Source organism: Lepisosteus platostomus, chromosome 9 (assembly GCF_059453375.1).
Source record: "Lepisosteus platostomus isolate fLepPlt1 chromosome 9, fLepPlt1.hap1, whole genome shotgun sequence".
Lineage (NCBI taxonomy): Eukaryota > Metazoa > Chordata > Actinopteri > Semionotiformes > Lepisosteidae > Lepisosteus > Lepisosteus platostomus.
Window position 1 is genome coordinate 50,788,551 of NC_142619.1, and position 144,179 is coordinate 50,932,729.

General features: G+C 37.0%; 7 protein-coding genes across 17 annotated transcripts; 4 read left to right on the plus strand and 3 right to left on the minus strand.

Moving 5' to 3' along the window:
• The first annotated feature begins 2,289 nt into the window (after positions 1-2,289).
• Positions 2,290-6,332, plus strand: lsm8 (LSM8 homolog, U6 small nuclear RNA associated). Its single transcript, XM_088645474.1, has 4 exons — positions 2,290-2,430; positions 3,442-3,482; positions 3,886-4,013; positions 5,370-6,332. Exons 1-4 carry the CDS (start codon positions 2,400-2,402, stop codon positions 5,458-5,460), a joined length of 291 nt encoding a protein of 96 aa, XP_088501600.1. The 5' UTR covers positions 2,290-2,399; the 3' UTR covers positions 5,461-6,332.
• Positions 6,333-8,001: 1,669 nt separating this feature from the next.
• LOC148655185 (alanine and arginine rich domain containing protein) lies at positions 8,002-54,872 on the minus strand. 10 transcript variants are annotated; one of them, XR_015941207.1, is made up of 44 exons: positions 54,735-54,870; positions 54,168-54,532; positions 49,686-49,800; positions 48,445-48,618; positions 48,142-48,248; positions 47,616-47,753; positions 47,115-47,275; positions 45,394-45,441; positions 45,051-45,087; positions 44,885-44,960; positions 44,462-44,522; positions 42,289-43,931; positions 41,370-41,529; positions 40,857-40,918; positions 40,662-40,761; positions 40,111-40,215; positions 39,736-39,764; positions 39,595-39,655; positions 37,778-37,822; positions 36,080-36,382; positions 34,473-34,574; positions 34,113-34,198; positions 31,343-32,329; positions 30,063-30,280; positions 29,565-29,750; positions 29,209-29,239; positions 28,763-28,904; positions 27,599-27,812; positions 26,769-26,952; positions 26,369-26,515; positions 24,090-25,058; positions 23,069-23,221; positions 20,869-21,044; positions 20,584-20,677; positions 18,400-18,477; positions 17,678-17,812; positions 17,031-17,143; positions 16,587-16,731; positions 16,014-16,304; positions 13,398-13,633; positions 12,798-13,059; positions 12,156-12,213; positions 9,718-9,763; positions 8,511-8,602 (listed from the first exon to the last, which is right to left on the minus strand). XR_015941207.1 is itself a non-coding variant. In XM_088645463.1 (43 exons), exons 2-43 carry the CDS (start codon positions 54,368-54,370, stop codon positions 8,454-8,456), a joined length of 8,772 nt encoding a protein of 2,923 aa, XP_088501589.1. In that variant the 5' UTR covers positions 54,371-54,470; positions 54,735-54,872; the 3' UTR covers positions 8,002-8,453. The 10 variants fall into 10 exon arrangements, 9 of the variants coding, with proteins under 9 accessions (XP_088501589.1, XP_088501590.1, XP_088501593.1 ...); XM_088645463.1 differs by lacking the exon at positions 12,156-12,213 and having other exon boundaries at positions 8,002-8,602; positions 54,168-54,470; positions 54,735-54,872; XM_088645464.1 differs by lacking the exon at positions 12,156-12,213 and having other exon boundaries at positions 8,002-8,602; positions 45,406-45,441.
• A 244-nt stretch (positions 54,873-55,116) lies between these two features.
• On the plus strand, positions 55,117-59,157 carry atp6v1f (ATPase H+ transporting V1 subunit F). Of its 2 annotated transcripts, none has more exons than XM_088645472.1 (3): positions 55,117-55,258; positions 57,018-57,176; positions 57,933-59,157. In XM_088645472.1, the coding sequence occupies exons 2-3, from the start codon at positions 57,019-57,021 to the stop codon at positions 58,132-58,134; spliced, it is 360 nt and encodes a 119-aa protein (XP_088501598.1). In that variant the 5' UTR covers positions 55,117-55,258; position 57,018; the 3' UTR covers positions 58,135-59,157. The 2 variants fall into 2 exon arrangements, with proteins under 2 accessions (XP_088501598.1, XP_088501599.1); XM_088645473.1 differs by lacking the exon at positions 55,117-55,258 and adding an exon at positions 55,755-55,843.
• A 2,830-nt stretch (positions 59,158-61,987) lies between these two features.
• On the plus strand, positions 61,988-68,795 carry LOC148655187 (uncharacterized). Its single transcript, XM_088645477.1, has 6 exons — positions 61,988-62,176; positions 62,840-62,890; positions 63,596-63,646; positions 64,793-64,843; positions 65,677-65,712; positions 67,805-68,795. The coding sequence occupies exons 1-6, from the start codon at positions 62,085-62,087 to the stop codon at positions 67,914-67,916; spliced, it is 393 nt and encodes a 130-aa protein (XP_088501603.1). The 5' UTR covers positions 61,988-62,084; the 3' UTR covers positions 67,917-68,795.
• A 548-nt stretch (positions 68,796-69,343) lies between these two features.
• Positions 69,344-72,029, plus strand: LOC148655188 (protein SPMIP1-like). The gene is made up of 2 exons (XM_088645476.1): positions 69,344-71,386; positions 71,844-72,029. Exons 1-2 carry the CDS (start codon positions 70,948-70,950, stop codon positions 71,951-71,953), a joined length of 549 nt encoding a protein of 182 aa, XP_088501602.1. The 5' UTR covers positions 69,344-70,947; the 3' UTR covers positions 71,954-72,029.
• Positions 72,030-75,059: 3,030 nt separating this feature from the next.
• On the minus strand, positions 75,060-79,546 carry LOC148655189 (uncharacterized). The gene is made up of 5 exons (XM_088645475.1): positions 79,331-79,546; positions 78,227-78,432; positions 76,725-76,922; positions 76,011-76,154; positions 75,060-75,383 (listed from the first exon to the last, which is right to left on the minus strand). The coding sequence occupies exons 1-5, from the start codon at positions 79,431-79,433 to the stop codon at positions 75,189-75,191; spliced, it is 846 nt and encodes a 281-aa protein (XP_088501601.1). The 5' UTR covers positions 79,434-79,546; the 3' UTR covers positions 75,060-75,188.
• Positions 79,547-81,547: 2,001 nt separating this feature from the next.
• LOC148655190 (uncharacterized) lies at positions 81,548-94,406 on the minus strand. The gene is made up of 12 exons (XM_088646618.1): positions 94,258-94,406; positions 93,933-94,025; positions 91,339-91,542; positions 90,834-90,928; positions 89,238-89,425; positions 88,574-88,712; positions 87,477-87,617; positions 85,507-85,626; positions 83,840-83,951; positions 83,135-83,273; positions 82,428-82,615; positions 81,548-81,565 (listed from the first exon to the last, which is right to left on the minus strand). Exons 1-12 carry the CDS (start codon positions 94,399-94,401, stop codon positions 81,548-81,550), a joined length of 1,581 nt encoding a protein of 526 aa, XP_088502744.1. The 5' UTR covers positions 94,402-94,406.
• Positions 94,407-144,179: the final 49,773 nt, after the last annotated feature.

Here is a 144,179-nt window from a genome sequence, read left to right on the forward strand (position 1 = left end):
GGTCTCCTAACTGTACCCCAAGCCCATCTACATTGTATGGGTAACAGGGCCTTCTCCTGTTATGCCCCCAAGCTCAGAGAGTCACCTTCTCTAAACTCCTTCAAATCCAGACTCAAAACCTTCTTCTTTAGAAGAACCTTTAATTAACTGGTTCCATTCTTCACCCCTCTGCTTTTCCTAGTACCACCATCCACGGTCTCCTCTTGTGTATTCTTTTTATTTATTGTTGTTCTCATTCTGTAAAGCGCTTTGAGAAGCCACCTTTATTACCGTCTTCAAAACACTCAGTTTACAGTATTTCAGTCTCTCCCTGAGACTCCACATAATCAAGTTCCTGTCTCACCCTGACACTCTTCAAAACAAAACCTCCAAAATTTCAAAAACATTCAGTTTCTTTCGCTTACAGTTCCAAAATTCTGGACTGGGCCTTTCAAGGACATTTACTGTCTTCTTGACAGACAGCTTCAGTGTGGCTTTGGCCTTGTGTTTCAGGTCCTTGCTCTGCTCCTGATGAAATGTAAATTTTGCATCCATCTTCAAATTCCTGGGTGGCTCAAGTAGGGTTTCCTCTAGGATTCACTGCGTCTTTGTGCCTTCCATCTTTCTTCACAATCCTTCAAGTCCTTGCTGACAAGACACTTTCCCATAACATGATGTTGACACTACCGTGCTTGGCAGTTGTGATGGTGCTGAATGGGTGATATGCTATACTTGGCATGTACCAGATAAAATGCTTTGCATTTAGGCCAAAAACGTGAATTTTCTGCCACTTCTTGCCATGCATCTGGCCTTTTGTCACAAGTCTGCAGTATGGGTATTGTGAGATTTAAGGTTTGTATTTTTCTGCCAATACTAACTGTGACTGTATCATGTTTAATTTTACATTTTGACAATTGAGGACTGTAATTTGAACATTATTTGTGTTATCTCAGTAAAACAAAAAGTAACATATTAAGAAAATAAGATTTGTGAAGAGGTAAATCAATTTTTTATAGGTATCATAGAAATAAACCCAAAGAAAACATTCTAATCTTTGTTAATGGGAATTATATCCATCCATTTTTTAACTGCTTTTTCCAGTACTGGGTTGCGAGGGAGCTGGAGTCTATCGGCAAGCAAATGGGCACAAAGCAGGATACACCCTGGAAGGGACTTTAGTCCATTGCAGGACATACACAGACAGAAACACACTCACGCCATGCCTACCTGTCCCAGAAGCTAATTAACCTGCCAGTATGTCTTTGAACTCTTAGAGGAAACGTGAGCACTCTGAGGAAACCCACGTGAACATGTGGAGAACACACAGCTCCATATAGATAGCTCCCCTGGAACTGGAGACAGGACCCCAGCCCTGTGAAGCATCCATGATAACCACTGCACCACCATGCCATCCCAATGGGAATTATATAAAATATATTTAAAAATACTGTATTTTTCTAAATATGGCATGGAAATGGTATTATATTAGTGAGATAATTAGTGAGAGATGATGTTAATTACTTCATAGAGAACTTTTAAATGTCCATTTCAGAGACTTTCATGCAGTTTTTGATGCGGTCTCTAGAGGAGTCATAGCTTTTCTTACAGGGGATAAAAGTGTTTACAATTACATAACAAATGAATTAACATCTTTTTTAGGTGGTGTTAATATATTGGAAAAAGATCTTTATCGTAATCTTTGTATTAGGAATATCTAAGCATGACATTATTACAATGTATTATCAAACAGGGTCTCTATCTTTTAACAATAATGATAATTTGCAGAAAGTGTACGTCTCTTCAATAAGGTTATAATGTGCATAGATGTTTTTGTATCAGACATCTAAATTCAAAACTGAATTTGATAAATTTCGTGTTTTGCAACTTGCAAAAAGAAACCTTTACGAGTTTTTCCCGTCGTAACGGGATTGTAGCTGAATTTCACACGCACAAACCTGGATGCAAAATAAATATTTCTGCTTAATTTATTAATTTGTGAAAAACTATATATTAATACATTGTTTCAATTCCAAACATGAAGATGTTTAAAACAGAAATTGAAGATTACACTAAAATACAAAAAAAGATGTTAAGAATAAGAAAGCTAATTGGATATTAACGAATTCTGTTATCTTATTCGGACATGTTAAACTAAAATCCCTGAAATTAATGTTCCATGTTATAGAAGAACAATTATATTGTTCTTGTGTGTAGATGTTTTTGATTCTCGGATGGTTTTTTCATAAAGTAGGAAAACAATCTTAGTGACGTGCAACAACATCGATGTATCAGTGAACATCTAGTTGGGCCTGTGTTTCCCATCATTCCTATTTCCGCTGTGTGTGATTTGTTAGCTACGAGGAGAGTATCTGTTTGAAATCAAGCTCAGTTGTTCGAAAGCTGGAGTTTTTGGGTAAATCATGTCTACTGCGTTGGAGAGTTATATCAACCGTATCCTTAACCCGTTTGTTTTTAGAGTTCTGAAGTAATGAGTGGACAGATGTGATAGATTTATGTGTGTGAATTGTCGCTTGTAAAGGCTTATGAATTGTCAGGGTGGGCCTAGCGAATGCATTTTCAACACCGTTGTGATTAGCGGACATAGGCACAAAATAAAAACGACAGAGAAGCCTCAATGTGGTCTAATGGTCAATACTTGGGAAAAAAAGATGTCCGTGTAATTATGTGAACACGAACGTAGTGCCGCATTCAAATTAGAATTTAATTAAAAAATTCAAGACTTTGTTAACCTAGTTGAAGATAGTGTTACCAGTAGCAAAATGTTAATAAGTCAATATAATAAACGAAAACGAAGCTTCGTAATGTTCTGAACATATAGTAGTCCAAAAGGTTTTACTTTATTTCATATTTAAGATTTAGGTAAACTAGGGTAGGGTAGGTATTGTAATTCAGTATAACAAAATCTGGAGCTTTTAAATGTCATACCCGTTGCAGACCTAGTTTACCCGATTTTAAGTTTTTATGTTAAAACTTTAATCGCCTCTTTGTGCATGATTGTAGAGCAGACCGTATAAGTAGTGCTTTTTAAATTAAGCTGTGCAGCAGCTAGAAAAGAGTATTTGAGGTTTCAAGACGTTTTTGAAAAAAAAAAAGGAAAAATATTCCAGTGAGTGAGTGTCCAAAGTCTGAGAAAGTATGGGGCTTCATAGTTTCTGCGCTTCATTTTTATTGCAATCAAAATTAAACCAGTATAAATAAAACATACTTTTAACATCCAGACACCTGGAGCGTTTTTTGATGACGTTCCGTGATATGGAAAGAAAATCTTTGAATGTCCAGGCTAGGAAAAGTCAGTTCCTGAGATATATCAAAGCAGGAGTAGACGTCATTAATTCTAAGATGGACTTGAACATGTAGAGATGAGATGGAGTAATGATCTAAAATAATATATATTTTGTGACTTTTCCACCAATGCATTATTCCTTAACTATTGGAACACAGGCACCGTGGCAATTATTACATCAGATGGAAGAATGATTGTGGTAGGTCTACTGTGGTTGGACTAGTAATATAGTAGTATCTACTGTATATAGCATCAAAGAAAGCACTACAGTATATTGTGAGGCAACAAGTAATAGGTTTATTCCATGCTGAAGAGACAAGAAAGAAAACAACTTTTCGGGTGTAAGTGTTTCTCCACAGCTGAAACTTTGTTTTTTTCTCTTTTTAGCATGGAATAAACCTATTACTTTTTCCTTTTCAGCCTACACATGCTGATGCTTCTACCCATCTGAGCTATGTTGTGAGGATGTTTTTAGACTATGTATCTTGGTATGAAAAATGTTAGGGAATGTTACCATTGGCAGACACTTGAAGTATCCTGGGTTACTTACATTATAATTGTATAAATTAACTTACTAAGTTCATTCTGTCTGTTTTTACTAGGGGACACTTAAAGGATTTGATCAGACCATTAATCTGATTCTTGATGAGAGCCATGAGAGAGTGTTCAGTTCAACGCAGGGAGTTGAACAAGTCGTGCTTGGATTATATATTGTTAGGGGAGACAATGTGTAAGTATTTAGACTTTTTAAAAAATATTTAACATTTTACTATTATGGTGTTTTCAAGGTTGTGTTTTAAGTTATAGCTTCTAAACTTTAGGCTGTTATTTGTTGTATGAGGTGCAGTATAATTGTGACTTTTGACCTTTTTGCAACATTTCAGAAAACATTGCACTGGAGTATAAACACTAATAACAAAAGTTTTTCTGGATTGTTGCAAAAATAAAGTCAATTTTAGCTTGATATGAGTCTGATGTAGGAGCACCATGGTGGCACAGTGTATAACTTGGCTGCTTCTCAGTGCTGGGGCCCTGGATTCAATTCCAGCTCTGGGGTGCTATATGCACAGAGTTTGTGTGTTCTCCCTACGTTTCCTCTGGGTGCTCCAGTTTCCTCCTGCAGTCCAAAAACCTGCTGGCAGGTAAACTGTCTTCTGGGAAAGTTGGCCCTAGATGTGTCTGTGTGCCTGCCCTGCAGCAGTCTGCTGTTCTGTCCAGGGTGTACCTCGCCTTGTGCCTGCTGCTTGCTGGGAAAGGGCCCGGCTCCCCTGCGACCCTGAACTGGAAGAGGCGGTTAGAAAATGGCTGGATGATTCTGATGTTCGGTTGTTTCATCTTTATTCAGCAAGTTTCAAATCTGCCTTATAAGGTGATAGCTGAAAACCAGCTCCACTCATGTACATTAACAAATTGATTATTGGGGATACAATTGGCTCCTGGGTGACCTGTGCAGTGCGTGTCTTTTCCAGCATGAAATCAGATTATTTCTGCCTGTGCAACTCTCCTGTCATTTTCTAAATTGCACCAAAACGTCTAATTGCCTGTATAATATGCCATATAGAATACATACATCTTCTTTGTCGTATCTTCTAACCCGCAGGAAAAACTGTCCTGAAGCTAGATCACTGTACTAGCTTGTGAACTAACTGGTTATTTTATTATTGTAACGAAACAATCTTATCCTGAACACGATTTGACCACAACAACTAGTCTGTCTGTCTCATTTTTCCCATGTGTCTGCTTTCTATCCTGCTGGTCTGCCACAAAATATACTTCAATTTTTACCGACATCGATCCTTTTTGATTTTGCTGCTCTCATAGAAACGGGGACCTCCTGATTTTGTTCCCACATCATGCACATGCGGTTACGTGCTTGGAATGCAGCCACATTCATTTTCCCGCAAAGATTGAATTGTGCAAAGTAGAATTTTGTATACTTTACAGATTGTTATACATTTTTTAAATATTATTTTGGATACATTTGTATGCTAACCTTATGTTAGTAGTAATTTCCTAAGTATCCTTTTAACATTTATAAGCTGTGTAATGTGTTGTGTATATTTCATTCATTTGATTTTTTTGACAGGGCTGTGATTGGGGAAATTGATGAAGAAACGGACTCTGCTCTGGATTTGGGCAACATCCGCGCTGAGCCATTGAACTCTGTTGTCCACTAATAGTGCTCCAGAGAAGGACTTTTCAGATGTCTCTAGCTTTAGCATCAAATGATAGAACTGGATAAACACAGGAAATGTGGAATTTCATTATTCAAGGACTTTTTAAAGATTTGTTCAGACAATGTCCTTAGGTAATTTTGGAACAGAGAAAAAAGGAAATGAAGCATATTGAACTAGTATGCTTAAAATATATCTGGTTTTATAAACCCTGGCAGCATATTGATATAAAACCTACAGCAGGAAGTGCTTATTATATTATCAAGAATTTTATTATATTATCAAGAATGAAGTTGTTTTCACTGCATTTCTATAAAATCTTTATCCAAGTAAGCTAAGTACTCTGTGTTGTTGTAAGTAAAACTTTAATGCATGTGAAAGCTATTTTTTACATAAATACAATGGTATTGGGTATATACATCTTCTGTGTTCTTATATGACAAGCACATATTTTAGTATCTTTTTGCAGTTTTACACCCCCAAAATCTGAGTACATCTCAGTGTATTTTGGTACTCTTCTCAAGATGTTGTGGCATTTGTAAACAAAATATAAAGGATTAGAACATGATACTGAGGAAAAAGCATGTAGCAAAAGGGAAAATATGTAAAAACTGAAGCAGTCTTTATCAAAATGGTAGTGTTTGCAGAAATTAGAGAAGGAAAAATCAATCTGAAAATAATTGACTTTAAAAAACTGTTCTGCTTTAAAGCCATGGCTCAGGTCAGATTGTTAGCAATCAATTCTCTCCTTTGCTAAAACGTTATGGACTATAGAATGTGTATATACTGATACTGGCTGTGTATTTTTGTGGCTTTACTAAGTGACTATTTAATCCTGTTTGAAATTAAAGTTTAAAACTTGTCTTTAATAATAATTTACACAATATTCTTCTTTCTTAAGTTAAAATGAGAGGGTTTGGGCTCGCATCTTGTAGTTTCAATGGTACTATATCCAACAAATTGTATTTTCAGTATGGGGTTTCCCTAGCAGCTCAACTGGGAAAGTAGCTCTCCTGAAAACTGGTTGAACTCTTATGACCACAAGGTCAAGTCAGAGTCATGTCACTGATAACCTGTGACCAGAATTCACCAAATGGTGGTGCAGAATTAACTGAGCACGCCCAAGGGAGGGTTGGATTAGTAGATCAGGGATTTCTTGGCGTCACAGCCACTCCAGGAGCCTCCTAGGATGAATGTTTGGTATGGGCCTGTGTTGCCCATGGTGTAGTAAAAGATGAATGGCTCAAAGGTGGTGAGTCAGAGGAGTCCGACAGAACCTGGATTTAAGCATTTTCCAGTCTGTGGCCACCGGGTTCAAAACTGCAAGCTGTGATGTGTAAAACATAATTGGTGATTTTAAATAAATAAAAAAAAACCTTTTTGGAATGAATAAAGTGATGTTACAATTACTGAATTAGTATTTTCTGGTCAGAATACATTAGTATGCTTATAAAATGCAACCATAGTGAACAGATTTCTGCAAGTAGCCTCTGCTTCCTGTGCAGTATAGACTGGACTCTCCACTAAAGTGCTTTACAGGTAATGGGGACTCCCCTTCACCACCACCAGTGTGCAGCACCACCTGGATGATGCGACGGCAGCCATAATGTGCACAGTACGCTCACCACACATCAGCTATCAGTGGGTACTAGAACAGAGTGATGAAGGCATTTCAAAGATGGGGATTATTAGGAGGCCATGATTGGTAAACGCAATCGGAAATCTAACTAGGATGGCAGGGTTACACCCCTACTCTTGTCGAGAAAAATCTTGGGATTTTTAACAACCACAGAGAATAAAGACCTTGGTTTTACGTCTCATTTGAAGGACGGCGCCTTTTTAAAGTATAGTGTCCCCATCACTGTACTGGGACATTAGGCGCTGCACAGACCGCAGGGTGAGTGCCCTATACAGGCCCCACTAACACCTCTTCCTGCAGCAACCTTACTTTTTCCCAGGAAGTCTGCCATCTAGGTACTGACCAGGCTGTGATAGTGCTTTCAAGTCTCTCGCATTGATAGGAGTGGAAAAACAGGCTGAGTAATTTGCTACAGTGATGGGAGATGAATACTAAATTTGATTACCTTGATAACATATTGCTAGATTGAACTTGAGTATTACACATTTTTAAATTTTTCTTTCCAAAACAGAATTCACTATAATGTAGCTCAATTTAACTCTATTGTTAAGCAGCTCTGTTTCTCATTACAGAAGTCTTAATCTGTAACATTCCTGAAGTGATTTGCAAGAGGCTTTATTAGGAAATTTGATAGCTGGTTTAAGCTTTAACCTAAGTCTTTTAAAGTTACTACCTTTCTTGATTGTCAAGTTCCTCTGTAATGTCACATTAAATCTCACACATGACCATGCTCTTGTACAGTGTCTTCCATGGACAGTATTTTCCTTGTCAAGATAATTTAAATTTGGTGACAGAAAAATTGCTAATATGCTTTTAGGTCACCAACAAACCATTGTGGCTGCACAACTATTTATTAAAGTGGAATTAGGAGAACTGGCCAGCACAAGAACACAGAACACACGACATTTTAGGAAATGAGAAAAGTACCATTTAATGATGAATAGCAAATATAAGATGAATATAAATTATATGGCAATAATGTTCCAAGATAAGTATAATACTTATTAGAAAATGGAGAATACATTTCAGACAGACCATTATATTCACATAATGTGCAACACTTGAGAACTTCAAGCAAAAGGTACCGATATTTTGCATACCAGGAAAACAATGTGAACCTGATACATGGGGGGAGAACAGATGAAGTACAAATTACAAAAAATACCTAGGCAGTTAATGAAATATGGCTCTTGACAATCTTGAGATTAAGAAGTTGTGTAGTGTTTCTCCTGAGCAATTAAGAGCACAGTGCAACTTTTAATTTTCTACTAAAAGCACAAATGATAAAGAGGTTTGCGTATGCCTTGTTTATAGTTCAAATGTAAACATGTATAACACGTAACACTTGTTCATAATATTAAATCATGTAGTTTTTCTTTAAGACCTCCAAGTATTGCTGAGTAGCTCTGGAAACAGGATCCTGATCAAGGTTTACACTCTTCAGAGAGCCGGCCGCTGAGCCCACAGGAGACAGTCTGGCAGACCCACCTTCCAGCTCTGCGGTTGCTGCCAATGAGCAGAAAAGTACAATCAGAAATACAAAATCGAAGTGTCTCTTGCTAAGCAAGATAAGAATGCTGAAGTGTTCAGTAGATGCTTCCATAGATGCTTTTGAACAACTTGAGCTTCTGTGGAGAATTACTGGATTATATTCAACATCAGGTGTCTTGTATACTTGAATGTTGCCTCCCTAGTGGCTCAACTGGTAAAGTGTCTTATAGCTGACAGTGACTGAGATTCCCTAACTGGAGGGCTGAGTGCCTCCATGGGTTTCAGTGGTGTCTGTAAGGAATATGCCTCTCCTCTAGCAGAGCTGCAGACAATATTGGGGCAAAAACATGGATAATGAGAAGTATATAACTGTAATTAAGGGATGGTATTGGGTTTTAGAATTTAGAACACTACTTCAAGGGGACCTGATTTAAGTATTGAAAATTTCAAAAGGTGACGGACTGAGTCTACCCAGACTTTAAAATCAACAGTGAAACAAACCAGAGGAAATGATGCAAAAAGTGTGTGGGACTCTGATATGATCTCTTTTAATTCACAAGTAGTGCTATTATAGTAATCTACAGTACACACTGCAGATACTGTCTTTGATCAAAGAATCAAATAATCACCCTCACACAATAACTGACCCCTGCTCTGTGAGGTCATCATCTTTAGAGTTTAGATTCAAAACTTTCAGAAAGAATGTATTCAAGGTTTTAAAAAAAACTGTCAAGGAGGCCATAGGGCCACTAATGTAAACCTATATAAACATATGCCTTTCTTCTTCTGGTGCAAAAGGTTAATTCAAATTCTGTTTGGGGTGGTTAATAATTCAATTTTAAGTTTATAATTTTAATTTATAATTATTTTTTTAATTTTAAATTTGAGCAAGTACACAATCCATTTGTAGATTCTACAACAATCGGTTATTAGTAACTACAAAATACAAAGTGTTTGGTTTGTAATATCAGTGATGACGCATCATGAGAACATTTATGTTAAATGACTGACAATACAAGGTAGAAATCTAAAAGGCTGCATATAAATGTAAAAAGTAAAAGATCTTTAAAAAACATTAAACTAAAATTAATCTTTGGTACTGTTAATTTAGGAGATACAGTCAAACCTACCGTGGTCTAATTCTTTTGAGATATTTTTCTCCAATTCATTCTGCATCTGTAAAAGACAACAAGTAAAAAAACAGCTTTTGAGTCAGAGAAGCATTTTTATTGAAGAGCTTGAAGAATGCCCTTTAAAATTAAATATTATCTGGCAATTATACTACAACTTTTGCACATGGAAACATTTTACCTTGTAAAGCAACTGACATTTTTAACTTATAATAATAATAATTGCTTACACTTATATAGCGCTTTTCTGGACACTCCACTCAAAGCGCTTTACAGGTAATGGGGTCTCCCCTCCACCACCACCAATGTGCAGCATCCACCTGGATGATGCGACGGCAGCCATAGTGCGCCAGAACGCTCACCACACATCAGCTATTAGTGGGGAGGAGAGCAGAGAGTAATGAAGCCAATTCATAGATGGGGATTATTAGGAGGCCATGACTGGTAAGGGCCAATGGGAAATTTGTCCAGGACGCCGGGGTTATACCCCTACTCTTTTCGAGAAACGCCCTGGGATTTTTAATGACCACAGAGAGTCAGGACCTCGGTTTTACGTCTCATCCGAAGGACGGCACCTGTTTACAGTATAGTGTCCCCATCACTATACTGGGGCATTAGGACCCACGTGGACCACAGGGTGAGCGCCCCCTGCTGGCCCCACTAACACTATTCATCAATACTTTGAAAAACCTGTGTTCTAAAGCCTGGAGTTCTTAGTGACACACCTCACTAAGGTCAGAGGAAATACATGTGAAGAAAATCTTTTTTTTGCTTTATTGTATCTTTTTGCTTTCAATTACCACTAAGGAATTACACAAAGCATTATTATTATGTTTAACTACACAGGGCATGGGGGAAGGTCACTTAGGTGGCTATATCCATTTCATATGGTTTTAAATTTAATTACAAACTGTGTTATGGATAAATCAATCTTTGAGATAGGCAAACAGCACAAGTTGGGGTGATCTTTCATTTCCAACTCCTCCATTAAATAATTCTAAACACAAGAAACAAAAATGGGTTTCTAACATAATTTTGTCACCTCCAAACAAAATAACTGTAATATGGATATAAACGAACCATTTGAGAACTGAACTGTTTTCCATAGACCTATAATGGCTGGTTAATGAATTCAATTAAAAAATCTCATTAAAGCTTAATAAACCGATTAAAAAACACTTCATTCTGGAAATGTGCAGGTGGCAATATAGGTGACAATGTACACAACATACTGATATGATCAAAATAATTATGCCATTTGCACATTAATGGTTGTAATTCAAACCCATTCATGCTTAAATGAATGAAACGGGGGCAAAGGAAGTAAGTTAATTACACATAAGTGGAAATCCATTAAGACAAATACACTCTTGAAATCAGTGAAGTACAAATAAGAAATAAAAACAGGAGAAACTATTCATTTAAAGTAAATTTTCAATATGGCACAATCACAATATACTGATATGCTGTAGCTGCACTTACAGCAAATTCAATACTTCATAAAAAGATAGTACTACACCCATAGGAAAAAAAATACTTCAGGAAGAATAAGATAATTCTTGATAGTTTTGCATTACAACCTTTGTTCCTATATGAGGGATTTTTATATAATCTATTTAAATGCTTTCATATGAATTAAACTAATATCTGCAAATAATATTTCAGATCAGTGCCTCCATGCTTAAGATATACAGTATATCATATTGCATATCAGATAACTAATATGAAAGTCAAGATGAAAAACTACAAGCTGGTAAATCTTGAAGAGACAAATGAAGACAAATGAAATGCCTTGTAATAATTCCAGAGATAACAAAAGGGCTTATAAACTCCAGTGCACTTGTAGTAAATAAGTAAAACAGCAACAGAGAGTGCATTTTACCATCTAGGAAAGTAAGGGCATAAACACCTTAAGGACAATTTAGCTAATGAAACTATCTTAGTTTAAATTCTCTTCCTCTGAACTATTTCAGATTCTGTAACGGCTATAGCTATACTTCACATTTATAAAAGCTACTGAAAAAATAGGAGTTATTAACAATAATTTTGATTAATGAAACTTGCTGCCAAACATTAAAAATTGTTAAAGTCTTAAATTTTGTTTTAACAATACACCTCAACAGTTGTGATACGACAGCCATTCATTGGTAATACATACCTATTAAATTATTAGTAGCAGCACTTGGATAGCTAGATCACAGCATTTAGATTTTTGCTTGATGCCTAGCTATAGTATTTTGCTTAGTAAATATCTTACTATTTTTATTCACCAGTAAAATTTCAATTTAATTATTAAATATTACTTGGTGTCAAATTTTCCTAATGAATTTGATTCTTGTGTCCCTTTACTTAATACTTTAATACCTTAATACTAAGAAGGTAAGGAATATTAGGCAAGGAATATATATAGAGGAAGTGAATTACACACAACTACACACCTTGTTAGGTATCTGGCTGAAGAGAAGAGAGGTGAGAAACAGACTTTTGAGCTAGGAGCTGAAGAAGTAAGAAACAGAAGTTAAGTGCAAAGTTCTACAAGGCTCATACTTCAGGGATTGCTGTGAAAGAAGGGCAAGTACAGAGGAGAAGATCCAGAAATAAGGAAATAAAAGATTAAAGAAACTCCTTAAGTAACTCCTAGGTTCAGTTTCAAGAAACTCAGGAAATTTGTACCCAATACAAATTCATCAGGTGAAGAGCTAAAATATATGTCAGTGGTGTATGTTAAATTAACATGCATAAACTGTATATACTTCAAAACATCAACATGTTTCACCTACAGTCATGCAACCCATGATGTTACACACAATAATTGTGTGAAACTGTACTGTAATTAAACTACAGGCAGTTACTGTTTCAGAACTATGACAACCTTTCTCTTATTTTGCCACAAAAGATGTTATAACACCATGAAAACGTTTTTTTTTTTTTACTGAAGAAACTACAGAACTACAGAATAAAATTCCATAGAAAAAACTGCAAGCCCAAACCAGTGAAATCTTAGTGAACTTTCTGAAATGTATGCATTATGGATAACACACCACAATACCATTTTTTAATTATCTGTTTTAAAAGCCAACCTTTGCTAGGTATGCCTCCACTCGACTGTTCTGCGACAGCCCATCTCCCACTGGGTTGAGAAAGCTTCCTCCCAGACTGAGGTTTCTATTCAGAGGCCCAAGGGTACCACCAAACGGACCCAGGCTTCCCTGGAGCTGATTCATGTCAAGCACTGGGCCTGCAGTCAGGCTTCCATTCACAATACTGCTGGCGATCAAGGATTTACTGCGCTGCCGTTCGCCGAGCAGCTTTGTGTTGGCTTCTGCCAGCCTCTCGTTTGATCTGAAATAAATCGGAAAAAAAGAAGAACAGTGACCAGATTGAGAACATTAGAAATGTTTTTATTTTTTATGTTCCTGCCACGTTTTCCTTGAATAGGTTAACAACCTTTAACCATTTCTAAATGTCACATGCTTCCTGCCAGTAGTCACCGAGTTGCTCCTTGGAAAGTCCTGAAGAATACGCTGCCCTCATCCTCTACACAGATATTATTACTATCTTCCCCTATATTCTGGTCATCATTGGAAGGCTCGAGAATATCTCCGTGGAGGAGATTGATGGAATGTTTTTCATTAAAAAAAAAATATATATAACACGTAATACATTAACTTCTGTTTTACCTTTCTAGTTTGGCTGCTAAGGACTTGCGTAACCTTAACTCGTCTGCGTACAGCTCTTTGTAGCGCTCCAGCTCAGTCTGCGTGGAGTCCCGCTGGGACATGTGGTCCTGCTGGCTACTGCGCACCCTGCTCAGCTCGCACTCCAGGTCTCTGATCCTCTGCTCAAGCTGGTTCCTCAGAGTTGCCTCATTAGTGGCTTTAATTTGTTCTAAGGCTTCTTGAGAGGCTGCTTGAGTCTGAAGGATGAGTTAAAAGAGTAAATAGTTCAATTCCATTCACATTTGTAACGGAGTTTTATTTAATGAGTCTGTAAATGTAATACTTGTTTACGGAAAGGGGTAGGAATGCTGACTAAATATAAAATAGGCTGCAAAGGCAGATTATTTAGTCTTAAAATTAAAAGTTTTTTTCAAATAACCCATCCATTCATTATTCCAAACTAGGGCTTTACAAATAAGAAACACTTAGGTATAATTAAATCTACCTTATCACTTTATGTAACTGCAATGAATGAATCAATCCCTACTTTTTTAAAACGTTTTATTTAGTGATGAAATGGTTTACAAACAGAACATTTCGGAAACAGCAGAATAAACATTTGCCTTCATCTTACATTTTTGTTACATTGTATATATAAAATGAACTATTTACACTCTGCCAGCAGGTATGGAGGGCCATACAAATAAATTACAAATGTTTGATAAGAAACACAACAAACAACAAAAAAGTCCACATGTAGATATCATTGCATATTTTCTCGTAAACTAGAATCAGGTCCCTGTAGGGAGATAAATTTAATCCATGTTTCCCGGTATTTGCTAAACCTCTCTGCCTGCAATCTGAGAGAAAAAGTTATTTTTTCCATTATATAGATCTCATTCACAATGTTAACCTGTTGTTCATGGGTTGGAGGTTCTTTTATAAGCCATTTTCATGTAATTACTTTTTCACTAGCTGCTAGAAGAATCGCTAGTATAGATCTATCCTTTACTTCAATATCATCAAAGTCGAAATTGCCCAAGTATATAACAGAAAACTCAAATGGTAAATTCACCTTTACTAAATTATTACGAGTTGTATGTATAGATTTCCAGTATTGGTGTATTTTTGGGCATGACCAAAATATGCGTGAATGAGTCACATTTTGCTCTCCACATAATCTCCAACATTGTGAACTACAGCCTTTTTGGCTTGAATTTTAGGACTGATACAAAAACGGGTCAAATTCGTCCAACAAATCTCTCTCCAAGTCTGTGAACTTGTAGAGCCTTGTTGAAATCTACACATATAATTCCATTGATCCATCCCCTGCATACTTTTAAAGATAAAAAGATAAAAATAGTGTTAAATAATAAAATAAAAAATTACTGGACAGAGTTGATTGGAGTGTTTCATGTGGTGCTCTACTGTATTTCATTCATGCATATATGAATGAAATCATGCAAAATCAAGTAAAACCTTAAATTTAACAGGCTCAGACCTAATGGATGAAATCTGTAGATCCAGACTGCCTAGCAAGCATTGTTAACTAGACCGCCCGTAAACAACGGACTCAAGTCTATTTCGGATGACCGTCAGAAGTTACCCTATGCAGGTGCAATGGTAGTATATCAATTAAAACTTCTACGGTAGTATATCAATTAAAGCTTCTAAGGTGTTGTGAGAAAAGCTCTTGCAATTCAATGTACATGTAACAACAAAAGGATGTACTGTTGAGGCTTGAGATCACATGCAAGTGGCAAGTAATACGCAGTTTTAAGAAGTGGTATATAAATGGTACGTACAGCAGTGAGTTGGTAGGATTAGTGTGCGCGATTTAGAAATCTGTGCTGCACCCAATAACCTTGCAAATCGCACAGACACCACTTTTACCACTAGCGATGGGCATTTTTGTAGACGCCATGCCATTTAATGGAAAAAAAATCTATGGCGAATTGGTTAGAACGTGAAAGCATTTAGAAAACTCCTTAAGAAAAAACAAGGATATGTCCTTAGATCGAATTTACTGTTTTGGTGTTCCCTACATGAAATTATACAAGCATATGAACATGTAGTGCTCTTGGCCACAAAATTAAATAGTTCATATCAGCATTGCTTGACTTCATATTTTAATGTTGTTTTCATTCATTATTGATTGATTTCTCCTGATGTAAGTAGATTTTCATGTGCACTTTAACCTATTATGTTCAAGGATGGTTACATACAGCATACTATATGTGTGTGCATATATATACGCACTTTGGACAATACTTTGGACAATACAAACTATATTGTCTATATAGTCTATATGTCAATATACAGACATATTGTCTGTTAAATTGAGGTTTTACTAAATCATAATTTATGGACCCAATCACAGAAGAATCACTGGGATTCAATTATTAGGGTCTAGTATTGTACATTCACGGAAACATTACTTGATCCTGTTGAACTGCTAAGGGCAAAGAGAACACTAAAATAGTCAAGTCAAGTTAATTTGGGTTCCTCAGTTCAATCCTACTGTTGAAGACTATTTAAAAATTATATTTAAGTTTTATTTCCATTCAAATTAATGTGAAATTATGGAGATATAACTTTGGATTTCTAAAATCTAAGTACCCTTTTCATTTTTTTTACCTGTAAAAACAAGTTGACCTCTTCGAGTTTCTGCCTGATTTCCTGCCGAGCTCGCTCCTCTGCCTCCCGCCTATACTGTTCTATCTGACTCTGGTCCAGCATGCTGGTTTCCACGTGTTTCCTAAGCTTTGCCACCTCCTCCTCCAGCTGTCTCTTGTTCCTCTCCAGTTTCTCATGGCCTTGGGTCAAGGCCTTTAAGGATGCCAACTGCTCCCGCAGGTCACTGTTCATGGTTTCTAGTCGTGCCGATTTTAACTCTTCCTTTTCCAGGTGTTGTGAGAGGTCATCAACCTGAAAAATAGCAGGACAAAACACATTACAGTAAAAACAAAAAATGCAAACATGAAGTAATTAACATGAAACAATACAAAAATGTATATTGTTTCACCATTATAATTTGACAAAACATCCCACCTGAAACCGAAGGAATATTTGGAACCTTAAAATATACTGTTTTATTCATCTGAAACTTTTTATCGTTTATAGCATTTCATGTTTTAATTTTTTAATTAGCATTTCAAAGAACAATATAAAATCATTATTTTTAAAACAAATGATAAAAAGTCCACATACTTTGTTTCTGAATCTGGCAACAGCGGTCTCTGTCTCCAAGGCCTTGTGATCCATTTCTCCTCGGAAGCTGCTATGATGAGAGGCAAACTCCCCGTTCTCTTGGTCCTTCAGCTTCTTTTTTGCTGTTTTAACAAGTGTCCTTAACCTTTCACAATCAGGAAAAAAAAAAACAAGCACCCATTCAATGCATAACATCACTGAAAAGAAATCTCTCATCCTAAAGTATGCATTTTCATATTTGAACATGTGAAATAGCAGCATAATCATAACAAAACCTCAAACAGCACCCTATCAGCATTCCTTACTCTTTATTTTAGAGATGGGTTTCACATCTTCTACTCATTTGGAAAGCATAAGTTAGAGGATAATGGCTAAGTCAGATAAGGAAAAGTTAAATGAATAATGAATCTTTTAAGGAAAGACCCTTGAGAAATAATGAGGCACCTGTTCATTTCTTTTTGCAGTTCACTGTTTCTTTTCATCTCCTGATCAAGCCTGGTCTCTGCAGAACGCTTCATCTCTGCTACTTTTCTAGCCTTTTTCTTTTCAGTTTCCACCTAAAATAAAAATTTGCAACAAAAAAAAGAAAAACAGTTGTGCAGCTGCTGTGGTTTGTTCTTACTGCTGTATTTCTTTAGTACTTATATTACACAAAGAAATCTCAAAATTGAATGTACTGTACCCAGGAGCATATGTATCGGTTGTGAATCAATTTTGTGTCTGAATGAATCACTTTGCTTTTGTGTTCACGTCCTGCAAAGTTAACTTATATGATACTAGTAATGGGTTTATTCCACGCTGAAAAAAAGAAGAAAGAAAACACGTTTCGACCGTGGAGCCTTTCTTCAGGTGTGAAGCCTTCTTCACCTGAAGAAGGCTCCACGGCCGAAACCTATAACTTGTTCCTTTGCAGCCTATGCATGCTGATGCAGCTACCCCCCTGAACTTATAAGATACTTTATATGGTGCAATTAAAATGTTTCTTTAATATAACCAGTGATGCGCTTCAATATTCTCTTCAATACAATTATTTATTTGGCAAAAAAAAAATGCTGCCTTATTTTCACAATCAAAGTAGGACAAAAAGTTACCTGGCTTGTCAGATCTCCCTTTTCTCTCTCCAGCTCAGCAAGCCTTAGTCCAAGTTTAGATCTTGATTTGAGCTCTTCTTCCCAGAGCAGATGTGAGTCTTGTGCATTATGGGAGAGCATACTCTGCTTTTGAACCTAAAAGGAAAGAGAACTCTGAGAATAGTACAGATTGCAGATACTGTTGTCAAAACGTTTATATAAGGATGCAATCAACAACTGATTTTATAGAATAATGAAAAAACTCACAGTATATCTCACTTTGAGCTAGTCCAGCTGTCCCTATGATCCTTAAATAGGGTTTGTAATTTTAATGGAGAATTAAAAAAAACTACAAATGATAATGTGTCCCATAGGCTTTGCAAACATTACCTAGTACATCTTTTTTCATCTAATTAATGGAGCAAATGTATGGAGCACCCATAAAAAAGAAAACATCAAATGGTAGTTTTACTACAAAATTGTAATAAAGAAATTGTGTAGAACATCAGAAAAAAAGGACATTTGTAGATGTTCAGATATTTTCATTTTCTTAATTTCTGTATTTTATTAAACTTGATTATTAAAGTCAATCCTCTTAAAAGAGCTGTTCTCCAATTATTCATTTTTCAGAAAAATATGTGATTTGTGATGCATTTTCTGTATCGTTTATAATGTAAACAATGTAATTAAATACAGGTTATATTTATTAAAATTCATTTTATTAAACTAACATTATTACAAACCTCTCGATTAAGCTGTTCCTCTAAATTTATCTTGCTGCCTTGCAGGTTTGTGACAAAATCTTCCAAGCGATTCCGTATCTGCAGAACCAAATATACTTAAATAGTGCCATATAAAAAAGAAGCAACTGGAGTTTAAAACAAATAAATGCTTCAAAGTCACGAAAATAATAAATTCTATTAACTCAAATTTTGCCTAGGAATAACAACAGAATGGGAAAGTAACATGCTTCATGCAGTTTCAAATATATTCATCCTGTTCTCAAGTCTGCCATTCAAACAGGCTTTAAAATCCTGTACCTACCATTTTAGTTTTAAGACACAGGATCTACGTTAATGAGAACAGTATGACATTCTATCCTAAAATTCCAATGGGGAAAAGGAGTTTTAAAAAAATAAACACAAAATACCACCGGGAAAAGAAAATTGGGCATGATGAATTCCAGGACACTGGCATATCCAATGAATAACCTCAATATTTTCTTTCATATAAGAAATAATAATGACTTGAGCAACAATATATACTTATGCTATGATCATGTTATGAACTCCACTCAATTGCAGCTTAAAGGCAAAGCACAAGATATGGGATTTTTTTTTCAGAATTCAAGAATTCATCATAAACCTGAAAAGATTCTTATGAAGTGCTTTCAGAAAGAGACAGTGCTGAGCAATTATCTCATACTTACATTTTTTCATGTTTTTTTAAATGTAAATAACTAAATTAGCAATTCACTTATTCATAATTATCAATGAAGATAATTAGCTTAATCAATTTATTAAGGAACAAGTCTATTGTTAGTTTTTTTAACTAAACTGAAAGTGGAAAATAAATTTACAAAATCTTCAAGCCTTTCCAAAGTATGTGGTTAGCACTTTCCAATGAAATAAATCCACACACAAAATGTGTTCATGCTCCATAATACTACATTGTGTATTATGAGCAATTCCACTACAACATTTAAACTTGATAAAGACAGATATCAATAAAAGACAATAACACATTAATTCAATGATTGATTACATTTATTAAATGCTAGGCTGACCACCACAGGACAAAATGTACAAAAAGTACTTGAGAAACTTTTAGCGTGTTGGTCAGAGCAGTTCAGAAGGCATCCCAAGATCTAAATTTTGACCTTTATTCAAAGTATGTATACTTTCATAATAGTATAGAACTATATATTCTTGGAACATTCTCCAAAGTGTAGAAGCTCAAAACTACTCATGTAATGTAATATGAGATGCGACTCTGTAGTTGACACACAACATAAAAAGAGCCGATGGCTCAGTGCTTCTCCGGCTGCCAGCACGTAGAAGCCACAAGTGAAGAGACATGGGGTTGCTGTCAGTGATTTGCATAGTAATTGAAGAAATCAAACAGGTATCAATGAGCCACACCTCAGTTTTTGTTTATTAGCAAATGAAGTTAACTGCTCAGCACTAGCAGTAGAGCAATAAAATAAATTTTAATTAGCATCAAAACTCCATTTAAATACTAACCCTTACCCCAGATGGAGGATCTGATGTCTGAAAAAGATCAAATTACTTATATATTTCTCTGATTAGTGTTCTGTAACTTTATCAGTTATACACAGCGTACATGAATGCAATGAGTATGCACATTCTAGACTGCAACACGTGAATAACTACTACAATAGAAGAAATCCGGTCTCTCACCCAGAGCATTACATGCTTCATATAACTGACACTTTTCTAGCACTTATCTTAAATTACCCCAAGTGGAATTCAAAGAAAATGCAAAAACCAAAGAGAATAGAGAAAGTCTGAATATATTTGCTTACTGCATGAACTGTGGAATGCTGACCTGTAATTGTAATTTACAATTTGCTGAACTGTAATTCTGCAAATAATTCATTGTTTGGGTACAGTATGTGAATGTGGTATATTGTGGTATAGACGCTGGAGATTAAAAAGGCCTATAAACACTGCTGGAGAACCTTCTCTTGAGACAAGTATCCCTGCTTTAAAACCTGTGTTCAATCATGAAATAAAAAAACATTTCACTGGAGAACAATTTTGTTCTTCACGGTGCAACTTACATATTAAATTATCATTGCTTACAGCCTAGTGGTTTTGAAATAAGCATAAAGCAGTAATTTGAACATTGCGTTGTAAATGCCACTTAATATCATATTTGTAAAAGAAAAACGGAAAAAAACTTACAACTGCAGCCTCTTGGTTTTCTTTCTGTAGTACCTCTATTCTGTTTGTCTGCTGTTTGGAAGCAGCTTCCAATTTGGCATTTTCAATCTCAAGCCTAAAAGCAACATTCCAATTAAACAGTTTCAGACAACGGAAAAGCAGTACTAAACCACATACTTCATAAATCATTTCATGCATTAATATACAAATGGGAGATAATCCACAATCCACAGCTTTGTGAATCTTGATTTTCAATTCCCATTTTTTTTAGCACTTTCAATATTTTTGACAAAACCCATTACATACTGCTGCATGTGTTCTTCGAGCTGCTTGATGGTTTTCTCCGCTCCTGAGGAGGTGGAGAGAACTTGCTGCAGCTTCTGTGAAGAGGAGATAACCTCACGCTCTTTGTCATCCAGAGCATTCTTCAGGTCATGGATCCGCCTCTCTGCCTGAATGTACTGATCTTCAGTGTCCTGCAGCTGAAATTAAAGGAGAGGGCAGCACTGTTACAGGGCTGTACATCTTAAACTGAAAACATTTATTTTAGGAATTGCGCAGAACTGATGAGGTGGTTCTCTTAAACACAGTTATTAAAAAAAGAGGCCCAGCTAGCCTTTTTAGATACTAGTATCTAATTGATCGGAGGATCTCATACATTCATTTCTGGGAAAAAAGCCTTCTTCTAGACTTCCACAACCCTTTGCATAAAAGTACTCCCATTCATGTTTTTAGTGCTCATCCATTGGGTTTCCACTAATGTCCTCTGGTGTGTGTTTTGATGCAGTTTCTGAAGATGTTTATAGGATTGACTTTGTCAATGCTTTAGAGTCTTTTGAATACTTGAATCATGTTCCTACATAGGTTTTTCTATTCAAGATTAAAAAGGGTTCAGTTCTTTTACCCTGTAAGTGTAAGACCTTTAAGCCTGACAATATATCTGCTTGTTCTTCTTAGGACAATATTTTTATAAGTAGTATCTTGAACCTCACTGTTTCCCATTTATATCTGTAGTTAATCTTTTAGAAACCTGCATATACTCTGCACTTGTGAGCTTTAAATTTTTAATTTGATTGGATGCTTCAAGTGTTGTTAATCTTAACCATAGATATAAATTAGGAAGAACAGTACTGCTAGTAGAGATCTGTTTTTGTTCCACTAATTATACTACCCCAGTTGGAGCATTCACCCTTTATCAGTACGGTGTTCAAACCATTATCCAGTTCTATCCAAACACGGGTATTTCCCAAAATGCCTACCACTTGTGATTTTAGAATTATTTATGAGGAACTTTGTCAAATGATTCCTGAATATCTATGTATACTATTATCATATGGTAGGTGTGTGTCCATTACTGTTTTTCCTTGTTCATAAGTCTAACATTGAAGTCCTATACCTGAAACACTTCTGCTTCATTTATACTAATAGTATTTAATGCAGAACTGTACCCTTCCACTTCTTCAGGAATGATGTTTATTTCTTACTTATTTCACCCGAAATAATATCTGTCAGCAGGGTGATGTACACAGCATGTACTGTACCTAGTTCCTCCATCAGTCCACCAATTATTTCATGTTCTTTAAACTATTTTATTCTTTGAGCTCATTAAAATCCCCTTATCACGTAGCAATGTACCTACTCCACCACATCTCTCCCATACCTAAAATAGTTTCATGGCTTACAGAGTAATTAACACTCTATGTCCATGAAATACTGACAAATATGCATATAATATTTCTGCAGAGCGTAGGACCATGCTAGGCTTCCTAATAACATTTTAAACACAGTTTCAAAGCTAATTCTAATTTAGAACTTAAGAATGATTATAAACAGGAGGAGGCCATTCAGCTCCTATAGCTAACTGATCAAACCTATCCAACCGTTTCTTGAAAGAAGCCCGAGTATCAGATCGAACAACATACTGTAACTAGGCAGTTTGTTCCTTACACATTTACCATACAGTACATTTAAATTTTTACTCCTACTTTAGGGTTTTACTTCTGAAAGAGCTTCATGCTGTACTATGGCTTTTATGTTATCCATACATAGTGCAGGCTGTACTATCAATGTCAGTATATAGGATGTTTACCGTTATTAGCCACAATTATTTAAAAAAATCAAAGTTGTAATTACTAAACGGTGCATAGAACTCTGCTCTGTTGAAAGGCATACTGCTGGATGGCTCATTCAACAACTCATTCAAAATACGTGCAGAACTAGATACACCTGTATTAGGTGATAAACTGCAGGACTGGAATTCTGAGTTTAATGAGCTATGGGACTAGTGATCATAGTCATCTGTAACTGCTTGAGGGATTGGTAAGTCCAATATTCAGTCCCTCATATGCTATGTGAAAAGCAACTCTCCTTATTTTGTAATTTGAAGATTTTTAGTGTTTTTAACTGTGAAAAATAATCCATCAATGGAACATTTAAAAGGGAGGTCTTGTGACAAACATAATCATAGAAACTTAGAACGCTATAGCTTTGTTTTTTATATCCATACCTTTGTTTTCATCCTGTCCATTTCTTTCTGCAAGCTCAATTTTTCTTCTTCCAGGCTGTTTCGGTAGTGGGTGTTGACCTCTAGTGATGCCTCACACATGGAAAGTTTTTTTAATGCATCAGCTAGCTCCTGCTGTGTTTGTCTCAGTACACCCTGGAATACGCAAAGTCCAAACATTTTAACTGTCAGTGTCCTAGGTTTACCTAATTCAAACCTAATCTTACAAAGATGCAAGGTAACAGAGAAAGCTTTTGTTACATTTTCATTAACTAACTGAAGGTCATCACTCTGCCCAGGATTAGCAGAGTCTAGTTAGGTTAGATTGCAGGTGAAGCCTAGATTAGGGTAAAAAATAGACAAGCAAAGTTACAGTTAAAACTATAGTGAGAATGTAAAATATAATTGTTGTCATTTTAATGTTAGAAAATTAAAGTAATAAATTATTTTTCAATTTTTTTATCGTTACAATTCGGAATTCAATCACCATTGACACCACCAACAGTTCACGATGACAACTCTTGCACCAGTATACTGTATCCCTTATAAGTACTGTACTATACTCTTCCAATGTACCCAATGTCAAACCAGTTGCCATCTATTGTATTCTATAGGATTCTGCATTGGCTAGAGAAGCAATCTGAAAATAAGAACACTGCAATCTCAGAGGTTTCCTTCTAGGTACCAGTGATTCTGTTGCATTGAAAGCCGATGATACCTCATCTTATATAAAACCATCCAACTCTAGTCGCGCTTAGTTAACTATGTTCTGCTCTGCGGTGAATCCTGATCACAGCCAGATAATGGCATGGTTCAAGCTCACATAAGTGATGTCTGGACCATAAATCTTAAACAGTGACCCTCTCTATCATTCTTTCTGGTTAGCCACTTGAGAGCAGCAGTGTTTTAAGTCCATTAGTAACACATTTACATGCGTATGCCAGGCACTATATTTTATATAACCTCACAGGTGTAAAGAGCATCTATTCCATTTTATACAACACATAATAAAGGAGATGCTTACCTCTCTCTCTGACTTTTCATTTTCATGCTTGTAGATCTGTTCTCTAAGTTCAATGTTTTTGGCCACAAGTTCCTTGCTCCTCTCTTCCACCATATGTACCCTCTCCTCGCTGTCAGCCCGCAGCTTGGTCAGGATGTCGCTAAAACGGTCCTGCACGTCAGTCACTACTTTCTCTTTGATGATGCCCTTGTTCTGAGCTTCCTCCAGCTGCTGTCGCAGCAGCATGTTCTCACTCTGAACCTGGACCAGTCTTTCTTGCATGGTCTCCTGTCGGAACAATGACTTACTCATCTGGTCTTTCTCAGCTTGCAGTGAAGCCTCCAGTTCCTTCAGCCGGGACTGGGCTTGCTCCTTCTCGCGCTGCATGGTTTCCAAGAGAAGCACTTTTTCCGTAAGAGACAGGGTGGCACGGTGGCATTCATTCTCCAGGCTGTTGGCCTTTGCTTCTGCTTTGCTGAGCTGCTGAGACAAGCTGTTAATGGACTCCCGCTGGCTAGTGGCCTCACTGTTGTGTTTCTCCTGTAGACGGAGCCACTCATCTCTCTCTCGCTGTAACGTGCGCTCTACATCAGCTTTGGCAGCCTGGCTGCGCTCTACCTCTTGTAGTGCTGAAGTCAGTCGGATCCTTACAGATTCCAGCTCTGTCTCAAGCTTGTCTTTGGCTTGTTTCTCATGCTCCAGCTTAGACGTAATCACAGAACACTCTGTTTTCAGAGCACTAAGTTGACTATTGTACTGAAACACCGTCTGTGCCAGAGCTTCCTCATTTAACTTTAGATCTCTTTTTAAATCTTCAACCTTTTCTTTAAGAGCCTCATTCTCTTCAGAGTACTTTGCCTCTTCCTGCTGATTATGAGCTTTAGCTCGATCCAGGTCCAGCTTCAGCATGGCAACTTCATCCTGAAGACTGCGGTTCTGCTGCAGGAGATCCTTCTTTCTGTCACTTGCTTCACCCAGCTGGGAAAGAATCTTTATAGAAGAAAAAAGATAACTTAGTTATGCCCTCCAGCCAAGGTACCATCAAATTTTCCAAACTTTTTTGGAAAACATTCATTAATATTTTAAAACCAACAAAATTACAAAAAAGTCTTAAATATTTATGTTGATGCATCATTTAAATGTTCAGGAAAATGTGGATTGACAATACAAATGGCAAACGATGTTAGAATATGTAGTAAAAAGCTATATACACCGAGGACTATAGTGTTAAAATTGTTCGGTTTTCAATTTTTGGTCACCAAGTAACAAAACATTGCTGCTTTGGAATCTGTCGACAAGAGCTACGTTCTGGGGCTCAAAGGAATGCCCTACATTGACATCTTAAAAGAGAACACTATGAGGTAACCTGATTCAAGTATTCAAAATCTTCAAAGGCATTCAACAAGTCAATTCTGTAGATTTCTTCTGAATGTGTATTGAAACGCACACCAGTTGGCCACGTGGAAACTAGGAGGAAGTGCATTTAAACACAAGAGGAGGCACTTCTTTACACAAAAGGTTATGGGAACAAGACACTTGGATATAGTGTTGGAGCCAGTGCGCTGACTGCTTTCACGGAACAGTTGGATCCTCAGATCAATTAGCTATTGGCAACCAAGCTGTACACATGAGCCAAACGGTTTCCTCCATTTGTGATCTTTGTTATGTTATGTTTGAATAAACCAAAACGTCAACTGAAACAAAACAAAACAAAAAAAACACCTGCAATGTGGCAAGTGAAAAGATACCCTAGGTACATATTTCTCCTACTGTATATTGTGATTGTTGCTTTATTAAAACTATGGGGTTATCATCCCTTTTCAATTATACAAGCAAAGCAACTTCCATCCACCCATCTTCTAAACAGCTAAATCCAGTTCATGATCGCGGGAGAAACCGAAGCCCAAACAGACAAGCAACGGGTGCAAGGCAGGGTACACCCTGGACGAAACACCAGGCCATCGGAAGGCACACAGAGACACACACTCAGACCAGGGACAATTCTACTGAAGCCAATTAACTGACCAGTTTATCTTTGGGCTGCGGGAGGAAACTGAAGCACCTGGAGGAATATCACATGAACACTGGGAGAACATAAAAACTCCATGCAGGTAGAACCCCAGGAATTGAACCCAGGGCCCCAGTCACTGAGAGAGAGTTTGTTTTGTTTCTTGTATAAAAGTGCCAACTCTTACTGTATAGGTACCAGCAATTCCAGTTTATTCAACTGAGATTTTAAGATGAGTATAAATAAACAAACCTGCTTACTATATTCAGGCTTAGAAAAGTCATTTCATTACCTCTGTACTTTTTGTAACAGTCCTTTTATTCTCCTCCTCAATTTCCTTTTGCTTACGAAGGTGATTGTTGAGGATGCCTTCCTGCAGGACCCGGGCATTTCGCTCCTGAGTCAGCAGACGCTGCGCCTCGTTCCGGTCCTCCTCAAGCTACGAAGAATGGATTCACAGAAACGTAGCACAGCAATTTAGCGCACAAAGGGGAAACAAATCGGCCGAGTCTAATTTTAGTCATTTAATTTGTGAAAATGTATTTACTGAACCTACAAATAAAAGTTGCGTGAGAAGAAAAAAAATATGTACTAAAGAAACTTGTAAAGAGAAGTTCAACTCTCCACAGTGAGGTTCTGGCATGGCCACGTTTATTTTCAAATAATCCCTGCTGGGTAGGGGACTACCAGACCTGTTTCATGTTGTTGATCAAGGCTCTCATTTCCATCTCCAGGTTCCTCATGGTGAGCTCCACCTGCTGCTTCCCCTCCAGCTCCTGACAGTACTGCTCTTCTTTCTTCCGCAGCTGGTCGCGGCTCTGCTCATACAGCATCACTGCATTCTTTTGCTTCTCTCGCTCTTGCTTCAGGACAAACCTGCAGGCATTTCAACAGGTCATCCATCAGCAGAGCTCCGCAGACAATCAGCTGCGCCCGCTGCTGCAACTGGTCAGCTGCGTAATTTGAACATGTTGACTTGAAGCGGCCTTATTACATTTATACAAGAAGGCTTGCGGGTACATCTCTTTAAATCCAAAAGAAATATTGCTCTCAACTTCAAAACGGTTTTGCTGGCAAAAACAACTTACTGGTTAACTCGGCATACAGATCACATTAGAACATTTGTGTGGTGAAAAGTCTGCTGCACAACCTGTACTCATTCACTCGCACATTGGAATGCATTAGACATTACAGTGGCTAGTGAGCAGGAAGGGACGCTTCATGTCACAATTTCCGCAAACTCTTCTCTTGCCCGTGGCGAGACCAGGGGTTTCCGACAACATGGCGACTTGCAGTATTTTATGATTTTGTGCTTAATGCGGAATTTGTCAAATTTTGCGATAACGTCAATTAATTTGTTTAGTTACTGACATTTAATAACTGGTCTGAGAAATTGGGACTCCAGTACCCCTTTAAAAGAAATCTTCAGATATTGTAACAATACTGTACAGATTAAAATCGAACATGAACTGCGCATCACAAACCAATTTAACAAAAGTGTGGAATAAAGTGGTCAGCTTACTTCAGATTGTTCAGATCTGTTTCCAGTTCCACTTGCCGGTGCTCCAGAGATGACTTGCCCTCCCGTGTATCTTCCAAGGACTTCCGAAGTTCTCTCCTTTCTTCTTCCAGTTGCCTGACCTTGTCATTCAGCAAATTGTAACGGCCTCTCTCCTTCTGTATTGTTCGTTCATACTCATGAAACATGTTCTGGATTTTTACCAAACTTATAGAATCTGCAATTTTAAAGAATCAATTGGCAAGGAGAAGTACAGTACTGGATTGTAATCTTTTAAGATATTTTATGAAATGTATGTCAGAACTAAACAGTTGATAAAACCCATCAAGCACTGTTTAAACCATCTCAATATCAGGTGTTCTATATTCATCACTGACTGTTACTTGGTCATACAGTTCAGAAATTCCAAATATGTATATACCGATATATTTACATCAGTTATAAAAAGAAATGTTAAAACTGTCCTGTGCTCTTAAAACTAATTCCAAGTAATTCCAGTAATTGAGTGGGGGCTGCATCAACATGCATTGGCTGCTAAAGAACAAGTAAAGGCCTAATTCCACACTGAAAAGGAAGAACGTTGTATTTTGTCTGTTAAGCCTCCTTGAAGCGTCACCTGAAGAAAAGCTCAACAGCTGAAACGTTGTGTGCCTCCTTCTACTTTTAAGTGTGGAATTAACCTTTACTTGTTCCAAACTCCAGTAATCCTGTGGTACACACACAATTCCATTAACTAAAATATGAATATGAACATACATATCAAAAACAAAGAAAAACGATTATGGAACAAGAAGACATTAAATCCACACTGAAAAGAAAAAATGAAATGACACAACATTGAGGATTTAGAGTCACCATCAGACATATAAAGGATGTCTTACACTGTTATGTGGAAATGTGTTTATAAGATGTGTTTGTAATTTCTCATTTAAATGTATTATGAAAACACAGCATAGAGGAATGTTATAGCTCAAAATGCCAAATATTTTGTGTTGAATAACATGGACACTTAATACCAATTAAAATTCTAGTACCTGTTTTCCACAATTAATTGTAATTTTTGCATGCCAGCATCATGTTTTGAATAAGAATGAGTAGATGGACAGGGAAATAAATTTGCATACTTTGTTAATACAAGTAACCCAGGGACCCAGAAGCCTTGCTTACCTATTGAACCACAGTCAAGCTGTTTAAGCAGAAGAGAAGCATTGCGATAACCTGAAATTGGGGATTCAACATCTTCTGTAGCTGTATCGGAGGACTGGGTGAAGTCATCAAAGTCATCTGCCAATTCAATTTCTTCATTGCTCTATAGAGTTTAAAACAAATGTAATTTGAAGAATATGCTACATACAAAATCCATGCAACATGAACAGATGAGCATCTCTAAATCAACATCTAGGACACAAAAAGGCCTAAAACAGAGACAAAACACATATTTCATGCAGTTATGGAGTTTTGGAAAATTGCAAGAGTAATGAATATTACCAGTGCATGTTGGATCTAAAATACTGTAATGGCTACATTAACTTCATTGTAAGTAATAGTAATTAATTTATGCATGTATCCTATAATCCAGGGTTTATGGATGATATACTATCAAAGACCATTACCTTGTTCTTTTGGGTTACAGCTAATGGAGCCCTAAAAAGAAAATACAAAATAATCAAAACATACAGTAGGAAATGCTGAATAATCCTGAATACTTCTTACTGCAGTCCATGAAGGTACATCATCTGCTTGAGTCAATAAATTATTATGGAGTGAGCTTTTAAAAAGAAAAACATTTTCTGATGGTATAATGCAGTATAATTTCAGAATTTGTTATCATTTTCCAAAAGCACATTTTGATTGGCTTCCATCTCAACAAGCTCAAATTGCTATTTTTATTGGCAAAAAAAAAATTACATTCACATTGAAACAGAGTTTCTCGATTGAGTCAAAAAAGAAAAGTGCATACTGCATATACCTTACTCCATCTTCTGACATCTCACTTAATGTACTATCATCAAATACAGAAAGTGGATCTCCATTAACAAAGAAGGCCTGCTGGGGCTTGCTGTGTCTGGCCCCTGTAATCACTTCCAGTTTGGACAGCTTTGGAATCCTTTCATTATCTACATCGTCCTCATCCTGATCGGAGGTCAGGTCAGGGCTAAAAGATCACAGATTTCACGTTAACCCTTGCTGTGCTGTGTTGTGAACACTGTGATTACGGTACACTTTCAATATATTACTATTTCTTGTAGCCAATTCTTAGGCGATCTTTATGTGATTGTGTGACAAATACATATGGCTTGATGTATTTCTGTTGCATAGTGACTAATGGCTTACATCTACATGTATCCAACAAAAGGCTAATCACATAGTTGTTCCTTTCATAAGAACTGTGTTTAAACTAATGGTTGGTCTATTTGTAAAGACAGAAATAGACAATATGTCCATATACAGGAAACCTGACTCTTACCCCCTTATTGATGAAATCTTCTGTCTAACACCTCTTGTGAGTTTAAATGGTTTTTGGTCCTCTTTTTTAAAACCGTTCCTTTTTTCAGAGTCATGCTGCGTTTTCGATTTTTGGCTGGATTCATATTTTTCTGTTTCAGTTTGTCGGTGGGGTCTCTCTAAATTTTCCAGTTCAGCTGAGATTTGACTTCCTCCAAATGCCTTCTTTTCTCTGGAAACCTGAAAACACAGGGAATGATTTTACAAATGACCCAGGAATTCAAACAAGCTCCTGTTTATTAACATACTGTAATGAACATCACCCTGGTATTTTCAAATAAACCAGTACAGCACAAAAAAAAAATATGTGAACATTAATTACAAAAAAGAAATCTCAATGGTAGTCAGTCTACAACACAACTTCTAAAATATTTTATTTTCTAAAAGTTCAAACTATAAAAAAAGAATCAGGTAGAAAAAAAAAGAACAGGTGAATCCTCAATGGCAGAAGACTCAAAGGAAAGATTTCAAAGTTAGGCACAAACAGGTATATGAGCAGTAAAAACATTCAAAGCAGTCAGTGCTTTGTAGAGATGATGGATGATGGTTTACATATAAAAAAGAGTAACTTGAATGAATAAATACACCGCCAAAGTAGTGATTGTTCGTAGAACATATCTCAACTGAAGTGTGAAGGAAAGGCCCAATTATTTTTTATAAAAGCATGTAATTGAATAGTGTTTACTACACTCATGAACATTTTTCAGAATGTAAGCCAAATCATCTCATTGGGATATACAATGCCTGGCAATGAACTAAGGACAGGAACAAAATAAAGGATAAAAGCCACAGAGGACAGACCTAAGCATGGTAAATATTGGAGGTAAGGATTCCAGAGGAAATGAAGGAAATGAGAAACCTTTTTGAAAAATGATGGGATTCACATACAGTAGAAAGTGTTGCCAAAAACTAAACAGAAATTCCCCCAAATCAAAACAAGGAAAGGAATGAAATCCATTCTCCTAATCAGAATGGTTTGTTCTGTTAAAAGGCAAAAAAAAGCTCATAAAAGAAATACAAATAAGCGCAAGAGCAGGATCAGTGGAGTGATAATCTAAAAAGCTGCCTAAAAATGACAAATAGAAGGTTTAGAAGAATAAGAAAAAAGCGGGCAAAAAGTTTTTCATTTTGTTTTTGCCCTATGTTCTCCAGTCAGTAAAATGGCCCCTTCATGCACAAGCAGCTGAAGTATGCCATGGCACGTGTGGACAGACTATGGGAATGGGTTTCAGAATCCTCTACCTCTTTCTGTAGCTGCGCTTTTTCTTTCTCCAAAGCCAGGAATACAACCTTCAGCATCCCTACCTCATTCTTAAACCTCTGCATATCTTCCTCAAGCTCTTCATCTGAAGGGCGTTTAGAAGCTGCACACTGAGAGGAAGTATGGATGGGCTCATGATTTTCCTCGGTTAGTTCGAGGTGCTTAATGTCAACACCAGTACATTTTTCACTTTTTTCACTGATGCTTGCTCTGGGTGTCATACTGTGGGAACGACCTGCTTTTTCATTTGAGTTCCTACTTTCATCAGGGTTTAAATCTGAATTTCCTCCTCCACTGTTTCCAGAATCTGAATCTAGGTCTGTGTCATAGCCTTCTATATAGTTCTCTGCCTTGTGTTCAGGAGAAGGCGTTTTATTTTCATGTTTGAAAATGTTGTCATAATCAACATTATGCTCAGTGTTTTCAGGACTTGGGCTGTCATTTCTGATTCTGTTTCCATTACTGTTTGATGGTTCATAAGGTTGCGTTCTGCCCTTTAGCTGTGCCTGCTGTTTTTCTTCTGGTTCAGTAACAGAGTCATCCAAACCAGACTCCCGCTGCTCTGGGATAGGTTGCAAAACTGCACTCTGAGCCTTAGGCACGAAGTGCACAATCTCTTCATCACTGGATTCTTCTTCAGAAATGTCTTTTGACTCTGCTTTGTCGTCTCCACTTTTTGATGCTGTATGAGTAGATTCTCCACTTTGTTTTAGAGCAATTTCTCCAAACTTTTCCTTTAACTCAGCAGCTACATTCTTGTAATGGGATTTTACTTCTCTTTTTTCTGTTTCTACCCATATTTGTTCATATCGTGCTTCCCATGGCACCTCAGAGCTGTCCTCAGCTGAACATAGTCTATCACCACTCTCCTGATCTTCTTCTTGAATTACTTGAATGTCAGACTCCACAGGACCAATGTGGCAAGGGTTACTTAATTCTAACTCTGTGGTTTCTGGCAGAACTTTGTCCTTTGGCAGCATGAGTAGACACAGAGAAGAATAGTTAAAAACAGCAAACAGCACCGGTCTAAAAAGCAGATCAATTTTTCTTACAACAAGTAAGCAAGACATAGATATCAGAGACCGAGAATAACAGCTTAAAATTCAAGTGAAAAAATGATATGTAAATGGTAATCTGAACATTCTTGACACTATTGATGAAAACAAATCAGAATCATTCCAATTAACCAAATATGCTGATTCGTGAAAGGTTTACAAGAGCTCTTGTACTTAGTGCTCATTAGTGGCCTTTTAAAATATGCAATTACAGGTTTGATAAAAGCTGATCAGTATAATATTAAATACTTCCTTGTCAGTATGAGAATATGATTTGTTTTAGTGGTTTTCCATCCCGTGAAATGTTTGTCCAGGCACAATATTGTACTTCACATTGCGATAAAAAATAAACTATACATTGTAAATGTCACATGAACTTCACTCAACGAGGGAAGCTCAGCAGTTTGAATTCAAACTCAATTCTTTTTATTCACTTCGTCTATCGCTCCCAAGGTATGAACTTAACTATATTTAAGTTAGAAATTAATCTTAAAAAAAATTAAAATAACTACAGTATATAGTACACAGTAAGTTAGGGATGCTACAATTATTGGATTTATGATACCTTTTATGTTTTTATTTTTGGCCAATGGAGAGTTAAATCAGTTTGAAAATTGTGTTTTATCTTTCATCAAAATTAACAGTGTTTCTGTGCTTTGCATCCTTGTGCTTTCTCAACGCCCTGTTATGTATCTGCTGCTTGTTTACTGTAGTTTGCCGAATCATGTATTAAAAACACTATTAAAACGTTTCCTTTCACAAGCTCATTTAAAAATCTGTAAAACGAAATCATGTATTAATACCGTTGTGAATATTAAAACACCCTATATGAAAGAATTAAAGGTGTCCTCGTCTGTGAGGGTGACATTTGCATTAAATGTAGATACACACCTGATGGTTAAAAAGTGAAACATTTGCTTTTCATAAAAAGAACCAACTGTGTAGTAGGATGTAATCTAATGAGTTGTAGCGCAGATGCAAATAATGTTATAATAATGTTCCATAGAAAAATATCCATGTTCAATAAACAAACTACAGTCTGTAGTTTAGTACAATCTGTATAAAAACAGGTATGGTATTTTCGCTTTTATTCTCTAATGTTTGAATATAAGCCCACAGTAAAGTCCCGTCATATGACCCATTGGGTCTACTCTGAAAGATCTCTGAAATTGTACATTTATAAAACCATTAAAATTGACACCGGACCATGGCATTTTAAATAATTTGGGGATCCTGACAAGTAAGGTACTTAAGATTTTTGTAATATGTTTCTTTACGTTGTTTAAGATATATAATAATACAACAAACTGCAGGCAAAATATTAAATACATAAGTAATTTTAGCACTTAATCATGCATTGAAAAAATAACACAGATGTGCTCCTTTATCAGTAAAATGTGATTAGATTAGGTATAAAACAGTTATTAAAATGTTATTTCTACACCAATAATAACATGTTCTTTGTCTTCACTGATCACCAAGAAGTGATTCTGTTGCATTTGTAAATGTGTCTACATTTGAGAGCCTCACTCTAAACAGTTAAATTTATACCTTTAGTCACTTAGACCGCAAACTTAAAGGCATTTTGGACACAACCCTCAAAATCACCTGTTCACTTCGAAACAGCCTCAGTAAACCTCAATTGTTTTAGAGCAGACAAAAGAAGCTAAAATGCAGAGCCTGCAGAACGACCCACCTCATTCAAACCTCCCTCAGGTTCAGAACTGCTTTCACTTTGTTCCTCCTCTGGGGACAGGAGTGTGTCTTTGGACCGTGCTGTGTCTGATTGGAATAAATTTACAAAACAATTTGGCATCATACGTGAAAATAAATATGCAGGATATAAATTATTTTGTACTTAAAAATTAATAGTTCAACAGTTTAACTACCAGTTTTTATTGATAACCCATGATTTTGATAGTAAGTCATGTTTTAAGTCATGCAAATTTTTTCAATTTCATTTACGGCTACTTTGATGACTAGATCTGTATAATATCTTATTGTACACATTCAAAAACGACAGTAAACTGCATCAAAGTGCACAGTTTTAATTTACTTTGCTCGGATGAGGCCTTCTCTTCTGCTGCAGTTGGCTGATGTTTTCCAGACTTCTCTGGACTAGAAACAGAAGCATCACTTTCTGAATCCCAGTCTGATTCTAAAAAAAGGATGCATTTCTTAGGTTCTGATCAAAAACAAGTTCATAACTGTGATTTCCTTAATGATTCAAATTGTTAATAACATAGGCATATGTTTATTACATGTTTTTTTCAACTACAACAATTTTATTGGACAGAATGACATTTAAATTATTTAAGTAAGTCTACTCATGTCAGATATACAATACACCAGATATCCACAGCATCCACAGCCCCACACAGTTTTTCACAGCTTGGTTTTGGTTTATATTGCATATTTAACAACTTTTTAAAACATTGCCCTCTTTTTATAAATCAGAAGCACAATATTTAATATTTTAAGCAATAAGCATATCAAAGCTTTAGATTAAATCATATTTCTAAATATATCTATAAAACTATAATAATAAGTAAATGTACATATCACTATGATGTACTTAATCATCCACTATACCTGCAAATGATGTTTGTTTTCAATTATTTAGTAGCTACTATGTAATGCAGTAAAACTATAGTGGTTTTCTGTAAAGATTATTAACCATACTGATTCTCTTAAACCTGACATGTTACGGGGGAGCTCTTTCTAATTTGTACAGTGTCTTGCAGAGGTACTAATGCCCTTACTTTCTTCATGAACTTCCTTTCAGATGTTCTATTTTGCTGAATTCAAGAAATTGTGTGTGTATACATTTTAATATTTTTATCAAAACTAGAATGCTTAAACTGAATGTTTTATGGGTAAAAAAAAAATAAAATGTCAGCAAACACTGCAAGGCAAAATCAAATGCAAAAATGTGCTGATTGCATAATAATTTACCCCACTAAGTCAATGCTTGCTGGAAAGCACCTTTGGAAGCAATTACAGTGGGTCTTTTTGGATAAGACTTTGTCAACTTTTTACATTAGGATGGTGCATGTTTTCCTCATTATTCTTCTTTACAAACCTGCTTAGGCTATCTCAAGATTGCTGGGAATAACTGGTGGACAGCTACAGTATTTTAATTTAATCATTTCAAAAGGATTAATACTTTTGCAAGATAAAGTACTGTGTATACGGTATGTAAACAAATTCTATATATAAATATGGAATCAAAGATGATTCTATCATTTTTTAGCATTATCACATATAAAGATGCAGCCAAGACATTTAATATAGCCTTACTTTATATCCAACTGTATTAATACTGTACACTATATACTGTATATACTGTAGGAAAGCAAGCAATGAAGCCAAGAGGACTACTTAAGGCTAGGCTGCTATATTTGACAAGAAGCAAGTTTAATAAGAAAAGTGATATGGCGATGTGAAATGAACTCACGGCTTCTTAAAACTGAGCCTGCAGGAACACAAATGGCTTCTGTGGGTTTTCACATCAAAGAAAAGGAGATTGGAAAAAAAAGACAATGTGTTTCCTTAACCTGCGCAGTGGCTGACGAGCTCATAATTCCACTGTAACTGATTAGTTTGATATACTCAGTTTGATATACCACATTCCTGCTGAAGAACATTCGGTGTTAAGTTTACCTTCTTCACCTCTGCCTTTCACCTGCAACATCTTCCTGGTCCGTGGCTGCGGCTGAGGTGTGGACCGTGAAGGCAGGCTCCTTGGACTTGGCAGAGGGGCAGAGAGAGAGGCAGGGGGCCTCTCTTCCTGAGCTGGCGTCTGCTGTGGGGTAGACCCCTCAGGCTCAAAAACCTTCCCCTGCAATGTCGAAAGGACAGGCGCGGGAAGACTGGCCCTTTTTTCTTCTCGCTTTGGGGAAGTCACCTTACCGCTGCCGGTTAAATTTCTACTTGCAGCACTGACAGAGTCCCAGTCTGAATCATCTGAACAAAGATAAAAACCATTAAGAACATGAATCGCCAATAATAAAGCCAAGGCCAAAAGTTTACAAAATTTCTATACCGCTAAGAAAAGTCAAACTGGTACCAAATTTGCACCGTGCATCAATGACTAGGTACATGGGTCATAATAAAAACCAACAAAACAGCTTGTAACATTGATATTTTTGTTCAAGAGCAAAGATATAACTTTTATGATCTGCTAAGGGTGTGCAAACACTTATTATAAAACAAATTATAAAACGTAAACATGTTAATGGTGTAATTAGTTTTGTTATCTTTTTTATTTTAATTGATTCATAATGTTTTCTAATGACTTATCAACAATTTATTTTAAATTAATCTACATGAAAGAGACGCTAACTGGTTCCTGAGTCCCACAAAAACATATTCCAATAATTTACACAATATTATATTAGAATAGTATAGTCATTAAAATAAGTACAATACATACAGTATTAGATGATAATTAATATCTATTTAGATACAGCTATCCTATTAGGAATCGTCAAATAGTTTACATTGTGCAATAAAGTATTTACTATAAGGTATAGTATAAATATCAAGATAAAACTGTTCTTTATGCTGAAAAAATATTATTAATTATTAATTATAAAAATGTATTTGAAAATAATTCTTCAATCTTTCAAAAATGTTAGTGTATGGATAACTGTGCATAACTTTACGTGATTTGTTGTAGCGAATATTCAAACAATTATTATTTGTAAACAAGAGATGAGTGTACCTCTAACACAGTCGTCATTGTGGAAAAGAAAATACTTTTTTTTTAAATAGTTGGTTTTCTTTTTGCATTCAACGTGGTCTCTGAAAACCAGTCCCTGAATATTAATTTAGCAGATCTTATGCAAAACCCTACTTTTAATACATTTTAAGATGCAGGCTTTTAATTTCAGGGCATATACTGTACAAGAAACACTTCGCCGTAATAAAACAACATAGTGAGATATTGTTGTGGTTCTGCTGACCTTTATGCATTTTCGATAGTTTCTACATAGTAAAACAAAACTGAATTATAAACTAATTTCCAACAGATTTCCAACTGCATTTTCAAGTATTTCTGTTTCTATAAACACTCTAAGTAAAATAATCAATGCACAGAGAAATAATTTAAAAAACATACTATATGCAATCCTCTGTTCTAAACATTATTTTTTCCATCTCTCCATGCTCATCCTTTAATCCTACAGACCAGTTTACACATCTACATATACTGTATATATTCTTAATTATGTTTTATCATATTATGCAATTTTCTTATTTAATCTCATTGATATTTTTTATAATGAATATTTGTAAATTGCAACAGGAAGACAGGGAGCAAAATGCTCAAGAAAATAGTATTACAAAGAAATCAGCTACCTTCAAGATCATCCACATCTCCCAAGCCAAGTTCTTTCATTAAATCTGTAAAACAGGTAAATCAAATCATGACACTTACATCTGGGAAAATACTTTAAGCCTGTTATCTTAAACTCTTGTTATTGTCATGGATACTGTCACCTTAGTAACACCTTGATCTCAAACAGATCCCCAAAATTCTCTTACCCCAACATTCTATGTCTTTAAGTGAGTTAAAAAACTGAACTGTCTGCTCTGAGCGATAATTATGACTCCTGGGATTCTCGTAAAATCAGAAATGACCCTTCAGTATGGGGCTGTGTTGGCTGAGATGTTACAAATAACAAGTGACTTGAAAGTGGACAGATTGGAGGAAACTCTCTACACTTGTTCATTCTACCAGGTGTGGTACTGGGGTTCACAGTTCCAAGAAAGACATGAAAAATCCAAATCCAGCGCATGTATCAAAAATTGGCCATTCTGATTTAAAACAGGATCTAGAGCAATAGCTTCAGGGCAGCAGAGCACCAAAGACAACACAAGCCTTAAAAGGTGGACTCAAACACTTAAGTCAGACAGTAACGTCTGGATTATGTAGAGATTATAGGAAGTATATTTAAATATTTTCTAGTATGTATAGGTTACTGTATTGCATTACCATGGTTTAGATTCCTTTAAAAAAATGCCACGGGATACTTCAAACTTTGTCACTCAGAAGTGTAACTACCTATACCCTCAAGTTTTTAATATTGTAAATGATCAAAATAAAAAGAGTCACCAAGCACATAAAATAAAACCACTGTGGCACTGACTGTGAAAACAGAAAATAAACAGACATTTGTAAACACGTTCATATCTTGGTACTTAATGATACTCATTTTACTTCTTATTTTTACTGTTTTACTGTTTTATACTTCTAGTTTTTATATTATACATTCAGATTCATATATACTGTATATCCGATATGCAGTATATACTATATATATGATTAAATCAACCTATTCTTTATTAGATGCAGGGGTTAAAGCCCAGGTGTAACAAAAAAGTGCACATATGTCTTGGTGTTGCACTAGGTGCACATTTTAAATCTGAAGTATTTTTGTTTTTACGGCACATATATCTTTAAATCTGGTGCATCCGTCTTGCCCAGGTAAATAGCCAGTAGCAAAAGAAATTTTATTTGAAATGTTATCACCTGCTTATTGTTCACCATGAAAATGATATAGTACCTAGCAAAAGTAACAAACTGCACAGAAAAAAATCCTAAAAAGAGAAACTTATTCATTTTCTAATGTCCTCTGAAGTATTCTTTAAGAATGCCTTTTCGTCTTCAGAGTTTGTGGAAGAATACTACATTTCCTTTTTTACTGAGTAAATAGGGCTTCTGGATGGCTCAAGTGGTGAAGGCTTTCGCCCAAATGCAGATGGGGCTTTATGATCCATGCATCATATCATATCATTAATCAACTGCTATCAACATGCTCCAAATATTTGTTAAAATCGGTTAAGCACAACTGCTGGAAGAGCTGGGATTAGTCAGCCAGGTTAGGTGACAAGTAGTGCCCTCCACAGTTCATTCATATTCATACTATCAGTGATAGATGTGCCTCTCCTTCAATCTGTTCTGCACTTCCTGTGACATGTGAAAAGATGACTGACTTGGAGGTGGGAGGGGCAGAAAAATCTGTCTACATTTCCTCATTCTCCCACATGTACGGTTGCTGAGATTGTAGCTAAGACTTGAAAATGCTTTTGGTGTTTCTAAATCGGGTGGGTATATAAAACGTACTATTTGGAATAGAAAATGTCAACAAAAAGAGTAAAAAAAAATACAATACCTGTTTTCTCTACATGCATTGCTGGGCTAGATGATGCAGATAGTGGCAGAGTTTTCAATGCCTAAGGAAAAATCAAAACAACATTTTTACACCTATCAGGCTTGGAAAGGTTTAAAATGTTGAAAAGACAATTGAAATTACCTTCTTTTCCAAATTGATTTCTTCTGCACCTGAAATACACAAGAAAATATCATACATTTAATGCAGTTACTGCAGAGGATCCCTGTACATTTACCAAAATCACATGCCAGCTCTTTCTCAAGAAGGCCTTACACCTCATGCAGAGTAACGTTGGTTAATGGGTTATGAATGACACATAAAGCAAAACCATTCAACCCAAATGACATCACTAGTTAACACACTAGACTATATTAGTAATGAAGGTGAGTATGCAATGAGCTTCTGTATGCCCCTCACTCCTGTATATGGTGGACTATGGCCAGTCTTCTTGAATGACAGTCATGCCATTTTCAAGTGCTGAAGTGCAGAGTTAATGGCTAAAATTAACATCCATACCCGGTCCCCTTGGGCCACCAGGCCTGCCTATACTCCTTGAATCCTCTAGTTTAGCCATCCTATAGTTTCTTGATCCTCTTAAGAAAGAAGGAACGTAAAACAGTTCTATGGAAGGAATTTAATATAAATTCAGTTTCAAAATGTAATTTACCTTAAAAACATTGCTGTTTTTTTCATTAGACAAACAAAATTAACTCATCGTAAATGAACAATGTTCCCTTTTTCCATTTAGTTTTAAATGTTGAGGTATTTAAACCAAACATAATTGATCATTCTGCATAATTTAACTTACAATCTTGTAATAACTTATTGGTTAAAATAATATATCATTGTTAAAGAATTTAGTAGTGAAGTAAATGCTATTGAGTATTTATTGAGTAATGTGAAAAATACAAATACTTACCATGGCCATATACCTATTTCATAAAGCATGAAATGGAATAACAGGTGATTTAAAGCATAAAACAAGAGCAATATTAAAACACTGTATAATCTATATTCTATATAATCTATATAATTCACATGGCATTTCAGATTTTTTATTAAATTACCTTCATTGGTTTCCTCTGAAATACTGTGCATTACTGTTTGTGCCTTAACAGCAGAATTTGTGGATCCATTCTGAAACTTTCTTGGACTGTCAGAAGCAGACTATTTGAAGAAAAAAATGTTATATGTTAAAAAATGTTATAATATAAACCTAGATTACACTTCATGCCTCATAACAACTGAGACTACCTACTTACCTCAGAGTCCCAGGGAGAGTCCTCTTCCTCAGCTGGCTCCAGACCCAACTCAGACAATAAATCTGGTATAAAATTAGTTATATTTAAATTTTTAACAAGATACTGAAATAAACAAGGTAGATTAATTTATTTTATCTCCTTACAAGTTCAGTTATACTACATGCTTTTAGATGTTTTACACCAGGGATCTCCTATTCTGATCCTGGATAGCCTAAATTCATATGGCTTTTTAGGTCACCAATAAATCACAAATTTCACAAGTTTTGATCACAAGTTTCATTATGATTAATGCTTAAACACCCTTTGGACCCCTATCTTATATTCTAATGATGGGAATAATTGTTGTATTTTTTTCCCCAAAACAGTGAATTAATAATTCAAAGAGGACAGGAAATGTAGGACAGGAATGCCATCTCTTTGAATGTAATAGTAATATGAATGTAATAGAACATATATATTTCGTTGATTTTGTCAGTCTTATTTATGTACTGTATCAATTAGGTTTTTGTTTACCTCTTTTTACATGTTTTGAAGTGGCTTTGCTTTCCGACAGCATCACATCACCTACACTGCCAGATCCTTTCTTTAAACTAGGCAGGTTTTCTAGAACCTCAGCATCAGCTTCCTCTTCACCCTCTTCTTCGTCCTCATCCTCATCCGTTGAATAGTCCTCCTATTACAACCAAAATATAGTTAAATGGGGTTTCCATTCTCAAGATGATCATAGAGATTAAACTAAGGAACATATTCTAACTTTAGATTTGCACAATAAAAAGCATTTCATTATACAAAGTGTGTGTTCTGAATGTATGGAACAAACCACCTAGATACCTCTAGATACTGAATCAGTGGGAATTTCGAATGAGATCATTCAATAATCCAAAACAGGTCTTCTGATGCAAAAGCCAGGTCTAAGGTTAATAATGATTTCTTGCATTTGTGTAGTGCTTTTCGTATTAGTCTCAATTCACTCACCACTGATGCACAACACTCAGGTAGTTCGTTAGGTATCAGCAGACCCTCTTGCATAGCACATCAGGTGGATAAATGGTAAATAACTTCAGCAATCAAATTAAGGGTGGAATTTAGGAAGGCCAAACTCTGTGCAATCCCAAAGTGGATTTAGTATCTGGGTTTAGATTCCTATCTGAAGGATGACACACACAATATTAAAGTGTCTCCGATCAACATACAGGGGTAGTGGGTTAGAAATTCTGGTCCAGAGAAAAGAGTACCACCAGCACTACTTATAGAAACAATATGGATTTCCTTTGGTCTCCTTTCAATTGTATCACTGTACCAATCAGGCCCAAACTTTTTTAGTTATTAAGGAGATAATGAGACCAGGCTACATAGGCTCAAATCTTCTACATGTATTAATACCCCAGGTTTGACCTCTGTTAAAATGTATATATAGATGTATTATTCTGACCTTCATATCTTTCTCCAACATCTGCTTTGGTTCTTTTTCAAGATAAGTTACCATGAGACAAGCTGATCCAGCATCCTGGTGGTGACTTGAGTGTTCTTCAACACAATCAACACTGCATTCAGACTGCCTATCCATATCTAGATCAGCAGAGTGGACCAAATTGGTACCCCCTGCTTTACAGCCCTGTTCTGAGTCACTATCATTCACATTTTTTACTCTTTGAAAAGCTGTGTCTTTTACACCTTTAAGATGTTCTACATCATCCCAGGCTATTGGTTCTGAATCCAGGTCTTCATCAGAATGCTTTCCTATCTGCTTGTCCATTTTCTGCCCACTTTCATCTCTGCTACTATGTGATACAGTGCTCTTGTTATTATTGTCCTTCTGCTGGGCTTGATCAGAGTCCCAAGAATCTTCTTCATTTTCAGATAAATCTTTATTTTCAAGAATTACACTCTTGTTCATGTTAACTCCTGTCTTTTGATGATCATCAGATTCAGCAGACCCTGAATTCGGAACTTTGCTTTTAGATCTTTGATTTTTGTCAAAATTTACTTCAGCTTTATTAACCTTAACAGGTATATTGAGAATTCTATGATTTACATTCTGGATTTCACCCTCTTCTTCCTCTTTGATATTCTTTTCATCATCAATGCATTCCAAATGGTCCTGTATTGTACTGTCTCTGTCTTTTAACTTATCATCATAATCATTTGTGACATCAAATGCAGTCTCATAGTGACTGACTATTAATGATACAGGAACATCATTTGGATGTTTTATTGCATTCAATTTATCTTTAGGCAGTACTTGCTCGTCCATCGAAGCTCCTTCCTCAGAGTCCCAGGAATCATCTAAAGACTTGCCATTTTCTTTGCTTGGTTGAAAAGGTTTCCTTGATTTACTTACTGCTGAAGAATCACTTTCTGCAATACCTCTATGAACAGAAAGCTTTTCAGAATCAAGGTTTTCTTCTTCTGAGCCATCTCTTGACAGAATGACTGAAACAGTCTTTGCTGCTTCAATGTCTATATGTGCTGAAACCATTCTATCCTCTATGGTTTCACTGTTATCCAAAATTGCATCTTTGTCTTCATTTTCTGCAGGATTATTACTTTTTTCCTCATCTGGTATATTGTTTTGACAAGCAACCTGTCCAACAATTTCTTCTGTTCTCTCTTTAAGAAACTCTTTGACTTCAACAGATGAATGTATTCTGTTAGCATCATTACCAACATCAGCTTCAGCACTTTTAACATAATCTCCTCTACTATTACACTGTTTATGCATTTCTTCATCTCCTGCTATGGCTGTGATGCACACACTTGCTACAGCATCTTCCAGATGCTCTTCCTCCCCTTCTTCATCCTCTTCTTCTTCTTCCTCCTCCTCCTCCTCCTCTTCTTCCTCCTCCTTCTCTTCTTCCTCCTCCTCCTCTTCCTCTTCTTCCTCCTCCTCCTCCTCCTCTTCTTCTTCTTCTTCTTCCTCCTCCTCCCCATCGTCGTCATCGTCTTCCCCTTCAACTTCCTCAGAAATGTCTTGAGCTGAGTTCTCACTGACATTATCTTCTTGGTGGTGACTGCTTTTCTGGCTCGTTGTTACATATCCTACACTTTCTTCAAGAATAGCCTCATTATGGTTCTCTTTAAAGCCCAAGAAGATGGTTTGTTGGTGGAAATAAATGAAAAAAGAGAAAAGGATGTTAGAAAAGCCACAAAGATGTAAAAGTTAGCAACAAACACTTTACCTTACTGGAGCCTTGGAGAGGGGTAGAGGTCATCTGAGGAGGTTTGGAAAAGGACTGAGGTGAAGGGTTTGCTAGGTGAAGGGTACTGGAAGTCAGGGGTAAAGTCGAGGGGGGGCAAGAATTTCTCTCAGTTCCATCCTTGTTCTCGTTCTCTGACTCTCCTTCACTCCTCCAATCAGGGGAATCTGTTTTTACTACAGGGTAGGATCTCATGTTACTAATAAAGTACTACACCAAAACATCAAAACTGAGCAACAAACAGTTCCTAGCCAACAAAATGCCTACCATGGTGACCAATATACAAATGTTTTAGTCAATAAGGGTGACAAAAATAAAAAAGTCAAATGTTCAAATGTATCCCAGAAAACACTCAGGTTTTCATGCGCTGAAATAACTATTAAATGAACAAGAAATATAGAAACTTACCATTCTTCCTGCCCTTCTGGGAAGCATTTAGAAGTTTCTTCAGGTTTGGCTTTTGTTGTTTCTATAAGTCAATTATACATGAACATTTTAATAAAAACTGATAGCTCAGTGTGCAGTTACTTATTTTATTAAAATTTCAAAAGCATAACCATACTATACATATACTCAGTACATATACTGTGTTATACTGGTATTTCATATGGGAGAAAATCAATTTAGAGTCACAAAATAGGAATTATATATGAAAATATCCCATATGTACATGCTTAATGTTTCCTTACAAGCTTTCAAGGATCCACATTAATGGTTATAAAAAGGTTTTCAAGTCTTCTACATTATTCAATTGTTTTAAATGTCCTCACTTAAACCTATTTAGATCTTCCTTTATCTGTTTTGAAAAATGTTTTCCATAAGATTTGCCACCTTTGGGCTGAAGTCCAGTTCCTCATCTTCATCCGTGGAGGGCCATGAGTCACCAGCTCCACCTTTATTTGATGCTCTGTAGAATAGAAAACAAAAAAAATAAGCACACTGCATCTGCAAAAAACTACAATAGTTTTTTTTTTAAATAACAGAACTATCTTCTTACCTACTGATGGATGCAGTTTGTGAAGTATCTTCCTCAACTGCAATGAACAATGTAACAAATGTAAATCACACACAAAGTACTGTTATTTAGAGGTATTCTATTTAAATCCAATTAAACTATTATAGCAATAAAACATATTTATGATGGCAAAAATCTGAGCATGGCACTTTAGAAATCAGCTGCAAATGGGCACTAAACTGTATGAGTGACAAGTAAACAGGACTAGATCTATCAGCAACACCAAAGGCTAATACTACGAAAGCCATAAAAACAAATACTAACAGCATAAATGTGAATAATTATGCCTTTTTTTCTAGAAGGAGCCTTTGACTGCTTAAGATACCTTTCCCTTCACCTGCTCCTGACAGCTGCTCTGTAGACTGCTGCAGCTCTAGATCCATTCAGAAGGAAAGGCATGAAGGGCAGATGAAACAACGGGATCAAAAAGTACATTTAAACAAATACAAGGAAAACAAAGTAACAAATGAGCATGGCACCAATTTTTGATAAAAAAGCAAATAATGTCCGATTCAAATGGGATCATTATTAATGGTACTCATGGTGTAAAATGTTTAAGCTTAGGTCATTAAAATATGTAATTGGTATTAAAAGATATCCAAATTTATCAGCATACTTCACATTAAAAAAATTTAAACCAAGGAGCAACAAAGAGTACCCTGAAAAATGCCCCATTTAACCACCCAAGACAAAAATATTACAGGCCATATTCATTAAACGTTTATGGTCATGCTAAATTAACATGTTTTTTCCTACTGGAAAAATCATCTTTCCTGATATGTATTTAAGAGTTAGTAAAAGAGATTTGAATGTTAATTTATCATATTAGGAATTTCCTATTTCAGGAAACTGTGGTCAAATTAAAGCAACATTAGCAAAATTGTATGAATATAGCCCTCTAAAATGAATGAAACATTAGGAAATATTACAGTAAACAAAACTTTTAATATAATACTGAATATGAAAGTAATTTCATTGTCATGCAAACCTGTCAGAAAACAACAGAAACAATCTTTATGCTCCTGCAAAAGCTGTGCACATGAAGCCCAATGTAATATCACACAGCAGTCCAATATTTCTATCGAACAAATACACCACCTTGTGACATTCTTGCATCATTTTGAGTGAAGTATTTTTAAGACTTCAGAAAAAAAAATGTCTTCATCCTTCTACAGTATGTCTGATCTAGACTTTAATTATTTTAAGTTTAATAGCCATTCAACAAAGTAGTCACATACAGTGGTGAAAATGAAATAACAAGGAGAAATATTTCCATTGTTGGGTACACTTCTAAACTCTTTGTCAAATATTAATACAGAATTTAAATCTCTTTTAAACATTATGAGGACATCTTTTCCATATTGATTTTAACTCTAATTTCATGTGAAGAAACTCAAAGAGGAATTTACTATAAACAGGAACTCAGTTAAGTATGACATCTTTTTAAATGCTGTATTCTAGAATACTATTTTTAGAAAAAAAATATTCAAAGTATTTATAGAAAAAAGGTAGAGAATTAAATGTTCTAGTGCCATACATCTGGTCCATTTACTCAAATACACAATTAAATAAACAAATAGAGGATTAGAAATGTAATATAACTGACGGGTAATGAAGTTTTTCAACACATGAAAATAACCAACCTTTGTATTCCTATTCATATTGTAAATGGTTTTCATTTTTTTTATTATTGAAATTATTTTATTTTTTTAATTTGTTTTTTTAGTATTGAAATATACTTAACTACATTCTGTATGGCTGGGTTGGATTAAGTGAGCTATTATAATATCTCACACAGTGAGATATTTTGTTTTGAAAACTGCAAGCATATTTTATTACTGCACTTTTTTCCAGCAGTTGCAGGAACACATGTAGTTTCTCAAAACAGGTAGAAGTTGGTAAAATACAGAACACACAAATCCCATATTTAAGCAAGGTAAAAATCGTGGATTTTCAGTTCTTTCCCCTTGCACTTAAAAGAGAGCAAGGTGGCCAATACAGCTTAAATTAATGGTGATTTCCAAAGGCATACTTCATAAAACCCACCATCTTTGTCTGTAGCTGGCCCCCCCACTGTAAAAGCAGTCTCGAGTCCTTGGGTTGGGCTGTTGAACAAGGGCACCTTCTTCTCTCTGCCCTGTACATAGTGGGAAGGGGACTGCTGGGGTCTTTTCTTCGTCCCATGCTCTATTATTAGATGTGAACAACTGAAAAGCAAAAGGAACAGGATGTTTCTTAGAGATGGAAAGTTAAACGCTTGTGTTTTTTTCAGCTAGCTAGTGCAGCATATAAAAGAAAGGGGCCTTCTGAACCTCTCAGAACTGTGGCATCAACCTTCAACCTTTTGTAGTACATTTAACAGTGCTTACAATGATACATTTTATTTTTTACATTAATTTCAAAAGAATACTTTTAAACAATTAAAAGGTGGATGCAAAATACATGTTTTTCCCTTCCCTTGGAATAATTTATCTTTTAATAACATTTTCCAATAAACAAACTGCTACCCATAATGTGTAGCACTTGTATTATTAATGTAATACTTACGCATGGTGTCCATTCATTACTGAGTGATCATCAGCTGTCCATCCTTTATCGTCCTTTAATGATATATCCGCATTGTACCGTAACAATAATCGAACCATACTAATTTGTCCATTACTTGCAGCAATCATCAAAGATGTCCTAAGGAAGAAAAAAGCTTGTTTACTATCTTATGAGACTTATGTTTAATGTGTTTCTATGTTTCTTTCTATGTCTTTTGTGCTCAATTTTACATTATTACTGTTGTGTCATTTATGATATGCTATGAGGCAAAATACAATTTTGGCAATACAATTGAAATGATCAAAGAATATAGACCTGTTTTAAAATAAAATTTGGTTTGATAAAACAGTCATTATTTACTGGTTTGCAATTAAATACAGAATCAAATTGAAAGTTATATGGAAAATGTGGGTCTGGGCTCCAATCATAGCACTGAAGGGGTAAACAGATTTCTGGTCTTCCTCACACCCAACCTCTCAGGTATTTAATGGAACCCAATATTTGCTTGGAAGCAAGTATTACATACCGTTTTGAATTATCATTAGCATCTACATCTGCCCCTTCCTTTAAGAGAAATTCTACCATCTCGGGATGGTTTTCTGTAACAGCCAGAATCAGGGGGGTACATCCTTCCTAAAAAGAAAACATCTTTTTATCATGCAACGAAAGTGAATAGGGAATGCTCATTGATATGTCTTTAATGTCTTTATATCAATCTATTTTCTGGCTGCTTTTCCTGGTGAACTCCTTGCTTCATGGTTTATTATTTTTTGTTAATTTGATTTAACATAACCCATTCTCATACACACCAATGGGACAAAAGCCAAACCTTGTTTTCAGCATTTATGTTTGCTTTATGCTCCAGTAACTGGGCAGCCATGGAAATGGAAGGGATGAGGGCAGAAAGGTGCAATGCAGTGTTTCCATTGATATCCACAAGGTTTGGGTCAGCATCGTTTTCCAAGAGGGTAACTGCACACTGCTCCTGTTGGCATTGCACAGCCTGCAAAATCAAACAGCAACAGACGAAACAATACACAAGGTCAACACATGTAAGGTAGAAATCTTCATAAACAATATGTTCAAATATATCCGAGCAACATATCCATCCATTTATTTTCTAGCCACTTCCAATTCAGGGTCATGGGGAAGCCTATCCCAGCAAGCACCAGGTGCAAGGTGGAGTACACCCTGGACAGGACGAAAGTCCATCACAGGGCACACACAGACATGTGCGCGCTCACACCACAGCCATTTTTTCCAAAAGCCAATTAACCAATTAACCAGACCACCCGGAGGAAACCTACAGCATGTGAACATGGGGAGAACATACTAACGCCTCACAGACAGCACCCCAGGTTTGGAAATAAACCCAGGACCTCAGCACTGCAAGGCAACAATGCTGCACCACTGTGCCGTTCCTGAGCAGAATATATGTAGTAAAATGTTACTTCCCTATAGTCAACTATGTCATGTAATACGTATATCATTTCAACAGCAAGGAAACCGACCTTTTTTACAGTACATACATGAAAAGTGATGTGAGTATATGTAAATTAAAATGGTATGACTCATTTTAATGTTAAAATTGGAATGTAGTGCACGAAAGGTAGAATTAGGTTCTTCGGACATTCTGCCTGCATATGAATGCCCTGTAACATTAGAATGGATAATAGCACTTTAATTTACTTAGTACCCAAATGTATAATTTTATTATTAGATACCATAACCCTGAACAATGATATTTATTATATTTTTATATATAGTAAGTTTAGTGTTCATTTTCTAACACTTTTCTTAGGCGATACAGGAAATCAAGCAAAGCCAAAAGTTTCTTTTTTTCATCCTTTACTAATACAGATTGGAAATGCTTCTGAAATCATGTTGATGATACAGTGTCATTAATGTGGCATGTCACCAAGGAACTCTTGAATTGGGACATTTTTCATGATGTTACTCTGTCAGCTTTTACTGTACTTTTGATCAAATGCAGCTAAGAAACAAATTGAGTGGATAATATGGTCACCATCCACCAAGTTTAATTTCCAGAACTAGTTTTATACAACGTACCTTCATGAGAGGGGATCGGTTCTGATTGTCACAGAGATTTAATTTTGCTTTGCCTTCTGCCAGGAAACGAACAATATCAGCATGTCCATATGCACAGGCAAGATGTAAGGGTGTTCTGAAAAAGAAGAGAGAAAACAAGGTTATGAAAATATAACTGCATGTTTATCCTATTTCTGTTTTAGAGTAAGATGTCAGTAACATTTAAAATTACTGTAAATTGTGGACATACTGTTTACTAAATGTGCAAAGCCTTTAAACCTCTATACGAAGCTATTATACAGAATATAGTTCTGTTGTTGTTTCTGTGTTGCGTGGATGTTTTATGTTTAGTTCAAGTGGTGAAGTACTTTCTTTTGGTGAGAAACTGCTCCTCATCTATTTGTGTGGTTGGGCCACCAGCAAATAATGGCTGCTGCATGCCACTCAGATGAGTCCTGTCTTATATGTAAAAAATATCCTTTTAGGAATTAAAAAAACTACACACATGAAGAACTGTCTCTGTTTTTTACAGATGTAAATAAGTGTCAGTGTATTAATATGTATTGTAACTGTTGTAGCATCAAACTAAGAACATAAGGCAAAGCTACAAAAATAATCCATCGTTGCAGATGACATAACCCACAAATTAGGTGCAGCAGAACAGTTCAACACTGATGAAACTAACTACAGTATACCAGACCAAATCCTGCAATTACTTTGGAAAGGTGAGTATGGTAAATAACCATTATAAACACAGCTCAGATCCCGGACTCCTGCAGGGTATGTACCCTGTGTGACCAGGAAGGAACAGCAGCGGGAGTTCTTTTAAATGACGACTTTAAAACAGAATCGCAGATTCGAAAAGGCCACTACTCTTTTTCCTTTGTGAACAAGCATCCAAATAATATCGTTTGATGCTGTTCATCAGTCTGATTTAGTGTTTTTAATTACCTACATACATTTTGCTGTTAAACCAAGAAAGCCAAGAATAACTTCAGAAATATAGAATCTCAAAATTCCCATTTAGCAGATTGTGTCTATTAACTCCAAAGTCTATTAAAGTGAAATCATTTAAACTGAGGATTGACTGTAATGTGGTCATTTGCAGCTGTTATACATATAAAAATGATTTATAAATCACCTCTGTAAACCCATGAAAGCTGTACATAGTGATAAAAAAGAAAAAAAGAAAAAAATATACAATAAAAAGCTAAAAATAAAATACAGTCACCAAAAGTCTGAGATTCAGTCCTAGGCTCAGTGAGCAAAGGACCAGTCTCAACTGAACAGAGCCAATGGGAGGCAGTGTAAACATGCAGGAGTTCAGAGAATGATGGAACAGATTACTTAGAGCCTTAAAAGTCAGTAACAAGATGTTTTATTTTATATATGACTTTATAGGCAACCAAAGTAGAGATCTGAATGTAGGAGAGATATGTTGCCAGGGTCTGGTGTGAGTCAGAAGTGTAGCTGTGGTGTTCTGGATACATTGTAACATACTAAGAAAAGTGTTAGGGAGCACACAGGGCAAAGAGTTGCAGAAATCAAACCCTGATGTCATAAATGCATTAATCAAGCACTTAGCATCCAACATTCATAAAAATTGCCTAATGCGCGCTATATTTTTCGGTGAAAAAAGAGATCTTCATACATTTTGTGAAGTGTGGCTCAAAAAATAGAAGGTGTGACTCCTAGATTCCTGACTATGACTGGTGTCGGAATGAGGAAGCCATCCACGTTTATTGTTAAGCTTTCCAGTTTTTTGCTACGCACTAGTAAAATGTATATTTTGTAACTATTTAGCATTAAGAATTTGAAGTCAACTAGAGCTTGATGTCACTCAGACAAGAGTTACATGACAAAGGCTGGAGATCAGAGGGGCAGATGTTTTAATGTAAATCTGAGTATCATCTGCGTAACAACGAAACAGAAGACCATGTTTGCATATAATCTGATCAAGAGAACTCATATAAATTAGAAAAAGCAATGGGCCCAAGACCGAACCCTGTGGCACACCATGATTGACTGGGGCCATAGAAGATTTATGAGGACCAAGAAAACAAAATGCTGCCTGCCAGTCAGATATGAGTGGAACCAGTTAAAAACAGTACCGTTGGATAGACATTATCAATAAAGAATAAATGCACACCTTGATATTAATGGCAGCAAAAACAGTTAAGAACCCAAGTTAGATATTTTAAAACAGACATGGGAATATGAGGTGCACTAAAATGGCAACAATTTTAATAAAAATTAAATAGTTATAATGCAGAAAATGTAAATTCACCGGGCCTTCAAAAAACTGCTGTTAGAAAAGACTATGGTTTTATACCTGAATTTATCAACATTAATCAACACACCTGACTGAGAAAATGATCATATGTGACAAACTGAAGCATTCTAATTATTAGAGCGTATGGCATAGTAATCAGCTGAATACATTCTCTCAGCTATTTAGGGTTTTTTTTCTTTCCCTCCCTTATTCCCACTGCATTCTTCAGAACTTCAGCAACAATGAAGACTGTGTGCTAAAATGTTAACAGTGAGGTTGCAATTAAAATCAGCCATGAACTGAAAAGGTAAGACATAAGATACAACATGGACTCTAGCCATTTTTTCTATTACAGTAAAGTCAATAACAGTTTAATGACAAAACAAAGGAAAGTCTTCAAAAGGAAATAATATTGATGCAATCCTGTCCTAACGCTTTGCTGTAGCAGGTAATAGCTGCTAGCATAGGATGCTTCCCAAGCTGGAGAAGTTAACACAAATCATGGAAAGCAGGGTACCAAAGCTGGCTAGCATAGCTCAGAAACACTGCATTGCCTAAGAGAACTACACTTCCCAGAACCCCACTCAGTGACTTCCTGGGGTGTGTCTACATTGCAAGTCACTAAGATGCCTGCAAGTTGTGACATTCTGTAGGTCCCACCAGGCACTGGTAGTTTCACTGGCGGTGGTCTGTGTAACTGGCGCACGCTGACAATCAACTCAAGTGGGATCCCTTACTTACAGGTTTATTTTTTTAAAAATGAGAAAATAAAATGGAAGGGTTTCCAGACGTTTTGTCAGGATGGCACAGGATACAAGTACTATAGTACAGCTGATAACAGGGAACTAACTACCAGTCCACACAAGGATGCTACTCCCATCTCCTGTCCAACAACTGTGACACCTAGTTACTGTACATACTGTAGGGTAATCCAACTCTGGACATTGTCCAGTGGGTTTTATAGGAATCTTTAAAACTCCAGCTTCTTTAGGAATAAGGTAAGTCTGCAACTTGGCTAATTAGGTAAATTCAATGAGGCGATTAAGGCCTAAAATAGAAAGCAAATGACCAAAAACCTTCTGGTTCTCTAGGACTGGATCTGTACACCAGCTACAGAGCAATTTCTAAAGATGTACAAAGTGGAACCTGTAGCATACTCAAAACTGCATGGGATCCGCGTAAGTTTTTACATTTATTAGAAAAATATTTAAGTACCAATTGGCCCATTAACGTTCATTTGAATTCACATGAATTTTCTAAAACCTTCTTCACATGTATCTTTGAAGAACATTAGTTTACCATTAGAATAAATTTATCTACAAATGTTCCAGAGGATGCTGATGCAAATTGCAAGTAAAATAAGTGGAGGATGACATTTGATGTTTAGTGGTTATCCTTTTAAAGATCCTATCGGATCACTTATTACGTTTAGAAATATTTGCTGTAGCTTAGTTGCTATGGCAAGTACACTATACTGTATATCAAATTAATGCTCAGCCTAAAACTAGAAATAGGACTAGTTCTGGCATATTTGCAATACAAATGTGACCCAAGTTAAAAATGTTATTAAATGTATATTTTAAATAACAAAATGTCTTTATGTAGCGTTACAATTGAAAAAATTAATCAATTCATTTTTTTAAATAATAAACAAAATGTGATATTACAAAGATTAAATGTGAAATATTTGCCACTCCAATTAAATGTAATTTTGAAATAGCAAGCAGGCCTTTGCCCTGTAATCCACACTGCAACAGAAATAATAAACTACCATTTTACAGTGCTATCAAAAACTCTGCAGCTTACCTCCACCAATAAAAACAGACCAAAAGACAGACAACAGTTAATAGCATTTACAAGTGTATAACAATTACACCAGAAAGAACATGAACTAAAAGCTGCACAGGAACAAGAGGGGTAGGACTTAAGACCTTGGGCTCATCTAGCTTGTTCGGATGATTGCAACCATTGTAAATCATGTGCAGGTTAGTGTACATCCCATTTTATAGACATTTCTGGAGACAGGAATGAATTTGACATATTTCCCTAAATGTGAAAGAAAACTGGATTTATAAATCAACAGAAATACAGGATAACAGGTCTTGATACGGGACAACACAATACCTAACACATATTGAATTTGTTAGCAATGTTTCATTACACGATACAAACAAACTGTTTCAGAGTGCTGTTTTCTCAGGAAAGCTGTCTAGAGAGAAAATGAAACTTACCTGTTTTCTTTATCCAGCTGATTGAAATCATGTTTCTTTACAAGTTGTTTGAGCTTAGTCAGATCCCCTGTAGAAGCAGCCTTGTGTAGCTTTCCTAGATCTTTTTCCTTTAGCTCATATCCAGCAGACAGCACACTCCCCGTGTCAGACGAATTGGGAGAAAACCCCTTTTTCTTCTTCGCAAAGCTAAATATCTTCTTCATCGTGAACTGTTTCGAGTCGGACAAGGGATGCACGACTTCATCGCCCTGCAGTGTCCAGGCGTTGTTCACTCAGGTGCAAAAGAAGATTCACCTTGGGCGTCTTTTCCATTCCAAAAATAAACCAGATAATCGGATAAGGATAATGATGTCAAACTCATGAGTCTAGCAGAATGAGAAATAACACGGCGATTTATTGATTCTATTTTATTTTAATAAAATACATACAGTAAATATGCCCTGAGCAATTAGGATGTCTGATTATAATAGCATGTTTGCGATCACTGTGTCCTGTATCCCTAAGACCACATACTGTACATAAATACAATTTCAGGGCATAACATGCAAGGAGAATAATTTTCCTTACCTTATCAAATCGGGGTTCCGGTGAAAAATGGTCGACAGTGTAAAAAAGACAGCAATCGCCTCATTTGGAGTTTAGTCGTTATCAGTAGTTAATTTACACCATACTCCCATAGCTGCACAATTCGTGTACCACCAACAGCAGCAGCGAGGGCAGGAGCTCAATTTACAGAGTCTGTAACCAAGGCAACCATGCCGTGCATCTAAAAACAGAACAGGATGGGGGGTTTAACAGCCTGGCATTACAAAAACAACGAAACGGGTTTTCTCGGTTCGTATAACCGACGGCCACAATATCATCCGAACATATCATTGATCAAACTAGACTGGGAATCGGCTACGACAGGTCTTGTCTCCCCTGGCAGTGTTGGTGCTCCGAGTCTGAATAATTCATCGTCATCTACAACCGCGACATTTGAATTTATATCCAAGGTGTCAGGTGAGATTCAGCGTATAAAGAAGTCACGACGTTATACGAGTGTAACCTGACTTGGTGAAAAAACAGCAAATTATACTCGTCTGTACGAGGTAAGATCACCATTCTTCCACTACTGTACGTAAATTTCTTATTTCGGATTCACAGACAACGAATTGCAAAAACGTGGCAGAAGTCTCAGTTTTGAGCGGAATATGCCAAGGTATGACACCAAATACAAACACCGAAAATCAGTACTTTCCAATCGGGTCATTCTATCATTGCAAAGATCTTGAAAGTTTCCCATTTTCAAAATTTCAATCATAGTCTTTGCAAAAATGAATACAAATATAGTTGTTGCGTAACTATTTAACCACACAGCAAACTTAAAAACAACATGGAGAATTAAAAATATGATCTTTTTTATTAGAAAAATCTAGCTTTATATACCTTGCCGTTAACTCTGATCATTCGTGGGAATATAAAAAAAAACATTCTCATAGCGTCAAAAATACATGCTCTTCATATGTCTTTTGAAAAAAAAGCAATATATAACAAACCTAATCAATACAAATCTTTCCCAAATCCATTACTTCACTTTTCTCATAGTGACCAACTGGCATTGCACGTTGCGTGGGGACATAGTAACATAACTGTGTGACCGGCGGTGATCGCATCCAATCCAGTGCGTGGGATCGGTGAGCGCTCGCCCGTTCTCCAATAGTTCACAGGCTAGAGTGCTGTGGCATAGAGAAGACCCGCCCACTACGTGCAAGTGTGGTTGAAACAGCATCCCTACTAAGGGTTCAGTCTTCTCTGAGCAACTGGTGGTTTGCAATGCTTGGGTTTGGGCGACGGAGCAGATCATATTACACTTTCATTAATAATAAAAATAAAAACAACAAGAAGAAGAAATCTAAAAAATAACTGCATTCTGTCACCCCCCACCAAAGTGTGACCCTTTTCACTTAAACGCCCAATCGGTCTTTTAGCTCGTAGAATACATATTTCAAAATCCTTTGTTTTTAGAGAATGTCAGTGAGCACTGCCAGATCTCCAAGTCCAGCTACGTTACCCTTTTAAGATGGGTACCGTAGATGTATCGTCTTAGTTGCTGGGGCACACTGTTGACCTTCGATCAAATTCAGTTTAGTTTTTTTATTACATTTTCAATATAATGACGCAGTAATATAATGCAAAATCTTGAAAATGTATAAAACAACTGTGTGTAGTAATGGTGAAACTGTCCTATACTCTCCCATCTGAGCTGTTTGAACTCAGACCCTTTTATTCCCACCACTGCACAGTGTGTGTGTATGGGGGGAGGGGTTATGAGTGACACAGAAAACCCAGTATTTCAATATTTTAACGAATATTGCATTTGGCAATTAATCCAAAGTTTTTTCCGTAATGTCTTAGTTCACACATACTGTAAATTCGCTTACGTCAGCGCTCTAACATTGGACAATGCTGACAAAACTCACCCACAGGATGATTTTAGTCATTTTAAAATGGTTCTAACACTTTGTAAAATAGGCCTAGGTCTATATTTAATACATGAATTAGAGGTCCTTCTTAATACTTTTTCCGTTAGCAAAGCTCCCTCCAACGCCAGGGAAAGGACAATGGAAACATCTCCATGACTGGATTTTTATCTAGTGTTCCAGGTATCGATGGTCGTTAGCGTCGCTGAGTGTGATGACGTAATTATCCCGTGACTTGTCAGGAAAAAGGAAGTACGGCGGGGTCAGCTGATCAGGCGTCGTTAACTTGAGATTTTTCAGGTGTTCCGTTTATCCTGAAGAGAGTATAACCGAAGAAAGTATTGTCAGACTCCTCTGTGAAATAGTCAGGCATACGTTTTTTGTCCAGCATGGCAGGACGAGGCAAGCTGATCGCGGTGATCGGAGATGAAGACACCTGCACCGGATTCCTGCTCGGAGGCGTTGGAGAGCTGAATAAGAACCGTAAACCCAATTTTCTGGTGGTCGAAAAGGACACAAGCATCACCGAGATCGAAGAGACCTTCAAGTGAGTTTGAGCTGTCCTGATTTAACAATGCCGACGAGACACATATATATATATTTAATATAATTCAAAATATTGTGTTGCAATAAGTGTGGTTAATAATTTAAAACACTGGCCATGACTGTAAGATCAGCATGGGGGAAATGATAATTTTCTTGGTTTTGATGATAGCCTTTTCTTACATATCGCTAAAGACATGCTCGAAAATCCATTTGCACAAGGTCAAATTTAAAATAGAAATGACATTTCTGTTAGTTAGTAGAAGACTTAAAAGTAAGTCTGCTTGAAAAGACTACATCTGCAGAGCAATAACGGTATCGTTAATGTTATGTTCCAAGTTAAATACCTGAGACCTGCAAGTGTCATGCATTACGGTCTAAATACATTTTAAGTTGAGCTTAAACTTTTGCAGAGCGTTATGTTTGCAGTATAAAAATGCAAGTGAATCGTTTTTATTCTAATACATCTGGAATAATGACACATCCTCAGTTCCTCCTTTTTTCCTTATTTTAAAAAACGCAGCGGGCACGCAAGCCTTCACGTGCTTCTGTGTCAGATCGCCACTGCTGTGTGTGAGGTAGTAGGCTGGAGGTTGATGGCATGTTGTTTCTGTGATAATTTGTATGCAATTTGCATGTGTTCCTCATGATTAATCATTGCAGTCATATATTCTGCATACAGAGTGAGGCACAGAATGTGCTCGTGTTTTTCAAGATTGTATCCCCCTGAGTAACCCCTCTTTTTTTCATCTTTTTCTAGGAGTTTCTTGGCTCGAGATGACATTGGGATCATTCTGATCAACCAGTTCATTGCAGAAATGATCCGGCACGCTATTGATGCTCACATGCAGTCTATCCCAGCTGTGCTTGAGATCCCATCTAAGGAACATCCCTATGATGCTTCCAAGGACTCCATTTTGCGCAGGGCCAAAGGCATGTTCAGCGCAGAGGACTTCCGGTAAACCTCCCCGAAGAGGCAGAGGATGTCCTGAAGCAGATTATAGCTTGGAAGAAGAAAGTTCACAAAACCTTCTCTGCCATTCTTATTTTATTTGTGTGTCATTTTCAGAATTCCATTCCATGCAGGAGAATAGTGGGAAAAGGGGAAGAGGGATGAGACATTTCCATACAGATCTGTTCTATCTTAATTTTAAGGATGAAAATATTTGGTCCTGTATAAAACAGTACTTGGTCATGCAAGTTTTATTTATTTTGGCTATTTCTTTATGTCATATGATGTGTGTAATTGTAGGAGATAGCTGGTACATTTCGTCTGGTAAAAGTCAAGTTTTGTTTTAGGCAATTGTATCTTTTTAAAATTGTGATTTTGAATTTAAGTGTCAACATCGGTGGGGGGGGAAGAAAACTGCTGTTTTTAGTGGTATGTGAGGTTACGGTTGTGTAGGTTTGTGACTGATACAGTACATGATTCATTCGGGTAAGAAGATCTGCTACACATTCATCCTCTCCCATTGTATCCTGAGTCATTCCTCCCAACCCCCTGTCCACAGTGTTCGTAGTTAGGTCTTCCTCCGTGTTCCCAGCTTGTCAGAGACATCAGCTAGGTGACTACAAACAAGTTTGCTTGTTTTAACCACAAACAGCATTCAGCAGTGTTACTGGTGTGTACCAGATGGTAAAGGACTCTGAACCTGTTCATTCCTGACAGAAGTGGATTGTGTGCTATAATAGACAAAGAGGCACTGCTTTGAATACTGCCACTGGGTGTGTGTGGCGGTGGAGGGGAACATGTTTATGGTGAAAGTTATGAATTTGGACTTTTCTGCTGTTGTTGAATCTGCTTCTATTGGGCATTACAAAAGGGTCTGCATATAACCAATATTATAGAAGAACTATAGTAATAATTTATTAATTTAAATGGATGTTAAGACTGCATTTTGTCCTTACTGGATATGTAATGTTTGTGAACTTGTTACCACAATGTATAGAAATGTAACATCTCATTATAAATGTTTAAAAAGCTGTTTGTGTGAATTTTATTCTGTGTAGAATTTTAAATTGTTAAAGTATATTACAAGTATGAAAGTGTATTTATACTGACAATATTATGCATTTGAGTTATATTACAAATGTAATTACAGTAGGATTATTTTGTTTTCTTAGCACTTCAGTGTTGTTAATGAACAACATGATATTTACAATTAATCCTTCTAAAGTTAAAACAATTTCAAGATCAATGCAGGCATAGTTTTCACATTGCTACATCAATATTTAGAATGACATTAAAAGATAACTATTTTACAAATTTCACAAAACCTTCAAAATATCTAGAGAGATTCCTATTAAACTGATACATACAGTACACTATAAAAAAAGAATGTCAGACCCCCATCAATAGAAGTGAATTAATGACAATTGCATCATTTTCAATATGGACATATTAGACATTTAAGATTATTTTAGTTCAAATACACTTTTTATGCACTTTTGAGTGTATGCTGTTGGGAATTGATACAAGGCAGAGTTTAATTGTATTTACATTCTTTCAAAATGATTTCTCTACATATGTTTTCTTGAAACCTAGTTAATGATGGATTTGGAAAGTTAATAATTTGTCTGTTTTCACTGGATTAGGCACACCTTACATTCACACATTGGTATAAACATTAGGGTTTTAAGGATGTTCATTTCTTTCCACCTCATTGGCTTTTGTGGGTTTGTGTGATTCCAAATATACCAATAAAAGAATACTTATTTACTAAATAGGATGGATTAAATTGAATTACTTAAATTCAGCTAATAGAGATCCAAGGTACTAGTCTCAGTCATTTATGAATGTTAAAGGGAATTTAGGGAAGATGCTATTGTAAAAAGGCTAATGGTGAAATGTCAGTTCTTCAGTTATATATATTGTATTGTTCATTTTGTATCAAAATATATGATCCCATAGCTGCAACATTTTCCATACTTATCAATCTTTTCACTACAATCAACACAGCCTTCTTGTTCACAGTTATCTTAACTGCCCACAGCATGACAGGTACCCTTTGTTGCCACACATACTGCTCGATTACCTGCACATATATATCCTTTATCATGAATATGCCATTTAAAAAAATGGACATTAATGCAGAAGTATCTAGCGATCATTTTTTTTTACTGTAGATACACATCAGCAGGACAGGAAAAAAACTTGTTAAACATTTCAGGGAACACATCACCGCTGTGATCCAGCTCTTTGTTTTGTATCTCACTGGCTTTTCTGGCTACATCCTTGTTTACTAGATATCAGAAGCCAAGATTATGCTTGATTTTCAGTCATCCTGCCCCCATTCTCTCGGTGATAAGACTAATTTTAGAAGTTGTCCATTTATTTACAAATTTATTTAGCTTTTTACACCTCTGCCCCAGACCTCCCTTCATCTGGACACTCTTTCATACCTGCTCAACCCTTTTTTCTCTTCCTCACACCTGAAGAAGGCCGAACACCCAAAACATTGTCTTACCTTTCTTTCTACTGTTCAGTGTGGAATTAACCTTTACTTGTCCTTACCTCATGCACTATGAAGTTTACAAATTACAGTTATGTCAATAGCTTGCACAGGATCAGGAAATTTATGCTGTGTAGGAAAGCACCAACAAAAGGTTTGTTTAAAAGTCCAGATTTTGTGATTAGATTATGGAAGTGAAAGGTGCCATAAGATAAAAGTATTTTTCTTGCATCTTTGGGTTGCTTTCCTTAGGGTAAAAATCCACAAAAATATTAAGTATGTAATTCCATTTTAAATATTCTGTTCTTTTCCGTTTACTCAAAATCTTTCTCTGGCTGCCCATCTGTCTGGTTTTATAAAAGAATGTTCCTTAAAATTCACTCTGTGGTGTCACATTCTGCATCACTTTCCAAATATTCAACAGCCATCTTGTCTCAAGGCCACAACAATGGGCCTGGGTTCTGAGCCAATGGCTTCCCCAAGGCACCACTCCTCTCTTCTCACCAATTTCACATGATTCACTTAGGGTGCCGTCAGAGATCAATTATATCACCCATACATCTTCTAGCTGCTTTATGATAAATAAAGCAGTACAGGGTCATGGTGCCTATCCCAGCAAGGCATGCACTCACAACAGGGCCGATTTCCCCAGAACTAGATTAACCTACAAGTATACGTTTGGACTGTGGGAGGAACATGGGGAGAACAAACTCCACAGAAATAGCACCCCAGGTCCAGAATTGAACCCAGGGCCCCAGCACTGCAAGGCAACAATACTAACCACTGTGCCACTGTCCCACCCTCAATTATAACAGTTTCATTTAAATTTGATTAATTTATCATATCAGGGTTTTTCTGGCGAAATGTGGGTAGTGTTCTTTGCTGAAGGACAATAGCAGCACTGTCCCCACAGGGGATTTCCAAAGTCCTAACCACTACTGCACTCTACTCATACTATTAAAACATACTGTATCGTATAAATACATTAGTACATGACAGAAGTGTCAAATGCTCTATACCTTTTTTTTTCTCAGTGAAGTGTCATTAAGAAACCAGTCACATTTATTCAACATCCAAATACAGCACACTTCAATGTCTGAAAAAAAACCTGTACTGTTGTTTAATTAAGAAATGTAGAAAACATGTAGAAAAACATATGCAAAAGTTTTCAAATTTTATTGAATATTGGGTTTGACTACGTGTCTACCTTGGGGGGGAAAATATAACATATTTTATAACTGAGTTCATTATTAATGTTCATTTGTTTATTTATTGATGTCCTCCCATTAAACAGTTAAGTACTGTTCTCTTGGTCCTGCCCCACAAACACTGACAACCTTGCTTGTTTAAACAAAGATTACAAAACTATAAAAAGCAGCACCAGTTAGGTCTACCATAAGTGGACACTGAAATCATTTGAGATTGTTTTTGTTCTGTGTCTTTCTCATCTGTCATGCAGAATGAACCCTACACTTTATTTTGTTTTATTTTTACTCAGCTGTTCCTTGGTTTTACCACGACCACTAAATACTACAAGGGACGGTAGTCAAAGGTAAGCCACAATATATTCACTGCAGAACACAATTAATTCTGGAATAGATTAGCCTGCTACTTCATGTTAGAAATCAAGACAAAACAAGTTTACAGGTGGCCTAGTGAGCTCACTTTGAAGAGCAGAAGAAAAATGAAAACAAATACACATTGTTGTTTTCATTGAACACATTGCATGTTTCTGTAACAGAAACATGATACATCATGTTGCTGTTTGTAGAATATTAGGATTTTATATATGATGAACAATGCAAAATTTTGTTATTCCTTTTCTAATATTTTCTTCCTATCACACCTATGTTGCTTTGTCTCTCTTGATCCCATGTCTTGTGTGTGTCGCACAAGAAATAAAAATTTATGTTAATTACCTCACGTTATGTTTTTTTATTACTGTGTCTGTGTTTAGGATGGCTTTATGCTGTATATTTGTGTGTATAGAACCAAATTCCATGCGACACGTTGTTATGGCTATAAAGTATTGAATTGAATTAAATTAAATCTTACAAAATAGAAAATGGATTACACTGTATTTTTACCTGTATTTTGTAGTTTTTAATTGAGTCTAGATAATTTAAAATCATGCGGAAATACTGTGGCATTGGTGAAAAACATACTTAACATGAATAAAATTAATTTCAAAAGACTGCAATATTCATTATTATAGGCTCAACGAGCACCACCAGTGGAATTTGACCCAAGACACGAATATCACAAAGTGAGTATGTTTTTCTTCTACCTAAATACAAATAAAAGCACAATGGTATGCATTAATTGTCTGACTGGTAATTTCTAAAAAATAGTTTTTGTTTTTCCATCAAAACAAAATATCTAGTTTCCTCTATAAATGGAATCCTTAAGTTATGAATCTGTATGTGCTTGCTGCATCCTGAACAAAATGTACTGTACATTAACCGAGGAGATATTTTGGCATGAACAAAAACAAAATATATTTTTTCAATTGGCATTAAAGACCTAATTACAGAGAAGTGGCGAGATAACATTTTGAATTAATGTAAGTAACGGAAAATGTGTGTAATGTATTAAGCAAAAAATATTTGCTGTTTGCACCAGTCAGATACACATCAGCTTCAAAATGTTCGTAAAAATATGAAATTTTGTAATATATTTTGATTAGTAAACAAAAGATTCTAATATTTTTCTATTTGAAAATTAAGCCATATATAGTCACTGTACATATACAGTAGGTACACTTGTTTATTATATATTTTAAAAATCATATGATTAACAAGTGCTAATAATTATACTATGACAAACTGGTGGTAAAAAGTATTGTGTATTAGGAGAACAGATGACATACAGTAAATTAAATAAGTAGACGGATAAGTAAATATGTGCCACCTTTTGCCTTATGGGAGACGACAAGCAAAGAAATTTTGTTTTAAAATATTTATCTTTCCAGGTCAAATGAGATGCACTTGCAGAATAAAACTCTGCACCAAAATACTACAGAGTAAGTACACTGTTCTTCTAATACAACTTGCATATCAAATTTGAATTGATTGTATTCAAATGTTTAAAAATTTAAAATTTTTATTGTTACTGCAGGAAGGATGTGGAACTAATCCCTTCAAAAGCCTGCAAATGTTTAACTAAGATCAGCATCAAATGTCATCATCTTGCAACGAAAGTATGCACAGTATAGAATTTACAGCTACTGTACCGTACTGCATAGCCAAGCTCAGCTTTGAAAACGTGGAGCAGGAGACTGGCTACAGTAGTTTATTCTCATAACCTTGGCTTTCCAAAAGAGCAAAGTAGTCAATACCTTACCACGAAGTTCCCAATCAGATCTGCTGTTCCGGCTCTGTCTACTGTCTTCTGACAGAACACAGCATAGCCTTCACTGCCACTCATTTAGAGCAGCTTGCCAAGAGCAACGGATTTAGAAGAAATGAAAAATGTAAATATTTTATTAAAAATAATCTCTCATTAAACTATTTACATGTAAATATGTTTCAAATATGGAGACTAGAGAAAAGTGTACATACTGTAAGTATTAGTTCAAGTGGGGAGCTGTGTCAGCATGCATAGGCTGCAAAGGAACAAGTAAACCTGAAGAAGACTTCACAGCTGAAACGTTGTGTCTCTTTTCGTTTTAGCATGGAATAAAGCTTTACTTGTTCCTTTAATAAGTATTATGTGTACATTAGATCACCTATTTCTTCTGGAGCAACAGATAAGAGTAACAAACTAAGAGTAAGCAGATATTGGTGTTACAGATATGCAAGCAAGTTTTGCTTTTTGTTGGGAGGGCAAAGTCCCAATCAAATATTAACATATAGGTTGTGTGTGTAGGGGGAATCTAGGGCTGGTAATGTAGGGGATTTAAAGCTTGGAAACTGCTCAATAGTTTATTTTGCTGTATTGTCCCCTTGTAAAACCTTAAACAAAAGTTATAAGATTTGAACCAAAACATTTACACATTTTCTTCACCCTGGTGTCCACTGGACCCAGAACAAGGTGCAGCTGAAAGCCTGTTACATGCCCTGACATTCCTTTGGCCCTGAAAGTAAGGCTACTCTTATCTGATGCCCCTGTTTGCTTTATGACGGCCAATTAGCATGGAAGTTGAGTTTTTAACTTTTCATTCTCACAGATTTGATGAGCTAAATGCGCAGAATGAAACACAGTACCAAATCACTATAGAGTAAGTATACTGTACTGTTCCCCTAATACAATGTACACATAGTAGTGAGCATCTGGAACTGTCTTTCCTGCCAAGAAGACATTTTAGATTCACTCATCTACTGAATGACTAAATGAGAAAAATGCTTTGATTCAATCACATACACATTTTTTATTACAAATTTTCTAATGATGTTCTGATTACCTTCAAATCTCAAATGATAATTATGCATGCCTGGTTTCAATTACCTGTACACAGTGTACAGCGCAGTTCAATTTTGAAAGACTTTTATTCAGACAGTGAATAAAGAAGGCAAAAGGCAAAAAGAAACTCAATATCTGCTCTGCCCTAAAAACTGTTGATCTTTTTTTATCATCTAAACATAACCCTGGTCAACCTGGATAGGAACAGAACATCCATTTAAACACAAAATTTAAAATGCAAGATGACATGCATTGTACAGAAATATTTAAAACACTAATCACAAAATGTAGATTATATGTCCAGCTGTCCAAGAATGTAATTTTTTGTGGTGAGCAACAGTAAACTTGTCACTGCCAGTCTAAATGGGTGTGCTGTTAGCTTTTATCTGCCTGCTTTTTTAACACTATAGAAAATACTCAATAGAACTCTGAACTGTGCAGGGTTCCCCTCTGTTTATAGTTCCTCTTTGAGTGTTACTAGAAGGTACCAAGGCCTCTGTCCATGAGAAGCTGTCTTTACTTCCAAAAGGAAGCTCCTCTTCCTCACAGAGCACAGCTCACATACAGTACTCAATCCGAGTCTCCGAGTCACACATGTTCACGTCAGAGTGTGTGCTGGCTACAAGAGTTTTTGTTCTTGGCTTGTTTCAGAAAACAGGTGATGGATAAAATCCGTTCCAAAGTTTTGTAAGTAATTCTTTCTTTTAATATTTGAGCTGTCAATTCATTACATGTACAGTATATGGCATCGGTATATGATGGCAGTATAATTATTCTCACACACTAAGCTGGTTTCCATAGTGTAAAAAGCGACAGAAAGGAAAGAAAAATAAATTTGTGTGAGCTGAGCTGCCTTATGCGCTTCTTTCATCCACAGCAAAAGTTGCTAGTTTCACTCAGACAACCTACCGTACTGTATATGGTGTCATATGATGAAAACCAGTTTTTATAAAAAGTGTTTTGGAAAAGTGGTTTTACAGCTAAAACTGCCGGATTTGAAGTATGTACATAAAATAGCTAATGTACAGTATTGTACTGTAGTTTGAAACTCAGGCGAGATGCTTGAGAATGGCAAAGTGCAATATTACACCATCTGTGTACCTGCAGAACCTCTTTTCCTTAATTGAAGCTTTGATCACACTCAGAGATTTAGCCATAGAAAAATCCATAACTGGATTGTAAGAAACAAGGAATAAATAGTCAGGGCCGTCAACAAGGGCTGAATAGTTGCTCAGCTCATGACTCCTGCATTTATTTCCATTGTTGGGAGCTTGTCTATGTGGTATTTGACTGCTCTGTCTGTCTCTCTGTGAGTTGGGCTTCCTAAGAGTGCACTGATTTTCACCAGCCTCCTTAAGACATTCGGATTGGGTTTGATTGGCCATTCCAAACTTTCCCTTTGTAGAGGTATATTGTTACTTGTATGACCAGTACTGGATATAAGATTACAAAAGAACCAAATGAGCATGATAGACCAAATGGCTTCCTTTCATTTACAATCATTCTGATAAATACATTTTTATAACAGAGTCTTTTTGCCAATTAATATACACTATATATACAGTATATACTGAATCTAAACATCAGCAATTTCATAGTCATCACACTGTTATCAAAATGGGAATATCCATTTTTATAGAATAGAAATGATTTGCACTCAGCCATCCAAATGTTTTGAAAGTACACATACTAGTATGAAAAAGTATGTCTTTATTAACAGAAGTATGGGAGTCTGGCCACTACCCACTCCCTGCTGTTCTGTTGTTGCATGAGTACAGTAATTAAATAAAACAAGAATGAAAAAATAAAATGGTGACATTTTCAAAGGATACTCTCCAGTTACATTTTGTGAATGTTAAGTATCAAAATATAAAAAGATGACCAAAACAAATATTTTACATTGTTTTGACTGCCTTGTTAACTTCAGTCCCAAAACCATGGTTATTAAAATGAAATACTGCATTGATTATTTGTCATAAATCAAAATAGAAAATTACATTTTAATATTAGAGGTTACAGAATGTTTATTTCCATTTTTAATAATAATAATGTTTCTTTATTAGCCCTATACAATTTCTTGCTTTAGGAATTCATCTTTTCACATACCCCAGCTTTTCTCCATGGAGACACATGGTCAGAGTGCAGGGTCTGCCATTGTACGGCACCCCTGGAGCAGTTAGAGTTAAGGGCCCTGCTCAGGGGCCCAACAGAGTCGGATTCCTCTGCCGGCCGCAGGATTTGAACCGGCAACCTTCCAATCACAGGCGCAGATCCTTAACCACAGAGCCACCGCTCTACGCAATTTTACCATATTCCCTAACAATACAGTATATTTAATCATGTTCAAATATTTGCAGAATAGTGGAATGTATTAAACAAGTTTAGAGTAAAGCATTACAGGGGAATGTCAAAATGGAATTTAAACTGTATGAAAGTCACATTTGTGTTTGATGTAAAATTGCAGGGGTCATGCCATTAATTAAATAGCATGTTCAGGCTCACACTTTCCTAGTTAAATCATTAATTATTTATTTCTAAAATATTGCACAGCCCATAGAAACATTTCAAATATAATTATCTTTCAATATGGTGGTACACACGTAAATACATTTAAAGAACTAATGAATCACAGCAGTTTTATTTTTTTGCCTCAGTTTTATGCTTATTCCCAGCATCTAAAGGTCACCTACTGGACACTCCTTGAAATGAATTTCAGTTTTCTTTTCTGAATACAGCTTTCTTTTCTGAAATGCTTGTGTTTGTATTTAAATCCCTTAAGCTGCATTCTATCCACCTGTGTCACACACAACCTTGGTGACGCACTGCAGACGGGAGATGAAACTGCTGGTTCCCTCGTACACGACCCGTTCGGAATTGGCAAAAGAAGATGAAAACGAAGGACCTCCTATCGGAAGATAAATGTACACGTACCTTAAAAATGTAGATGTTTTTTTTAAATGTCTTTGCATATTTTTCACTTTTCTAAAAACCTTTTTAAAAACAGCATACCATACATGGGCAAGAAGAAGACTTCTCTTTAATTCCTCATCTTAACACATGGAGAGAACACAGCCAGTCAAATTATTTATTCACTTGAGATGTACAGATCATATGGAACCGTAGTATAGTACAGGAGGCAGGTAGGACGTATAGATCTTGTGCAGGACGAGAGAGAGAGAAGGTCATAAAACGATAGAGACAACTAGAGAGCAACAATCCAAAACGCAAGACTTAAAAATCGTAAACGAGGGGCTAGATATCGTCAGATACCGAATATAAGCTAGTAATGAAATAACGCGCACTTGGGAGCGCGAGGAGAATCCACAACTATGAGCAGGAAGTGAGAAAAGAGAGGAGCTGAAATAGTGATGGGAGTGAACGGTGATACTGTAGGTGTATTACTTGTGGCGTGAGCGTTTGTAACACACAGTGCGCATGGGAATGCAAGACGGGTCAGAGATGCGTGTGGAATGCGTAACACATAGGTGCTCCTGGTCCTGTATCTGGCAATCAGGTACTGTACTGTAAATTTGAGCAGGTCAGTGAAGAGCAACCTCACAACTTCATACCTCAAGATTAATGCAATCTATTTGCTTCCCGAATTGTAAACTATTGAGGTGGTGGAGGAAACCAGAAAACTTACTGGTCCTGGATCTCTGTGCTCGTCACTGCCTTAGTGGAGGGTCCTTGTTGCCATAGCAATCAACGGATTATAACAAGCTACAGCCAACAGTGGTATCATGGTAAATAAATAAATGTGACAGTGTGAATCCCTTATTTTGTATTAGTTATTTTCACGTTTTTGTACAAGAATCACCTGATCTATTTACTTGTGTTTTCCCTCTCCTCTTCCTTGCACAGAGCTAAGGTGACTGATTAATTGATTGGCATAAACAAATAAGCCATAAAGCCCTCATGACCCCATCACCCACGCAAGGCAGGTAGCAGAGAAACAGAATCAGAGGTTTGAAGTAGAGTTGAAGCAAAGTGAAAAACCAGTGGAGTCAGACGTATTTTCGCACTGTTCGCTTGAGGTTACGTACCTTTAATTTTGAGATTTCTATTGAATAAAGGCAACAAGCTATGAGAAACATTATCACTTATTTGAACTGTGTACAATACACAGCGTTAGAATTCTATTTTAATTTTGGGAAAATTAAATAAATGTAACCATTAAATGCGTGTCGATTTGTTGTGTTGCACGCTTTTTCGCCCCAATTAGAGGAGCCCGACTCGGGCGTACTGTATGGCGTTACAGATACAAAACAATACAGTACACTGTACCACCGAGTGTACCGGGTAATAACCACAAGATGGCGCTATTATAAAACATATCTTCACAAATGGTCATAAGCATCAGTTCAACGCCACAAAAATCTGTAGTTGTGTTTTCAGTTCAAGGTCGATAAAACTGGTTTACTCATCTAGTGTGAGACAATAATACAGTACCTCCTGGTTCAATCTATAGCTTTGCACAATAATGAAGGCCAGTAATACCGATGCGTTATGTTTTAAATAAACAGTCGTTTCCTCTACAAATTCAGGAAGATTTGATGTTACCTTTCAGACCGTGGTCGGGAAACAGAGGAGCTTCTGGATATCTGATTCCGTATAAACTCCTAGGCCAGAGCGTAACGCCCGGGGGAGGGGGTAATACCTTTTTTATTGTTTTAAGTCTGCCCCTGCAAATGAGTAAAAACCAAATTGGAAATAGACTGAAGCATGTGGGGTTTATTATTGTTTAAAAAAGCCTTTCGGCAGTCCTCCGGTGAAATAACTCAAGAAAATCGATATGCACTATCTCGTTCACGTCCGCTCCCGTTCTCTTCTCACCCGTTCAAACAACGTTCAACGAACAAACCGACAAAATTTGAACTAACCTAGAGTACTTTTTCATACAACGCCCCATTCTCCTAATGACACAAACTGCCATCTTCAACAGATAATATTGCAATTAACGTATCACTAGTAAAATACTGTTTGTGTTTTACTGTTTTTGCATCGTTGCACTGTTTTGCAGGATTGTAGTGGTTTCTTAATAATTTAGAAATACAGCCTTATTGCCGATATTCAAGAATATGAAAGGTTAGGACATTGCAGAAGAGCCTTAATTTGGTGATTGAAGTCTTCTCAGAATCATGGCGTAGATTAGCATCCACAATATTCTCCATAAAAAATCAGTCGGTTCGCTCTCAGGGAATCTTTCTCTTTACAGAAACTCTTCAAAGCCGCAAATAATGGAGTGAAAAAAATGTAGACTTTATATAACTGACGTTTTAGCATGTAGAGAAGATTTTGATTATTTTAACCGTAATTCTGGACGTTTCCAGCAGCAGCTGAGAAACTTACAGTACAAGGTCTACAAAACTAGATAACTTCGGGACGCAGAAGAAAACGAAATAAGGTGCCAGGCTAAGAAACCCTGTGTATACATAATGTACCAACACTGCACGAAATCAAAGCAAAACTAAAAAAGGCTTGCCCACCAGAAAGTCTGAACCAGAAATTTCAGATATATACTGTATAGAAATAGAATCAGCAGATGTAATTATTTGAAAAGGCCATAGAGATGTCAGGACTCCTACAGTGAAGAGTAGGCCTGCCATTGTGATGTGAAATGTTGCCCTTATATAGCAACAGGTCTCCAGGGGGGTCATAAAAGCATCATCTGGGAGCACAATAAAGACCTGTGGACTTCACTGTTGGCATCAAAACTACAGTTGCCATCTCTGAACTACAGAACAGATAGGTTTTGGTGACAGTGTTTTGAGAAGTTAGCATATACAGTACAGGTACATAAGGCGGAAAGTCACACGATAAATTTAAAAATAGAATAAATCAAAAGTGAACGTTTTAAATAGATTAGATACCTACAGGAAAGATAACTTACAGCAAGGAAGGAAACAAAATAAACCCGAACAGATGGCTCGAGAAATAAACATGGATTCACAGCGCCAGGAATTCTGGAAAGAAGCAATACTCAAAGAAAACCTTATCAGGCTTAACTGGCACAAAGATTTCTGGACAAAAAACCCCCGAGTCAAGGCAAAGAGAACGCCAGCCAAGGAGAAAAGACTGAAACTGCCACGCATTGATGCTCCTGCACAAAAGGAAACAAATGTAAAAAAAGAAAGCAAAATAGAAAATCTGGTGGAAGCGGAGACCAAAAAAACTACAGAGGAGATGCCAGAGACTGGAGCGATGCGACCTGTCTCAAGAGCAACAAGGGAAGTATTGTATCAAGGTATTTCTAAAGAGGAGACAGGCCGTTACAAATACCTACACCTAAGAAAACAGCAGAAGCCGGAGGAGAAATATGTATACCCAGTAACTAGTAATTGGCAGTACGGATGGCAATTAGGTAGGTTTTTACAGTCTTTTAAGAGTTTTCTTTAAACCTCGTAAAAATAATTAGACTCCCTGCCTTTTCATAACTTTCAGCCACTTTCATGCCACAATGTAAGGTACATTGTTATTACACCCTACATTCAGAACAAAGCATAGAATTTAAAATGCATAATTTGTTGAAGACCACATCAATAAAACATTACCTTGAAATATAACACCGCAATGTTGAATAATTTAATTTAACAAACTAGTTGAGAGAATCAATGACAGCATTTTAGGCCAGTTTTTTATTTAGGTTTTACAAGGGGAAAAACGATCAAGTTAAGAATACAAATCTTACTAAAATGAAGACATACAGTATAGAACCACAAAATCAAATATCTGCACACAATATTTATTGCAATTTTATTATGCAATAATAAAATTATTTAAGCTAACCTTAATAATCTTTTATATTTCTTTGAATTCAGGTGATATGACAAAGTATGGTGCTCCAGTTTATGGACTTACAGCAATTATGAGAGACAGTTTCTTCAGAAAAAATGGAATCTTTCCAGAAGCATCCAACATAGTTGGATAACTCAAACCCTTGGAGAACACCAGCAACTGAAGACAAACACCACAGCTAACATTAAAACAATTATTCTTGCATCTTTTTTAGTGATTACAAACGTTGTCAGTATTTGAGAACAAAGTAGCATTTTCCCCTAAAAATGTTAAATCCTTCACCATGTTTTATATACTGCTTGGATTCCACGAAAAGCTCTTTTTGTGGAAAGGGGTTTTGAATTCAACAATGCGTATGTGTGATGGAAGTCTTTGTTTTTATTCAGGTGTTAATACAGGTGTGAGTGCTTTTATGAGAGTTTAGATTTAGCCATATCCTAGTATTAAATTAGGAGCATATTTAGTCCAGCCAGGAAGCCAAAGATAGATCATTTTGTATATGAGCTTTGTAACTGTCAAACACAAAGAAATGGGTTAGATATTATGTTTGTACATGCCTCTATTAAATAGTTGGGTGAATCAACGATCACTTAATTTGTTTGAGGCTGAAGAGTTTTGGAGGGTTAAAATACGGCTTGCATTCTGCTAAAGAATGCCACCTGGCCTTTAGTGACAGAGAGAAACAATTACTGGCGTTTATTTTATCTTGATGTTATCATAATGTTTTGAACAAATTCAATGTTATGCTACTCTGCTTTCAGGAATACAATTTTTCCAGTCCTCTAAACCCAAAACTTGTTGATTTATTTTCTCCTTTGAGTAAACATCATCTTCATGTTCTTCTTTCCTGTGAATAACTGGTTCCAACAGCTCCTTAAACCCAGCTGTGTTTCTGCAGAGATACATGTATACATACATATAAAAATTAAAATAGGTTAATTTTCAGGTTTTAAGTATTAAAGAGGTTTCATCTTCGATTTACTTTTAGCTTTGACTATTGCTAAAACTGTACTCTTTTCAGGTTCAGTTAAGATGTACAAATATGTTGAAGTAGTTCAAGTGCGTATGACAGTCATCAATGTATCGCCTGTAGAGGTCCGGGACAAAGCCAGCGTAGGAAGTGAAGAAGCATTCTTCTACCCAACCAACACAAATATTGGCATAGCTGTGTCCCATTTTGGTGCCAATGGTGACACCACTAACTTACTGGTAAAAAAAAGTTATTGAAAGAGAATGCATAATGTACAAGGGTGTGGGTGGGTGGATATCTTATATGTGCGTTTGTCAAGCGTGTGCTTGAGGGCTGTAAGACCATCATTGTGTAGAGAGCTGCGATGTCCAGGGTGAAAATGTAGCATTCTGGGCCCTGAAAATGGAAATCCTTAAAAAGTTGGAGGGCATGGTTGGTGTCCTTGATATATGAAGGAAGACCTTCAGGCAGTGGTCTCATAAGGCTGTCAAGAAAGGCCGAGATGTGAGTAGTTGGACAAATGCATGTTGAGACGATGGCACGTCCAGGGGTGTCGGGTTTGTGGATTTTGGGGAGGAGGTAAAATTGGATGTACAAATATGTATAGAATATTTAATAACATGCATTTTCAATATCCTAAAATCCTAACTGTCCATTCATTCATTTTGTAAGCGTTTCATCCAACTCAATGTAGCTGGGCAACCAGAGCCTTTCCATGCAAGCAACGGACACAAGTGCTGGATACACCCTGGACAGGTTGCCAGCCTATCGCAGGGCACACAAAGACACAGACACGCACACACTCACACCAGGGTGAGTTTTCCCAGAAGCCAGTTAACCTACCTGTATTTTTGTAGACTGCAGGAGGACACACAAACCCACACAAACATGGGAAATACATAGTGTACAAACTCCACACAGAGAGTCACCCAGGTCCAGCGGTGAACCCCAGTGTGCCACTGTGCTGCCCAAAATCCAAACTTATTTAGTTTTAATTGCTGACATACTGGCCATGACAAGTACTTCGCACTCCCACATTTTAATGTACAGTAATTGCTGTACATTTTGGCCAGGATTGTTCTTCGTCTTAAACCCAGTGTAAAGAATTATAGTGTTATGATAAGATGGTTCATTTCAATAAAGAAAGAACCAATATGGCACAAGCACAGGTAATCAGATAAGAGAATAAATAAGGACTTTAGTCTTCAGAGTCTTCCGAAATATCTACCGTTCTCTTTTTGACTGCAGAATGTGGGTCCGTTCTCGTCGCACTTGCTCCAGCTTCTCTTTAACCAGTGTTTTCTGATGGATTTTATCCACCTGAATCACAAAATTTGATTTTGTTAACAAAATGAATAATATACCAGAGGTTACATAGACTCTACATGCATACCCATTACTGTCACGATTGTAAGTCTCTCCTCTTAAGGGTGCTCCGGCTCTTTCCTGTTGATTTGAGTTGATTTTGTGCACCTGCTTCCCATCCAGCCTCTCACTATAAAAGCCAGACTCTCCTACCATTCTGGGCACAGCTCTGGAAGATGAAAACCCGGAAGCCCGCTAACCAGCGGGTCCAAGAGTGGCCCGACGGCATAGGCTTCATCAAGGCATCCATCTGGGTCTGGGGCTTGGAGCGCCTGGCCCCGTTACCCCTTTTTATCTCCCTGTCTCTGCACCGGATCCCACTCCAGTTTTTAACTTTTGTCATGTCTGTTGAGGAGGGATTACCCAGTTCTGGATATTTACTCCCACTCTGGATTTGCCTTTGGACTCCCTTTGGACTTGTTCGGCTGGACTATGCCCCCCCCGAGCACTGTCGACATGCCCCCCTGTTCGTCTACCAGCCCCTTTCCTAGTCTTCTCTCCCCCGTGTTTGTTTCACTCCCTTCCTGATTCTGCCATCTGCATAGGGTCCTGATTAACACTTTGTGACAATTACAGCATGATCAAATTACTTTTACAATGAAGACTTGTATGACTTCTAATATTATATGTGTAAATACAGCATCTATCAAAAACAGTTAAATGTACAGTATGTATAACAGATGATGTTCAAAATGTATTCATACCCAAGTGATAAGTATTTTGTGAGCCCTGCATTAGCTTCTCTAAACGTGAGCAGATACTTAATGTATTTTTCTCTATTTTTAAACTTCACTGGTTTTACTGCTCCTGGTCTTGTGATCTGCTTTCTTCAGAGCATAAAATACCAAAAACATTCTACTACACTACTACCAATCAAGAACATTGATTTTTTTATGCTAACTTAATATTTTGGTCATTGAGTTTGATGGGGGATTGATTTGAACTATATTATATTCCAGGGTCATTCATGTGCTATAGATCATTTTAAGGTAGCAATTGAAAAACATGGTTATTCATCTGACCTGCTTCAGAATCATTCAACAAAATGGGACAGCATTGGAAGTGGGTGAATACTTTTGCAAGGCACTGTACATTTCCAGCCAAGCAAAATAAACATAATTGCCTTTTTAAAATTTTCCATAAGATGCATGAGCCCTTTTCCTTGCTTGTTTCCCAGCAGGTCTTCATCAGATTTTCTATTCTGGATGATGGACAGACGCTCTTGAACCTGAAGGAAGAAAGGGTGTTGCTCATAATACAACAAATAACAGCATTCATCCTAGAAAAAGTGTTTTCATTTACTATGGTTTCAAAGACTAGGAGTGTGGTAGTGCAGGATATATGTATCAATTTAATAGCAAACAAGATCAATGAATAATGGTTTATCTTTGGATTCCAGATTTTTAGTGAGAGTTAAATGATAACTATTAGAGGTATTATCAGTATCTACATGTGCCTCTGGTGGTTCAGGGCTACATAAGCCATCATCTGGCAGTACTCAAGAACTCTGTCACAGAGCTCTCCCTGAGATCCTGAGCTCTTTCTGGATTCTGGAACCTGGTTCACCCTGACTTTGTTCTGTGGACCTTCCTCTGGTGGGTGTTCTGAGTGTCTTGGTTTTGAACTTTTCTTGTCCCTGTTTATGGGTCTGTTCTGTGTTTGCCTGGACCACTTTTGCCTGTGCTCGTCTGTGCAGCTTGTCTCTGCTTGTGTGTGTTTTCTGCCAGCTCTCGGGTTTATTTAACGAAAACCTGTCACCGCTTCATTTTTTACAGCAACGATGCAGTGCAGCATGATGTTTCGATTGGTCTCTACTCCAAGCAGAAATAACTACTCAGACAGCAGCAAAACTTACCCTTAGCATTTGTCTTTCCTTGTCCCTCTGATACTTGCTTTCAGCTTTTCTTTGCATGTCCACTAGGCTTCTCATTGTCTCTTCTCTCTCCATCTCAGAAATGTGTACTATAGTCACGGCATGCTGGAAACACTTGGCCTCTGTCTGGAATAAAACAGTCTTGAAGCTAAAGTAAGTCTGAGACATACAGTATGTAATGTTAACCTAGGTAAGAGTTTGAATGTTGTACAACATATTTACAGGTTGTGTGTGATTTACATGCAACAATGTGCTAATTCTAAGCTCTTAGAAACTGTTCAATCTAAATGGGACTAAATGACAGGGGTATATAGTAATATTGTCTATCAAATCCATTTTAATGCACTAAACTGATTAATTTGCTCTCTGCATAAAATTCATGGTAATAAATGTATATAATCTATTTTCACAAAAAACTCACCAGAAACATATAAATATGCTTAATATATAAAAAACTAAGATTCAAGCAATATATTAAAGATTCTTTTTTAAAAATAAATCTTTACAGCTGTCTTCATACTGTACCTATAAAAAGAAATAGAACTTTTTTGGCAAAAATAAGAAAAAATATTTGAAATCGAGGGAAATGTGCTTAAGATGATTCAACAGGTTTTTGATATACCGTAGTCTCTATTCATCACATTAAGTGCTTTGTTAGCTTTATCATATCTGATAACTCTATGGTTTGAATCTCACTTGGGCAGCAGAGGGAGCTTTTTCAATAGGTTGGTCCTGTACTTTTTCAGCTTGTAGTGTGTCTTTAACAAAGACTGAATCACTAGCGGCATCATGGGATATCTCTTCTGGCTGCTTCTCAGAAGGTATTGTGATTAACTCCCGTTCGAGCTCATTTGGAAAGTCTGCTTCAATGTTTTCAGATTCTTCAGGAAGTGGCTGTAACACAACAAGGTCTGCAGTGATTACCTAAGCTTTCAAGTACAATATAATAAGCTCTAAAATATAATAAATCTTTATGCGTGATCACAGTAATGGCTGATCCAGTGTTAGTGAATGAGCATGTGACACTTTTCTGTACAATTCAAAGCAATATTATAGTATTGCAACAATAGGTTTATGGTGGAGAACATATAATAATAATAATAACTTACACTTATATAGCACTTTTCTGGACACTCCACTCAAAGCGCTTTATAGGTAATGGGGACTCCCCTCCACCAATGTGCAGCATCCACCTGCAGCCATAGTGCGCCAGAACGCTCACCACACACCAGCTATCAGTGGGGAGTAATGAAGCCAATTCATAGAGGGGGATTATTAGGAGGCCATGATTGGTAAGGGCTAATTGGAAATTTGGCCAGGACACCAGGGTTACACCCCTACTCTTTTCGAGATAAAAAGCCCTGGGATTTTTAATGACCACAGAGAGTCAGGACCTCAGTTTTACATCTCATCCAAAGGACGGCACCTTTTTACAGTATAGTGTCCCCGTCACTATACTGGGGCATTAGGACCCACATGGACCGCAGGGTGAGCACCCCCTGCTGGCCCCACTAACACCTCTTCCAGCAACAACCTTAGTTTTTCCCAGGACGTCTCTCATCCAGGTACTGACCAGGCTCACACCTGCTTAGCTTCAGTGGGTTGCCAGTTGTGAGTTGCAGGGTGATATGGCTGCTGGCATGTTGAAATATCAACATGATATTTGTTTACACTATGGGAATTAGAAATGCTTAAGGAACCTTTTGTAAAAGCCTTTAAAACCAAAAAATTAACCCCAATGACATGACCAGGTCTAAATGAGGAAACAAATTGTCTGTCACATCACCCACAATTTAGGTGAAATTCAATTTATTAGGCTGATGTTTATTAGCTCTGAGGGTGTTTTGTGGAAGGACCCTTTAGAATCTTATATTTATGATGAAAAATGCATGCATGTTGTATGTTACATCTATATCCGTGATACCAGCCTCTTAGAAATGCCTATTGTTTGTTCTGTATAAAAGGAGAGCTGGTATACAGTAGGTCATTACATTCTTTTTGCTTTAGAATTAATTTTGCCTTATCACAGAAAAAAAACAGAACATTTAGATTTTTTAAAAAGCTTTCTTAAAAACTTTGTTGTCACCCACAGGCACCTGAATAGCTAAAAAGGAGATTGCTAAGAAAGAATGCTTAGCTCTGTTAATAACACACCATTTGATTAGCTTTACTGGAAAGACCTATTTCATGTAGTTTACCGTGTCATCTATAGATTCTTCTGTTTGTTTGCTCCAAGCAACAGCAATCAGAGAACCTTGTTTTTCAAAGTTTGCCTCAGCTTGAGACGTTATTTCTTCTCCTTCTACACCAATTCCTTCCAGTCCAAACTGGCCCTGGGTACTGTCTGCTGCACATACTACTTCTAAATAGGGAGCTTCTTCAGAGCTTAAAACATTACCACAAGCTGAGGAAAAACAGACATAATACAACAATTAGTTATTAATAATTAGATTAACATTATTTGTTGAAATAATTCTAGTTCTATTTCAAACAAGTTGAGCCACTTATGAGAAATTGTAGCTGTTCAACAGCCTGTAGTTCTGTTAAATAATTTCACATAAACTGTGTTGTAGTACCAGTTTCCTCAAATTTGTTTTGCAATTGGCATAAAGTGCTGGTTTAATATGACTCTTTCAAGGTTTGTGGTTTAACTGTAATGCTTATTATTTCTTTGTATAATTTGTTATATGCAAAACATTTTATATGCAAACCATTAATTAATACAATGAAAGAATAAGCACAACAATATCAGTTGTAATAGTAACAGCACTTCTACCACTCATGTCTTTTGCTATGTTACCCCCTTTCTACTACCTGTAGGACAAGGCTGGAATGGGCAGGTCTTCATCAAAACAACATAGGTTCCAGGCAGGAGGAGGCCATTCTTCCCTTCTGGCCCATTCAGCAGATAGTAGCCAAGGAATTACTACTAGCCAAGGAAAATGTCATCCAAACATTTCTTGAAGAACGTCATGGTGTCATCTTCAGAAACATGGCTGATTGCTTGTTCTAATCTCTCCCACAGCTCTTTGGATAAAGAAGTGCCTCCTAATCTCAAATTCATGTGTATTTCCACTCAGTTTCCACTTGTGATCTCTGGTTCGTCATTTTGTTGATACTGAAGAATGTTGTTGCCTTTGAGTATTTTGAATGTATGGTTGAGGTCCCATTGAAATTGACTAAAATTGTTCAGTTTTTTTCCAACCGTTTGCCTCCTTAATTTTGACTGCAACATGGGGGATACATTTTTCTTTTAATTTGAGAATAGATCAGTATGATCTCTTCCACTTCATAATATTTACCTGAGCAGACATCCTCTTCTTCCTGGTAATCAGACTGACTATCCTGGTTTTTTTCTGCTGTCCTTTCAAAGTCTTGATGGCCCTCTGAACTGATCTCATGCATCTCAAAGGGTTCTGGTGCAGGACCACTCCTTTCACAAATCTGTCATTAAGAAATATGTAATTAATTCATCAAGTGGTGGCAAGGTCAATATCGCTGAAGCTATTTGGCTAAAATGGATCTTTTATTTTTTCATATCTGTATGCATACTTTAAAAACCTATGTGCTTTGAGAGAAAACTCCATCTGAGGAGGCTGTGTACATTTATAACCATGGATTTCATGTTAATACATATAATACATTGATTTTCTGAATTTCCAATTCCGTTAAAAGAGTTTGACTATTTCAGAGAAGTCACTGAGATGTATTTGACAGCAATGATCTTTAAATAAACTCTTAATTCCCTCAGAAATGAAGACCCCTGTGTGCTCTTTTTCAAAGGGTGGTGTGTTGCGTTGACTTGACTGAGGAAGCACAAGCTGAAGAAGATTGTCCAGCTGCTGGTTTTCCAGCTCAGCTTCATATTTTTCTTGAATAGAGATAAGAAGCTCTTCATTCTGTGTATAAAACAGATGGGTAAAATCTGAATAACATGGGGACAATTGGAGATAAAACTTATGCTCTATATTTCTCTGCAAATATTCCTTATTTTTTAAGTTAAGACTTCTCCATAACTTCACTGATTTCAGGCAGCTTTGTGTGTATTTGCCTTTCATTGGTATAAAAATACTTGGCAAGAGTTCTAATCTTCACTTTCACCCCCACTAAAGAAAACTCTTGCTCCATTGCTGTAGGTATAAAATATTGTATATATTCAGATTTCAAAATTCTTGTTGGACATACAAATAGATATTATTCAAAAAGAATCTAACCAGCATTAGTAATAGAAACATGAACGAAATGGGTCCCACATTTTCTTGTATCATTTAAACAGCCCTCAAATTAATTTGAAAATGTTAAAACAAACTTGTTTTTAATTCCTTTGTTGGTGCTCTATTTGCTGAAATATTGGAATCAGTCCTAATTTTGGAGTGACTTCTGTTCTTTTATTAATCTTATTGAAGTCTTATTTAAAAAGTACCAAACCCTTGATTGAGTCAAAAGTTCATTCAAGTCTCATTTCAGAAATAATCTCCCTTACATGTGTTATTCTGAAGAAATGCAGCAACAGAACTCATTGCAACTTCATTTAAAATTGCATATTTCCAATTGCTTTCTAAAAAACCCTAAATGTTTATTATTATTATTTGATGTACAGACACTATCAAATTCTCAGGTTACAATAACATTTGTAAGAATATAATTATAAATATAATTATGTATAGTTGCGCTGATTAATTTCCACTTTGAAACAAACTCAGATCACAGAATTTTCTGAAACCCAGCCTCTGGGTCTAATATTCTTATTCATGAGCTACTGTGAAAGCTGTGAATGGAAAACAAAAGTGGAACTGCAAATACTGTTTTTATATTTTGGGGTTAGAAAGAATCAGCATTAATGAGTGCATTTCAAACCACAATTAAAGTAAAATGTACACAGTAATATGTAAAACTTCCAATTTAAATCACAAAATAGACAAAATTTCCAGGTATGCGCCAGGTATTCAGAATCAGCGAACCAATCTTTTGGGGATGTGAATTAGCCCTATTATATCTTCAACAAGCACTCTTGTGAATACATCTCTTTTAAATTGGTGGATAAATTTTTCCCGCTTCCCCTTAAAAGACAGCCAGGCATCCGTCTTCGAAGTTAAAAGAAGTTTTCTTTTCATGCACATGGGAGCGAAACACACAGAGATGTGCGGTGTATTTTTCTCAAAGTAATTAAACTAGAACAGTTCTTTTTCTGTTATCTGTCATACATCACTGTGCTATCAGATTGGCAGTGTTCCAGAATCACATACAGTACATCTTCATCTTCACCTATTTGCCAAAGATAACTTCTTTTAACACAATTGGTTACTTAGGTTTGTAGTACATGTTCCTATATAACACAGTATAGAATTACATAGTAGTTCTCAAATCCAGAATTCTTCTAATCTAGTTCACACCAGTTCAGTATGTCCACCTTATAAACTATCACAGCTTCAGTAGCAAAATTATGTACAAATTTCACAGAGACCCTCTCACCAAAACCAATATAAATATTGCAGTTCCTCTTTAAGTGTTCAATAAACTTAACTAAGAAAGCTAGACTAGAACGGAAAACAAAAGAACGGGGGCAGTCCAATACTTGGACTGGGAGTGTTCCCGTTGACCCATTTAACAGATGAGAAGAGGCCATTTGTTGTATTTCAACAACAGGGCCGAGAAGCTTGTTCAGCTCTCCCACAGCTCTTCGGATAAAGAAATGCTTCCTGTTCTCTGTTTGCAATGCACTTCCGTATATTTTCCACTTGTGTCTACTGGTTTCACTGTTAATTCTGAAGAATGTGTGTTGTCTTTATCAAAGCCCTTGAATACTTGTGTCAGGTCACCTTGTAATCTTCTCTGTTCAAGACTAAAAGTGTTCAGTTTCTCTGGGCTTTTAGTGTAGGATGTTCCCTTAAGTCCCAGAATGTATCTGGTTTTGATGGAATCTCTGTACAGATTCCAGAGAAGCAACATCTACAGTATAACATGATAACCTCAACTGCACATGGAACTATTCTAAAGGAGGCTTTACTACTGCATTATACAATTTTAACATAGCATCCTTTAGCTTAAATTCTACACATTTAACGATACTGTATATTCTAACATTTTGCTTGCCTGTTGAATTTCTTTCTCACATTGTCAGGAAGATGTGAATTGTGTGTCTTTTTTCATACATAGCCTCTTCTATCTCAGCATTTTGCATTTTGCATTTATAATTTAGGGTTTTGCTACTTACAGTACATGCAGAATCCACTGCTGTATGTAGCAACTTTAAACACCATCTGTCAGGAGTTTGCCCTGAAAGTTGTCTTGTATTTGATCTCTTTTTGAACTTAATTTGCTTTTTCTACAGTGCCTGCCAATCCTCCTAATCTATACCTACTGCATTACCAAGCACTTAACCTAAGTTTATTGACTTACCATATCTACCATTGCCCTTAGAATATGTCTGGTCTCCTTCTCTTGTTGCTCCATTAGGTTAGAAAGCAAGTTTACAGCACAGTCTGCCCACGATGTTCCTTGTATCTGACCTTCAGATACTGCCTTTAACTGCCTCAGTTTCATTGCACAGTGCTTTCTTAAGGTATAAGAAGGTTCTGTATGTTTTCCTAAAGAGACATAATGCACAAAACTACTGAACCTAACTAGTGAACAAAAAAAGGAAAACAGCACATACCTACACAAATGTACATGTACTTGTTCTAGTCACTGTAAAATCACATTACTGTTACACATAAATACAAGTGAGTGAATAGGAGACAATGAGAAAACTAGGACAGTTATTAAACAGGCCATTGCACTGTAAAGGATTTAGAAGAGGGGTCTTTCAATTCTTGAATGACTTAGTCTCTTTACATAGTTTCAGCCACATTTTCACATTTCCAGTTACATTGTTGATTAATTACTGTAATTATTGATTCAGCTGCACTTTTGTAACATATCCAACCCACATTTATAGGTAACTGTAACTTTAATGAAGTGACTGTCTTATATAATCAATGACAAAGACCTTACAAAAAATCCTATGTAAATAATCTTAATTATTTAATTGGCTACACAGGTTGGAACAAACCGGAATCCAAAAGGCTTTCCAGGAACTGAGTTAAAGACCCTTAACGCAGACAGACCTATCAAAAACTTTGAGGTGTGTTCGTTATTTGATGTCTTTTCAGTCTGCAGTTCCTCAGAAGTAAAACTGTGTAGTAGCTTTTTCAAATATTCCCTCTCCCATTCCTGTCTTGACAGAAGCAACTCCAGAACTTCTTGCTGATAAAAAATACAATAAAGGGAACACGTCAAATGCAGCATGAAATAACTGTAAAACTGACCCATTTATACAGAATATTTGAATTGGAATGTATTTTTGTAAATTTCTTGTTCTTGTTGCTATTGTTTTGTTTCTCTTTTGGGTGTGAAGTTCATGATAATCATTATTGATGTCGTCAAAATGAATTTGTTTCATTAATGGCAATATGCACACAACTTGATACATCTAGAACAGATAATCAAAGAAAGGAATTTTTATTTTTTGTTGTTTTTAATTTTTTTGTATTCTCTACTCTGTTTGTGCTACCGAGAGGTATAAAGGGAAAATAACATTGGTCTGATTATTTAATTTAAATAAAAGTCTAAGCTGCGTATATCAACATTGAACATTAGAATGGTTTGCCTCGATTATGTACAACAATGAACATTTGTTTTCATCAACAACAAATCGATGCAGGGGGTGACATTTTATCAAAGGCAGAAAGAGTCAAATGTGATTGAAAATATTTATCCTTTGGTGTTTTATTTTTGCTGGCATCATATCACATTATGTCTTATTTTATTACCTGCAGTGAGAATCCTGAGAATGTTCTAACCCTCCTGTCCAGGTCTGAGTGACCATGATGTGCCATCCGGAATATAGCCAAGTCTTTGCAATGAGGGAAGTTGATCTCAGGCCTTAAAAGACCAGGGATGATTGTTATAGCAGAAGTAGAGGAAGACAGGGTGGATCAGTAAGGAAGATTCATATTACAGTACATAGCAGGAGGAGATAGAGTATATAAAGTAAACTATGATGTTAGTGGAAAGTAAATATGGCTGCACTGCATATTTTAAATCCATATGAAATTTCTCACTAAGGTGCATGATTGTTTGTACTCTTCTTTTGGCTACTTTTACAACACTGGTCATGTTTTGGGAGCTGGTTTCCAAAGCTCTATAGAACAAACAGGGTCAGTGGATTAAGATATTTAACCAGGACATGCTGACCTAAATAGTACGTAATAAAATGAACCAATGTAAAGGAAAACAAGACATATAAATACTCCATTAAAAAGGAAAGTACATCTATTAGTGAGATTCATGTTATAAAACCATTATTAACTAGTTCCATGAGTGCTACTCAACTCCATGTAGAGCAGATGAAAAGAGCATAACAAAACCAAAGCCCATGATCACAACTGAACTGTTTTCTTTTCCCCAGCTGCAATGTTTCTTATTACCACCCACACAGATCATTACACAACCTAGTCTCATAGTGAAAAAACATTATTCCAGCAGTGTCTTTCCACATGTGCTGAGATGCTACTGAGATACCATTTTTTTACATTTATGCCATTATGCTGTACCCTTTGCCGCTTGACCTGCGGTCATGGCAACAAGGAAATGCATCTGTAAGACGGCTTCCAGTTTGAAATCTCTGACAGATAAATTATTGTTTTAGCTTCATTTCTATGTATCTGTTGGTTTGAAAATATGCTTCAAATATCAGTTCTCATTATTTATACATCTGAAAACCTGAAATCTATAGAAATTAAATATTTATCAGTGTTTTTGCACATTGTTTTTTTTTCTTTATAGAGTAATCTTATGAGGTTTGTTCTTTAGCACTTCTCTACTCTGAACCTGTGGGGAAACATATAAACATATGATATATAGTAGCTGGAGGTGTGGAATTTAAATCAAGGGATTTTACTACATGCTTAAATTGTACAATGCATGAACATGACCTAATTAGAATATTGTGTCCAATTTTAATCACTAATTAATCTTTTTTAAAAAAAAAGATATGGATGCTCAAGAATCAGACGCTTTAAGAAATGTCCTACACTGACAGACTAAAAGCAGTAAGCTCTTTATAGTTAATATAAATTATATTGATAATATAATTAAAAAAAATATTATTTTTAATTGAGGAGGTGTTAAGTCAATTGCACGTTGTTTAAAAATCCACATTCGTTGTAAGTGACTAAACATCTTTGATTTTAAACATACACCTATTCAGTTATGTATTTTGTCTGGTTTCTGTTCACAAGGATCACCTGAGATTATCCACAATTATTACTGTACATTCAAAAATGGCTTATGGTGTTACATTTGGGTGCAAATGTCATTTGCATGCCAAGCAAAGGCATCTCATAAAAATAACAGAAAACAGGACTACATCAGAGCCCTGACAAAGCTATCCATTCTCAAAAAGAAAAATGATCTATTGCAGTTTATTGTCACTCACCAATTTTCCCAGGACTGATATGCTGCTAATATTGATCCCTGAGCACACGTCTCTCTCCTTGCTTTCATCACAGTAGATTTCAGACACAGGTGCAGGAATGTACAATCTTCCCTATCCAAACTGAATAGAAAAGAATATGTTTATAATGTTAATCTTATAAATAATGGAAAGGATCTACGTAACTTCTGTTATACACTTGAGTAAAGCATTTTGATGGGGTACCAGGTCACAGGTCGCTGGGCTCTAGTGTAAAGAGGACTATTACTACTAATTTATTTAGGATTTCCCAAAGCATTTTTATAGCTGAGTACTTTAGTAGAAGCATTCAGGTGACATTCTTTACTCAATGGTACAATAAGTAATATTTTACATGAGATTTCCAGTTAGGAATTCAGAATGCTAGACATTACTATACCAGTAAAGCAAATTGTAATAGGTTAAGGAAAATAGACCTAAGTAGTAAAATCATTGATGGTAAATCAACCTCAATGCACTCCACACGCCAAGGGTTCTAAAGAAGGCTACCAGCATTATGGAGTGTGTAGCACAGCCCTTCCACTGGGAATTCACTCTACTCCCATCTGGGAGACACCTCTGTGCCCCAGGATATACAGCACAGTACAACACATGTGACCAATCTAGGAAATTGTTATATCAGCTCTGTAATTACACTTTTGAATATATTTCATTACAAAGTGTAATATAACAAAAGTGTAAACTAATTGTGTCCAGTACATTTAATGAATTATTGTTTGTCCTGACCTCTTGTTGGTGTTGTTTTATGTTATAATGTTGGAAAATAAATTTCCCCTATGGAATAATAATGTTTGAATTTAATTAAAATACATAATAAATGTTTAGTAAAAGTTTGTTCTGACACCAGCTTGAGTACAAGCAAGTTCCAAAAGTTAAAAATTAAAACAGCCTCACTGGTCAGGGAATACTGAAATCATGTGGCTCATAAAGGTTTCTGTGAATATTTTGGTGGCTGGGGAAAAACATCCAATAGTATAAAAGACATGGATGTACTTAATACTCAGTTACTCCCATTGGTCAACCCAAATACACTAAGTAATAGACACAAAACTTTACACAGGGAAATAAGACTGCTATCATGAAATAATCCTTTGAAGGCAAGTCTTCACACTAAACACGTTTAAAGAAGTCAGAATTTAGTTCTTATACAACAAAAACATCTCAATATAAGCAATTGTGACAGACGTACTGGAAGATTTCAAAGACAAAAAAAATTTTATCAGTGAGGAGGAACCCAAGTATTGAAGATTACAGTACTGGTATGTTATTTAAGTACAAGTATCTCAATATTATTTTTACAGGAATAGTACCCTAACATTTTCTTAAGGGAAACACTCTGTGTAATGTGGACAACATTAGTTAGAGGGTGCTACCACATGAATGACTCATTTGCCTACCCAACCAAAATATTCCCAACATATAATAATACCCCTTCTCTTCACCAGCACAGAAAACCCATACTAACCCCTATCCCCTACTAAAGCACAACACAGCATCATTAAGACATCAAAGAAATGGCAATAATAAAAAAACAGAAGACATGCATCATTGTTTTCCATTTTTTGTGATAGTCTGAAAATACAATATGCTTGCTTTATTATCACAAGTCAACTGACAGTGATGTATTTTTCAGACACACAGAGTGCGGTCCAAACATTCAAGCAGCGTCTCATTGTAGGGCAACTTTTTACTTGGTGATTCCTTAGTTAGCAGGCTAGCAGAACCAAACTGCTTTCTGGATTGTAACATTTGTGTGATTCAGATATTGTTGGATTCTATGATTGTAGAATATAAGGAAGTATAAGATACATTCTTTTTCATTATACATATGCAGTGTGCAGGATGTGAGTCAAGACGGGAAAACTAAAACTATGTTGCGATTTTAATCTACTTTCTGGAGAGTTTGAGGTGTAGCAGTGGGACTAAGTCACTACCTCTTCTCGAGCTTTTGCAGTACATTCTTCTCCCTCTGGTAGTTGGAGTGAAGTTCCTTCAGCATGAGAACTGCAGTCCATTCCAGAACATTGAGGTCCACATTCTCAGGGCATCCTCGCAACAACCCCCTATCTGTGCTTCTGTAAAACAACAGCACCAGCTGAAAACGTATTTAAACAAAACAATAAAATACATAAACTGGACTTCAATTAACGCAGTAAGTAGAATAAGTCCTTTACTTTCAGAAATCCAGGTTTGCCGTGATCGTCTAGATGACACTGACAAACACCAACAAACACCTTCATTCTCCACACTCATAAATCAAACACATTTGAATTCAAGAAAGTTTAAAAGCTTTTGGTGCATCTAGCTCCTATGGTTGCTGGTAGCTACAATTCCAAGGATCTCACCCAGCGATTTCCTGAAAGAAGCCAGTGTGTCATCTTCAACAATGTGGGTGCGTACAGTGCCTTGCAAAAGGATTGGAACCCTTTGTATGGTGCCTCATATGCCTTACAACAAGGCATGTTTTTCGCATTGCTGCCTCACAGTGTTGGGGTCCTGGGTTCAATTCTGAGACCTGAGGTGCTCTCTACGTGGAGTTTGTATGTTCTCCTTGTGTTTGTGTGGGTTTCCCCTGGGGGCTCTGTTTTCCTCCCACAGTCCAAAGACATACCGGTAGGTTAAATGGCTTTTGGGAACATTGGCCCTGGTGTGTGTGTTCCTGTCTGTGTCTATATCCTTGTGTGGACTGGATTCCTGTCTGCATCCCTGAATTAGATAAAGAGGATAGAAAATGGGTGGATATTCCCTATAGTTTCACACCATTCATAACTTAAGTGTCAGAGACATTCTAGTTTCACTACATTCTTACGTATAGTATTCCAAGAACTATGTCATCACAAAATTGTCATGTGCAGTTCCTTTGTCAGGCTACAGCTGCACTGTAAGAAAATCCCTCACAACTGCCATTGAAAGGGGCAAGTGCAGAACTATAAAAAGTGCTGCTGTAAATAGCACAAACGTATATTGGATAAACTCAGAGGAAAACCTGCCATAGACAAAGTACATCAAATTTCCATTAGGGCTCTGTTACCTGTAAATTCGAAAGGCCCCAGGCAGCTCAGAAAGACAAAGACTGTCTCCGTTACTGAGGGCATGTTCAGCTAAAAACTGCAGCTCCTCCACTCTCTCTTCCTGTTGCCAGACTGCGAGGGCTTCCCAAGAGGAGCTTCCTGATCAGTCACACAAGAAAGAGAATTGGTCTTTTCTGTCAGGTTTGACGAGAACTGACAAAAGGCTCTCAAAATAAACAAACATGTGCCCATTCAAAGAATAGTGTCATGAAAATTTCAAATAAAGCACTTTAATATCATTATTCTTCTTACACTCAAGAAACAGTTAGTGAATCTTATGATGGTGTTATTTGATTTTTAAATTACTTTATTATTATAGTAACAGTATTAAAATAATAATTATAATATAATAATAACAGTAGTTTTAAAAGACCCATAATGCAACACTGAATAATAATAAAGTTAACATTAAGTTTTGCAATTTTTTACAATATTCATATGTATAAAAAAATATAATTATCTTGTGGGAGATTAAATAGCTCTATTACTTTTTCTAAAAATCCTAATGAAATAATTAGCCAAACCTTTTCTGATTAAAGTTTTGAAACAGTAGAAAGGTATTGATACAATGACATCAGCGTGGAAGATTTGTCCAGTCTGATCAATATGCTGCTTCTGCCCTACCATAATGTTCTTGGAGCATCTCTGTGTACAGCTGGTGCTGCAGAATTTCAAACTTTTCATCCACATCGTGAAGTAGACCTTTGCCTGTTGGATTCACTTCTGTTATTCTGTTGTGCCGTGGTTCTCTAAATTCCATTGCTTCATTAGTAAATATTGACATCACAGCACTTAGTCCTCTTTGTGACAACCTGCCTCCAAAGAAAAATGACATTTCAGTTTCAGTAAAAGGGCATTCCAGCATAATTTAAGTAAATACATAATTAATTTGCTGCTTATGAGCTCATAGTGATTAAATAGACAGTAGTCCGTGGGTTTTAATTGTTTTAATGCTAAAAATGCCAATGGAAAAACAATCAGTACTTTTTAATTCATTGTAAATGCCATTTCCAATGTTTCATTACTGTTCCAGACTTAATACCAGAATTTTAAGACAAACTGAAACAATAAATATGAGTAAAAAGAACATTAATTCTAATGTTTTAGAAATTGCATTTATTTTTTAAATGTGTGATATTGAAGCTGAAGGCATCAGCAGAGTCTTACTGAGGTTCTGCAAACGGCACCATTCTGACAATTTCGGCTAGCCACATGCTCAGTGGAGTGTTACACGCATTAAAAATTATGTGATATAGAAGGAAATTAAAGTTCAGAGGACTAAATGTGTTATGTCATGAAAAACTTTATCTTTTTTAGTGTACAGTGTTTAAGTGAACAAACAACTAAAAAAACTTAGAAGATCAAACAGCCTTGTTTGTTCCAGTGAATTGCTTCTTCATCACCTTGAAACTTTCTGTTACTGAGGTGTAGGCATGCCAGTATACAGTAGCTGAAGAGATAGAAAAACTTTTAAATAAACACCTTGTCAAACAGAAGATAAATGTTTCTAATTTTATACAAACCTCATGTGACAACGTTTGCACCACTGACTGTGGCAATTACTACCTTGGGACTAATAGGAAATTAAATTTAATGTGAAATGGGAGTGCTACTGAGCTGTAACTCGTCAAATGTTTTCTCGCTTTACCAGAAATAACTAAAATAAGGCATATGATTTCTTGCTGTTAATTACTGTGAATGCTGTTATAATCTTTTCAAAGCTGAAACCATAGCTTAGCTTCTTAACATGGGCATATGTGAGTGGGTATGCAAATGAAACAGCTCTCAGAAAGAAAAAAAGACCTTATTCTTTGTTTTGCTTTTTGTATTTAAGCTCTAAAATGCAGCTTTATGTGTCTCATCAGGTTCTAAGCACTTTTTTTCATTGCTTGTACAACTCATATTTAAATTGGCTATTACACATTTAGCAAAAGCTAAATTACATCAAAGTATTCAGGCCATTGATGGCATGTCACTTTCTTTTTCAGAAATGGAATAACATTGCATCTGTAGTTTGTGATAAAACCATCCTTTGATATAAATTACATGTTCTTTTTTCCTGAAATAAATCCTGCAGTATTACAAAGTTAATTAATTTGGTACAGATGGCTTCTTTAGTGTCATCAAACATTTTTTACTGCAGGAATACCATAATTAAAATACAGATTCTTGGTTTATTAATATATACTGCACATGCTTATGTCATGTGGGTTTTCTAACCTGTGATAGAGTTTCTTTGATGCTTTTTTCAGTCTCCAAAAATACAATTTCTTCTTCATTTTCTGTGCTTCATTTTCATCATCCCATACATCATCCTGTACATAAACAAGGCCATAACGTGGGATTTAGTTGCTAAAGATAAAATCTCCATGTAGATCACATCGACATACTTTGTTGTGGAGTAAGCAAATACACTCTTTCTTAAACCATGTTTTTAAACTTAACTAACTCTGCTTACAGACGTCAGTTAAAATAATTTAACTATTCAACCAGAAAATAAAAAGGAAGTATATTTTAGGTGTTTACTGCAATATTAAGATTTTTTTAATTTTATAAACTTGCAAAAACATTTTGAAATGCATTTGTACACTCAATTAAACAAATCATTAAATAAGTGTGTTATTTTCTAATGAGATATATTTCAATGCATACTGTATCAACATGCAATGACAGATCTGTGAGAGAGGGAGAGCCATGGCTCACCCCGAAAATGAGTGTGACATACATTCAACCCTCCATGCCACTTGCGTAGTGGGTGTTGCTCTGCCACATCGTCATGCCAGTCTTCAGCTATGTTGTGCATGGCTCTGATATGCCCGCTGTCTGTGGACAAGGTATTTATGTCCTGGTACTGCAGGCGGGTCTGTCCTTTCTCTACAAACAGCAGATTGAGTCTTCCTGCATTCAAAAGCTGAAAGTCCCAGTACAGCTAGATCAAAATGGAACAAAAAAAGAAATATATTCAAGAACAACAAAAAAAGGACGTCTAAGTTTTTGTTATATTGCAAGTGCTACGCAAATGAGCAAGACATCTTATATAATAGTATTTCAGGTGGGTAGCTGTCAGCATGCATAGGCTGCAAAGGAACAATAGGTTTATTCCATGCTGAAAAGAGAAGAAAGGAAATATGTTTTGGCTGTGGACCCTTCTTCGGGTGTGTCATATAATAGTTTTTTTCTATGTTGTCACAGTCTCATCCTTCAATAGTTTAGAGGTGTAGATAGAACGCAACAATAATGATGGCACAGCCACAATTGCAAAGAAGTGCAGTGGTGTTTATGATGAGGAACTGTGTTCTCAAGGTCCACACCCCAAAAAACAAAGTGAAAAATACAAACGAACCAAGGGGAAAAAACACAAAACTATAGTACAATAATGTACAAATTAATTGATTGATTTAAAAATAGATTTGTTGTAGGCAGCTCCACTTCCACACTACAACCAACTTACTCCCATCTTTGTTTCTCCTAGCTTGAGGAGCTCCTTTTCTAGGTTAAACGCCTCCTCCTAGAATATTCCACTATAGAGCAAAAATAATTCTACAAAATAATAATCAGAATTCTGATATACACCTTTCTCTAGTGAGTACACAATTAAACAATTAAGACATTATTAACAAAAATAAAATGGCATTAATACTTTTATATACATAAATGTTTTAAAGAAAAAATACCCCCTCCTAATGGAATGTTCTTATAAATCGATCCACGCATGCGCAACCCTGAAACAGGCACTACTAAGCCAGTTTCCATACCAAGGTTTGTTCCTACAGGCTGTGGGAGAAACCAAAACAAGGTATTTAATTGAAACATCTGAGTTAAGCACCAATTTAGTTCATTTCACTTATAAAACAAAGAAAAACAGGTGTTTGGTTTGAGTTAATGTTTAATTTTGACCATGCATTTGTGCACCCACAGAGCAAGCAAAGCTATATCTTCGGTATTTCAGACTAGGTAAAGTTTGTTTACGTTTTAAACCAGATGTATTACCTTTGTTTGGATAGTAAAATGTTTGCGAATGTGTGTCTCCAGTCACAATGTCTTCAACTACAACCTACAACAGTTTTTTTAATCGATAACTGTGGCTTTTAGCATCTTGGGTAATTAATTTAAAAGAAATATTCTGTGTGACATGGTGTTTTGGCCTTTTTCAGCGTGATAAAAATGTGAAATTCTTCTTTTAATATCAAATAAATATAACTAAATCCTGATGGTTGTTGCATTTAGATGATGAGCAGGTTTTTAAAATGCTGTTTCCTTTATATGTTCTATAATATGCATGTCTCTACATAATGATAGTGTAGATGTACAGTAATTATAGTTGCAGTAGGCTTAATGTAAAAGTGTGTTGCCCAGGCAAAATGGAATATCTGGTTAAGTAGGGGTGGGCGGTATACCGGTAGAACGGTATGGATTTGGCTATACCATTTATACCAGTAGAGAATGGATTTTGATGTTTTAATTAGATTAAGCTGCCAGCATAGTGACAAAATGGGATTTGGACATTTTTACTATTGACCCGTCGTGATTTAAAATTCTACCGTATTTCAGTCAATTTAGGACGCATCTGAGTTCATTGCAGCCAATAAAAACACTTGGGCGTCCTCTTCCCTTTTCCGTGAAAACAAACACATGTGTTGTATAACTGAGATAAGATCATTTCTCCATCTTCACAGATGGAGAGAAGCTGGGGGTCAGAGCACAGGGTCAGCCATTTATACGGCGCCCCTGGAGCAGTTGGGGTGAAGGACCTTGCTCAGGGGCCCAAAGGAGTAGGATATGAACCGGTAACTTTCCAACCACAGGAGCAGATCCTTTGCTACAGAGCCACCACACTGCCTAGTGTGTGTAGTTCACCCTCTTTTTCAAATACTTGAGGAGTTATTACTTTAGTGCTTGAATTTTTTTTTGTAATTTTATTTTAAGAAGTATTACATATTTCAATTGATAAGAATTAGAAGTATTACATATTTACTTATTTAATTCATGTTCATAAGTTTGTTTATTGTTTCAGTTCTGCAAAATAAAAATGTTCTTAAAATGTTTGCCTTTTTTCTTTAGTTCAATTAAATTTAAAAACGACTGAGAACCAACAATTAATAATAACCTAATAGTTAACTCCAGGGAACAAAAACTTACTATCCAAGTCTTGTACTCCTTTTAAAGCAAGTTCTATTGAAATTCTAAGAAAAACTTCTAGATCGCGATGTATATCATTACCGTCCAAAATTAACATTATACCATGATATAAAATTTAGACCAATTTAGACCATATCACCCAGCCCTATGGTCAAGGTTATAATTGTAAATATACACTACCTGTTCTTTAATAATGTGCTCTCTCTCAATTTCTAGTAGAATGTCCAAAATCCTTTTAGCACTGCAAGATGCTGAAGTAACATCTCCATTAACCTGTGCCCAACACAAACAATGCAATTTTCCATTTAAATACTGTGATTCTTTGTTAAAAAAGAAATGCAATTTACTTGCTTTTTATCTACAAAAGGCATAATAAACATATAGTCCAAGCCAAGGGATCACAAATCCAATACAAATACAAAAGTATTAATCTTTTTAAAAGGTTAGAGTCCAAATTAATGTATGATTGGTTTGGTCTTCACCTTGCAAGTCTCCTTACATTTACCTTTTTTATTGCATTCTCCACCTCTTGTAAGTTGACTGAGAACTGGAACACTTTCTCATACGCTGAGCTGATTTGCTCAGTAGAGAGTTCATCTTCCAACGACACACCCAGCGCTTCGTAAATTGAGCTTAACTCCAGTTCCATCTTTGAAATCTAAGGAAGAGCAGAAGCATTGCAACCCACATTATTGATGGAAAGTTACATGTGAGCCAAAAGTGTCGAATTAAAAAGAGCAGCTTGAAAAGCAAGTGTTTAAATGAGCTTAAGTTCAGAAGTGAGAATAATCACGTATTAATAATAAAATACGGGGACATTGTGGACCAAAGACGCACACTGCACAACAATTTTCTAGGTACTAATCCAGATTCTGAATAGTTTGTCTTTATAACTTCCGGACTTTTACTTAAAACAATTCTACCCTTTTTACCGCTTTCAGGAATGAAGAATTACAGACACAGCTAAACTGTGTTTTAACTTTAGAAGTTATTCAAGCTAAATAATTACTTATGGCTTTTAAGTGCAGCTGTCCACATGTAAGTGTAACTAGCAGGTTTTATTCTTTTTTAAACATAAATCCAGCTTTGCATTGTCTCAAGAAAGATCCCATGCAAATATAGGCAGAGCAGCATACTCCACATACTGTATAAGGTACCCCAACCCCAGTCTATTCCAGAACCCTAGAAGTGCAAGGCAGTAATGTTAACTGCCACAGCAATGTGCCACCGTTTCACAGTTCTTTAATAATCCCTATTCCGATTTAATCACAATGGGTGCTAAATATCTTCATAATATATTATCTAAGTATGGTATAAATCTAAGACATAATCATGGACACATTTACAATTATAAACAGTGAGCTAAACTGCCAGTTTCACAATCTATACAATGATTTCATCTCTGCAGAAGAGGACATACAAAGTTATGACTTAAACTAGACAATATGCCCATATATTAGTAGGAAATGTCATATGGGGTAGTTATATACATGTATTTTTGACATTCCAGGCTACAACGGCAGTGGTTGAGTTGAATTTCTATTATTTCATTTAACCAAATACAGTGACGAGGGACCTTATATTGCATGATTTGCCTTTTTCCCTTTCAACTGTTTTTTCCAAGGGAGACTTGATTATTCTAGTCAACTAATAGGTTCGTGTTTATTGTACTCTATGCAATAAAATTACACTTCTCACTAGCAGGTCCTGAGTAAAACAATAGGATTAATTACATTTAAAGAGCAAGATCAAACAGCATGGCGTTATTTCAACTACAAAAGTTCCTCGTCTTTCCTTTATTTTAAACAACTGAGCACTGTATCTATATTGAAATATTACATTAAATTAAAAAAAATATTTGTACACAGAAAAAGAGTAAAATCAGCTTCAGATAATTTTAAAAGCCAGAGTGTCTTAACCAGCACAGTTTTAACATTTTTAAGTTTTATAAACGGGCTCTAAAAGGTTCAAAACACTGTTAGATAGATCTCCTTCACAAAAGTAAAAACTTATAAATCAATAGTGTATTTAGATAGTAGTTTTAGAATTAATTATTTTAAATATAATATTTTAAATGTTTTAAATATACATCTCACTCCTGTAATAATTGCACTATAATGTTGCTACAGTCAGTACAGTAAATCAATAAACCTTTTGCATTTTTTAAAATCATGATTTATAGTACCAGTAACATACTGTATAAATGCAATGTTGATTAAGAGTTTCATTAGTTTGCACTTTGGATAATAGAATATATTCCGTATGAAAAATTGATTTTGATACGTTATTACTTTATAAAATAGCATGACATGCGATGAGAAGATGAGTTTTATAATTTACAAAAAATCATTACATTAGCCACAAAAATCATTTGTTGCTTACCTTCTCAATGAAACTAATTCTGCCAGTAAATTATACATGTGTCTACCACAATTACATCATTGTTTCCATGACAACATATGGCTTGGGTTACAAGGATCACTGGAGCACTAAGGTAATGATAAACAAATCGTATACACAAATTGCATGAACGTGCATAACGCTATAATTTTTTCTTCAGATAAGTTTTATTTAGTGTTTTCTATAACTTTTTTTTATTCCAGCTTAATCAGATACATGAAGCAATCACAACATTAATTAGACAGCATATAAAAAAATGAAAAAAGGAAAAAAATACATAGACCTGATAGGGAGCTGACCAAAATGTAATAGAAGAGGTTGCCATATTATATAAAATGTTTGATCAGAACCTTGTAATGTGTATATTATTTTTTCCAGCATCAGAAATACAATTATCTCTTTCCTCCAACATTTTTGTGAAGGTGGAGTCACCGTCTTTCATTAAACAGCCTATACTATCTGCCTATAAAGGAGATGAAAGCAAATGCATCCTCAAGTGGTTGGGATATATTTAGGACTTTCAGGACCAAAGAGAGCTATAAGTGAGCTTGGTATGATGAGGATGTTGCCAAAATGGGAAAGCATTTAAAAAATAGAATGGAGCCAAAATCCAGATATACTGTAAGCATCACATCTGGTAAGATAGAGCAGAGGTGTATGTATTGCGCATGTAAATTAATATGTTAAACTACAGCAAAATATAGTTCAGGTGGGTAGCTGCGTCAGCATGTGTAGGCTGCAAAGGAACAAGTAATAGGTTTATTCCATGCTGAAAAAAAGAAGAAAGAAACAACGTTTCGGCTGTGGATCCTTCTTCAGGTGTGAGGACGCTCAGCATGGAATAAACCTATTACTTGTTCCTACAGCAAAATATGTCCAGCACAAATAGCTGGGCTGTGCATCCTGTGCACAATAGACCCAAGTGTCAACTTTTCTATTTAGATCCTGCTGCAAAGATGCTCTTATAAAAGATGATGAAAGGCAATTCAGGAAGGATAAACTGCTGCCTTTTTTATTATGGATGTTCAAGTAAATAAATATTAATGCATATACAGTCACTAAAAACTGATATCCTATTTCCTACTTAACTATGGAACGTGTACCACAAGAGGGCATTATAACATTACCTTAACATCCCTGAAGGTTCATTTTTTGAGTGTAGTTAAATTTTTCATCTGCTGATAAATTATGGGCGTCAAGAATAGGCCATGAAAAATAGTTCTGCAATAATGATGAGAATTAAACTAGTGTCTGTGTACTAGTCACTATGTAAAGACTAGACCATGTACTAGACTATGTCTGTGTACTAGTCACATACTGTAAGTAAATCTGAATCCCAGTGTTCTGCATCTGTGATGAAACATTCTGGATGAATCTGACTGGAGTTTGAGCCCTGTGAGTCTGTACTTTATAAATTATGCTGTCGTATTACAGTTACAATTATACAAGTAAAGGAAAATTCAAGGGTCTATACATTTTGCTGCTCTATACCATTTGATTTTTTAAATGAGAAACCACTTGTATTGTCGCAGCTAATGCACTGAAAGTCCTTGTAGTAATGGTTTTGAAATTAACAAAACAATTTCTTTGGAAAAACAATATTTGAATGTGTTAATTGTGCTACAGATCTCTCAAAATGCTCTATTTAAGCTAATTTGAAAAAACACCCTTCACCGAAGTCAGCCCAGGATAACAATACAGTTCTTTCAGAAACCATAACCATGGAAACTCGATTGATTCCATTTAGCTATGATTACTCTATTGCAAAATGATCTTGTCAGTAATAACATGCCATTCTTATTGAAGTCTTTGCATTACAGAGATAATGCAAATGATGATTACCTATTGTTATTGTAGGTTATTATTACTTATAACTACAAGTTGTTTACGAAGGCTATTTTCAAAATGTTGCAAAATCTACCTACAGTGTATTTTGCAAGATTTCAGCAGTTCTTTACAGGCTGAATTGGATGGAACAGTGCCTGCACATCTTTTAGTGAGTCATGCATGCATCCACTGTTAGTTTTGGTTGCTGAATCTGTTAAATTTCCCACAGGGAGTACCATTTTAATCTCTTGACCCTCGCAGTGTGGAGATTATTGGTCCTACCTGCAGTTTGATCAGGGATTGACAGGAGTTCAATGATTTGCTGACCCGTACTGCTAGAATCTCCAGAGTGGAGTGACAAAAAGAAACAACAGTTCTTTTACAGTTACAGGTCAAACTGCAGTTGAGAAAAAGGATATTTTTAAACTTTATTTAGAAATGGTATCCCAGACATATTGACATTGAGATATTTTTGTCTAAGTAAGATAAGCTTATGAAGTGGCATAGACATAAAAACAGTTAACACAGCTACAAAACATGCTAGAAAATATCAGGTCGTCTTATGTTGTAAATTGCTAGGCAGTGGCTATTGACTTATTGGACATGAATTTGTGCTTTGCTATGACAATATTCAACAAAACACAGAAAAGTCAACAAAAATGTTTCCAAACAGGATATTTAGTTATTATAACCATGTCATCTGAGTTCTTTTTTATTTTGCCTGTAGGAAAGTGTACGTATTTTGGTGGTGCAGTGGTTAGCAGTCCTGCCACATGGAGCTGGGGTCCTGGGTTAGAGTCTTGGGGTGCTATAGAGTATGTACTGTATGTTTACACTGTGTTTGCATGGGTTCCCCCTGGGTGCTCCTACATTCTGAAAGGTTAATTGGATTCTGGGAAAAACTGGCTCTGGTGTGAGTGTGTGTGTTTCCATCTATGTATGCACCCCCAGGCCCCCTGCAGTTATACTCCGTTCTACAGCTACTGTGTCTTTAACAGACATTGGTGATGACTTTTCTGCTCTACAGCTGTTCTGCTGTGAGACTTTCTCACATCTCAGCTTGCAATGGAAATCTGCTCTTGATGTCACAAACAGCACGTGATTGACTTTCTGCTATTTTTGTTTCCCCCACTTTCAGCAGTTGGAACACCAGGAAATGTTACGTTTAGCACATGCTTTTATCCAAATGCAGTAGAGATATCAATATTTTACATATAAAATATCAAAAACTAAAGTTTCAGAAAACTGTTGTCACTAAAGAAAATATATGATTTCCAGAGCAGAAATTGTTTCTACAGCTGCTAAACAATATCTACTTTATGCATCCAAAGTGGTTTATTTTATAGACCAATAAATAGACACAAGTGATAAGTATAGGAAGCTATTGCAGCCAATGAGAAATAGTTCCAGGATAAGGAACACAAAAGGACAGAAGACTTACTGTAGTACTATTGATAGAACAAAAATTATATTGCATGATTGACGTAATTAATCCTATGACCATCTAGATCTGCTGTTTATAAACAATATGTTGTGCCATTTCACAACTGCAATGCATTCATCATTGCCCAGTTAAAGTGTGCAAAAATCAGTTAAGTGTCAAATTACTCCCCACCTAATCTATCAGAACTGCCTGATGTCTTGGCAAACAATCTTTTTCCCAGCTTTGTCTAACATGGTTTTCCACTCTGGGCACTGTATGTATTCTTAAAATCAATCACTGACAGGAGTGTTCGTAAGGAAATTATTTGTCTGTGAGAGTAAAAAAGCATGATTTATTTTAACTTTATTTAATTTAACTTTATGACATTAATCTACTTTTATTTCAGAGGCTAGATTTAAATATATATTGAAAAAGCATCATCTGATTAACATGCGAGAGACTGTAGTAAGAAAAAAACATAAATGATAAAAAAACAGATGTGGTTACTATTACCTATATATCATGGGATGTACTATGAGCAGCCTTGTGGCAGAGAATGTATCACTTCTGTCTCAGCTTTTGAGTCTTGGGTTCAATTCCTGAGTCAGGTACATTCTGCATGGAGTCTGCATGGCCTCATTGGCTTTGTGCAGGTTTTTGCTAGGTGATTTATTTTTTTAGTCTCCTGAAGACAAGCTATTTAGGTAATTGGTGCATTTGAATTATTATTCTTGCCCTGTGATGGATGGGCACCATGTCTTGTAATGGTTGGACAACATGTTCTGTGCCCCTGTTACCCTTATTTATTCATGGTGACATTAGATCATTTGATACTGCATTTGCAACTTAGAATGGGCTATTTTATAAATATAGAATACTGAAAATAGCAGCGTATTGTATTAATAAGCGAGGTGTATTAATTAAAACCTTTCATTCTCCGTTGAGAATATTTGTTTTGAGGTTTTTGAAGAACATTGCTTCCATTGTAGCAATTGTACCAACTTTTCTCTAGTATATCATTTGGTTATGAAAAGAGAAGAAGGTAAATTACACCACAAATAACGTGTGGGAATCAATAGACAATGAAAAGGAAATTGCATGATACTGCATCTTTGCAGATGTTTAGACCAATGAGGAATGACAACACACCCAATGCTCCAGTTAAAATGAGTACTTTTAAATAGAAGGAAGTGAGTGATTTAATTAAAAATCTTTCAGCCCGTGTAGAATCTATCCATTGAGTTGAAGGGAAATTCTTAAAGGGAGATTCCTTGCTTTTAAAATAAATGCCACTGTCACCCCTTTCCAAGCAGGAAAAGAGCAAGAACTCCTTATCCATGTGAAACCTCTTTGAGAGCAGAGGGAATCCCATTCTTAAACTTCATGTTATAAGAATAAATTGTGTGGTATCAGACAGAGTGTGTGATAGCAAATTGAGAAGAATCTAGTCTTTATCTAGTCTTCTTGGTGCCGTAATGAAGGGGTGTGTACTAGAATCACTATTTTTCAACACAAACTATACCTAATTAATCACTCCAACTTCCTCAATAGTACAATACATCTGTTGAGTGTCATTTGATTTGAGAAGGTACATTATTGCAGAAGATGAATGGATTGGATTGTTTTAGGCTCATATTTTTTTATTTGAGGAACATTTTCAAATTTGATTAATATAGGGCTTCAGATACAGATTGCTAAAAAGTTTAAACCCCAGCTAGGGTTAGGGTTAGGATTCTCACAGTACTTTGACATTTTTTAACATTATGGCTGTATTTTGAAGCCCAAGAAAACTTTTGGAACAGTGATACATTTCTTCCATGTTCATTTTTATTTTCCGCATACTTTTTGCTACTTTATTCCGTAATTACTATATTGTATTCCGTAGTATAGGAATTATTTATCAAAACAGACTCCTAAAACAAAGTCTCTTAGCTATCTACAAGTACAGTGCAAGGCTTCCCCTGCACTGTGGATCTAAGCGTTAGGGAGCTCTTTATAATTATTAAGAGAGGATCCTATGATAGTGTAACTGCAGTGAGAGCAGCAAAGTAGTACAATAGCTGACACCTGGGATAAAATTAACACTGGATAATCAAGATTAAATTCAGGAATGAGCCACATGACACCCCTCTGCTAGCCTAATCCGTTCCTTGACTTGTCTCTCATTGCCTGTGCAAGCTGAGTCATATTCTGTATGTTTTGCGGTATATTGTTTCAGGTGATCTGTCTTTGCTCCATTATTTGGTTCTGAGCCCCTCCTGGATCCTAGGTTTTCTCTCTGATATCCTCCTGCCTAGAGAAGACAAGTCAAGATAGGTTATCCTTGTTGTGACTTCATACTGAGGTACTGGATGTTTAAAGTTGCTTCAAAAGAATAACTCATGATGTTTTCAAGTAAATGAGAAAAGTTCTTTATAGCCGACACCTGTAACTTGTTCTGCTCATGCCGAACACCACTATTCAAAGTCATATAGAGCTGAGCACTCCATGCTACGCTGGAAGAGGGAAACCAAGAGAGGTGCAGGTTTATATGTGGCCTGACTGAGCCAAACAGCTGTGATTTCCATATAGCACTGTTTGTTTGCCATACTGTAGAAAGAAATTATGGTTTAAGGTTTTTAATGCTTTTGTGGGTCCAATATCCCTACTTTTGCCTGTGTCTGTGATATTGCATACAGTTCTGAATAAACATGCCTTGAACAAAGACCAGAAAAGTGCAACAAATTCTTAGGCTAAATGCGATCATATGTGATTACAGATTGCCGGAAAATGATTGTTTCAGTCTCAGTAAAAAATGGTTATAAGAAGATTTGATTGAGGGCTTTGAACCAAATTAAGCAGTTACATTAATGATCAATCAACTTGTAATTGAAGACACAACTGGACATTAGCTAAAAGTCAGTTCTGTTTGTTCTAGAAAACATTTTTGTATAGAGAATTATGTATGTGTGACATTAATTACTGGAACATGTGGATGCTAAGATATTCCAAATCTAGGTATGGTTCTCTGACAGAATAACTTTAATAGAAAATTAATTAGCTGAATGGCCTGGTCTCTCCATTAGCTTTCTGATAGTTTTACCTGATGTTGTGCTGATCTGTTGCACACTGACAAGGTACCTTTTTATCCTTGATGTTCAATGTAATTGCTGATAAAGTGTGTTATCTGAATTAAGTAGTTTTATCACTGTGCTATCTCTAAAATGTTCACTGTCCTTAGGTATGACTGATATACTGCTATGATATTTTTCCTCTCTGAAGAAGTCCTGATGGAATACAACAGTGGGCAACTTACTTTTGGTCAGTATTGCTGAGCTGGGTCTATGATCCCTCCCCTTGGAGCTGATATGGGCATTGCTTGCTCTAAGTATGGTGCCATGAGTCATGCAGAGAGCCTTTTAATGTTTTTTGTTTTTGTCAAATGCACTGCCTGCATTTCAAAGTGAACGTCTCAGGCTGATACATATTCTTCAGATGGATTTTAGCTTAACAGGAGTCCTTTCAATCCTTTGTGTTTTAATTTCAAGTCCCAACAACTAACACTTATTTCAAATGGATATTGTTGTATCCCATAGTGATTTTACAAAAAGAGATTTGTTATCAGGACAAATACTCAAAATATGCTGTTATTCTGACCTTTTATTTGCATGGCCAAGGACACAAAAGATTAATTGATCTATTGAATTTTAGTGAGACTGTTTTCCTTTACCACTTTGGAGAAGAAAGACTCTGACACTGTTCAGTTTTATCCACAATGCAATCCACAATGTTAAAGGAGGTCTAGTTTGATTGAATCTCTAACCCCCTTTAACCTGAATCTTAAAGCCAAAAATGTGTATTGCTTCAGATAGTGTTTGTATAAAAATTCAGTTGAAAGAAGACTAATATAGGAAGAGGAGTTGTATTTAAAGGGTTTTCAGTTTGAGATTCAAATTCAATTGAAGACAAAGTTACTGCTATGAAAGCAATAAGAACAGTGTTCGATCAAGACTATAGCCTGGGTGAGGGTTTGAAGTGTTGTAAAGTTTCAACTAGTTACCAGTGTGTTTTAAATGGCTAAATAAAATGAGGTTCAGTTATAGCATGGACATAAGTTAAAGCTGCAAAGGAACAAGTAATAGGTTTATACCATGCTAAAAAAAAGAAGAAAGAAAACACAACGTTTCGGCTGTGGAGCATTGTGTCATCGACACCTGAAGAAGGCTCCACGGCCGAAACCTTGTGTTTTCTTTTTTCTTTTTTTCAGCATGGAATAAACCTATTACTTGTTCCTTTGCAGCTTACGCATGCTGATGCAGCTCCCCACCTGAACAACATAAGTTAAAGCTTTTGTGTAACAATTCAAGGGGAGAAGCAGGGGTTAGTAAAGTAGTTACAGTTCTACTACATGTAAACAAATCCACATTGTTAAAGGAGATCTAGAAGGTTCACACTAGCACATTAGCAACGAGTAGAGTTAATATAAATTTAATGCACAACTAATAAAGTTTATGTTGGCATTAACGGAGAGTTAAAGAAATTGAGAAAAAAGGTTAATTACCAGAGAAGTAAAATGATTGAATGATGCTGAGATATAGCAGGACCTCTGAAGGATACTACTAAAGATGTTGGTTAGAAGTGATAGGGTAACTTAACACTATAGTCAATAGTCATGAGTATTTTGAAGACATATGCCTCAATATCTATGTGAGGTGTCAATATTATACGGTACTTATCAATATGACTGACTTGCTCCATTTAGCAAGACACATTTTTGAATAACTTTATTGTTGTTGTTTCTTTTATATTTTCTTTCTATTTATTCATATTCCTGTCCTATGTAATTTTACTTCTCCAGTCTGCTCAGAACATTAACAATGTCTTTTGTTAATATTCTAGTCTATCCATTTTTTAATCTGCTTATCCAGTTCAGGGTTGTGGGAGGTGCTGGAGCCTAACCTGGCAAGCAATGGGCGTAAGACAAGATATACACTGGACAGGACACCAGTCTATCGCAGGGCTCACACAGATACAGACTCACAGCAAGGCCAATTAACCTACCAGTCCTATCTTTGGACTGTGGGACAAAAACAGAGTACATGGAGAAAACTCATGGGAACACAATGAGAACATACAAACATCATTGCTCCTCCATGCCGTCCTTTTTATAAGCATTAACATTTTAAATTATTCACCTATACAGAACCTTCTCAGTTTGACCGTTATCTGAAACCATAACTGAAATGAAATTGGACACTTTTGGGAATGATTTATTTTATGATTGCTTTTCCCCCAGTTGCGCTGACATTGGAATATAATATAACCAACACACACAGTAGGCTTTCAGAGAGGTGGGGATCTCTATGATTACTAACCCTTATTGTGGAGGTGATTCTACAATGAAAAACGGAATGTTTCACACCATATTTCACATAAATACTTATCACTGCGTGAATCCAATAGTCAGGCTAATGCCAAAACAGATTCACAGGGAATATCAGCACCCAAGCATCAAGTGCATTTGTGGATGTTTATTGAGTATTCAGGTACAGTATGTTACATGAGAATTGACTTAATCCACCTGGCTGAGGTTCAGTCCCAATGCAGAGTGAGAAGTTGACCAAGGGGCAACTGCAAAGGTGGAGGAAGGATGCATGAGACAAAAAGAGGAGTTTGCTTGTGGTATATATATGTATCAGCAAACAATGGTGGAAATGATTATGATTTAGGGCAGGTGGGACAAAGAGTGACTTGGATATCGCCCTGTCCCTAGCTTCAGTTAAGAACTCAAAAAGGTTCGGTGTAGTGTGGTCGTGGTGAACTTTTTCTCAACCTCAGTTCGGCTGTGAGGGTGACTTTAACACATTTCTGTAAACCATTGGTGGACCTGCTATCCACACAAAATATATTCAGAAATTTTGGCATTTCTCTGAGAATATATTTCTGAAATTATATTAGTTTGGCATTATGCTGAGATGGGAGCATAAACTTATTTTAAATAATGGAGACCTAAGGAGCAAAACATCTATTCATGTATTTTAATTCTGAATTGTTTAACATGGTACAATGTTGTACACTGTAGTCTGGTGGATGGAGAAGAATAGATTAAGGCACATTAAACTTTTTATATTCAAATCCCAGAAAGCTTAGACTGGCGGAAGGAAATTGTCTTCCATGACTGAAAAGGACCAAGTGCTGAAATACTGTCATAACAATGACTTAAAACCAATATTGTGTAGGTGCCTAATCATAAGCACTTCCATAGCAATATTTATATCCCTGCTGTATGTGTTCCCGTTGCTGTGTGGCCTAAGAGGCTGTATCCAGGCAATGCATTACTTTGATGTGAACAGCTCACAGATCTGAGCTTATGTGATCTGACGCTCTCTCCAGACATTGTGTTTCTTATTTCGTACTTCCTTTTATGAGCATCAGACACAAGTGTGTTTTGAGCTGTCACCTGTTATCATTTTTGGCTATAATCACAAATTGATCTGCATGTTTCATGGAAACTATTCATGTAATTACATCTTTGTTTCTGAATGATTGAGAAGCGAAACATAACTAACCAGTAGACGACTGTAATACAATGTATTTTTTGTAAGCTGATTTTTTTTTAACTCCACTGGGAGGAAGAAAGTTGAAAAATGAAGGATCCAAAATATAGATAATTCTGTTTGAAACATCAAAAGAAAAGCAATTTTCATTTTCAGACTTTATGAAGTAAAGCTTGATTACAGAGTGCAGTGGTTACAGATTTGAAAAAAAAATGATAGAAAATTGTATAAAACAGCAGAAATAGTTAAACACTGGCAGACTAAATAGGAAATTCTCACTCTGATATATAATTCTGAGCAAAAAATTGGATAGTAATGAATGATGTACAAAAGAATAGGGGCAAGGATTGTGATGTGTATTTTGTCTATCTGAGATCTAAGTATAATTCCACGTCTCAGGTTTCTGGAATGGAAATTATCTCCTTATTTACAAGAGCTATACAAACTTATAATGAAAATATTTTACAATAATAATACAGAAATGAGGTACAGTGGGGTAAACACAGTGGTTCGACTAATAAAAAATATTACTTTTCACAAAATATTGGACTCTTCCATTTTCTTCATTTCTCTTCTTTACCTGTTTATTTTCTACGTTGTAAATTATGTTATTAAAATGGTCAAATGGACCTGGGACTTAATTAATTAACCTGGAAGCCTCCCACAAGGCACTGCAGGCAAAACTTATCTCCCAAGTGTAGGTTGAGCTCTAAGTTCATGGGTTCGAGTCATGTTACTAGCTGACTGTGGCTGCAATTCCCCAAGAGGTAGCACACAAGTGGCTGAGGGTGGGGTGCTGTCAGAAGGCAAAGACTTCCTCACCATCTCTGCAAACTCTCCCGCCTCCCAAGTGCATTCTGGCATGTGGTGCTGTTGGCTGAGGTACAGGCATCTCCAATTTGTGCTGGTAATCTAATGCGGAGCTGTATTGCCTATGATATGTTAAACTACAGGAGTGTGTCTCTGTGTGCCCTGTGATGGACTGGCTTTCCCATTCATGAGAAAAAATTACCTTTTGCTTGCCAGATTATGCTCCAGTTTCCACCACGATCCTGTATCAGATAAACCGGTAAGAAAATGGATGTTAAGAGACACATGACTCAAACATTGGACACAACACACAATAGTCCCAATAGTCTTTCTCATTCTCTCCTGTCTGTCCTTATAGCTGTGTGCCATATAAAACACACAATTGGCCATTTCAAATCAGATAGATTTAATGAATGGGGATTGAGTAAAAGTCTGAATAAATTATTTTTTATTTCTTTGTAGAAATGCCAATGGACAAAATATTAATATTTATATAAACCACAGCCCCTTTTCTCTGTATTTATTTTCTATATGTTTGACTTTAATTCCATTCTATTTTGCCTATGCATTCATCTTCCAAGATGCTTATCTAGTACAGGGTTGCAGCTGGAGCCTATCTTGGCAAGCAATGGGCACAGGGTAGGACACACCCTGGATGGGATGTCAGTCCATAGCAGGGCACACAGACACACGGACACACACACAGGCACGGGCCAGGGCCAGGGCCAATTGTGGAAGGAAACCAGATCACCCGGAGGAAAACCACTTGCAAACACAGTGTAAACACATGTTGCATGTTCCAGTTTTGTATATCCTGTTGATAACTCTTTATGCTTTAATCGATACCACTATAATAGGACTGATTAATATCCCCACTGTATCATGGTGATGAACATGAGTAGTGTGCTGACACAGTAGTACAGTAAATTGATGTTCAGAAAATAACTAAAAGCTAAATGCTGAAAAATAAGTAGGAATGACTAATAAAAGGATGAAGGCCTCCTTAACACCATTGTTCATACAGGGTTGGACTGTAGATATGATTGATATCTGAATGGCACAGTCATCTTTAATAATGTTAAATGGGATGTTATTGTTAATGCTAATGTGAAAATACACCACACTCTAGATTTCTTTTAGACAATCAAAATATTTTATCATGTGACAGGACATTATGTATTTTATCAAGATATTATTGAAAGTGTGCTTATGTTATCTATTACCATATGATTTGATAATACTGTACATCTCAACCTGATAAAAATTGCTTATAGAAAATGGTCAGGTCAGCATCTGTGATTTATGGTGGCTTGCCTCACTGTGAACTGTCTCGTTAAGGCTAAGTTTATTGTTGTTGATCTGTCTTGTCCTGGTTATAAACTTAAAGATTTGCCATCTGGCAGACATTATACAGTAAATCAATTAAAATGAACATGAGTCATTTCAGAAACATTTTTTATCCTTCTGTATTATATATGTTATCATGTTGGCACTTGTGAGACTCTTGAAATGTAGTACAGTATGCTGGTATGGATTGTTGTGTAACAGTGAGGCAAATGCATTCTTTGCACTGTGTCACTTGGCAAAGTAATTATCCAAATGTGTATGAATATGTAGAATATGGCTTTAATCAGTCATATGGAATAGTTTTATAGTTGTGTATGTGAGACCATTATCCTTATTTTTAAAGGTTGGCTGCAGGGTAAGCAGACTACACTTCTTATGAGTTCTGTCATAGTATTCCACTTGGATGACTTGTGATCAGCTCTGAGCCAATAATGTGTGGTTGGTCCAGCAATCTTTTAAATTAGGTTATGGGAAGGAATTTGTGTTGAGAAATACCATTTAACTAACTTGAAGCTAGAGTTTGTCAGGGTGAAAATGTTTCATGGATTCACTATTTTTTATAACTGGAGACGATGATAAAAATGTGAATTATGTTGTGGACCTAAAGATGGACCTAAATTACCAAGAGGGCTATAGAAAAAAATACAATTGTCAGAAGACTATGGGTGCTTTAAGATCCCAAAAATGGCACTTCTCCCAGTTGATCATTTCTCCTGCACTGACGTCAATGTACTTACAGCATTTTTCTCCTCAATGAAAATTTGCCTAAAGAAGACAGATTATTAAAGAAGATACATTACCAAGAGGTTTTGAAACCCGTTTGGGTTGTTTGAGACTCATATTTTTGGTTTTAGGAAAAAATTCAAATCTCATGATTGGAGGGCTTCTGAGACACCATGCAGGAATGTACACTTTCAACCCTAGCTAGGGATAGGGTTAGCGATCCCACACTACGTAGAAGTTTTTTACTGTCAGTGCTGCATTCCGGGCCCCCAGTTATCTTTAGGATGAGTGATAATTTGCTCCTATCTGCACTTTAAGTTTTCGGACACTTTTGGCCACCTTTCAGTATATTGCCCCATTCATTGATTATATCCCAAAAGTGAGCCAGATGAAAAGTGTGAAGAATACCTGTTCTAAGGGGTAAACTCTCTTCATTTTGTCATTTAAAGTGCAGCTAGAAGTGTAACTTCGGGCAAAATTCTATGGTTCTATTAACCCTAACCCTAGCCAGGCATTTAAAGCATGCCGATGTATGTACCATTTGACAGCATTTTTCACCTCAATGAAAATTTGCCTAAAGAAGACAGATTATTAAAGAAGATACATTTCCAAGAGGTTTTGAAACCCGTTTGAGTTGTTTGAGACTCATATATTTGGGTTTGAGGAAAACATTCAAATCTCATGATTGGAGGGCTTCTGAGACACCCTGCAGGAATGTACACTTTTCAACCCTAGCTAGGGTTAGGGTTAGCGATCCCACACTACGTAGAAGTTTTTTACTGTCAGTGCTGCATTCCGGGCCCCCAGTCATCTTTAGGATGAGTGATAATTTGTTCCTATCTGCACTTTTAGTTTTCGGACACTTTTGGCCACCTTTCAGTATATTGCCCCATTCACTGATTTTATCCCAAAAGTGAGCCAGATGAAAAGTGTGAAGAATACCTGTTCTAAGGGGTAAACTCTCTTCATTTTGTCATTTAAAGTGCAGCTAGAAGTGTAACTTCGGGCAAAATTCTATGGTTCTATTAACCCTAACCCTAGCCAGGCATTTAAAGCATGCCGATGTATGTACCATTTGACAGCATTTTTCACCTCAATGAAAATTTGCCTAAAGAAGACAGATTATTAAAGAAGATACATTTCCAAGAGGTTTTGAAAACTGTTTGAGTTGTTTGAGACATATATTTTTGGGTTTGAGGAAAAAATTCAAATCTCATGATTGGAGGGCTTCTCAACCCTAGCTAGGGTTAGGGCTAGCGATCCCACACTACGTAGAAGTTTTTTACTGTCAGTGCAGCATTCCGGGCCCCCAGTTATCTTTAGGATGAGTGATAATTTGCTCCTATCTGCATTTTTAGTTTTCGGACACTTTTGGCCACCTTTCAGTATATTGCCCCATTCACTCATTTTATCCCAAAAGTGAGCCAGATGAAAAGTGTGAAGAATACCTGTTCTTAGGGGGTAAACTCTCTTCATTTTGTCATTTAAAGTGCAGCTAGAAGTGTAACTTCGGGCAAAATTCTATGGTTCTTTTAACCCTAACCCTAGCCAGGCATTTAAAGCATGCCGATGTATGTACCATTTGACAGCATTTTTCACCTCAATAAAAATTTGCCTAAAGAAGACAGATTATTAAAGAAGATATATTTCCAAAAGGTTTTGAAACCCGTTTGGGTTGTTTGAGACTTATATTTTTGGGTTTGAGGAAAAAATTCAAATCTCATGATTGGAGGGCTTCTGAGACACCCTGCAGGAATGTACACTTTCAACCCAAGCTAGGGTTAGGGTTAGCGATCCCACACTACGTAGAAGTTTTTTACTGTCAGTGCTGCATTCCGGGCCCCCAGTTATCTTTAGGATGAGTGATAATTTGCTCCTATCTGCACTTTTAGTTTTCGGACACTTTTGGCCACCTTTAAGTATATTGCCCCATTCACTGATTTTATCCCAAAAGTGAGCCAGATGAAAAGTGTGAAGAATACCTGTTCTAAGGGGTAAACTCTCTTCATTTTGTCATTTAAAGTGCAGCTAGAAGTGTAACTTCGGGCAAAATTCTATGGTTCTTTTAACCCTAACCCTAGCCAGGCATTTAAAGCATGCCGATGTATGTACTGTACCATTTGACAGCATTTTTCACCTCAAAGAAAATTTGCCTAAAGAAGACAGATTATTAAAGAAGATACATTTCCAAGAGGTTTTGAGACCCGTTTGGGTTGTTTGAGACTGATATATTTGGGTTTGAGGAAAACATTCAAATCTCATGATTGGAGGGCTTCTGAGACACTATGCAGGAATGTACACTTTCAACCCTAGCTAGGGTTAGGGTTAGCGATCCCACACTACGTAAAAGTTTTTTACTGTCAGTGCTGCATTCCGGGCCCCCAGTTATCTTTAGGATGAGTGATAATTTGCTTCTATCTGCACTTTTAGTTTTCGGACACTTTTGGCCACCTTTCAGAATATTGCCCCATTCACTCATTTTATCCCAAAAGTGAGCCAGATGAAAAGTGTGAAGAATACCTGTTCTAAGGGGTAAACTCTCTTCATTTTGTCATTTAAAGTGCAGCTAGAAGTGTAACTTTGGGCAAAATTCTATGGTTCTTTTAACCCTAACCCTAGCCAGGCATTAAAAGCATGTCGATGTATGTACCATTTGATAGCATTTTTCACCTCAATAAAAATTTGCCTAAAGAAGACAGTTTATTAAAGAAGATACATTTCCAATAGGTTTTGAAACCCGTTTGGGTTGTTTGAGACTGATATATTTGGGTTTGAGGAAAAAATTCAAATCTCATGATTGGAGGGCTTCTGAGACACTATGCAGGAATGTACACTTTCAACCCTAGCTAGGGTTAGGGTTAGCGATCCCACACTACGTAAAAGTTTTTTTCTGTCAGTGCTGCATTCCGGGCCCCCAGTTATCTTTAGGATGAGTGATAATTTGCTCCATCTGCACTTTTAGTTTTGGGACACTTTTGGCCACCTTTCAGTATATTGCCCCATTCATTGATTATATCCCAAAAGTGAGCCAGATGAAAAGTGTGAAGAATACTTGTTCTAAGGGGTAAACTCTCTTCATTTTGTCATTTAAAGTGCAGCTAGAAGTGTAACTTCGGGCAAAATTCTATGGTTCTTTTAACCCTAACCCTAGCCAGGCATTTAAAGCATGCCGATGTATGTACCATTTGACAGCATTTTTCACCTCAATGAAAATTTGCCTAAAGAAGACAGATTATTAAAGAAGATACATTTCCAAGAGGTTTTGAAACCCGTTTGGGTTGTTTGAGACTGATATATTTGGGTTTGAGGAAAAAATTCAAATCTCATGATTGGAGGGCTTCTGAGACAGTATGCAGGAATGTACACTTTCAACCCTAGGTAGGGTTAGGGGTATCGATCCCATACTACGTAGAAGTTTTTTACTGTCAGTGCTGCATTCCGGGCCCCCAGTTATCTTTAGGATGAGTGATAATTTGTTCCTATCTGCACTTTTAGTTTTCAGACACTTTTGGCCACCTTTCAGAATATTGCCCCATTCACTCATTTTATCCCAAAAGTGAGCCAGATGAAAAGTGTGAAGAATACCTGTTCTAAGGGGTAAACTCTCTTCATTTTGTCATTTAAAGTGCAGCTAGAAGTGTAACTTCGGGCAAAATTCTATGGTTCTTTTAACCCTAACCCTAGCCAGGCATTTAAAGCATGCCGATGTATGTACCATTTGACAGCATTTTTCACCTCAATGAAAATTTGCCTAAAGAAGACAGAATATTAAAGAAGATACATTTCCAAGAGGTTTTGAAACCAGTTTGGGTTGTTTGAGACTGATACATTTGGGTTTGAGGAAAAAATTCAAATCTCATGATTGGAGGGCTTCTGAGACACTATGCAGGAATGTACACTTTCAACCCTAGCTAGGGTTAGGGTTAGCGATCCCACACTACGTAGAAGTTTTTTACTGTCAGTGCTGCATTCCGGGCCCCCAGTTATCTTTAGGATGAGTGATAATTTGCTCCATCTGCACTTTTAGTTTTCGGACACTTTTGGCCACCTTTCAGAATATTGCCCCATTCACTCATTTTATCCCAAAAGTGAGCCAGATGAAAAGTGTGAAGAATACCTGTTCTAAGGGGTAAACTCTCTTCATTTTGTCATTTAAAGTGCAGCTAGAAGTGTAACTTCGGGCAAAATTCTATGGTTCTTTTAACCCTAACCCTAGCCAGGCATTAAAAGCATGCTGATGTTTGTACTGTACTGTAATATTTGACAGCATTTTTCACCCCAATAAAAATTTGCCTAAAGAAGACAGATTATTAAAGAAGATAAATTTCCAAGAGGTTTTGAAATCTGTTTGAGTTGTTTGAGACTTATATTTTTGGGTTTGAGGAAAAAATTCAAATCTCATGATTGGAGGGCTTCTGAGACACCCTGCAGGAATGTACACTTTTCAACCCTAGCTAGGGTTAGGGTTAGCGATCCCACACTACGTAGAAGTTTTTTACTGTCAGTGCTGCATTCCGGGCCCCCAGTTATCTTTAGGAAGAGTGAAAATTTGTTCCTATCTGCACATTTAGTTTTCGGACACTTTTGGCCACCTTTCAGTATATTGCCCCATTCATTGATTATATCCCAAAAGTGAGCCAGATGAAAAATGTGAAGAATACCTGTTCTAAGGGGTAGACTCTTTTCATTTTGTCATTTAAAGTGCAGCTAGAAGTGTAACTTCAGGCAAAATTCTATGGTTCTTTTAACACTAACCCTAGCCAGGCATTTAAAGCATGCCGATGTATGTACAATTTGACAGCCTTTTTCACCTCAATGAAAATTTGCCTAAAGAAGACAGATTATTAAAGAAGATACATTTCCAAGAGGTTTTGAAACCCGTTTGGGTTGTTTGAGACTGATACATTTGGGTTTGAGGAAAAAATTCAAATCTCATGATTGGAGGGCTTCTGAGACACCCTGCAGGAATGTACACTGTCAACCCTAGCTAGGGTTAGGGTTAGCGATCCCACACTACGTAGAAGTTTTTTACTGTCAGTGCTGCATTCCGGGCCCCCAGTTATCTTTAGGATGAGTGATAATTTGCTCCTATCTGCACTTTTAGTTTTCGGACACTTTTGGCCACCTTTCAGTATATTGCCCCATTCACTCATTTTATCCCAAAAGTGAGCCAGATGAAAAGTGTGAAGAATACCTGTTCTAAGGGGTAAACTCTCTTCATTTTGTCATTTAAAGTGCAGCTAGAAGTGTAACTTCGGGCAAAATTCTATGGTTCTTTTAACCCTAACCCTAGCCAGGCATTTAAAGCATGCCGATGTATGTACCATTTGACAGCCTTTTTCACCTCAATGAAAATTTGCCTAAAGAAGACAGATTATTAAAGAAGATATATTTCCAAGAGGTTTTGAAACCTGTTTGGGTTGTTTGAGACTGATATATTTGGGTTTGAGGAAAAAATTCCAATCTCATGATTGGAGGGCTTCTGAGACACTATACAGGAATGTACACTTTCAACCATAGCAAGGGTTAGGGTTTGCGATCCCACACTACGTAGAAGTTTTTTACTGTCAGTGCTGAATTCTGGGCCCCCAGTCATCTTTAGGATGAGTGATAATTTGTTCCTATCTGCACTTTTAGTTTTCTGACACTTTTGGCCAACTTTCAGTATATTGCCCCATTCACTCATTTTATCCCAAAAGTGAGCCAGATGAAAAGTGTGAAGAATACCTGTTATAAGATGTAAACTCTCTTCATTTTGTCATTTAAAGTGCAGCTAGAAGTGTAACTTCGGGCAAAATTCTATGGTTCTTTTAACCCTACCGTAACCAGGCATTAAAAGCATGATGATGTACTGTATGTACTGTACCATTTGACATCATTTTTCACCTCAATAAAAATTTGCCTAAAGAAGACAGATTATTAAAGAAGATACATTTCCAAGAGGTTTTGAAACCCGTTTGGGTTGTTTGAGACTGATATATTTGGGTTTGAGGAAAAAATTCAAATCTCATGATTGGAGGGCTTCTGAGACACTATGCAGGAATGTACACTTTCAACCCTAGCTAGGGTTAGGGTTAGCGATCCCACACTACGTAGAAGTTTTTTACTGTCAGTGCTGCATTCGGGGCCCCCAGTTATCTTTAGGATGAGTGATAATTTGCTCCTATCTGCACTTTTAGTTTTCGGACACTTTTGGCCACCTTTCAGTATATTGCCCCATTCATTGATTATATCCCAAAAGTGAGCCAGATGAAAAGTGTGAAGAATACCTGTTATAAGGGGTAAACTCTCTTCATTTTGTCATTTAAAGTGCAGCTAGAAGTGTAACTTCGGGCAAAATTCTATGGTTCTTTTAACCCTAACCCTAGCCAGGCATTTAAAGCATGCCGATGTATGTACCATTTGACAGCATTTTTCACCTCAATGAAAATTTGCCTAAAGAAGACAGATTATTAAAGAAGATACATTTCCAAGAGGTTTTGAAACAAGTTTGGGTTGTTTGAGACTGATACATTTGGGTTTGAGGAAAAAATTCAAATCTCATGATTGGAGGGCTTCTGAGACACTATGCAGGAATGTACACTTTCAACCCTAGCTAGGGTTAGGGTTAGCGATCCCACACTACGTAGAAGTTTTTTACTGTCAGTGCTGCATTCGGGGCCCCCAGTTATCTTTAGGATGAGTGATAATTTGCTCCTATCTGCACTTTTAGTTTTCGGACACTTTTGGCCACCTTTCAGTATATTGCCCCATTCATTGATTATATCCCAAAAGTGAGCCAGATGAAAAGTGTGAAGAATACCTGTTATAAGGGGTAAACTCTCTTCATTTTGTCATTTAAAGTGCAGCTAGAAGTGTAACTTCGGGCAAAATTCTATGGTTCTTTTAACCCTAACCCTAGCCAGGCATTTAAAGCATGCCGATGTATGTACCATTTGACAGCATTTTTCACCTCAATGAAAATTTGCCTAAAGAAGACAGATTATTAAAGAAGATACATTTCCAAGAGGTTTTGAAACCAGTTTGGGTTGTTTGAGACTGATACATTTGGGTTGAAAAAATTCAAATCTCATGATTGGAGGGCTTCTGAGACACTATGCAGGAATGTACACTTTCAACCCTAGCTAGGGTTAGGGTTAGCGATCCCACACTACGTAGAAGTTTTTTACTGTCAGTGCTGCATTCCGGGCCCCCAGTTATCTTTAGGATGAGTGATAATTTGCTCCTATCTGCACTTTTAGTTTTCGGACACTTTTGGCCACCTTTCAGAATATTGCCCCATTCACTCATTTTATCCCAAAAGTGAGCCAGATGAAAAGTGTGAAGAATACCTGTTCTAAGGGGTAAACTCTCTTCATTTTGTCATTGAAAGTGCAGCTAGAAGTGTAACTTCGGGCAAAATTCTATGGTTCTTTTAACCCTAACCCTAGCCAGGCATTTAAAGCATGCCGATGTATGTACCATTTGACATCATTTTTCACCTCAGTAAAAATTTGCCTAAAGAAGACAGATTATTAAAGAAGATACATTTCCAAGAGGTTTTGAAATCTGTTTGAGTTGTTTGAGAGTTATATTTTTGGGTTTGAGGAAAAAATTCAAATCTCATGATTGGAGGGCTTCTGAGACACCCAGCAGGAATGTACACTTTTCAACCCTAGCTAGGGTTAGGGTTAGCGATCCCACACTACGTAGAAGTTTTTTACTGTCAGTGCTGCATTCCGGGCCCCCAGTTATCTTTAGGATGAGTGAAAATTTGTTCCTATCTGCACATTTAGTTTTCGGACACTTTTGGCCACCTTTCAGTATATTGCCCCATTCATTGATTATATCCCAAAAGTGAGCCAGATGAAAAATGTGAAGAATACCTGTTCTAAGGTGTAGACTCTTTTCATTTTGTCATTTAAAGTGCAGCTAGAAGTGTAACTTCAGGCAAAATTCTATGGTTCTTTTAATCCTAACCCTAGCCAGGCATTTAAAGCATGCCGATGTATGTACCATTTGACAGCCTTTTTCACCTCAATGAAAATTTGCCTAAAGAAGACAGATTATTAAAGAAGATACATTTCCAAGAGGTTTTGAAACCCGTTTGGGTTGTTTGAGACTGATACATTTGGGTTTGAGGAAAAAATTCAAATCTCATGATTGGAGGGCTTCTGAGACACTATGCAGGAATGTACACTTTCAACCCTAGCTAGGGTTAGGGTTAGCGATCCCACACTACGTAGACGTTTTTTACTGTCAGTGCTGCATTCCGGGCCCCCAGTTATCTTTAGGATGAGTGATAATTTGCTCCTATCTGCACTTTTAGTTTTCGGACACTTTTGGCCACCTTTCAGAATATTGCCCGATTCACTCATTTTATCCCAAAAGTGAGCCAGATGAAAAGTGTGAAGAATACCTGTTCTAAGGGGTAAACTCTCTTCATTTTGTCATTTAAAGTGCAGCTAGAAGTGTAACTTCGGGCAAAATTCTATGGTTCTTTTAACCCTAACCCTAGCCAGGCATTTAAAGCATGCCGATGTATGTACCATTTGACAGCATTTTTCACCTCAATGAAAATTTGCCTAAAGAAGACAGATTATTAAAGAAGATTCATTTCCAAGAGGTTTTGAAACCAGTTTGGGTTGTTTGAGACTGATACATTTGGGTTTGAGGAAAAAATTCCAATCTCATGATTGGAGGGCTTCTGAGACACTATGCAGGAATGTACACTTTCAACCCTAGCTAGGGTTAGGGTTAGCGATCCCACACTACGTAGAAGTTTTTTACTGTCAGTGCTGCATTCCGGGCCCCCAGTTATCTTTAGGATGAGTGATAATTTGCTCCTATCTGCACTTTTAGTTTTCGGACACTTTTGGCCACCTTTCAGAATATTGCCCCATTCACTCATTTTATCCCAAAAGTGAGCCAGAAGAAAAGTGTGAAGAATACCTGTTCTAAGGGGTAAACTCTCTTCATTTTGTCATTGAAAGTGCAGCTAGAAGTGTAACTTCGGGCAAAATTCTATGGTTCTTTTAACCCTAACCCTAGCCAGGCATTTAAAGCATGCCGATGTATGTACCATTTGACAGCCTTTTTCACCTCAATGAAAATTTGCCTAAAGAAGACAGATTATTAAAGAAGATACATTTCCAAGAGGTTTTGAAACCCGTTTGGGTTGTTTGAGACTGATACATTTGGGTTTGAGGAAAAAATTCAAATCTCATGATTGGAGGGCTTCTGAGACACTATGCAGGAATGTACACTTTCAACCCTAGCTAGGGTTAGGGTTAGCGATCCCACACTACGTAGACGTTTTTTACTGTCAGTGCTGCATTCCGGGCCCCCAGTTATCTTTAGGATGAGTGATAATTTGCTCCTATCTGCACTTTTAGTTTTCGGACACTTTTGGCCACCTTTCAGAATATTGCCCGATTCACTCATTTTATCCCAAAAGTGAGCCAGATGAAAAGTGTGAAGAATACCTGTTCTAAGGGGTAAACTCTCTTCATTTTGTCATTTAAAGTGCAGCTAGAAGTGTAACTTCGGGCAAAATTCTATGGTTCTTTTAACCCTAACCCTAGCCAGGCATTTAAAGCATGCCGATGTATGTACCATTTGACAGCATTTTTCACCTCAATGAAAATTTGCCTAAAGAAGACAGATTATTAAAGAAGATAAATTTCCAAGAGGTTTTGAAATCTGTTTGAGTTGTTTGAGACTTATATTTTTGGGTTTGAGGAAAAAATTCAAATCTCATGATTGGAGGGCTTCTGAGACACCCTGCAGGAATGTACACTTTTCAACCCTAGCTAGGGTTAGGGTTAGCGATCCCACACTACGTAGAAGTTTTTTACTGTCAGTGCTGCATTCCGGGCCCCCAGTTATCTTTAGGAAGAGTGAAAATTTGTTCCTATCTGCACATTTAGTTTTCGGACACTTTTGGCCACCTTTCAGTATATTGCCCCATTCATTGATTATATCCCAAAAGTGAGCCAGATGAAAAATGTGAAGAATACCTGTTCTAAGGGGTAGACTCTTTTCATTTTGTCATTTAAAGTGCAGCTAGAAGTGTAACTTCAGGCAAAATTCTATGGTTCTTTTAACACTAACCCTAGCCAGGCATTTAAAGCATGCCGATGTATGTACAATTTGACAGCCTTTTTCACCTCAATGAAAATTTGCCTAAAGAAGACAGATTATTAAAGAAGATACATTTCCAAGAGGTTTTGAAACCCGTTTGGGTTGTTTGAGACTGATACATTTGGGTTTGAGGAAAAAATTCAAATCTCATGATTGGAGGGCTTCTGAGACACCCTGCAGGAATGTACACTGTCAACCCTAGCTAGGGTTAGGGTTAGCGATCCCACACTACGTAGAAGTTTTTTACTGTCAGTGCTGCATTCCGGGCCCCCAGTTATCTTTAGGATGAGTGATAATTTGCTCCTATCTGCACTTTTAGTTTTCGGACACTTTTGGCCACCTTTCAGTATATTGCCCCATTCACTCATTTTATCCCAAAAGTGAGCCAGATGAAAAGTGTGAAGAATACCTGTTCTAAGGGGTAAACTCTCTTCATTTTGTCATTTAAAGTGCAGCTAGAAGTGTAACTTCGGGCAAAATTCTATGGTTCTTTTAACCCTAACCCTAGCCAGGCATTTAAAGCATGCCGATGTATGTACCATTTGACAGCCTTTTTCACCTCAATGAAAATTTGCCTAAAGAAGACAGATTATTAAAGAAGATATATTTCCAAGAGGTTTTGAAACCTGTTTGGGTTGTTTGAGACTGATATATTTGGGTTTGAGGAAAAAATTCCAATCTCATGATTGGAGGGCTTCTGAGACACTATACAGGAATGTACACTTTCAACCCTAGCAAGGGTTAGGGTTAGCGATCCCACACTACGTAGAAGTTTTTTACTGTCAGTGCTGAATTCTGGGCCCCCAGTCATCTTTAGGATGAGTGATAATTTGTTCCTATCTGCACTTTTAGTTTTCTGACACTTTTGGCCAACTTTCAGTATATTGCCCCATTCACTCATTTTATCCCAAAAGTGAGCCAGATGAAAAGTGTGAAGAATACCTGTTATAAGATGTAAACTCTCTTCATTTTGTCATTTAAAGTGCAGCTAGAAGTGTAACTTCGGGCAAAATTCTATGGTTCTTTTAACCCTACCGTAACCAGGCATTAAAAGCATGATGATGTACTGTATGTACTGTACCATTTGACATCATTTTTCACCTCAATAAAAATTTGCCTAAAGAAGACAGATTATTAAAGAAGATACATTTCCAAGAGGTTTTGAAACCCGTTTGGGTTGTTTGAGACTGATATATTTGGGTTTGAGGAAAAAATTCAAATCTCATGATTGGAGGGCTTCTGAGACACTATGCAGGAATGTACACTTTCAACCCTAGCTAGGGTTAGGGTTAGCGATCCCACACTACGTAGAAGTTTTTTACTGTCAGTGCTGCATTCGGGGCCCCCAGTTATCTTTAGGATGAGTGATAATTTGCTCCTATCTGCACTTTTAGTTTTCGGACACTTTTGGCCACCTTTCAGTATATTGCCCCATTCATTGATTATATCCCAAAAGTGAGCCAGATGAAAAGTGTGAAGAATACCTGTTATAAGGGGTAAACTCTCTTCATTTTGTCATTTAAAGTGCAGCTAGAAGTGTAACTTCGGGCAAAATTCTATGGTTCTTTTAACCCTAACCCTAGCCAGGCATTTAAAGCATGCCGATGTATGTACCATTTGACAGCATTTTTCACCTCAATGAAAATTTGCCTAAAGAAGACAGATTATTAAAGAAGATACATTTCCAAGAGGTTTTGAAACAAGTTTGGGTTGTTTGAGACTGATACATTTGGGTTTGAGGAAAAAATTCAAATCTCATGATTGGAGGGCTTCTGAGACACTATGCAGGAATGTACACTTTCAACCCTAGCTAGGGTTAGGGTTAGCGATCCCACACTACGTAGAAGTTTTTTACTGTCAGTGCTGCATTCGGGGCCCCCAGTTATCTTTAGGATGAGTGATAATTTGCTCCTATCTGCACTTTTAGTTTTCGGACACTTTTGGCCACCTTTCAGTATATTGCCCCATTCATTGATTATATCCCAAAAGTGAGCCAGATGAAAAGTGTGAAGAATACCTGTTATAAGGGGTAAACTCTCTTCATTTTGTCATTTAAAGTGCAGCTAGAAGTGTAACTTCGGGCAAAATTCTATGGTTCTTTTAACCCTAACCCTAGCCAGGCATTTAAAGCATGCCGATGTATGTACCATTTGACAGCATTTTTCACCTCAATGAAAATTTGCCTAAAGAAGACAGATTATTAAAGAAGATACATTTCCAAGAGGTTTTGAAACCAGTTTGGGTTGTTTGAGACTGATACATTTGGGTTGAAAAAATTCAAATCTCATGATTGGAGGGCTTCTGAGACACTATGCAGGAATGTACACTTTCAACCCTAGCTAGGGTTAGGGTTAGCGATCCCACACTACGTAGAAGTTTTTTACTGTCAGTGCTGCATTCCGGGCCCCCAGTTATCTTTAGGATGAGTGATAATTTGCTCCTATCTGCACTTTTAGTTTTCGGACACTTTTGGCCACCTTTCAGAATATTGCCCCATTCACTCATTTTATCCCAAAAGTGAGCCAGATGAAAAGTGTGAAGAATACCTGTTCTAAGGGGTAAACTCTCTTCATTTTGTCATTGAAAGTGCAGCTAGAAGTGTAACTTCGGGCAAAATTCTATGGTTCTTTTAACCCTAACCCTAGCCAGGCATTTAAAGCATGCCGATGTATGTACCATTTGACATCATTTTTCACCTCAGTAAAAATTTGCCTAAAGAAGACAGATTATTAAAGAAGATACATTTCCAAGAGGTTTTGAAATCTGTTTGAGTTGTTTGAGAGTTATATTTTTGGGTTTGAGGAAAAAATTCAAATCTCACGATTGGAGGGCTTCTGAGACACCCAGCAGGAATGTACACTTTTCAACCCTAGCTAGGGTTAGGGTTAGCGATCCCACACTACGTAGAAGTTTTTTACTGTCAGTGCTGCATTCCGGGCCCCCAGTTATCTTTAGGATGAGTGAAAATTTGTTCCTATCTGCACATTTAGTTTTCGGACACTTTTGGCCACCTTTCAGTATATTGCCCCATTCATTGATTATATCCCAAAAGTGAGCCAGATGAAAAATGTGAAGAATACCTGTTCTAAGGGGTAGACTCTTTTCATTTTGTCATTTAAAGTGCAGCTAGAAGTGTAACTTCAGGCAAAATTCTATGGTTCTTTTAACCCTAACCCTAGCCAGGCATTTAAAGCATGCCGATGTATGTACCATTTGACAGCCTTTTTCACCTCAATGAAAATTTGCCTAAAGAAGACAGATTATTAAAGAAGATACATTTCCAAGAGGTTTTGAAACCAGTTTGGGTTGTTTGAGACTGATACATTTGGGTTTGAGGAAAAAATACAAATCTCATTATTGGAGGGCTTCTGAGACACCCTGCAGGAATGTACACTTTCAACCCTAGCTAGGGTTAGGGTTAGCGATCCCACACTACGTAGAAGTTTTTTACTGTCAGTGCTGCATTCCGGGCCCCCAGTTATCTTTAGGATGTGTGATAATTTGCTCCTATCTGCACTTTTAGTTTTCGGACACTTTTGGCCACCTTTCAGAATATTGCCCCATTCACTCATTTTATCCCAAAAGTGAGCCAGATGAAAAGTGTGAAGAATACCTGTTCTAAGGGGTAAACTCTCTTCATTTTGTCATTGAAAGTGCAGCTAGAAGTGTAACTTCGGGCAAAATTCTATGGTTCTTTTAACCCTAACCCTAGCCAGGCATTTAAAGCATGCCGATGTATGTACCATTTGACATCATTTTTCACCTCAGTAAAAATTTGCCTAAAGAAGACAGATTATTAAAGAAGATACATTTCCAAGAGGTTTTGAAATCTGTTTGAGTTGTTTGAGAGTTATATTTTTGGGTTTGAGGAAAAAATTCAAATCTCATGATTGGAGGGCTTCTGAGACACCCAGCAGGAATGTACACTTTTCAACCCTAGCTAGGGTTAGGGTTAGCGATCCCACACTACGTAGAAGTTTTTTACTGTCAGTGCTGCATTCCGGGCCCCCAGTTATCTTTAGGATGAGTGAAAATTTGTTCCTATCTGCACATTTAGTTTTCGGACACTTTTGGCCACCTTTCAGTATATTGCCCCATTCATTGATTATATCCCAAAAGTGAGCCAGATGAAAAATGTGAAGAATACCTGTTCTAAGGTGTAGACTCTTTTCATTTTGTCATTTAAAGTGCAGCTAGAAGTGTAACTTCAGGCAAAATTCTATGGTTCTTTTAATCCTAACCCTAGCCAGGCATTTAAAGCATGCCGATGTATGTACCATTTGACAGCCTTTTTCACCTCAATGAAAATTTGCCTAAAGAAGACAGATTATTAAAGAAGATACATTTCCAAGAGGTTTTGAAACCCGTTTGGGTTGTTTGAGACTGATACATTTGGGTTTGAGGAAAAAATTCAAATCTCATGATTGGAGGGCTTCTGAGACACTATGCAGGAATGTACACTTTCAACCCTAGCTAGGGTTAGGGTTAGCGATCCCACACTACGTAGACGTTTTTTACTGTCAGTGCTGCATTCCGGGCCCCCAGTTATCTTTAGGATGAGTGATAATTTGCTCCTATCTGCACTTTTAGTTTTCGGACACTTTTGGCCACCTTTCAGAATATTGCCCGATTCACTCATTTTATCCCAAAAGTGAGCCAGATGAAAAGTGTGAAGAATACCTGTTCTAAGGGGTAAACTCTCTTCATTTTGTCATTTAAAGTGCAGCTAGAAGTGTAACTTCGGGCAAAATTCTATGGTTCTTTTAACCCTAACCCTAGCCAGGCATTTAAAGCATGCCGATGTATGTACCATTTGACAGCATTTTTCACCTCAATGAAAATTTGCCTAAAGAAGACAGATTATTAAAGAAGATTCATTTCCAAGAGGTTTTGAAACCAGTTTGGGTTGTTTGAGACTGATACATTTGGGTTTGAGGAAAAAATTCCAATCTCATGATTGGAGGGCTTCTGAGACACTATGCAGGAATGTACACTTTCAACCCTAGCTAGGGTTAGGGTTAGCGATCCCACACTACGTAGAAGTTTTTTACTGTCAGTGCTGCATTCCGGGCCCCCAGTTATCTTTAGGATGAGTGATAATTTGCTCCTATCTGCACTTTTAGTTTTCGGACACTTTTGGCCACCTTTCAGAATATTGCCCCATTCACTCATTTTATCCCAAAAGTGAGCCAGATGAAAAGTGTGAAGAATACCTGTTCTAAGGGGTAAACTCTCTTCATTTTGTCATTGAAAGTGCAGCTAGAAGTGTAACTTCGGGCAAAATTCTATGGTTCTTTTAACCCTAACCCTAGCCAGGCATTTAAAGCATGCCGATGTATGTACCATTTGACAGCCTTTTTCACCTCAATGAAAATTTGCCTAAAGAAGACAGATTATTAAAGAAGATACATTTCCAAGAGGTTTTGAAACCCGTTTGGGTTGTTTGAGACTGATACATTTGGGTTTGAGGAAAAAATTCAAATCTCATGATTGGAGGGCTTCTGAGACACCCAGCAGGAATGTACACTTTTCAACCCTAGCTAGGGTTAGGGTTAGCGATCCCACACTACGTAGAAGTTTTTTACTGTCAGTGCTGCATTCCGGGCCCCCAGTTATCTTTAGGATGAGTGAAAATTTGTTCCTATCTGCACATTTAGTTTTCGGACACTTTTGGCCACCTTTCAGTATATTGCCCCATTCATTGATTATATCCCAAAAGTGAGCCAGATGAAAAATGTGAAGAATACCTGTTCTAAGGTGTAGACTCTTTTCATTTTGTCATTTAAAGTGCAGCTAGAAGTGTAACTTCAGGCAAAATTCTATGGTTCTTTTAATCCTAACCCTAGCCAGGCATTTAAAGCATGCCGATGTATGTACCATTTGACAGCCTTTTTCACCTCAATGAAAATTTGCCTAAAGAAGACAGATTATTAAAGAAGATACATTTCCAAGAGGTTTTGAAACCCGTTTGGGTTGTTTGAGACTGATACATTTGGGTTTGAGGAAAAAATTCAAATCTCATGATTGGAGGGCTTCTGAGACACTATGCAGGAATGTACACTTTCAACCCTAGCTAGGGTTAGGGTTAGCGATCCCACACTACGTAGACGTTTTTTACTGTCAGTGCTGCATACCGGGCCCCCAGTTATCTTTAGGATGAGTGATAATTTGCTCCTATCTGCACTTTTAGTTTTCGGACACTTTTGGCCACCTTTCAGAATATTGCCCGATTCACTCATTTTATCCCAAAAGTGAGCCAGATGAAAAGTGTGAAGAATACCTGTTCTAAGGGGTAAACTCTCTTCATTTTGTCATTGAAAGTGCAGCTAGAAGTGTAACTTCGGGCAAAATTCTATGGTTCTTTTAACCCTAACCCTAGCCAGGCATTTAAAGCATGCCGATGTATGTACCATTTGACAGCATTTTTCACCTCAATGAAAATTTGCCTAAAGAAGACAGATTATTAAAGAAGATTCATTTCCAAGAGGTTTTGAAACCAGTTTGGGTTGTTTGAGACTGATACATTTGGGTTTGAGGAAAAAATTCCAATCTCATGATTGGAGGGCTTCTGAGACACTATGCAGGAATGTACACTTTCAACCCTAGCTAGGGTTAGGGTTAGCGATCCCACACTACGTAGAAGTTTTTTACTGTCAGTGCTGCATTCCGGGCCCCCAGTTATCTTTAGGATGAGTGATAATTTGCTCCTATCTGCACTTTTAGTTTTCGGACACTTTTGGCCACCTTTCAGAATATTGCCCCATTCACTCATTTTATCCCAAAAGTGAGCCAGATGAAAAGTGTGAAGAATACCTGTTCTAAGGGGTAAACTCTCTTCATTTTGTCATTGAAAGTGCAGCTAGAAGTGTAACTTCGGGCAAAATTCTATGGTTCTTTTAACCCTAACCCTAGCCAGGCATTTAAAGCATGCCGATGTATGTACCATTTGACAGCCTTTTTCACCTCAATGAAAATTTGCCTAAAGAAGACAGATTATTAAAGAAGATACATTTCCAAGAGGTTTTGAAACCCGTTTGGGTTGTTTGAGACTGATACATTTGGGTTTGAGGAAAAAATTCAAATCTCATGATTGGAGGGCTTCTGAGACACTATGCAGGAATGTACACTTTCAACCCTAGCTAGGGTTAGGGTTAGCGATCCCACACTACGTAGACGTTTTTTACTGTCAGTGCTGCATTCCGGGCCCCCAGTTATCTTTAGGATGAGTGATAATTTGCTCCTATCTGCACTTTTAGTTTTCGGACACTTTTGGCCACCTTTCAGAATATTGCCCGATTCACTCATTTTATCCCAAAAGTGAGCCAGATGAAAAGTGTGAAGAATACCTGTTCTAAGGGGTAAACTCTCTTCATTTTGTCATTTAAAGTGCAGCTAGAAGTGTAACTTCGGGCAAAATTCTATGGTTCTTTTAACCCTAACCCTAGCCAGGCATTTAAAGCATGCCGATGTATGTACCATTTGACAGCATTTTTCACCTCAATGAAAATTTGCCTAAAGAAGACAGATTATTAAAGAAGATTCATTTCCAAGAGGTTTTGAAACCAGTTTGGGTTGTTTGAGACTGATACATTTGGGTTTGAGGAAAAAATTCAAATCTCATGATTGGAGGGCTTCTGAGACACTATGCAGGAATGTACACTTTCAACCCTAGCTAGGGTTAGGGTTAGCGATCCCACACTACGTAGAAGTTTTTTACTGTCAGTGCTGCATTCCGGGCCCCCAGTTATCTTTAGGATGAGTGAAAATTTGTTCCTATCTGCACATTTAGTTTTCGGACACTTTTGGCCACCTTTCAGTATATTGCCCCATTCATTGATTATATCCCAAAAGTGAGCCAGATGAAAAATGTGAAGAATACCTGTTCTAAGGGGTAGACTCTTTTCATTTTGTCATTTAAAGTGCAGCTAGAAGTGTAACTTCAGGCAAAATTCTATGGTTCTTTTAACCCTAACCCTAGCCAGGCATTTAAAGCATGCCGATGTATGTACCATTTGACAGCCTTTTTCACCTCAATGAAAATTTGCCTAAAGAAGACAGATTATTAAAGAAGATACATTTCCAAGAGGTTTTGAAATCCGTTTGGGTTGTTTGAGACTGATACATTTGGGTTTGAGGAAAAAATTCAAATCTCATTATTGGAGGGCTTCTGAGACACCCTGCAGGAATGTACACTTTCAACCCTAGCTAGGGTTAGGGTTAGCGATCCCACACTACGTAGAAGTTTTTTTCTGTCAGTGCTGCATTCCGGGCCCCCAGTTATCTTTAGGATGAGTGATAATTTGCTCCTATCTGCACTTTTAGTTTTCGGACACTTTTGGCCACCTTTCAGAATATTGCCCCATTCACTCATTTTATCCCAAAAGTGAGCCAGATGAAAAGTGTGAAGAATACCTGTTCTAAGAGGTAAACTCTCTTCATTTTGTCATTGAAAGTGCAGCTAGAAGTGTAACTTCGGGCAAAATTCTATGGTTCTTTTAACCCTAACCCTAGCCAGGCATTTAAAGCATGCCGATGTATGTACCATTTGACATCATTTTTCACCTCAGTAAAAATTTGCCTAAAGAAGACAGATTATTAAAGAAGATACATTTCCAAGAGGTTTTGAAATCTGTTTGAGTTGTTTGAGAGTTATATTTTTGGGTTTGAGGAAAAAATTCAAATCTCATGATTGGAGGGCTTCTGAGACACCCAGCAGGAATGTACACTTTTCAACCCTAGCTAGGGTTAGGGTTAGCGATCCCACACTACGTAGAAGTTTTTTACTGTCAGTGCTGCATTCCGGGCCCCCAGTTATCTTTAGGATGAGTGAAAATTTGTTCCTATCTGCACATTTAGTTTTCGGACACTTTTGGCCACCTTTCAGTATATTGCCCCATTCATTGATTATATCCCAAAAGTGAGCCAGATGAAAAATGTGAAGAATACCTGTTCTAAGGTGTAGACTCTTTTCATTTTGTCATTTAAAGTGCAGCTAGATGTGTAACTTCAGGCAAAATTCTATGGTTCTTTTAACCCTAACCCTAGCCAGGCATTTAAAGCATGCCGATGTATGTACCATTTGACAGCCTTTTTCACCTCAATGAAAATTTGCCTAAAGAAGACAGATTATTAAAGAAGATACATTTCCAAGAGGTTTTGAAACCCGTTTGGGTTGTTTGAGACTGATACATTTGGGTTTGAGGAAAAAATTCAAATCTCATGATTGGAGGGCTTCTGAGACACTATGCAGGAATGTACACTTTCAACCCTAGCTAGGGTTAGGGTTAGCGATCCCACACTACGTAGAAGTTTTTTACTGTCAGTGCTGCATTCCGGGCCCCCAGTTATCTTTAGGATGAGTGAAAATTTGTTCCTATCTGCACATTTAGTTTTCGGACACTTTTGGCCACCTTTCAGTATATTGCCCCATTCATTGATTATATCCCAAAAGTGAGTCAGATGAAAAATGTGAAGAATACCTGTTCTAAGGGGTAGACTCTTTTCATTTTGTCATTTAAAGTGCAGCTAGAAGTGTAACTTCAGGCAAAATTCTATGGTTCTTTTAACCCTAACCCTAGCCAGGCATTTAAAGCATGCCGATGTATGTACCATTTGACAGCCTTTTTCACCTCAATGAAAATTTGCCTAAAGAAGACAGATTATTAAAGAAGATACATTTCCAAGAGGTTTTGAAACCCGTTTGGGTTGTTTGAGACTGATACATTTGGGTTTGAGGAAAAAATTCAAATCTCATTATTGGAGGGCTTCTGAGACACCCTGCAGGAATGTACACTTTCAACCCTAGCTAGGGTTAGGGTTAGCGATCCCACACTACGTAGAAGTTTTTTACTGTCAGTGCTGCATTCCGGGCCCCCAGTTATCTTTAGGATGAGTGATAATTTGCTCCTATCTGCACTTTTAGTTTTCGGACACTTTTGGCCACCTTTCAGAATATTGCCCCATTCACTCATTTTATCCCAAAAGTGAGCCAGATGAAAAGTGTGAAAAATACCTGTTCTAAGGGGTAAACTCTCTTCATTTTGTCATTGAAAGTGCAGCTAGAAGTGTAACTTCGGGCAAAATTCTATGGTTCTTTTAACCCTAACCCTAGCCAGGCATTTAAAGCATGCCGATGTATGTACCATTTGACATCATTTTTCACCTCAGTAAAAATTTGCCTAAAGAAGACAGATTATTAAAGAAGATACATTTCCAAGAGGTTTTGAAATCTGTTTGAGTTGTTTGAGAGTTATATTTTTGGGTTTGAGGAAAAAATTCAAATCTCATGATTGGAGGGCTTCTGAGACACCCAGCAGGAATGTACACTTTTCAACCCTAGCTAGGGTTAGGGTTAGCGATCCCACACTACGTAGAAGTTTTTTACTGTCAGTGCTGCATTCCGGGCCCCCAGTTATCTTTAGGATGAGTGAAAATTTGTTCCTATCTGCACATTTAGTTTTCGGACACTTTTGGCCACCTTTCAGTATATTGCCCCATTCATTGATTATATCCCAAAAGTGAGCCAGATGAAAAATGTGAAGAATACCTGTTCTAAGGGGTAGACTCTTTTCATTTTGTCATTTAAAGTGCAGCTAGAAGTGTAACTTCAGGCAAAATTCTATGGTTCTTTTAACCCTAACCCTAGCCAGGCATTTAAAGCATGCCGATGTATGTACCATTTGACAGCCTTTTTCACCTCAATGAAAATTTGCCTAAAGAAGACAGATTATTAAAGAAGATACATTTCCAAGAGGTTTTGAAACCAGTTTGGGTTGTTTGAGACTGATACATTTGGGTTTGAGGAAAAAATTCAAATCTCATTATTGGAGGGCTTCTGAGACACCCTGCAGGAATGTACACTTTCAACCCTAGCTAGGGTTAGGGTTAGCGATCCCACACTACGTAGAAGTTTTTTACTGTCAGTGCTGCATTCCGGGCCCCCAGTTATCTTTAGGATGAGTGATAATTTGCTCCTATCTGCACTTTTAGTTTTCGGACACTTTTGGCCACCTTTCAGAATATTGCCCCATTCACTCATTTTATCCCAAAAGTGAGCCAGATGAAAAGTGTGAAGAATACCTGTTCTAAGGGGTAAACTCTCTTCATTTTGTCATTGAAAGTGCAGCTAGAAGTGTAACTTCGGGCAAAATTCTATGGTTCTTTTAACCCTAACCCTAGCCAGGCATTTAAAGCATGCCGATGTATGTACCATTTGACATCATTTTTCACCTCAGTAAAAATTTGCCTAAAGAAGACAGATTATTAAAGAAGATACATTTCCAAGAGGTTTTGAAATCTGTTTGAGTTGTTTGAGAGTTATATTTTTGGGTTTGAGGAAAAAATTCAAATCTCATGATTGGAGGGCTTCTGAGACATCCAGCAGGAATGTACACTTTTCAACCCTAGCTAGGGTTAGGGTTAGCGATCCCACACTACGTAGAAGTTTTTTACTGTCAGTGCTGCATTCCGGGCCCCCAGTTATCTTTAGGATGAGTGAAAATTTGTTCCTATCTGCACATTTAGTTTTCGGACACTTTTGGCCACCTTTCAGTATATTGCCCCATTCATTGATTATATCCCAAAAGTGAGCCAGATGAAAAATGTGAAGAATACCTGTTCTAAGGGGTAGACTCTTTTCATTTTGTCATTTAAAGTGCAGCTAGAAGTGTAACTTCGGGCAAAATTCTATGGTTCTTTTAACCCTAACCCTAGCCAGGCATTTAAAGCATGCCGATGTATGTACCATTTGACAGCATTTTTCACCTCAATGAAAATTTGCCTAAAGAAGACAGATTATTAAAGAAGATTCATTTCCAAGAGGTTTTGAAACCAGTTTGGGTTGTTTGAGACTGATACATTTGGGTTTGAGGAAAAAATTCAAATCTCATGATTGGAGGGCTTCTGAGACACTATGCAGGAATGTACACTTTCAACCCTAGCTAGGGTTAGGGTTAGCGATCCCACACTACGTAGAAGTTTTTTACTGTCAGTGCTGCATTCCGGGCCCCCAGTTATCTTTAGGATGAGTGATAATTTGCTCCTATCTGCACTTTTAGTTTTCGGACACTTTTGGCCACCTTTCAGTATATTGCCACATTCACTCATTTTATCCCAAAAGTGAGCCAGATGAAAAGTGTGAAGAATACCTGTTCTAAGGGGTAAACTCTCTTCATTTTGTCATTTAAAGTGCAGCTAGAAGTGTAACTTCGGGCAAAAGTCTATGGTTCTTTTAACCCTAACCCTAGCCAGGCATTTAAAGCATGCCGATATATGTACCATTTGACATCATTTTTCACCTCAGTAAAAATTTGCCTAAAGAAGACAGATTATTAAAGAAGATACATTTCCAAGAGGTTTTGAAACCCGTTTGGGTTGTTTGAGACTGATACATTTGGGTTTGAGGAAAAAATTCAAATCTCATGATTGGAGGGCTTCTGAGACACCCTGCAGGAATGTACACTTTCAACCCTAGCTAGGGTTAGGGTTAGCGATCCCACACTACGTAGAAGTTTTTTACTGTCAGTGCTGCATTCCGGGCCCCCAGTTATCTTTAGGATGAGTGATAATTTGCTCCTATCTGCACTTTTAGTTTTCGGACACTTTTGGCCACCTTTCAGTATATTGCCCCATTCACTCATTTTATCCCAAAAGTGAGCCAGATGAAAAGTGTGAAGAATACCTGTTCTAAGGGGTAAACTCTCTTCATTTTGTCATTTAAAGTGCAGCTAGATGTGTAACTTCAGGCAAAATTCTATGGTTCTTTTAACCCTAACCCTAGCCAGGCATTTAAAGCATGCCGATGTATGTACCATTTGACAGCCTTTTTCACCTCAATGAAAATTTGCCTAAAGAAGACAGATTATTAAAGAAGATACATTTCCAAGAGGTTTTGAAACCAGTTTGGGTTGTTTGAGACTGATACATTTGGGTTTGAGGAAAAAATTCAAATCTCATTATTGGAGGGCTTCTGAGACACCCTGCAGGAATGTACACTTTCAACCCTAGCTAGGGTTAGGGTTAGCGATCCCACACTACGTAGAAGTTTTTTACTGTCAGTGCTGCATTCCGGGCCCCCAGTTATCTTTAGGATGAGTGATAATTTGCTCCTATCTGCACTTTTAGTTTTCGGACACTTTTGTCCACCTTTCAGTATATTGCCCCATTCACTCATTTTATCCCAAAAGTGAGCCAGATGAAAAGTGTGAAGAATACCTGTTCTAAGGGGTAAACTCTCTTCATTTTGTCATTTAAAGTGCAGCTAGAAGTGTAACTTCGGGCAAAATTCTATGGTTCTTTTAACCCTAACCCTAGCCAGGCATTTAAAGCATGCCGATGTATGTACCATTTGACAGCCTTTTTCACCTCAATGAAAATTTGCCTAAAGAAGACAGATTATTAAAGAAGATACATTTCCAAGAGGTTTTGAAACCCGTTTGGGTTGTTTGAGACTGATACATTTGGGTTTGAGGAAAAAATTCAAATCTCATTATTGGAGGGCTTCTGAGACACCCTGCAGGAATGTACACTTTCAACCCTAGCTAGGGTTAGGGTTAGCGATCCCACACTACGTAGAAGTTTTTTACTGTCAGTGCTGCATTCCGGGCCCCCAGTTATCTTTAGGATGAGTGATAATTTGCTCCTATCTGCACTTTTAGTTTTCGGACACTTTTGGCCACCTTTCAGAATATTGCCTCATTCACTCATTTTATCCCAAAAGTGAGCCAGATGAAAAGTGTGAAGAATACCTGTTCTAAGGGGTAAACTCTCTTCATTTTGTCATTGAAAGTGCAGCTAGAAGTGTAACTTCGGGCAAAATTCTATGGTTCTTTTAACCCTAACCCTAGCCAGGCATTTAAAGCATGCCGATGTATGTACCATTTGACATCATTTTTCACCTCAGTAAAAATTTGCCTAAAGAAGACAGATTATTAAAGAAGATACATTTCCAAGAGGTTTTGAAATCTGTTTGAGTTGTTTGAGAGTTATATTTTTGGGTTTGAGGAAAAAATTCAAATCTCATGATTGGAGGGCTTCTGAGACATCCAGCAGGAATGTACACTTTTCAACCCTAGCTAGGGTTAGGGTTAGCGATCCCACACTACGTAGAAGTTTTTTACTGTCAGTGCTGCATTCCGGGCCCCCAGTTATCTTTAGGATGAGTGAAAATTTGTTCCTATCTGCACATTTAGTTTTCGGACACTTTTGGCCACCTTTCAGTATATTGCCCCATTCATTGATTATATCCCAAAAGTGAGCCAGATGAAAAATGTGAAGAATACCTGTTCTAAGGGGTAGACTCTTTTCATTTTGTCATTTAAAGTGCAGCTAGAAGTGTAACTTCGGGCAAAATTCTATGGTTCTTTTAACCCTAACCCTAGCCAGGCATTTAAAGCATGCCGATGTATGTACCATTTGACAGCATTTTTCACCTCAATGAAAATTTGCCTAAAGAAGACAGATTATTAAAGAAGATTCATTTCCAAGAGGTTTTGAAACCAGTTTGGGTTGTTTGAGACTGATACATTTGGGTTTGAGGAAAAAATTCAAATCTCATGATTGGAGGGCTTCTGAGACACTATGCAGGAATGTACACTTTCAACCCTAGCTAGGGTTAGGGTTAGCGATCCCACACTACGTAGAAGTTTTTTACTGTCAGTGCTGCATTCCGGGCCCCCAGTTATATTTAGGATGAGTGATAATTTGCTCCTATCTGCACTTTTAGTTTTCGGACACTTTTGGCCACCTTTCAGTATATTGCCACATTCACTCATTTTATCCCAAAAGTGAGCCAGATGAAAAGTGTGAAGAATACCTGTTCTAAGGGGTAAACTCTCTTCATTTTGTCATTTAAAGTGCAGCTAGAAGTGTAACTTCGGGCAAAAGTCTATGGTTCTTTTAACCCTAACCCTAGCCAGGCATTTAAAGCATGCCGATGTATGTACCATTTGACATCATTTTTCACCTCAGTAAAAATTTGCCTAAAGAAGACAGATTATTAAAGAAGATACATTTCCAAGAGGTTTTGAAACCCGTTTGGGTTGTTTGAGACTGATACATTTGGGTTTGAGGAAAAAATTCAAATCTCATGATTGGAGGGCTTCTGAGACACCCTGCAGGAATGTACACTTTCAACCCTAGCTAGGGTTAGGGTTAGCGATCCCACACTACGTAGAAGTTTTTTACTGTCAGTGCTGCATTCCGGGCCCCCAGTTATCTTTAGGATGAGTGATAATTTGCTCCTATCTGCACTTTTAGTTTTCGGACACTTTTGGCCACCTTTCAGTATATTGCCCCATTCACTCATTTTATCCCAAAAGTGAGCCAGATGAAAAGTGTGAAGAATACCTGTTCTAAGGGGTAAACTCTCTTCATTTTGTCATTTAAAGTGCAGCTAGATGTGTAACTTCAGGCAAAATTCTATGGTTCTTTTAACCCTAACCCTAGCCAGGCATTTAAAGCATGCCGATGTATGTACCATTTGACAGTCTTTTTCACCTCAATGAAAATTTGCCTAAAGAAGACAGATTATTAAAGAAGATACATTTCCAAGAGGTTTTGAAACCAGTTTGGGTTGTTTGAGACTGATACATTTGGGTTTGAGGAAAAAATTCAAATCTCATTATTGGAGGGCTTCTGAGACACCCTGCAGGAATGTACACTTTCAACCCTAGCTAGGGTTAGGGTTAGCGATCCCACACTACGTAGAAGTTTTTTACTGTCAGTGCTGCATTCCGGGCCCCCAGTTATCTTTAGGATGAGTGATAATTTGCTCCTATCTGCACTTTTAGTTTTCGGACACTTTTGTCCACCTTTCAGTATATTGCCCCATTCACTCATTTTATCCCAAAAGTGAGCCAGATGAAAAGTGTGAAGAATACCTGTTCTAAGGGGTAAACTCTATTCATTTTGTCATTTAAAGTGCAGCTAGAAGTGTAACTTCGGGCAAAATTCTATGGTTCTTTTAACCCTAACCCTAGCCAGGCATTTAAAGCATGCCGATGTATGTACCATTTGACAGCCTTTTTCACCTCAATGAAAATTTGCCTAAAGAAGACAGATTATTAAAGAAGATACATTTCCAAGAGGTTTTGAAACCCGTTTGGGTTGTTTGAGACTGATACATTTGGGTTTGAGGAAAAAATTCAAATCTCATTATTGGAGGGCTTCTGAGACACCCTGCAGGAATGTACACTTTCAACCCTAGCTAGGGTTAGGGTTAGCGATCCCACACTACGTAGAAGTTTTTTACTGTCAGTGCTGCATTCCGGGCCCCCAGTTATCTTTAGGATGAGTGATAATTTGCTCCTATCTGCACTTTTAGTTTTCGGACACTTTTGGCCACCTTTCAGAATATTGCCCCATTCACTCATTTTATCCCAAAAGTGAGCCAGATGAAAAGTGTGAAGAATACCTGTTCTAAGGGGTAAACTCTCTTCATTTTGTCATTGAAAGTGCAGCTAGAAGTGTAACTTCGGGCAAAATTCTATGGTTCTTTTAACCCTAACCCTAGCCAGGCATTTAAAGCATGCCGATGTATGTACCATTTGACATCATTTTTCACCTCAGTAAAAATTTGCCTAAAGAAGACAGATTATTAAAGAAGATACATTTCCAAGAGGTTTTGAAATCTGTTTGAGTTGTTTGAGAGTTATATTTTTGGGTTTGAGGAAAAAATTCAAATCTCATGATTGGAGGGCTTCTGAGACACCCAGCAGGAATGTACACTTTTCAACCCTAGCTAGGGTTAGGGTTAGCGATCCCACACTACGTAGAAGTTTTTTACTGTCAGTGCTGCACTCCGGGCCCCCAGTTATCTTTAGGATGAGTGAAAATTTGTTCCTATCTGCACATTTAGTTTTCGGACACTTTTGGCCACCTTTCAGTATATTGCCCCATTCATTGATTATATCCCAAAAGTGAGCCAGATGAAAAATGTGAAGAATACCTGTTCTAAGGGGTAGACTCTTTTCATTTTGTCATTTAAAGTGCAGCTAGAAGTGTAACTTCAGGCAAAATTCTATGGTTCTTTTAACCCTAACCCTAGCCAGGCATTTAAAGCATGCCGATGTATGTACCATTTGACAGCCTTTTTCACCTCAATGAAAATTTGCCTAAAGAAGACAGATTATTAAAGAAGATACATTTCCAAGAGGTTTTGAAACCAGTTTGGGTTGTTTGAGACTGATACATTTGGGTTTGAGGAAAAAATTCAAATCTCATTATTGGAGGGCTTCTGAGACACCCTGCAGGAATGTACACTTTCAACCCTAGCTAGGGTTAGGGTTAGCGATCCCACACTACGTAGAAGTTTTTTACTGTCAGTGCTGCATTCCGGGCCCCCAGTTATCTTTAGGATGAGTGATAATTTGCTCCTATCTGCACTTTTAGTTTTCGGACACTTTTGGCCACCTTTCAGAATATTGCCCCATTCACTCATTTTATCCCAAAAGTGAGCCAGATGAAAAGTGTGAAGAATACCTGTTCTAAGGGGTAAACTCTCTTCATTTTGTCATTGAAAGTGCAGCTAGAAGTGTAACTTCGGGCAAAATTCTATGGTTCTTTTAACCCTAACCCTAGCCAGGCATTTAAAGCATGCCGATGTATGTACCATTTGACATCATTTTTCACCTCAGTAAAAATTTGCCTAAAGAAGACAGATTATTAAAGAAGATACATTTCCAAGAGGTTTTGAAATCTGTTTGAGTTGTTTGAGAGTTATATTTTTGGGTTTGAGGAAAAAATTCAAATCTCATGATTGGAGGGCTTCTGAGACATCCAGCAGGAATGTACACTTTTCAACCCTAGCTAGGGTTAGGGTTAGCGATCCCACACTACGTAGAAGTTTTTTACTGTCAGTGCTGCATTCCGGGCCCCCAGTTATCTTTAGGATGAGTGAAAATTTGTTCCTATCTGCACATTTAGTTTTCGGACACTTTTGGCCACCTTTCAGTATATTGCCCCATTCATTGATTATATCCCAAAAGTGAGCCAGATGAAAAATGTGAAGAATACCTGTTCTAAGGGGTAGACTCTTTTCATTTTGTCATTTAAAGTGCAGCTAGAAGTGTAACTTCGGGCAAAATTCTATGGTTCTTTTAACCCTAACCCTAGCCAGGCATTTAAAGCATGCCGATGTATGTACCATTTGACAGCATTTTTCACCTCAATGAAAATTTGCCTAAAGAAGACAGATTATTAAAGAAGATTCATTTCCAAGAGGTTTTGAAACCAGTTTGGGTTGTTTGAGACTGATACATTTGGGTTTGAGGAAAAAATTCAAATCTCATGATTGGAGGGCTTCTGAGACACTATGCAGGAATGTACACTTTCAACCCTAGCTAGGGTTAGGTTTAGCGATCCCACACTACGTAGAAGTTTTTTACTGTCAGTGCTGCATTCCGGGCCCCCAGTTATCTTTAGGATGAGTGATAATTTGCTCCTATCTGCACTTTTAGTTTTCGGACACTTTTGGCCACCTTTCAGTATATTGCCACATTCACTCATTTTATCCCAAAAGTGAGCCAGATGAAAAGTGTGAAGAATACCTGTTCTAAGGGGTAAACTCTCTTCATTTTGTCATTTAAAGTTCAGCTAGAAGTGTAACTTCGGGCAAAAGTCTATGGTTCTTTTAACCCTAACCCTAGCCAGGCATTTAAAGCATGCCGATGTATGTACCATTTGACATCATTTTTCACCTCAGTAAAAATTTGCCTAAAGAAGACAGATTATTAAAGAAGATACATTTCCAAGAGGTTTTGAAATCTGTTTGAGTTGTTTGAGAGTTATATTTTTGGGTTTGAGGAAAAAATTCAAATCTCATGATTGGAGGGCTTCTGAGACACCCAGCAGGAATGTACACTTTTCAAGCCTAGCTAGGGTTAGGGTTAACGATCCCACACTACGTAGAAGTTTTTTACTGTCAGTGCTGCATTCCGGGCCCCCAGTTATATTAGGATGAGTGAAAATTTGTTCCTATCTGCACATTTAGTTTTCGGACACTTTTGGCCACCTTTCAGTATATTGCCCAATTCATTGATTATATCCCAAAAGTGAGCCAGATGAAAAATGTGAAGAATACCTGTTCTAAGGGGTAGACTCTTTCCATTTTGTCATTTAAAGTGCAGCTAGAAGTGTAACTTCAGGCAAAATTCTATGGTTCTTTTAACCCTAACCCTAGCCAGGCATTTAAAGCATGCCGATGTATGTACCATTTGACAGCCTTTTTCACCTCAATGAAAATTTGCCTAAAGAAGACAGATTATTAAAGAAGATACATTTCCAAGAGGTTTTGAAACCCGTTTGGGTTGTTTGAGACTGATACATTTGGGTTTGAGGAAAAAATTCAAATCTCATGATTGGAGGGCTTCTGAGACACCCTGCAGGAATGTACACTTTCAACCCTAGCTAGGGTTAGGGTTAGCGATCCCACACTACGTAGAAGTTTTTTACTGTCAGTGCTGCATTCCGGGCCCCCAGTTATCTTTAGGATGAGTGATAATTTGCTCCTATCTGCACTTTTAGTTTTCGGACACTTTTGGCCACCTTTCAGTATATTGCCCCATTCACTCATTTTATCCCAAAAGTGAGCCAGATGAAAAGTGTGAAGAATACCTGTTCTAAGGGGTAAACTCTCTTCATTTTGTCATTTAAAGTGCAGCTAGAAGTGTAACTTCGGGCAAAATTCTATGGTTCTTTTAACCCTAACCCTAGCCAGGCATTTAAAGCATGCCGATGTATGTACCATTTGACAGCATTTTTCACCTCAATGAAAATTTGCCAAAAGAAGACAGATTATTAAAGAAGATTCATTTCCAAGAGGTTTTGAAACCAGTTTGGGTTGTTTGAGACTGATACATTTGGGTTTGAGGAAAAAATTCAAATCTCATGATTGGAGGGCTTCTGAGACACTATGCAGGAATGTACACTTTCAACCCTAGCTAGGGTTAGGGTTAGCGATCCCACACTACGTAGAAGTTTTTTACTGTCAGTGCTGCATTCCGGGCCCCCAGTTATCTTTAGGATGAGTGATAATTTGCTCCTATCTGCACTTTTAGTTTTCGGACACTTTTGGCCACCTTTCAGTATATTGCCCCATTCACTCATTTTATCCCAAAAGTGAGCCAGATGAAAAGTGTGAAGAATACCTGTTCTAAGGGGTAAACTCTCTTCATTTTGTCATTTAAAGTGCAGCTAGAAGTGTAACTTCGGGCAAAAGTCTATGGTTCTTTTAACCCTAACCCTAGCCAGGCATTTAAAGCATGCCGATGTATGTACCATTTGACATCATTTTTCACCTCAGTAAAAATTTGCCTAAAGAAGACAGATTATTAAAGAAGATACATTTCCAAGAGGTTTTGAAATCTGTTTGAGTTGTTTGAGAGTTATATTTTTGGGTTTGAGGAAAAAATTCAAATCTCATGATTGGAGGGCTTCTGAGACACCCAGCAGGAATGTACACTTTTCAACCCTAGCTAGGGTTAGGGTTAGCGATCCCACACTACGTAGAAGTTTTTTACTGTCAGTGCTGCATTCCGGGCCCCCAGTTATCTTTAGGATGAGTGAAAATTTGTTCCTATCTGCACATTTAGTTTTCGGACACTTTTGGCCACCTTTCAGTATATTGCCCCATTCATTGATTATATCCCAAAAGTGAGCCAGATGAAAAATGTGAAGAATACCTGTTCTAAGGGGTAGACTCTTTCCATTTTGTCATTTAAAGTGCAGCTAGAAGTGTAACTTCGGGCAAAATTCTATGGTTCTTTTAACCCTAACCCTAGCCAGGCATTTAAAGCATGCCGATGTATGTACCATTTGACAGCCTTTTTCACCTCAATGAAAATTTGCCTAAAGAAGACAGATTATTAAAGAAGATACATTTCCAAGAGGTTTTGAAACCAGTTTGGGTTGTTTGAGACTGATACATTTGGGTTTGAGGAAAAAATTCAAATCTCATGATTGGAGGGCTTCTGAGACACTATGCAGGAATGTACACTTTCAACCCTAGCTAGGGTTAGGGTTAGCGATCCCACACTACGTAGAAGTTTTTTACTGTCAGTGCTGCATTCCGGGCCCCCAGTTATCTTTAGGATGAGTGATAATTTGCTCCTTTCTGCACTTTTAGTTTTCGGACACTTTTGGCTACCTTTCAGAATATTGCCCCATTCACTCATTTTATCCCAAAAGTGAGCCAGATGAAAAGTGTGAAGAATACCTGTTCTAAGGGGTAAACTCTCTTCATTTTGTCATTTAAAGTGCAGCTAGAAGTGTAACTTCGGGCAAAATTCTATGGTTCTTTTAACCCTAACCCTAGCCAGGCATTTAAAGCATGCCGATGTATGTACCATTTGACAGCATTTTTCACCTCAATGAAAATTTGCCTAAAGAAGACAGATTATTAAAGAAGATACATTTCCAAGAGGTTTTGAAATCTGTTTGAGTTGTTTGAGAGTTATATTTTTGGGTTTGAGGAAAAAATTCAAATCTCATGATTGGAGGGCTTCTGAGACACCCAGCAGGAATGTACACTTTTCAACCCTAGCTAGGGTTAGGGTTAGCGATCCCACACTACGTAGAAGTTTTTTACTGTCAGTGCTGCATTCCGGGCCCCCAGTTTTCCTTAGGATGAGTGAAAATTTGTTCCTATCTGCACATTTAGTTTTCGGACACTTTTGGCCACCTTTCAGTATATTGCCCCATTCATTGATTATATCCCAAAAGTGAGCCAGATGAAAAATGTGAAGAATACCTGTTCTAAGGGGTAGACTCTTTCCATTTTGTCATTTAAAGTGCAGCTAGAAGTGTAACTTCAGGCAAAATTCTATGGTTCTTTTAACCCTAACCCTAGCCAGGCATTTAAAGCATGCCGATGTATGTACCATTTGACAGCCTTTTTCACCTCAATGAAAATTTGCCTAAAGAAGACAGATTATTAAAGAAGATACATTTCCAAGAGGTTTTGAAACCCGTTTGGGTTGTTTGAGACTGATACATTTGGGTTTGAGGAAAAAATTCAAATCTCATGATTGGAGGGCTTCTGAGACACCCTGCAGGAATGTACACTTTCAACCCTAGCTAGGGTTAGGGTTAGCGATCCCACACTACGTAGAAGTTTTTTACTGTCAGTGCTGCATTCCGGGCCCCCAGTTATCTTTAGGATGAGTGATAATTTGCTCCTATCTGCACTTTTAGTTTTCGGACACTTTTGGCCACCTTTCAGTATATTGCCCCATTCACTCATTTTATCCCAAAAGTGAGCCAGATGAAAAGTGTGAAGAATACCTGTTCTAAGGGGTAAACTCTCTTCATTTTGTCATTTAAAGTGCAGCTAGAAGTGTAACTTCGGGCAAAAGTCTATGGTTCTTTTAACCCTAACCCTAGCCAGGCATTTAAAGCATGCCGATGTATGTACCATTTGACATCATTTTTCACCTCAGTAAAAATTTGCCTAAAGAAGACAGATTATTAAAGAAGATACATTTCCAAGAGGTTTTGAAATCTGTTTGAGTTGTTTGAGAGTTATATTTTTGGGTTTGAGGAAAAAATTCAAATCTCATGATTGGAGGGCTTCTGAGACACCTAGCAGGAATGTACACTTTTCAACCCTAGCTAGGGTTAGGGTTAGCGATCCCACACTACGTAGAAGTTTTTTACTGTCAGTGCTGCATTCCGGGCTCCCAGTTATCTTTAGGATGAGTGAAAATTTGTTCCTATCTGCACATTTAGTTTTCGGACACTTTTGGCCACCTTTCAGTATATTGCCCCATTCATTGATTATATCCCAAAAGTGAGCCAGATGAAAAATGTGAAGAATACCTGTTCTAAGGGGTAGACTCTTTCCATTTTGTCATTTAAAGTGCAGCTAGAAGTGTAACTTCAGGCAAAATTCTATGGTTCTTTTAACCCTAACCCTAGCCAGGCATTTAAAGCATGCCGATGTATGTACCATTTGACAGCCTTTTTCACCTCAATGAAAATTTGCCTAAAGAAGACAGATTATTAAAGAAGATACATTTCCAAGAGGTTTTGAAACCCGTTTGGTTTGTTTGAGACTGATACATTTGGGTTTGAGGAAAAAATTCAAATCTCATGATTGGAGGGCTTCTGAGACACCCAGCAGGAAAGTACACTTTTCAACCCTAGCTAGGGTTAGGGTTAGCGATCCCACACTATGTAGACGTTTTTTACTGTCAGTGCTGCATTCCGGGCCCCCAGTTATCTTTAGGATGAGTGAAAATTTGTTCCTATCTGCACATTTAGTTTTCGGACACTTTTGGCCACCTTTCAGTATATTGCCCCATTCATTGATTATATCCCAAAAGTGAGCCAGATGAAAAATGTGAAGAATACCTGTTCTAAGGGGTAGACTCTTTCCATTTTGTCATTTAAAGTGCAGCTAGAAGTGTAACTTCAGGCAAAATTCTATGGTTCTTTTAACCCTAACCCTAGCCAGGCATTTAAAGCATGCCGATGTATGTACCATTTGACAGCCTTTTTCACCTCAATGAAAATTTGCCTAAAGAAGACAGATTATTAAAGAAGATACATTTCCAAGAGGTTTTGAAACCCGTTTGGGTTGTTTGAGATTGATACATTTGGGTTTGAGGAAAAAATTCAAATCTCATGATTGGAGGGCTTCTGAGACACCCTGCAGGAATGTACACTTTCAACCCTAGCTAGGGTTAGGGTTAGCGATCCCACACTACGTAGAAGTTTTTTACTGTCAGTGCTGCATTCCGGGCCCCCAGTTATCTTTAGGATGAGTGATAATTTGCTCCTATCTGCACTTTTAGTTTTCGGACACTTTTGGCCACCTTTCAGTATATTGCCCCATTCACTCATTTTATCCCAAAAGTGAGCCAGATGAAAAGTGTGAAGAATACCTGTTCTAAGGGGTAAACTCTCTTCATTTTGTCATTTAAAGTGCAGCTAGAAGTGTAACTTCGGGCAAAATTCTATGGTTCTTTTAACCCTAACCCTAGCCAGGCATTTAAAGCATGCCGATGTATGTACCATTTGACAGCATTTTTCACCTCAATGAAAATTTGCCAAATGAAGACAGATTATTAAAGAAGATTCATTTCCAAGAGGTTTTGAAACCAGTTTGGGTTGTTTGAGACTGATACATTTGGGTTTGAGGAAAAAATTCAAATCTCATGATTGGAGGGCTTCTGAGACACTATGCAGGAATGTACACTTTCAACCCTAGCTAGGGTTAGGGTTAGCGATCCCACACTACGTAGAAGTTTTTTACTGTCAGTGCTGCATTCCGGGCCCCCAGTTATCTTTAGGATGAGTGATAATTTGCTCCTATCTGCACTTTTAGTTTTCGGACACTTTTGGCCACCTTTCAGTATATTGCCCCATTCACTCATTTTATCCCAAAAGTGAGCCAGATGAAAAGTGTGAAGAATACCTGTTCTAAGGGGTAAACTCTCTTCATTTTGTCATTTAAAGTGCAGCTAGAAGTGTAACTTCGGGCAAAAGTCTATGGTTCTTTTAACCCTAACCCTAGCCAGGCATTTAAAGCATGCCGATGTATGTACCATTTGACATCATTTTTCACCTCAGTAAAAATTTGCCTAAAGAAGACAGATTATTAAAGAAGATACATTTCCAAGAGGTTTTGAAATCTGTTTGAGTTGTTTGAGAGTTATATTTTTGGGTTTGAGGAAAAAATTCAAATCTCATGATTGGAGGGCTTCTGAGACACCCAGCAGGAATGTACACTTTTCAACCCTAGCTAGGGTTAGGGTTAGCGATCCCACACTACGTAGAAGTTTTTTACTGTCAGTGCTGCATTCCGGGCCCCCAGTTATCTTTAGGATGAGTGAAAATTTGTTCCTATCTGCACATTTAGTTTTCGGACACTTTTGGCCACCTTTCAGTATATTGCCCCATTCATTGATTATATCCCAAAAGTGAGCCAGATGAAAAATGTGAAGAATACCTGTTCTAAGGGGTAGACTCTTTTCATTTTGTCATTTAAAGTGCAGCTAGATGTGTAACTTCAGGCAAAATTCTATGGTTCTTTTAACCCTAACCCTAGCCAGGCATTTAAAGCATGCCGATGTATGTACCATTTGACAGCCTTTTTCACCTCAATGAAAATTTGCCTAAAGAAGACAGATTATTAAAGAAGATACATTTCCAAGAGGTTTTGAAACCAGTTTGGGTTGTTTGAGACTGAAACATTTGGGTTTGAGGAAAAAATTCAAATCTCATTATTGGAGGGCTTCTGAG

Bases quoted from the DNA above. Each gene is read 5' to 3' on its own strand.
- LOC148655189 (XM_088645475.1), bottom strand. From the start codon at position 79,433: ATGCATGAGATCAGTTCAGAGGGCCATCAAGACTTTGAAAGGACAGCA. The intron at 78,433-79,330 runs GTAAATATTATG...GTTTTTCCTCAG, and splicing joins AGAAGAGGATGTCTGCTCAG to CTTGTGGTAATGTTTTAAGC. The intron at 75,384-76,010 runs GTAAGTTTTGCT...TTCTTCCTTCAG, and splicing joins AGGAAAGACAAATGCTAAGG to GTTCAAGAGCGTCTGTCCAT.
- atp6v1f (XM_088645472.1), top strand. From the start codon at position 57,019: ATGGCAGGACGAGGCAAGCTGATCGCGGTGATCGGAGATGAAGACACC. The intron at 57,177-57,932 runs GTGAGTTTGAGC...ATCTTTTTCTAG, and splicing joins GAGATCGAAGAGACCTTCAA to GAGTTTCTTGGCTCGAGATG.
- LOC148655190 (XM_088646618.1), bottom strand. From the start codon at position 94,401: ATGGAACTGGAGTTAAGCTCAATTTACGAAGCGCTGGGTGTGTCGTTG. The intron at 94,026-94,257 runs GTAAATGTAAGG...TGTTGGGCACAG, and splicing joins TGGAGAATGCAATAAAAAAG to GTTAATGGAGATGTTACTTC. The intron at 87,618-88,573 runs GTAACAGAGCCC...GTTGTTTTACAG, and splicing joins GGGGCCTTTCGAATTTACAG to AAGCACAGATAGGGGGTTGT.
- lsm8 (XM_088645474.1), top strand. From the start codon at position 2,400: ATGTCTACTGCGTTGGAGAGTTATATCAACC. The intron at 2,431-3,441 runs GTATCCTTAACC...ATTGGAACACAG, and splicing joins GTTGGAGAGTTATATCAACC to GCACCGTGGCAATTATTACA. The intron at 3,483-3,885 runs GTAGGTCTACTG...TGTTTTTACTAG, and splicing joins CAGATGGAAGAATGATTGTG to GGGACACTTAAAGGATTTGA.
- LOC148655187 (XM_088645477.1), top strand. From the start codon at position 62,085: ATGAACCCTACACTTTATTTTGTTTTATTTTTACTCAGCTGTTCCTTG. The intron at 62,891-63,595 runs GTGAGTATGTTT...TTATCTTTCCAG, and splicing joins CAAGACACGAATATCACAAA to GTCAAATGAGATGCACTTGC. The intron at 65,713-67,804 runs GTAAGTAATTCT...AAATCCCTTAAG, and splicing joins AAAATCCGTTCCAAAGTTTT to CTGCATTCTATCCACCTGTG.
- LOC148655188 (XM_088645476.1), top strand. From the start codon at position 70,948: ATGGCTCGAGAAATAAACATGGATTCACAGCGCCAGGAATTCTGGAAA. The intron at 71,387-71,843 runs GTAGGTTTTTAC...CTTTGAATTCAG, and splicing joins GCAGTACGGATGGCAATTAG to GTGATATGACAAAGTATGGT.
- LOC148655185 (XM_088645463.1), bottom strand. From the start codon at position 54,370: ATGAAGAAGATATTTAGCTTTGCGAAGAAGAAAAAGGGGTTTTCTCCC. The intron at 26,516-26,768 runs GTCTGGTAGTCC...CATTCTTCGTAG, and splicing joins TGATCAACAACATGAAACAG to CTTGAGGAGGACCGGAACGA. The intron at 20,678-20,868 runs GTATGTAATGGG...TGTTGCTTTTAG, and splicing joins CTCGAAGAACACATGCAGCA to GCTTGAGATTGAAAATGCCA.